The sequence below is a fragment of the Heteronotia binoei genome, chromosome 4 (assembly GCF_032191835.1).
Source record: "Heteronotia binoei isolate CCM8104 ecotype False Entrance Well chromosome 4, APGP_CSIRO_Hbin_v1, whole genome shotgun sequence".
NCBI lineage: Eukaryota > Metazoa > Chordata > Lepidosauria > Squamata > Gekkonidae > Heteronotia > Heteronotia binoei.
Genome location: NC_083226.1, coordinates 65,006,952 through 65,151,130, shown reverse-complemented (window position 1 = coordinate 65,151,130; position 144,179 = coordinate 65,006,952). Strand labels below are relative to the sequence as shown.

Genomic DNA, 144,179 nt, shown 5'->3' with positions numbered 1-144,179 from the left:
TAAAGCTGATAAAGGACATTGACAAGACTATTCTAAGTTTTTAGCTGGTTGGTGCCCAGTTCCCCTTATTCTTTATGGATCAGCTATTTGGATCAAAACTATTTCTGATAACACTGATCAACTTCTGTTCCAATTTTTAAGAAAAATACCGAATGCCCCCAGTTGTATATCAAACGTATTATGGGCAGAATTTGGACAAATATCCCTGGAAACAAGAGCCTTCAATCTGAGTCTAAAATTGTCCTGCGCTAAAGATGGCTTGCTAGCTTCTCTGAAATGGGATACTCACAAATTGATTTGGATGAAAGCTCTGTATGAGATACTGATGTTAGTTGGAATGTCAGCTAATCATATTTCTGATACGGCAAATCCAAGGTGTTTTCTTTGATCAAAAATTCTGTCCTAGATATGATTACAGTAATTAGATCTTAAGAACCTGCCAAATTTGCTCACCCCTCTGTGTTGCCCCCCCCCCCGGGTATTTTCTCCATATGCACCACAACATTGCAGAGCTTTTTTATTTGTAAAGTTGACTATTTTATATGGGAGATTTCTGAATAGGCTTCATTCCAATAGAATTTGCCCTTGTGGCCTTAATAGTTGGATGTAACATCTTTTCATATTTGAATGCAGATTTTTTTAGAATATAAGGGATCATTATATTAACCCTCTAACTGATCAATATCTCATAAGAACATAAGAGAAGCCATGTTGGATCAGGCCAATGGCCCATTCAGTCCAACACTGTGGCACACAGTGGCCAAAAATTTATATATATACACACACACACACACATATACAAACACACACATATATATACACACTGTGGCTAATAGCCACTGATGGACCTCTGCTCCATATTTTGAAGCTGTCTATGCTTGTAGGTGCCACCACCTCCTGTGGCAGCGAATTCCACGTTAATCACCCTTTGGGTGAAGAAGTACTTCCTTTTATCCGTTTTAACCTGACTACTCAGCAATTTCATTGAATGCCCATGAGTTCTTGTATTGTGAGAAAGGAAGAAAAGTACTTCTTTCTCAGCTTTCTCCATCCCATGCATTATCTTCTAAACCTCTATCATGTCACCCGCAGTCGACGTTTCTCCAAGCTAAAGAGCCCCAAGCGTTTTAACCTTTCTCCATAGGGAAAGTGCTCCAGCCCTTTAATCATTCTAGTTGCCCTTTTCTGGACTTTTTCCAATGCTATAATATCCTTTTTGAGGTGCGGTGACCAGAATTGTACACAGTATTCCAAATTAGACTGCACCATCGATTTATGCAGGGGCAATATGATACTGGCAGATTTGTTTCCAATTCTTCCTAATAATTTCCAGCATGGCGTTGGCCTTTTTTATTGCAATCGCACACTGTCTTGACATTTTCAGTGAGTTATCTACCACGACCCCAAGATCTCTCTCTTGGTCAGTCTCTGCCAGTTCACACCCATCAACTTGTATTTGTAGCTGGGATTCTTAGCCCCAATGTGCATTACTTGGCACTTGGCCACATTGAACTTCATCTGCCACATTGACGCCCACTCACTCAGCCTTAACAGATCCCTTTGGAGTGCCTCACAATCCTCTCTGGGTTCTCACTACCTTGAACAATTTAGTGTCATCTGCAAACTTGGCCACTTCACTGCTCACTCCCAACTCCAAATCATTTATGAACAAGTTAAAGAGCATGGGACCCAGTACTGAGCCCAGTGGCACTCCACTGCTTACCGTCCTCCACTGCGAAGACTGCCCATTTATACTCACTCTCTGCTTTCTATTAATTAGCCAGTTTTTGATCCACAAGAGGACCTTTCTTTTTACTCTATGACTCTCGAGATTTCTAAGGAGCCTTTGATGAGGAACTTTATCAAAAGCTTTCTGGAAGTCAAGGTAAACAACATCTGTTGGGTCTCCTTTGTCCACATGTTTGTTCACCCCCTCAAAGAACTGTAACAGGTTAGTGAGGCAAGATCTTCCCTTACAGAACCTATGCTGAGTCTTCTTCAATAACCTGTTCATCAATGTGCCTACTCATTCTGTCCTTGATAATGGTTTCTACCAACTTTCCCGGTATTGAAGTCAGACTGACTGGCCTGTAATTTCCCGGATCTCCTCTGGAACCCTTTTTAAAGATGGGGGGTGACATTTGCTACCTTCCAGCCCTCAGGAACAGAGGCAGATTTCAATGAAAGATTACATATTTTTGTCAGAAGATCCACAAGTTCAACTTTGAGTTCTTTCAGAACTCTTGGATGTATACCATCCGGACCTGGTGATTCATTAGTTTTTAATTTGTCTATCAGTTGTAGGACCTCCTCTCTTGTCACCTCAATCTGACTCTGGTCTTTCAACACCCCTTCCAAAATTAGTGGTTCTGGAGCGGGCAAACACTTCTCGTCTTCCACAGTGAAGACGGAGGCAAAAAATGCATTCAGTTTCTCAGCCATTTCCCTATCCCCCTTCAATAATCCTTTTACCCCTTGGTCATCCAAGGGCCCCATGCTCCCTGGCAGCAACGGGGCTGCCATGTTCAGAGCGGGGCTCATCTAACATCCCCGAGAGTCTTCTCCGAGTGCCTAACTGACGGTCTCTGCTTCTCCAGGTCAGTCACCTCAGCCTCAAGGGTACAAACTCATTCCCTGAGGACCAGGAGCTCCTTGCATCGAGCACACACCCAAGACTTCTGTCCTGTGGGCAGATAGTCATACATGTGATACTCAGTGCAAAACACTGGAAAGCCCCCACCGCCCTGCTGGCATTCTACCTTCATGATAGCTTTTTTTAAAAATATACAGTCCCCTTTTAAATCCTGTTTGTTTATGTGGCTCTCCTTCTGGAGGGTCAACTTACCTTATTGGGAGCACAAGGAAATTAGGGATCTGGTTTCCTGGTCCTTACAGAGCCCCCAGGCTAAGAGCCACAGGCCAAGAGCCCTCTAGCTCTCTGGCAAGCTGGAGCTTAACAATGCAAAGAGGGTGGGGAACACAGCCACTCCTAATCAATCAGCAACCATCACCTTCAATCACCTTCAGTCCACTCAACCAAACAAACAGGAGTTCCCCAGCAACCACAAACTCAGAAATTCTCAGTAACTATCCCAGTTCTTCACCCTTTTATCAGTTATTTTCTGCTCTATCTCAGAGCTTCTCTGCTCTCTCTCTCAGAACTCTCTGACTCCTTGTCTGCTTTGCTTAGTGATCACTCTGGCAATAGCAAAAATCATTTCAGTCCTTGCATCCAAAAAATGAGGAATGCGAATCTTCTGCTGCTCAAGGTTTGTTAATCAATGAACTTCTAAGGCAGAGATGGCCAAACTGTGATTTGAGAGCCACATGTGTCTCTTTCACACATACTGTGTTGAAAGAGACACATTCTCTTGAAGCCCCCACTGGCCCATTGGGTTGCTTGGAGAAAGCATTTCTCTTTAAATCACTACTCCAAGCCAAGCCAGCCAGCAGCTTGAAGAATGCATTTTAAAAGTTAAAGTTGCTTTCTTTCCACCTCTCCCTCCCTCTCCCATCTATTTTCTTCCCTCCCTTCCACATCTGATATTCCTGTCTTGCAGCTCTCAAATATGATGTTTATTCTGTGTGGCTCTTACACTAAGCAAGTTTGGCTACTCCTGTTCTAAGCGAATAAAAAGAAAGGTTGGTGGCTGGAAGGACTGGAAAATTCACAGAGCATCAGCAGTTAGTGCTAGACAGAAAAGTATAAGAGCCAGTTTGGTGTAGTAGTTAAGAGCCAGTTTGGTGTAGTGATTAAGTGCACAGACTTCAGAGCCAGGTTTGATTCCCCACTCCTCCACTTGCAGCTGCTGGAGTGATCTTGGGTCAGTCATAAGTTCTCTCAGAGCTGTCCTGCTTAAAGGCAGGTCTCAAAGAGTTCTCTCAACCTCACCTATCTCACAGGGTGTCTGTTGTGGAACGGGGAAGGGAAAGGAAATTGTAAGTCACCCTGAGACTCCCAAGTGAAGGGCAGAGTATAAATCCAATTTCCTTCTCTTTCTCTTCTTCTTCTATCAGATCCAACTAAGACATTGCGATGAGAATGACTCAAAGGTACAGCAGTGGTGAGAGGCTAAGACTACATCCAAGCACACTACTTTCTTTAGTATCCCCAGGTGACTGGGTTGCAGAGAATAGGATCCCCCCCCCCCCCAGTTCTACTTTGCCCTTCTCCCTGCAGTATTTTTTCCCATGGTCAGGCCAAGACTTTTTTTTTTAAGTCACAGCTAGCTTTTAATTGATGGATTGTTTCTCTCAACCTGTTTCAGCTGATAAAGCCAGACAAAACAAGAAGCAGGTTTTATGTGGGACAACTCTGAACTCTTTCTTGAAAATCCTTCAGCTAAAGAAAGCAAATAGCCACAATGGATAAAATCTGGAAGAGTACAGCTGAGTGGGCCACAGTCCTGACAGTTTTGTATTGTTGAAAATATTTGCCACATATTCCAGTCAAAGTAACCTTTACTTATTCTGAAGAATCAACGGCTACTGTGTATATTAAGATATGTGCAAATGAATACCACCCATTCCTTAGTTTGTTCCAAGAAGCCTGTCAGGATAAACATGCATGGATGGGTAAGGCATCCTATTAACCTCAGACCGAAATGTCCAGTCACATAACATAGCTCTTACTTGCCCTTACTCACACTTCTGTTTCGTATTAATCAATATGTACACACACAAAAAACAGAAGAAATGAAGTCTTCTATATTCCTGGAAGCATTCTGATTTCATTAACCATGTTAACAGTTTCAGGAGGTACCAAGCAAACTTCAAAAGACAGATCTGAAAGAAAAAGTGCTGCTAAGCAAACCTCTCTGCAGAAGAAAAAATACTGCCAAGGTTTCCTTCCAAATACTTTACTAGTCCATGGAAGTACTATGACATTCCAACTGGAAAGGGAAATGTTTCTTCCTATCCAATAATGTTTTAACGTAATGGGAATGCAAGAAGTCTTGCCCAAGAGTGCTTCTTGTGTGCAGCTTGAACACACTTTTGCAAGGGATACTTCAAAATCATCCATCACTGGTGGCTTGTCAAACAGGAACTTATTTATGATATGGCTCAAGATTCATTATTTTAATAGCAACAAAACATGGAATACAGTAATTATGAAACAAAAGCTTGATACTCATATCCTGTTTGACATATACTTCCCACTCCAGTTTTGCTTCTGCAAAAGATAACTCTGAATGGCATTTGCACATTACTTTGTCGTTGACTAGACTTTTATTTTATGTAAAATAAAATACTATGCACACATCCTTAAATCACACAACTACAAGGCACCCTAAAAACTGAGGGAGGGAAGAGTAAGACAAAAGGAGATTAGCTCAATTCACTCATTACTTACAGAGTAATCCTGGGAAAGGAAGCAAAATGGAAAGGGTACACAGCCCTGACAGTGCTGTGCTTCTGTTCTCCCAGTTATAAAAGTTGTGGAGCCTCAACTTGGTGAGGTGGAAAGTGCTATCAAGTCACAGCCAACTTATGATGACCTTGGGCCAGAGATATTCAGAGATGGTTTGCCACTGCTTGCCTTTGCATAGTGACCCTGGACTTCCTTGGTGGTCTCCCATGCAGGGCTTTTTTAGTAGAAAAAGCCCAGCAAGAACTCATTTACATATCAGGCCACACATCCTAATGCCAAGTCAGTCGGAACAGTGTTCCTGCTAAAATTAAGCCCTGCTCCCATCCAAATGCTAACTAGGGCCAACCTTGCTTAGCGTCCAAGATTTGACAACATCAGGATAGCCTGGGCCATCCTTAGCTGCCTCAAGTCTCCTTTCATTGAGGGACTTGGATAAACCCTCTTATTTTGCCCTATTGCCTCAAGTCAGGTACTTATTTGCAGATGAAGCTTATTTATTTATTTATTCGATTTATATCCTGTCCTCCCCACCGAGGCGGGCTCAGGGCGGCTCACAACATAAGTAAACAAACATTCCAATACATACACATTCAGGGGGGCATGAATGAAAGGGAAACAATCAAAATCTAACTATTGGCATAAATGCATTCCCTTGTGATCTGCTGTAGAAATCTCAACAGATACTACAAGGAAGTGGCAGAGAAACAGCACGTGAAGATTTCTGAAAATATTAATTGCAGTCTACTGATACTGCATTAAGGATCACATACAGACTGAGAAACCAGGGAACCTGTTATCTGAAATTCACCAGAATAATAATTTAAAAGCTCAGTTTTTTCCTCAGCCCATCACAGAGACATACAGCATTCAATGACACTGAATGCTGGCCAGGAAACAATGACAAAAGCAGGTAGGACGACATACTCTTCTTATAATAATTGGAGAAAGGTATAGTTAATACTTACAAACACCAATGTGCAAAATTAGAGCAACTGAATGCTACTGGTCTGGAAACAGACATAAATACTAATACTTAAAGCTAATGCCTATTTAAAAAAAAATTAGAATATCCCCAAAAGTTTGTTGCATGTTGAGTTCTCTGCTTCTGGGCTACAGCCACACAGAGTACACTGAATAAAATTTAATTTAGGACTAAAGAACATTTGAGATTCATTACATTAGATTTTCAGAATCTAGGCATAATTTAGATTACTTATTTATAATTTAGATTTATAAAATATACAATATACAAACTACATTTACAAAATGAAAATTTACTGCTGAGTAAGCTTCAACACAAAATCTTAAATGAAAAGGGATCACAGCTGAACAAGAGAAAAAAATGGCTTGGGCAGTTTCAGAGAAACAAGAGGTGTTGACAGCTGCTTACCTTCAGCACACATCTGCTAAGGGAAAAATGCCATCATACTTCAGTAAATGTGTGCACTTTAAGGGAAAGAGCCAGTTCACTAAGATAAAGGTGGGGAAGAATCCTGAACACATCGTGGAAAGGGAACATCTGCATAAGGCTATCATCAAAGCTTCTGACAGTACAGGAAGCAGATATGCCAACTAGATTAAACCAGTTATTCTGCACAACACAAGGGGATGAAAAAGAGTCGTGAGAAGCAACTGTCTCAATCATCGAAGATGCACCGCATCAATTATCTGCATTCAGGTTACTCTGTCATATCGATCCTGCTTGTACTAATCAAGAGCAAAGTTTCATCACTTCAAACCTCACTTCAAATGCTATTCTGCTTATGCTGTCCTCTCTTTTTCATGCAGAGTACCTAAAAGGTAAAAGTCATTCCAATATGGGTTGGGTTCAACAACAGAATATACACACAGCATTACTGGTCCAAGTATGTGCTTCTGATGAGCCACCTTTTATGAAGAACGTAACCATGCATATTAAAAAAAAAAAATCTTACTCTGTTGTCTGCCTTCTGGAATTAGAACATGTCTGTTTCTAAGCAACTATGGCAATACTTTGTTTCCTCTGGCTAAACATAATCCAAGGCAAACCTTAACATCATGTGTAATGTTCTTTTATGTCCAAATATTTGCAAATACAGTGACTCTAAAAATGTATGGGCAGGACTGTGTGTACTTCACAATTTAAAAACAATTAGAATTCTGCACGTAAGCAACTGGAATTCTTCTCCAAGCAAAGCTAAACTCTGCATCTTGCATATATTTATGCAAATTTGCATATATTCCTCTGTTAGCTTAATTTAGTCTGCAATTTTCACTATTCTGCATAATTTATTCTGGTTTTGCCAGTCATCTAAGAGGAGCAAAGGCCCTGAAATCTTGCCCTGGGCATTGAAAATCTATTGCAGCCGCTTCTCCTCCTTCAAAGATGAGAGCAGATCTTGTCTGTATGTTTCATATCCTATCCTTGTAGTCCAAAGAGTTGAGAATCTGAAAAAGCAGGATTCTGCATTTTTTTCTCCACTCCAGAATAAGTACAACATACAAAGCCTTACTTATTAAATCACGAACGGTGCAATTCTAAACACATCCTTCTAAATCCAGTGAAGCCAATGGGATTAGCTCAATATAACTCTGTTTAGGATTGCAGTGTAAATAAACTAGTAGCAACAGCAGCAGTCAATCCACCACCTATAGAATTGCTAGCTTAAATTCCCTGTCAAGCCTAAATATTATCTCCAAAAGCTTCAGATGCTCCCGACATTTTATGCAGCACACAATACAAATAGACTGCTTTATTCCTGGTCACCAATTTCTAGTATCTGAAACTGCAAGTTGCAAATTCATGTATAAATGACATTTCATGTGATTATGGGATACCAGCATATAAAAGACCCCTAAGCATGCACTTTGTACTACCTGAAAATAGATAGGCTTGGTTCAGCCACTATAGTTTGTTATCTCTAGGCTATAACACCAGGATTCTACTCACAATCATTCAAATGCTACTTTTATTGCCTTTGGTGTTTCCTCCACAGAGATCCAGTTGGTATCCTGAGCCGTGCTAAGGCCAACACAGGAGAATATGACAAGATTAAACCACAATGTCCATGGTTATACTTCAGACAAAAATGTAATTAAGATTACTGTGGTTGACAGTGCATCTTTAAACTAGGGTTTCTGGTTCCAGACTAATGTATCCTAACTTGCCATAGTTAGTAGAGTGGCCATTGTTTATATAATCTTATTTGTAATGCTGGCCACTCTGGCTTCTGTCAAGTTACCTTCCCTCCTGGCCTGTGGAACCTGCCAGCAAGCAGATGAGCAAGGCGCAATCCCACCCAGAACCTGAGGGGAGGGTATATTTTGTCCAGGGGAATCCCAGCTTCCCCTGTGGGGATCCCTCACTGTTCCACAACTCTTAACATTTTTTGGGGGGGGGGCTCCCTTTGGCCACCAGCTCCTGGAAACTCACCCCCTCACCAGTTTGATGCCAAGGCGGCCATCAAACAGGGCTGTTTGGTAACATGCATAGGGTAAGGGTAATGAATAAGAATGAAGGCAGGTTCTTTAGCTCTTAAACAGGGCTTTTTTGTAGAAAAGGCCTAGCAGGAACTCATTTGCATATTAGGCCACACCCCTGATCACCATTGTATCACAGGGGGTTTTTTGTAGAAAAAGTCCAGCAGGAACTCATTTACATATTAAACCACACCCCTTGACACCAAGCCAGCTGGAACCGCATTCCTGCTCAAAGAAAGCCCTGCTCTTAAATAATATAACTCTTTATTTCACTATCATCTCTATTAGGTATACAGGCTACAGAAATGAGTGCTCAGGTTCTATGAAAAGAAATATAAACAGAGAAAGATTTCTAACCGAACCTGGAAAACTACAGTTACCTGAAATTTGTCCTCCCTACCACCCATTGGGCTGGAGCAAATGGATGTATGCTCTCTGGCTGTCATGTGCATAATAACAGCCCCCTGGCACAGAGTGTTAAAGCTGCAGTACTGCAGTCCTAAGCTCTGCTCACGACCTGAGTTCGATTCCTGACGGATGCTGGGTTTTCAGGCAGCCGGCTCGAGGTTGACTCAGCCTTCCATCTTTCCAAGGTTGGTAAAATGAGTACTCAGCTTGCTGGGGGGGAAGTGTAGATGACCAGGGAAGGCAATGGCAAACCACCCTGTAAAAAGTCTGCCGTGAAAAAGTGAAAGCAACATCACCCCAGAGTCGGAAACGAATGGTGCTTGCACAGGGGACCTTTCCTTTTCCTCTCTGGCTGTCATGTGCAGATGTGTGTGCACAAAGGGAGAACAGCTACTTTCCTAGCCCCCCTCCCATGTTGAAGGTCCTGGCCAATCTAGGTTCTGGAACCCACAAAGAAGTTGTAGCCAGTGATCAGCTGCTACTCACAGAAGGATTCATTATTTTCCCTACAAGATGCAAAAACCTACTGATCCCAAAGTGATGGGATTTTAGCAGGTTGGATGTCTCTACCAGCACTGGTCCATCTCTGGAAATGTCAGCTCTTCCTAAGATTAAACAGTTTCCATAACACCACTACCAAAAGCTAGTTTAAATGATGGTTTAGTGAGATGTCTAAACCAAGCCACACAATCCATCGACTTGAGAAAATCCCCTCACTGAGATTACCCTTTTTTTCCCCTGGCGTTTGATAATTTACTTTTAGAAAAAAAAACTTTAACAGTTTATTGGAAAGAATAGTAGTAGATACAATGTGAAAAAGCTTAAAGAAATAACCATGACTAAGTAATACAATAAAAAATGGTAAAACTTATGCAGTCAAAGTCTGGAACAGATAAAACCGCGTTGAATACCTAAAAAGAAAAAAAGAATCCAAATACTAAAACAAGTGTTGGAAAATAGAAAGTATTACCATAATCCAGAATTCAACATTAAAGTAACAAGATTTCTTTATATGCAAAGCATTTGGCAACAGAGCTAGTATAAAAAAAGGGGAGATGAGCATTTTTAACCAGCAATTTTTGGCTAATTTGCTCAACTTTAAATTAATATCCTATATACTATGACTCCAAAAAGTTAAGACCTTACCTTCTAGACCTAAAATATACTACTGATACATAAACATTTTTCTACTGAAGAGCTATCAGAATAAAACAAAATAATCACTGGGGAAATCTAGAAAAAAATTAGGCCTGACTCTTAAACATGCTCAAGATCAAGTGAACTGCTATAGTTTTAATATCAGGATGTAAACATACTAGTCTATCAATGAAGTCAGTGGAACTCAAGCCAATAAACCTTCTGCCAATTGTGCAGAGTCTGACAGCAAATATCAAGATGCATGGTAAACACCAAGTACATGAAAACTACATATTAATATGTGGGGCGGGGGGTTGACAAGGAACTCATTCTCTCTCATTTAAGAACCAAGATACCACGAGCGGTTTGTCTGGGTTTTGAGAGTTACAATACTTTATTCACAAATATAAATATGGAATAATTTAGATATTGGTCTACCTTTACATGCTGATGATTACTCATACATTTAATTCTGTAATCACGCTACCCAATTTTTATTCTTGCCATAGGGAGTGTGACTCCACCTTCCCTGCTTCCCTCACAATGTCTGAGCTGGATTTTCCAGTCACAGTGCCATTCAGATGTGTGACCAAACTAGACAGTTGCCTCAAGCCTATAAGTCCTGCCATTACAATATTTATAGGGAAATGGAATTATCATACTATCCTAAATGCAATGACAGACGTAGAGCTCAAAGTTTATAAAAATATGGGAGACATATTAAATCTTACATCAACCAAATGTTTTGCTCATGAGACAACACTCAGCTCTATCTCACTCCACCACCAGATTCAAAGGAGACAGAGAAAACTGTGAATAGGTGCCTTGAGGCAGTTTGGGAATGGGTGAACACTAACAAGCAGAAAATTCCAAGAAAATGTAGATGCTATTGATGGGGAAAAGGAGTGACACAAGAAATGGGTTATCACCTGCACTGGATGCAGCTGCACTCCCTCTAAAGTAACAGGTTTGTCATTTGGGAGCATTCCTGGACCAATGCATTCTACCGGATAAACAGGTGGCAGCAGGGGCTAGGGTGACTTCTACCAGCTTTGGCTGGCAAACCAGCTACAATCCTTCCTGGACAGAAAAGATCTTGCAACTATGGTGCATGTCCTAGTAACATCTACATCAGATTACTGCAATGCTCTCTATGCAGGGCCCCCCCGAAGGCTCTCAACAAGCTATAGTATAAATTTTTTTAAAAAGCTATAGTTGTACAGAACTCTGTGGCTAGAATGCTGAGTGGAGTGGATCGTAGGAACATCTTGTTTTACCCCCACCAGATTCCAATTTGTTTTTGGACCCAATTCAAGGTGCTGGTATTGCCCTTTAAAGTTTTGGAACCAGCATACCTTAAGAACCATCTTCTATATCAGCCTACCAATTTACTCCAGTGATCTTCAAATAGGGTTGCCAATCCCCAGGTGGGGGCAGGGGATCCCCCGGTTTGGAGGCCCTCCCCTCGCTTCAGGGTCGTCAGAAAGCGGGGGGAGGTGAGGGGAATGTCTGCTGGGAACTCTGTTATTCCCTGTGGAGATTTATTCCCATAGAAAATCATGGAGAATTGATCCGCAAGTATCTGGGACTCTGGGGGGGCTGTTTTTTGAGGTAGAGGCATCAAATTTTCAGTGCAGCATCTAGTGCCCCTCCCCAAAATATCCCCCATGTTTCAAAACGATTTGACCAGGGGGCCTTTAATAATGTGAATTGGAATTGGAATTTCATTAGAGGTACGTTAGCAGCTGTTGGATGTGGCGAAAAGTTTTGTAAAATGGTTGCAGCAATTTATTCAAAACAAGCAGCGAGGGTCAATTTCAACGGAATAATGACGGATCCAATAGAAATAGAACAAGGTACCAGACAGGGTTGTCCATTGTCACCTTTACTTTTTATTTTAACGTTAGAATCCTTAATTAAGAAGATCAGAGATGACCCAAAAATCCAAGGAGCCAAAATGAAAAATGAAGAATTTAAGACATTGGCTTTTGCGGACGACCTAGTTTTCATTTTGGAACAACCAACCTCATCAATAACTCTTTTGAAACAAAGACTTAAGGAATATGGGGAAATTTCGGGATTCAAATTGAATGCATCCAAAACTAAAATCTTAACGAAAAACATGGATAAAGCCCAGATTGAACAATTAGAAGATTTTTCAGGGTTCAAGCACGAAAGAAAAATAAAGTACCTTGGTATTTATTTGACCAACGACTTAAAGACTTTGTACAGAGACAATTATGATAAAATATTGAAGGAGATTCAAAAAGACTTAATTAGATGGAAAGACCTCCAGATATCACTTTTAGGCAGAATTGCTACAATTAAAATGAATATCCTCCCGAGAATTTTATTCCTCTTCCAAATGATCCCAATCATTCCCCCCAAAATGTTTTTTCAACAAATAAATGGGATGACCAAGACCTTTATTTGGCAGGGCAAGAAAGCTAGAATAAAATCGAAAGTGTTGCATGATAGTAAATTAAGAGGCGGACTGACACTTCCTGAATGGAATCTATACTATAAGGCTTGCTGTATAGCGTGGTTAAGGGATTGGTGTATTCTGGAGAACAAGAGATTGTTAGCCCTGGAAGGTGCGGGCCTGGGGGAAGGCTGGCATAGCTACATGTGGTATCGTACCCCTACTAAAGCCAGTCAGTTTCTTAGACATGAAATAAGAAGATCCTTACACAGAACTTGGCTGGAAATTAAAGTATACTATTCTCACACCCCAATGTGGTTATCTCCAATAGAGGCCCTGACACACCCAAACCTGTACTCTTGGGAAATTCAACAAAATTATGGTAGTTTACTAGATAATCAAAATGCCTTGATAGAAGAAGAAATTGCTAAATTGGATTGGTGGGTGCAATGTCAGCTCAAATCAAGATTTCAAAAGGACAAAGAAAAAGGATTTACAAATAAACCAAATGAATTAGATTTACTTATGGGGACTAAGCAGAAGCTTATTTTCAAGGCTTATGACTGGCTGCTGCAAGTTAAGATGCAAGACGAAATCGTAAAAGAATCTTGGATACGCTGGTTAAAAGACTTTGGATTCAATATAGACTTGGCAGAGTGGGAAAAACTATGGAAACAGAACTTGAAATTAATAAGACCCGCAGACTTCAAAGAGAACCTTTATAAAATGGTATACAGATGGTACCTTACCCCGGACAGATTGGCCAGAATATATCCTAAATATTCGAACAAGTGTTGGAAATGTCGAGAAGCTAAAGGATCTTTGTTCCATATTTGGTGGCAGTGCGAGCATGCCAAAAAAATTTGGGCCCAAGTTAATATATGGTCGCAAAAAATTTTGAAGATGTCAATTTGCCATGTTCCTGAATTATACCTCTTAAACATTTGTAGACAAACCATCCCTAAAACAAAGTTGAAATTACTGCTGTATATAGTTACAGTGGCCCGAATATTATATGCCAAGTATTGGAAGATTAACAAGATACCCAGTAGAGAGGAATTTGTTGCCAAATTGTTAGAGGCTGCCGAATCAGATTTATTATCCACAAGATTAAGAGATGGTAACGTGCAAAAATGTCAAGAGGAATGGGATCCCGTTTATAGCTGGGTGAAAAGTATAGGTTTTGACATGGAGTAATAGAAATTTACCTGATCCTCTCCATCCCTTAGTGTGAGTGGGTTTGTATTATGGTTGTACTTTCGTGTTTTTCTTGTTTTGTTTTGTTACATTGTGCGGGTTTTTTTTTCTCCCTTCCCCTGTTTTGCTGGTATGCTTGTAACTCTGTAATGTACATTTGCCTACTTGTTTATGTTTATTTTTCCTTTCTTGTTCAATAAAATTATAAATTCTAAAAAAAAAAGAAAATCTTGGAGAATTGATCCGCAAGTATCTGGGGCTCTGGGGGGGCTGTTTTTTGAGGTAGAGGCACCAAATTTTCAGTGCAGCATCTAGTGCCCCTCCCCAAAATATCCCCCATGTTTCAAAACGATTGGACCAGGGGGTTCAATTCTATGAGCCCCAAAAGAAGGTGCCCCTATCCTTCATTATTTCCTATGGAAGGAAGGCATTGAAAAGGTGTGCTGTCCCTTTAAATGTGATGGCCAGAAATCCCTTTGGAATTCAATTATGCTTGTCACAGCCTTGATCTTGGCTCCACCCCTAATGTCTCCTGGCTCCACCCCAAAGTCCCCAGATATTTCTTAAATTGGACTTGGCAACCCTATCTTCAAAGGTCTTGCTCCAGTTGCCCTCACAATCTGCTAGATCAGCGGTGTCAACTCATTTGTTATGAGGGCTGGATCTGAAATAAATGAGACGTTTGGCTGGGCCATGTCAGGTTGGGCCACGCCATGTCAGGTTGGGCCACGCCATGTCAGACCGGGCCATGTGTGTAGCTATTTAAGTTTAGGTAGCAGAGATATAAACTTTATAAAGGACACAGACAGACACAATTAAATATATTTTTTAAAAAACTTAAAACCTACTTAGAACGTTAACATTCGTTGGTCTTAAAGGTGCTTTCTTTGCATTTCTCCCATGGGATCTAGGGAACTGGACAAAGGAAGCTCGGGCTCTTTCCTTCCTTCCCCAGGGGACGGCGGGGAGGAACCTCAGTCAATAGAAGGAAGAGTGGCTTGGCTCAGTAGCTCTGCTCTGTGATTGAGAGCCTGGAAAAACAAGCTTTGTCTCTCCCCCCCCCCCCCCCGCTTTCTCCCTTAACCAATGGAGAAAATAGAGGTTTTGCTCTGTAGCTCCTGTGCAATTGAGCAAGCCTTGCAAAGCAAGCTGTTATGCAGAAGGAAGCAAGATGTAGGGAGAAGGAAGCAGATGACAGCTCGGGGGCCTGATAGCAGCTCTCCGGGGACCTGATTCGGGCCCCGCACCGCAAGTTTGACACCCCTGTGCTAGAGGGACAGTGACTTCAGAAAGGGCTTTTTTAGTCATGGCACCAATAATTTGGAACTCCCTCCCAAGGAAGATTTGTCTGTCTCCCTTTATTGGTGTCTTCTGCCAGTGGGTGAAGACTTTTTTGTTTTGTTTGGCTATCCATAATAACATTTGATGGTCCTCTTCCCTGGTTCTGGTGTTGTTTGTTTATGTGTTTACTGAATTATTTTATAATTTTAAACATGTTTAACCGTCCAATATGTTTAATGTTTTTATGTGCTCTACCCTGAGGAACCTGATCAGGTAGAAGGGCAGCACAAAAATGTTTAAATAAATATTTCACATAGGTTTTTCTTGCCAGAAGTGCACAAGGAAAGATTTAACATACATGCTGATCAAAGCCTGGAATTTTTTTCCCCATTCTTGTACATACATTCTGGTACAATGACAGTTATTTTTTGAGAAACCACAGCAGAATGATTTTTTAAAATACATTTTGGTACATTTTCTTGAACATTAATGTAAGAAGTACAACTTTTTAATTAAGAGAATTTATGGTCAGCCCTGGAAAAACAGAGGAAAAAAGGCTCATCTAATAAAAATTTGGCAAGTGGATGAAATGGAAAAATTGATACACAGAAAAGGGCCCAAATGTAGGAAAGAGACAGATTTATCTGTATTTTCCAATATCTGGACAAGAAACATGACCACACTCATAATCACTGGTTTAATATTTTGTTGGGAGGACTGTGTAAATTACAGAAATTTGTTACTGGACTAATAAATATTAAATAAGTTCATATCACATCATAATATAATAAATTGCATAATTTTGCATGCTTTGTGGCTAATAGTTTTTTAAATAAGTCAATTTCTGAAAGCAGGTCTTCTTCAATGCAAAATAGTTCTCTAGATGCTTTCACAATTTATGCCAAATTAGAACTAGACCTTTATTTGATTGGCAAAGCCTTATGCTTTATAAAGAAGGTAAGCAACTAAATTATTTGAAAATAAAAACTGAGAACCTCAGCTTCTATCAAAGTTCTCTCCTAAGAAACATTTTCTATTTAGGAGCTAGCTAATGCAACTTAAGAAACTTAAGTCTAGACAATGAGACTCTGAGCATCTTCTAAGGTACGTGACCCTAAGACCCACTGAATTACAGGGATTCAGGTGCACAATTAAGATTCAAAAGCTGGAACTTCTAAACAACCTTAAACTGAAGCAAATACCACTTTAATCAACAGACCTCACTTCAATGTTAATGGATGTTGGGTATGCACATCTTTCTCTGAATTGTACTCTAAACCAGAAAAAAGTTTCAGTTGATAGAAGAAAAAGAAGAGATTGGATTTATACCCTGCCCTTCACTTGGCGTCTCAGAGCAATTTACAATCTTCTTCTCTTCTCTCCTCACAGCAGACACCCTGTGAAGTAGGTGGGGCTGAGAGAGTTCTTTCAGAACTGCTCTTGAGAGAACAGCTCTGAGGAAACTGTGACTGACTTAAGGTCACACCCAGGGCCAGCCCTACCACTAGGCAATTGTCTAGGGCATTGGCCTTCTGGGGGTACCGAATTGGGCTACCCCCATGTGACTTGGTGATGTAAACAGTGCAGGGTGTGTGTGTGTGCCAGAAGTTAGCCTTGTCTAGGATGGCAGACAGTCCAGGGCCAGCCCTGGTCACACCAGCAGCTGCATATGGAGAATACATTGTAGATGGCTGTATACACTGTCCTATGAATTATTTCACTTATAACTTCCTGTGAATTTTATTAATTAATAATGACTAATTTAGCTTATATACAAGATCCCACAAACATAACCACTAGTACTAGACTGGGGTGGCCAAACTGCAGCTTGGGACTCACATGTGGTTCTTTCACACAGACTGTGTGGTTCTCGAAGCCTACATTGCCCTGTCAGCTAGCTTGGAGGATGCATTTAAAGTTGCTTTTTTCCACCTCTCTCCTCTCTCTCCCACCTATTTGTTTTCTTTCCACCATTCCTTCCAGCTCTCAAACCTCTGATGCTCATGTACTGTGGTTCTCAAACATCTAATGTTCATGTCCTGCAGCTCTCAAACATCTGATGTTTATTCTATGTGGCTCTTACATTAAGCAAATTTGGCTACCCCTGTACTAGACCTTTTTATTGTAATAGCTGACTAATCTAATCCAATTAGGAGACAAAGACTTATAGCTGACCTTGCACTGGACATCAAAGCCACTTATGGCAGCCATCTCTTAAACTACATAAAGCTCTTAAACTATATAAAGCCAATAGCTCAACTGTTATATGGTTCATTTATGAGGCTGCCCAGCTCATATTTTGTACCTCAAGAGTTCAATCGAAGTTCTTAAGAACCATTCTATAGATCCCTAGATGTGTGTCAAATACCAGTATAAGACTGGAGACAGGTTGTCTAAAACAGAAGCCTGGGTTTGTATTCTATCTATTTATATGTGGCTAAAGGGACATCTTAACCCACAAGGTTTACTCCTGCTGAGACACTGGGACAATTTCCAATCAAACTACTGTAAGTCTGTTCAACATTACTGCTGAGAATAGATTTTTCCCCTTCAGGTGCTCTTATCCTGTGGAACAGCCCGGAGGGGGGGGGGGGGGAATTAGTTAAGTAGAGAACTGAGGACACAGAACACCAAAACAATCATTCTAGCTTACAAAACATTATGATGAGAGCGAGCATAAAAAACCACAGTGGAACTGGCTATTTAATAGCTTTGGACATAAAAAGGTTTAGAAGAGCCTTTGCTCTGGCAAGGTGTTCTGCCTTCCCGTCTGCTGTACTTGAAGGGAAATATAAGTATATTCCTCTCACAGAAAGTCTCTGTACCTGCCTGTTAAGGGATGGAGATTACAGAGCATGTGTTTTTCATATGCACATATTATAAGGTAGCACGTAATGAGATCATCACCCCACTGATTGAAAACATTTTGGGCTTGTCAGAAAAGGCTATACTTGGGTTTCTTCTATTTGATAGATACCCCAAGATGACCTACCAAGTATCCAGCTTCTGTATAGCAACACTCAGGTTACGAAAATTGGATGGTAATTACATAGTAGGTGGTTATTGTAGCTAAATTTATTAGATTTTTAAACTTTAAAAAATGTTTTTTAAGTATTTTAAAACCTTGGAATACTATATATTTGTATTTTTTCTGTATAACCAGTCTAAGGACTGTTATAATAATAAACAAACATCTCAGTGTGACTGGAGAAACTAGCAATCACCTTTCCAACAAACCCAGAAATTGAAGAAACTACAGGGATTCGTTTCTGCAGGTTCATTAAGCTTCCAAGTCACTGCAAGCAGATCCCAAGCCCAGCCAAGCAGATTCCCACATGCGGCAGCCCGAGAAAGGTGCTGGATATGCATCTGTGTGCTTGCATGTAGGAAGTAATATTTTGGGTGGTTAAATAACACCATGGAGCTGGCATCAACAGTCAGCATGGAGAGATTCAGGAAAATCAACAGGGTACCACTTCCCCAACCATTTCACAGTGCAGGTCAGTCACCAGGTCAACCAAGGCCATTTCAGTGCCTGAAAACAAACTGGAAAGGATCTATACAATCTGTTTCACCACATGTTCAGTCACCTTGCTGAAAAATGGTACATTTGAGGCTCAACTTGAATTATTCACAGAGAACAAGTTATGATGTACTGCTCTGCTGCTAGCAGGCATAGTCTGGATATGACACAGTTGATTGTTAGGGTGCCACAATATTGTTGGGAACTCTGTAGCAGCACAACTGCTGTTCTTGCTTCAGATACTGCTGCACCTAGCTAATTGGACACTGTACTATAGTCCAAGCACAGAATACAGTGACGTGTATGCTGGACTGAGCTGCCAGAGTAATGGCTTTCTTGTGCAGACCACAGGTCGCATGTAATTCTTGATCATCATTAGCCATATTATCCTTTATTCCTATTGTAATTCCAACAAATGCATAAATTACAGTTAGTTCCAACAAAAAAGGATTTCAAAATGTACAATAACAATTTTTAATTAGTCAGCTAGATTTAAAGATAATTTTCAAAGTAATTAAGATTTACAATAAAGCCACATCAACAGGCAAAGCCTCTTTTTTCTTGTAAATTAAAACAGAATTATGTAATACTTTCAAATAAAATTGTTAGGTCTAGCTGCCAACAGATTTGGATTTTATTCCTAATTCTGTTGTTGATTCACTGTGTAGTCAATGATTCAGTAATGAGTCACTAAAATTGCCAGTTCTCAAAATATAAAATAAAGATAATATTTATAAACCTGCTGGTCTGCAAGTATGAGATAATATGGGTAAAAAGGGTTACATGCCGAATTACATGAGTAAACAGCAACCACAGACCTTTCTTTGAAAGGTTCAACTCTGGTAACAGCTATTGCAGGTAAAGATCTCCCCAGAGGAGTTTAAAAGTTTAAGAGTCGTTTGTAGGCAACAGGAAGAGTCGTTTGTAGGCCACAGGAACAGATGCTCTACTCAGCTGCTTCAATTTCTGACGCTGAATAAGAACATTTTTGTTCAAATTTTCAAGCATTTGTCTAAAAAAGTTTGTAAAAATTCACCCAATCAAAACGAACTTCTAAGAACCGACGTTCCTTGGATCGCACTAATGCAAAAAACTCTCACCTTAAATTCAGTCGCTTCTTCATCCTAAATTAGCCCCATGCGTAAGAATAACACCTATGTATACTTAAAATAGCATTTAAAAGATACTACTTGCTACAGCTCGTCGCCGGACAACCTAAGTCATCGTAACTAACCCATTTTTAGTAGCTCAAAACGACTAATAGTATCTTGAACGTTCAGAGCTATTAAGCTTTCATTTCCGCACTCTCAATAACCCTAAACGTACACTTTTCTAACTTTAAGCAAATTGTTAAGGGCCACCTACTTCCCTATACGGCCCATACTTTCTATACAAGGCAGATAACAACTCTACTGATCTGACATACCTTGCGTTGAGGTCTAGTATCATGCTTATCGTTTCTGAAGACCTCTGCGTTCTGATGCCGCTGTGACCTCGTGCGAACCACGTTCCCTCTTTGAGAACTCATTCTCCATACACTCGCACACTCCCACCCGGAAGTTAAACCTTTAGAGCCGCTACCCTTCGCTCTCCTGTCATCAGATTGGCTGAGGCGTCACAAGGAAACCAAGCATTCTCCAGCATTATTGGTGCCTGCATGAGAGAAGAGTGTCCCCGGATTGGTGGCTTTCTCAAAAGCGGCCGGTCAGTGAGGCAGAAGCCCCGCCTCTTCGCCTCCCTCGGCTGCTTTCTGTTGCCCAGGTTTTCTATTCGCGAATTCAGTTACTCGCGAGCGGTTATACGTAGGTTCTGGCATCAGGCGGGCAGGCCGGCCTGCCGCTGTCACACGAACTCGGCTTTTTGTGTTGTTCTTCGTCTGTTTTCGGAGCTTGCAGCGAGCAGAGAGTAACGCCGTTACCACAGGCACCAACCAAGGCGGTTACATAGCAGAAACCGACCGCTTTCCAAGCTTCCGAACGGGCCTTTGAGGGGTGAGGGGGAAGCTGTGTGTACTGTCTGCGAGCGAGCGCGCCACCGCCCGACGAGGCAGTTGGCCGCGGCAGCGCGCTCTTGAAGGAGCGCAGGATAAGAGGTGAGTGAACTGGACTGACGGGACCTTCTCCTCCTTGGCCGGCGGTGAAGTGGCTCCTTACGGAGCAGCCCTTGGTTACAGAGGCGGAAGGGAAGGCATCCTCTGTGGAATCGGGATGGAGGGACCTGGAGAATGATTAGGATCCCGTCTCGTACCTGGGGCCGCCCTGAGCAAGCTCGTCCTTCAGGGGTAGGCGGCCTTGGGCTTAGGTGCGCGCGCATCCTTCTCTCCTCCCCCCCCTCCCTTTTTTAATTGAGACCCTCGAGTTCAGCCATCTGCAGTATGTGAGCCTCGCCTTGCTGATTCTCGCCGGCCTCGTCTTTGCGATCAGCAAGGTAAGACAGGCTGTTCCTCAAAGGCGGGTGGAGGGTTGACTCATTGACGAGGGGTTGGCAGTGTGATACCACTGCGATAGCTAATACCGGTTGGGCTTGTGCAATGATACATCAATGGCAACGACTCTGCTCATCTAGCATGCTTTGGAACGCGGAGAAGGAAGGTGGGAGTGGATCGGGTGACCTACGATGGGGAAAGGGGGGGTGATCTGGTGTTATGGAGAAACGTTCCTCTCGAAGGGAGGAGGACCTTACAGCGCAGTCAGTACCTCATTTGTATGTGAGAGCTATTTCTCTAGGGTATAAAAGCGTACTGTTCCAAGGGGATAGGCAAAGCCAAGCAGCGCAGGCTTTATTTTTAAACAAAGCTTCTCTCTTTTTCTCCCCCACCCCTTTCCCCTTCACCACAGTATCCGTTTCTAGCCCTGTTGAATATTGAGCCTCTTAGAACATGTAAACAAAACTTTGGCTTAGAATTGTTTTGTAGGGTGGGACGCGTTCAAATAATTGTTTCTAGCTTGTCTGACTTGTCAGCTAAATGAGTAGGAAAATATTGTGCTTCTGGTTGAGTTTCCAAAACTGTTCTAAGTTTCAGTCTTGTGATTGTTCTAAGAGGTACCAGTTTGAAATGGTAAAATACACACAATGCAGGATCTCAGTAGCTATGAATGGGTAGTTTGTTGTGATTTTTTTCTTTTTTTCTAAAGAAAATGCTATGTTGTGATGGTTTGGAATGTTTACAAAATCTTATTCAAGTTAAAGGTTGAGAATCATGGCTGCTCTGCTGCTTGTTAAACATTTCCTTTTAAAAATTATTTGGACTGGATCAATTGTTGGAAAGTAGCTAGTATGATAGTGCCTTTCTGGTATCATAAGCATTGTACAATACTATTTGCAATTAAGTTGTCCACAGAATTTATTAGTTCCTACTGCTCTGTATTTTTTTTTTAAATAAGGTTTTTAGCTTATGGAGAAACAGAAAAGTAAAACCACTCATTTTCCTCTGTAGCTTTGATGGTACTAGTTCAAACTACACAATGCAGTAATTTTGCATTTGCATCCATAACTTGCCAATTTAGTAATTAAAAAAAAATCCTGTCTTGTATATATGCTCATATTCAGGTGTACTCCATTGTAGTTACTTGGCTTCAGTGAATCCTGTTCACGTGATAAGTGGCTTTATGGTGGCTGGGAGCATGTTTGGTGCAGTAGTCTGAAAAAGACTTCATGGAGTCTTCTGGTAAATCTGAATGTCCACAGAAGGCACACATCCAAGTCTGGCAAAATTAGGATATAGTCCTGTGGACACTTGCAATGTCTTGATATGCATACTTTAATTAAAGCAAAACTCCTGTTTTGGAACTGCCTTAATCCTTCACTTATGATATCCCCAACATCTCCTTTAGTAAGTCTGTGGTCTCTGGGCTCCAGCCTTCCAGTTGTTGGTTGTTACTGACTTTTCAAAGAAAGTTTATAAGGAAGCAGTGTTGTCTGTAATTAAGCAATATGGATATTAATATGTATTGAGTAGACAGCTTAATGAGAATCTCCATGTAGCAAATTCTGCTGCAAGATTATTTTCCTTGGCTGTAATGAAGGGTTAGTATTTCATTGGTGTAGTTAATATGTATGAAAAAATACAGCATCAGAAAATTTTTTCATATATATTCTGCAAATGTTATTCAGTAGGGAAAAATGTGTTGTAACTGCTCATAAGTTAAGATGTCTTAACTGCCCCTAGTGTAACTGAGGTAAAACAGAGTCTGTTCATTTTTTGAACTTCTTGGGAAAATGTGCCTTTCCTTTTTACTTTCTACCTTGTAGTTCTACTGGTATTAAACAATGCACATGACGAAGAACATTACTGAAGTTCAGTGATATTAGTTGGGAAAGAAGAGTCACTTTTCCTCCTCAATGAGGGATGCCATATTGGTTTTGAAATTAATAGGTGGGTACAGAGACAAGTGTTGATTCCCAAAGTTGCTTATATTACACTTCCCACCTAAAAAAAAGCCTGCTATGCCATTTGCTTTCTACCCAACTGTGCCCTAAGCAGCATGGGGGTTAGGTGAGGACTACTTTTTCACTTTCATCCTATTTCCCATCTTATTCTGTGTACATGGAACTCCATTTGTCATTTCTAATCAATCCTTCAACTTGCTGTTAGATGTTATGAAGGGTGACACAGCAGAATGAAGTAAAGTATAAACACATTTTGCATTCTTATTTAAAGGTAGTACTCACTAGAACCATTTTAGGTACACATTGCCATTAGCAGGTATCCTTTATAGTGACTAGAAGTCTGATGTGTAGAATAGTCTGGAAAAGAGTTTGCATTTTTTCTGAATTCATATATCCACTTAGGAAACATCTCCAACTTCAGTATAATCTTATACTCATTTGCAACAAGCACCATTGTACTCATTAAAATAAAATTCCGTCAGATGCACAGAACTGGGTTGGAAGACTGATCTATGAACTCTTCCCGTACTCCTTTCTCCTGCAGTAGAGAATGTAATAACTATTGATAATGGCATTAGATTTTAGTCCAAAAGGCAGCTGCAGTTGTACACCACTGATTTCAGGGTGGTTGTGGTGATCAAAACTAAGATGCCTATTCACGATAACCAGATGTCGTTTTGTAGAAAAATAGGTGGTGGAGCTCATCCAGGGATTGCTATGCAGCTGCAATACTATTCAATGGACAAGGAGATGGAACTCTCAGAAGGAGGAGGTGGAACTCTCAGAAAGGTTCAGGAGCTGTGCGCCTGTAAGCTCCCACTGAATCTGAGGCCTGATGATAACACAACAATAAGAAGAACATAAACAGAGCCTGTTGTATCAGACCAGTAGTCCACCATACTGTTTCATACAGTGGCCAACCAATTGCCCTGGAGGGCCAAACAAATGGTATAGAAGCTGAGGTCCTCTCCTGCTGGTGCCTTCCAGTTCTGGTATCCAGAGGTTTGCGGCATCTGTATATGGAGGCTCCCTTTGGTCATCATAACTGCCACTGATGGTTCTCTTCTCCATTAATTTGTCCCTTTGCCATCACTGTAACCATTGGCAGTGAACTCCATTATAGTCTATCATGAACCTGTTTCCCAGCAACTTCAGGGGGGTAGACTGTGATGTGTGGGGTTGGTACATTGCCACTGCAGGGAAAAATCTTGATTCACAATCCGCAAAAGGAGGTAATGGAATATTAAACCTGAAGATATACACAGTAATATGTCAATCTAGGTCAGGGGTGTCAGACATGTTGCCTGGGGGCCGAATCAGGCCCCCAAAGGGTTCCTATCAGACCCCCCCAAGGAACTGGCTGCCATCTGCTTCCTCCCTCTCTCTTGCTTCTTTCTGCATCAGAGCTTGTTTTGCCAGACTTTCTCAATCACACAGTTACAGAACAAAGCCTCTATTTTTTCTATTGGCTAAGGTTCCTCCTTTGGGAAGGAAGGGGGAAGGAATAGCTTGCTTTGCCAGGCTCTCTCAGCCACACAGCAGAGCTACTGAGCCAAGCCTCTCTTCTTTTGGCTGAGGCTCTTTTCCCTCCTCATTCCATGGGGAAGGAAGGAAAGAGCCAGAGCTGCTTTTGCCCAGTTCCCTGAATTGCACAGGAGAGATACAAAGAAGGCACCATTAAGACCAACGATTGCTAATCTTTTAAGCATGTTTTATTTTAAGCTTTTAAAAAATCTTTGCGTTTGTCTGTGTCCTTGATAACGTTTATATCTCTGCTACCTGGCATTACATTTTATGACACACGTATGTGATAGGAAACAGATTGGCCAATTTTATTTAAATAAACGTGTTAATTAGATGCATTGTTGCATATTTTCCCCCTAAGAATTCCTTAAGTGAGTACCACAGTAGAGCAGCACAGATCAGTCATATCTGATTATCTCAAATATGATTATCTCAAATAATATTGGAGGATTGATATTTCACTAGTTATGAAACTTGTGTTTAAGGATTTAATTAAAATGCTTTTATATAATGGTTTTGCTGATGTCATCATTGTGCCATTTTCCCTTTTTTGCAACAGCATCATATTCAGGTTTGTTTAAGTTATGTTAGTAGTTTCAGAAGTGTTTTCATAGTCATATTGTTTGGTGTAGGCTCTAAGTTCTTGAGCCCTGGTGCTGCTAGATCCCCCCTCCCCCATGTTGCACTTATGATATATTAATAAGAATTAAAATGTAACTAGATCTCTCTTACCCTTCTTGAAGCCAAACAACAACTCTTTTGAGCTTTCCTCAAATTATATTAGGATAATGGGATGTAGGGTCTAGTCATCTTCAGAAACTGAATATGAATCAATGAAGGCCTTGTGTTGGGTCATTTAACAACCCGGGCCTTTGTAGGGGAGATGGTTAAACTTGGGTCAAGAAACTTCACCTGTCTCATAATTCTGCCCTTCCTTGGAGCTACACTTCAGGCATCCATGCCTCTCCAGTGAATATCTGCTGCCTGGTTTGAGAACAGCAGAACAGTTTAGTTAATCCATTTTCATGTATAACATATATTGCATCTTTATGAATTTTCAGCTTGGGAGAAACTGAGTGGAAATCTTTGTAGGATCACTTTGTTATAGATGAATCTATTTGAAAAGATTTGTAGTTTCTTCCAGGTATTGGCTACCTGTAGGTTTGATAAATTACTAGGGATAAGTCCCATTGTGTGTGTGTGTGTGTGTGTGTGTATCCCTGTGTCTGTGGTGGCTCAAAGCCCTGAAAGAGGCCCAGAATAGAGAAAAAATAATTATGCTTTGTTTGGGAGGCATGATGACAGTCACACAGACACTGAAGCTCAACATTCTTTTTGTTTGCAGTGAATTTTTGTTGCCTTTTCCTGTCATATTCAGCCCTGTGGCATTTAGTATCAGTGTGAGCTTGTGGCATGATCTGGGTCTTTTTGCGTGCTTGGTTGTGTTATGGTATACCATAGACTATGTACCTTCGAGGTGGCTGTTTTCTGAATTGATCTGACTTCAGCTTTCCATCTACTCCCTCCCTCCCTACAGCCTCTACATAGGAAAAGGACAGTCATTCTCCACAGTGGAGACCAAAGCAGGAGGGAAGCATCCTCAGCAGGTTATAATGACACAGAGTCCACCCTGCAAAGCAGCCATTTTCTCCAGAGGAATTGATCTCTGCCATCTGGAGAGCAGTGTAATTCTCAGTGATCTCCAGCCTTCACCTGGGGATTGTGTAGCCACAAAAGAGAATCACAGCAAATCAAGCTACTGTGAAGTCCAGTCTCTATCAAATAATACAAAATAGTCCAGAATAAGAAATATTTCATATATTAAATTTTGACAAGACTTTTTGTGCAATATAAGGAACGGTTACACCAGAACACAAGTCCTTCTCTGTCTCACAACGAAAAGTTGTAGCTCCCTTGGGAACATTCCGGTGAAATTGATTAGTGTTCAGCCCATTCAGTATCTTCAAACATGTACAGCCCGCAATTCGTTAGGCTGTGCAGCCAGTCAATCCATAGTGCAACAGGTTTGTACTAATTTCCCTGTTTCGCTTTTAGCTTCTTCAAGCTGAACCACTACTAAGCACTAAAGGTGAAGGTAGTCCCCTGTGCAGGCACTTGTTGTTTTCGACTCTGGGGTGACATTGCTTTCACAATGTTTTCACAGCAGACTTTTTACAGGGTGGTTTTCCATTGCCTTCCCCAGTCATCTACACTTCCCCCCCCCCCAGCAAGCTGGGTATTCATTTTACCGACCTTGGAAGGATGGAAGGCTGAGTCAACTTTGAGCCGGCTATCTGAACCAGCTTTCACTGGGATCGAACTCAGGTCGTGAGCAGAGGACTCCAACTGCAGTACTGCAGCTCTACCACTCTGCGCAACGAGGCTCTACTAAGTGCTAGCAGGAGTCTAAAAAGCATGGAGATTAGAGAGCATTGTAATCCTTGCCTACACTTCCGGTATCAAAACAAACTCTCTTTTACACTCCCAACATCATTGGAAAGAAGGACCGAAGAAGCTTTTATAACGGACGGAAGAAGTGGTGCCTCTCCACGCCCACAGAGAAGCATTGCACGTGACGGAGTTTGACTTTTAAGGGAGTTTGACTGACCTCGAAAGGATGGAAAGCTGAGTCAACCTGGAGCTGGCTACCTGAACCAGCTTTCTGTGGGATCGAACTCAGGTCGTGAGCAGAGGGCTCCGACTGCAATACTGCAGCTTTACCACTCTGTGCCGCAGGACTCTAGTAAGCACTAGTAGGAGTCTAAAAAGCGTGGAGATTAGAGAGCATTGCAGTCCCTTGCTACACTTCCGATATCAAAACAAACGCCCTTTTACACTCCCAACATCATTGGAAAGAAGGACCGAAAAAGCTTTTATAATGGACCGAAGAAGCAGCGCCTCTCCACGCCCGCAGAGAAGCATTGCGTGTGGCAGAGTTTAACTTTTAAGGGAGTTTGACTTTTAAGGGGACGTTTATGTTGGACGGGGCATTAGTTTTTTGCGTTATCTCTATGACATGTAAGAGCTCCCCTTCCCACAGGCCTGCTTATGTACACAGTTTATGTAATTCTCTCACAACCCTGTGCTCCGGGATTAGGGTGGAAGACTGTGAGTAGTCCAAAATCACCCAGACAACTTCCACAGCAAGAACCTGTGTCTGGCCATCCCTGGTCTGAAGCAATGACTCCTATGCCCTCTTCAAACTCCACCACAGAATGTCCACCAGCCTGGAACTGGCAGCCATAGTCAGGACTGGTCCCAAGGAGTGACCCTCAGAGGCCTGTAGTGATACCTTTCAGACCAAGACTCTCTTTCTGATAACATCTTTCCCCCTTCCAGACAAGGATAAGGAGGAGTTCTCGGCCAAACAAGGAAAACATCTGTCTGTTTCGCCCTCCTCCTCCTTTCATCCAATCTAGGTTAGAGTTTCTTTCTCTGCTCAGTGAATCAATGTGACTGGCGACTCAGTCAGTGGAAGAGTAGATAGAGCCAGTAACTGCCAGAACTAAGGTTAGTTGCATTTCACTGAGAGAATCAACTTTGCTGGTTAGCAACAGCCACTCTGGTGGGAGAGCAGACTGAACAATTGGCATGCAAGTACTCTTCATTGATAGTTAGATGGACTAAAGGTTGATACTGTACAGTCCCACTGAGCCCCAACCAGTCAGGGTGGTCAGATTTGCCACCCTAACAGGAGAATTATTACTAAAAGATGACATGCATCTTGTCATTGATGAAGATAATGAATCATACTGTATCTAGGAGAGTCCCTGAGGTTCTCTGCCTGTTACCTTATCCCAGATGGGCAGTAAACTATTAATAACTTTTTTCTCAGTATAGGAAAGATCAGTTAGTAACTTAACTAATTAATTTAATCCTGACAGGTTTTCTTAGGGTACAAGAAACAGCAATGTAATATTTGCCAAAACCACACAACTTGCTAAATGGAGTCCTTTGGCTTAGTGCTTTAGCTTTTTTAGCTGAGAGCCAATTTGGTGTAGTGGTTAAGTGTTAAGAACTGAGTTTGATTCCCCACTCCTCCACTTGCATCTGCTGGAATGGCCTTGTGTCAGCCATAGCTCTGGCAGAGGTTGTCCTTGAAAGGGCAGCTGCTGTGAGAGTCAGCCCCACCCACCCCACAGGGTGTCTGTTGTGGGAGAGGAAGATAAAGGAGATTGTGAGCCACTCTGAGATTCTGAGTGGAGGGCGGGATATAAATCCATCATCATCATCTTCCTCTTTTTTCTTCCTCTTCTTTCTTCAGCATATTTAGAATTTGAACAATTTTAACAGTTTTCAGAGAGTTTGTATAGAATAGTGGTTTGAATATTGACTAGGATGGAGCCATGATTATTGTGGGTACAAAATGTTTGTGGGTGTGGACATACATTGCCCTGAGGTCCTTGGGGAAGGATAGAAGTTTAATTTCTTTTAAAGCTAGCAGGATTTTTATTTTTAAATAGTTTAGTCTCTTAAATCTTATGTGATATGCTGATGTTAACTTTTACCACCACAGGGATGACCATTTAAGAAAACTGTATTTTACCAACACTTTATTTGCATTACTATTTACTTACTATTATAAAGTGATTAGATGGACATAGCTATTTTTTCTGAACATAATCTAATCCTCTCCCACAAAACATAACTTGGTTCTTGTCAGATCATCTTAGAATTCCTGGATTGTGTTGAGTTAGAACAAAGGTGCTCCTGTAAGCAGAATGACTTCTACTTATCCAGTGTGTGCAGATGATTTCTAGGGTACTTCTCACTTAAGATGAAGCCCCCTCTGTGCTGCATCCTCCTGTGTTACCAAGAACACGCTGACTCTTGGGAGAAGCTTTTAGATGGCAGCACAGTTCATTATATTGTTAATTATATTGTTAAGGGCAAGGGCAGCCAAACTTGCTTAACATAAGAGCTACGTAGAATAAAGGTCAAATGTTTGAGAGCTGCAAGAAATGAACATCAAATGTGTGAGGGAAGAAAGGAAGGCAAATAGATGGGGAGGGAGAAGGAGAAAGGTGGAAAGAAAGCAACTTGCCTTCTTCAAGACAGTTGATGGAGTGGTGGGGGCTTCAAGAGGGAAAGAGGGCAAATAGATGGAGGTGGAAAGAAAGCAACTTTAAATACATTCTCCAAGCCACCAGCTGGCTTGGCTTGGAGAAGTGATTTAAAGAGACAAATGCTTTCTCCAAGACAATTGAGGAGTGGTAGGGGCTTCACGGGCCACACGTGTCAAAGAGCCACATATGGCACCTGAGCCGCAGTTTGGCCACCCCTGGTTAAGGGGGGGAAATGTATCCATTCTTTGCCTAGTACAGCTTTTTTGTATAGAATCCTGATTTTCATGTGCAGTCTTTTTATTTGAAACGAAGACATATCATTTGTACTTTTTTGCAAAAAATTCTTTTGAATGATTTTATTTTTAGTGAAGTTGTTGGCCTGATCCAGCAATATCCACACCAGAAGTGTGGTTTTCCATCCGTTCTTTATGTTACAATCTCTGCAAAGATGTTTCCTTGGGCTATCACAGGGCTGTAGGAAGGATGGGGGCAGTGGAACCATCCCTCCTGTTACTTCTGTCATCCAGAGCTCTAATGAAATACACAGAATAAGTGGTCTCATTTCCTGATTCACATGGCTATTCTTCCACATGAATGTGCTTTCTGGGGGTTGGAAGGGGCAGCAGAAACTAAGAAGAAAATTGGAAAATCAGGTTTCTGTGCACAAATGGTAGGATTCAGGCAGGCTTGTCCAGTCAAATCATTTGGGGAATGAGGCAGAAGCATTGCTTAGAATGTACTTGAAGGTAAAGGTAATAGCATGAATTACTCTTGCTATATGTATTTGTTTAAATGTACAAGAGTTAGATAATGCTTTAGGCAAACCATGTTTGTAAGAAGTGTTCTTAGGCACACTTACTAATTATGACCTTTTTAACAGCAGACCAAATTTTACTGTAGTCTAGACACCTGCAGCCAAAGACTGTATAGTACTTCATATATGAAATTCAGCTTCCTCTTCCTACCATGTATTTGGTTTTTGCTTATTTAGCCGGTGGTGAAGGTGCAGGTGTGCTGGACACAAGAATATTCTGTCCTCTTTTCTTCCCCTTTCATCTTGAAACAGTCAGATTTGAAATGCTGAATGGAATGTTCGGGTTGGGGGAAATGAGGCAGTTTAACATCCAGAGACCATCTAAAAAGGGGAATTGGGTTTTTGGAGGGAGAAGGGATTGGCAGTATCCTGGAATACACAAGGAGTCTGATAGGGACTTTAGAGTATTGTTTAGACAGGCAGGGTTTGGGAGCTGTTACCATTAAAATGGTAAAGTGTTAATGCTTGCCTGGCTATTGCTTCCAGGTTTGAGCCTCTTAGAAAAAACATTCTTAGTAACAAATAAGCATACAGCATCTCCCAACTATCATAACTTATGCCATGTATCACACTTGAGTAGGAAGGCATTAAGTGTCATGTTTAAAAGTTACATAAGCTTAAATTTGTTTGTTACACTTATCCAAGTTTTCATCAGCCCAAATCAGACTCTGTAGGATTAAAGGGGAAACAATCCTGATTGTTATCATCTGTGCTCTGTTTAAAGGATTAAGTGATCCTGTGTAAAGGGAAATAAAAATAATAGAAAAGGCTGGTGTGGGTGGTGAGGTAGCCTGAGGGTCTTGTTTTAGCATGGTTAAATACAAAAAAGTGAAAAGCTTGGATCAGATATTGTACCAGTAGGCTCTCAGGTAAGCCAACGAGACAGAGCCAAACTGGAACATTCGTTCAGTTCAGAAGTTGGAACAGGAGATTATGAAACTTTACCAGACACAGCAAGGACCTGGGAAACAAGAGTCCTTATAGCAGGGAGCTATCCAGGGCAAAACACAATCTGGTTTGTAAGGGATATTAAACTGGGGAAAGATGAACCTCAACTGAATGGTAATAAAAAGAGACGATGATGATGCTTTAGCTCAAAATTCTTAGTTAAGGCCCTGATCTTGCCATGCCCTAGAGAGTTGTCTCCTTCCTGCATGTACCTGAAGCATGGAAAGCCTCAGGCTGCCATGCATGTGCTTCTTTGCCTGGTCCAGGCATCAGCTCTGCCTCCTTTGTAGTCCTAGAAGGACTAAGAGATGGAAGGACCCACTTGGGAGGTTCCAAGTCCACCCTAGCTTTACCACTGGAATGGGAGCTGGTTGGAGTAGCCAGGATAAGGGGATCTTTCCCTGGAAATCCTGTGATACAAGGAAATCCTGTGATATGATCCTTTGATCATATAGGGCTCTTCTCCTCTTGAGGAGTCTTCCTCTTCTGAACACTCTTCCTCTGCCATTGAGGATGAGCCTAGGAGAGTTCTGACGCTACTACTTGGCCTTCATTCTCCCTTAGAGTAGTCACATTACAATGCTAAAGAGACTGCAGAAGCAATGAAAGGCAACATTTCACTTTGCATGATCTCTTAAAAGAAAAGATCCATGCTGTGTATCCGATTAACTCCTAGCTCACAGTTCTCCATCCTCCAAACCTTTCCTTTGCCATTTTTTCTTGTTATTTATATAAAACTTCCCCAGACCTTGTCCACCTCTACATGAGGCTTTACCCCTCTACATGAGGCTTTATCCTTTACCCTTAATCCTTTCTTATTAAAGGCTAGTCTACATATGCAGCAGAATGATGTGGTAATGAGGTATTGGGAGTGCTGAGGTGATACAGTGGGTTGTACCACTTCAGACTGTAAGGGAGATGGTTCCCACCCACCCCATCTCCACTGTAAGTAGAAAGCTACTGTGGCCTTGTGTACAGTTCTTGTCACTGTATCTCAAAAGAGGCATTGCAGAGGTGGAATAAGTACAGAGGAGGTTGACCAAGATGATGGCGTTTTGGAGCAGCTTCACTATGAAGGAAAGGCTGAAGAGTCTGGGCCTTTTCAGTTTAGAAAAGAGACAGTTAAGGAGGAACATGGTATAAACTTATGTGTAGGGTGGAGAGAGAGCAGACAAAGAGAATTTTTTCTCCCTCTCCCATAATACTAGAACTTGAGACATGCAATGAAGCTGATGGGCAGTAGAGATTTAGGACATATCAAAGGAAATCTTCACACAGAGAGTGATTAAAATATGGAATTCACTTCCAGAAGATGTTGTGATGGTTATGGGAATAAACAGCTTTAAAAGAGAAATAGATTCATGGAGGATAGGTTTATATGAATCCCAGAACCAGGAGGCAACATCATGGGAAGATCTTGGCCTCTATGCCCTGTTGTTGGCCTTCCAGAGGAACTGGCTGGTCAGTATGTTGAGACAGGATGCTTGATTAGATTGTCCATTGGTCTGATTCAGCAGGTCTCTTATGTAAGTGTAATCTGAAATACTAGAGTAGATTGGTTTACCCTATCATGCTGATCTTCTATATAAGGTGGTTGTATAAGGAAGAGGGCAATAAAATGGTGATTGTCTATCTGCAGCCTGAAGTGGTACAGCTTATTCTATTACCTCATTCTACTGCATGCATAAACCAGACTTAAGGTAACAGCTTTTCTGCCAATTCTTTTAGCCTCCCTGCCACATGTGCACACATTGTTTTCTTCCTGCAATACAGACATGATGGAGGAGGCTTCCCAGCCCTGGTTCCTTTTTGTGTCATTAGCACAGCAATTTAAATCTCTGCCTGATGTAAACTCTACATCACCAGTGGTTCTTGGGCCTAGCATTGAATGTGAATATCTTCAGACAATCTCTTGCTGTTTCTAGGGTAACTTGTAGCAGCTTCTTTATATAAAAAGCAAATGATAAATATAACAGATTTCATTGTATAATCCTGAGCATTTCATATGCTTTTCTGCAGTTAATTCTAGTATATTTGTGTATATAGTTTGCAGGGCTTTTTTTGCAGATGAAGCCCAGCAGGAACTCATTTGCATATTAGGCCATACCCCATGACATCACCATTGTTTCACCTAGGGCTTTTTTGTAGAAAAAGCCCAGCAGGAACTGTTTGCATACTAAGCCACACCCCCTGACACCAAGCCAGCTGGAACTGCGTTCCTGCTCAAAAAAAGCCCTGATCGTTTGAAAGATAGATCTGGCAATCTGAAGGTAATACAAAGCTATTTGGTATTCCACGATTCTGAAGATTTTTTTTATGTGTAATAAATAAAAAATGGCATTTACTGACTATTTATAAAGGTGCTGCATTTCTAGTGACAAAGATGGATCCTGTATGATTTGTCCTGTTTTAATCACTGGGTTTGTGTGTGTGTGTGCTTTTATATACGCATTTAGTTGTGTTTTTTATTTTTTTATGATGTCATTTTATAATGCTGTTTAAACCCTCTGCTGCCTTGGGAAAGAAATGTAAATATGCCAAATCAACTTTTGATCAAATCAGTTTTAATATCTATTTCGTAGGTGCTTAAATAATGTTTTATTTAGGCATTAAAATCTAAAACACTGGTAAGTTGTACAAAAATGAATGTAATCCTTGTTCTGAAACTCATGCTAAATGAATATTTTTGGGAATCTTTCCAGTAGCTGATATTTTTCCTTCTTATTTCAGATTATAAGATGAATAATCTTTCCTTTAGTGAACTCTGCTGCCTATTCTGCTGTCCACCATGTCCAGGCAAAATTGCTTCCAAACTGGCGTTTTTACCCCCAGACCCCACATATACACTGATGTGTGATGAAAGTGGGAGTCGCTGGACTCTACATCTTTCTGATCGTGCAGACTGGCAATACTCTTCTAGAGAAAAAGATGCCATTGAATGTTTCATGACTAGAACCAGCAAAGGTAACAGGATTGCCTGTATGTTCGTGCGTTGTTCTCCTAACGCCAAGTATACCTTGCTTTTTTCACATGGAAATGCTGTTGACTTAGGTCAGATGAGCAGCTTTTACATAGGACTTGGTTCACGGATTAATTGCAACATATTTTCATATGATTATTCTGGATATGGAGCAAGTTCTGGAAAACCAACAGAGAAGAATCTGTATGCTGACATCGATGCTGCTTGGGTAGCTCTTAGAACAAGGTAAATAGAAAGAACTTACTGAAGAATATTTACACTAAATATGGGAACACGTTTTTTCCTTAGAAATTCTCAATTTAATTTTGTCAAGTGTTCTCTCCTCTGCCCCCAAGGCAGAGAAAAGAAATCAATACTAATTCAAATAGGTATGGCAAGCAAAATTAGTAATTTGTTCTTATGGCAATAGTTATCAAAATAATGGGTTAATTACTGATTTTATTCAGTAAAAACACTATTTCAGTAGTTAGGAAGCCAAATTAGTAATTTAAGAATGTTGTCTGTCTTGAAGGTGAGTTTAACCCACTGGGATTTAACATGCACAGGACTGCACTGTGCGACTTTCTGTTGAAAAACTTTCTGTTGAAAAACTTTCTGTTGAGAAAACACACTGTAGTCCTGGAAGGGTGTTGGTACAAAAATTCAGATCAGGGATTGAATGTTGCTTCACATCAGAAAATCCTTTCATATGTAAAGCCATCAAATGCATGAGTCTAACGTCATCTTATCTCTGATGTGCATAGCTCTCTGTGTATTTTTAATGGGAGGACCTATTCTGAACTTATTAAGCAGCTTCTGCATCTCCAAAAGACAGCCAGTGTACTCTATCTGGTTTGAAGACATATTTGTTTATCAACTCTCCAGATTATAGAGAAATTAACAAAATAGAAGAAAAGGAAGCAAGAAATCTTATATTTATTAAAGTTTCTTGCTTCCTTTTCTACTATTGTTAATTTCTCTATAACCTGGAGAGTTGGCAACTGGCCATTACACCAATTTTCTCCTCCCTAGAGATTCCCTATCTCACATCTAATGTTTCCAAGCAGTTTGAAAGACTATGTGGTACAGAGAGATTTCACTCCTTCAACAGTTAAAAGATTTTATTTATTTATTTATTTATTACTTTACATTTATATCCCGCCCTCTCCACAAGCGGACTCAGGGCGGCTTACAATATCATAAAAACAATCAATTCCATAAAACATATAAAACCATAATACATTTATCAGATTAAAACTATTTGCGCTGTCTCAATCCAGTCTGGCGGTATTGGGTTCTGACTCGCCAGCTTCTGTAGGATGTCCGGTGGCAGCCCATGTCTAAACAGTTCGGTCTTACAGGCCCTGCGGAACGCCGACAAATCCCTCAGGGCCCTTATAGCTTCTGGGAGGGTGTTCCAAAGTTCTGGTGCTGCCACCGAGAAAGCCCTAGATCTTGTTGCACATAGCCTGGCTTCTTTTGGGCCAGGGGCAGACAGCAGATTTTTTGTCCCTGATCGCAGTGCTCTCTGGGGGATATATGGGGAAAGGCGGTCCCGTAGATAGGCAGGTCCCTGACCATAAAGGGCTTTAAAGGTTAGTACCAACACCTTGAAGCGAACTCGGAACACAACAGGCAACCATTGCCTGTTTTAAAACTCAGAACTGTTTAGCAGGCATATCTGAAGTGAACAGAAGAAATAAAATAGCATAAGCAAAAAATAGGCATAGGCAAAAATGCTTCATCTCTCTCCCTACTCTAAACTCATGCCCTATCTAGGTGGAATGTAGGGCAGGTACCTTACTTCGTTATTCTGGGGTAAACTGGTCAAACATACCCACCAAAATGGCCACCGTCTTTGGCCCAGGAGCAGGACTATTCCTACCTCTGTCTATGACTCCAGCTGACAACTGACTGGTTTCCCACCCCAAACTCAATAATATAAACAGCAGTTCCTTCCCAGGAACTGCTTCTCTCCCCTGCAGCATTGTGGGGCATTTTTCCTGTAACACTGAGAGATTTCCTGTTCTCTCTAGGGCAGGGGTGTCAAACATGCAGTTCGGGGACTGAATCAGGCCCCCCGAGGGCTCCTATCAGGCCCCCAAGCAACTGGCTGTCATCAGCTTCCTTCTCCCTATATCTTGCTTCCTTCTGCATAACAGCTTGCTTTGCAAGGCTTGCTCAATTGCACAGGAGCTACAGAACAAAACCTCTATTTTCTCTATTGGCTGAGTCTCCTCTGTTGGGGAGGAATAGCTTGCTTTGCCAGGCTCTCTCAGTCGCACAGCAGAGCTACTCAGCCAAGCCTCCTATTGACTGAGGCTCCTCCCCCTTCTGGTTCCCTGGGGAAGGAAGGAAAGAGCCAGAGCTTTCTTTGCCCCATTCCCTGTATCTCATGGGAGAAAAACAAAGAAAGCATCTTTAAGACCAATGAGTGTTTTAAGCATGTTTTAAGTTTTAAAAGAAATTAAGAACATAAGAGAAGCCATGTTGGATCAGGCTAATAGCCCATCCAGTCCAACACTCTGTGTCACACAGGGGCCAAGAATCCAGGTGCCCTCAGGAGGTCCACTAGTGGGGCCAGGACACCAGAAGCCCTCCCACTTCCCCTCCCCCAAGCACCAAGAACACAGAGCATCACTGCCCCAGATAGAAAAACATAAGAGAAGCCATGTTGGGTCAGGCCAATGGCCCATCCACTCCAACACTCTGTGTCACACAGTGGCCAAAAAACCCAGGTGTTTTTGTAAGTTGTGTTTGTATTCTTTATAAAATTTCCCAAGTTGTGTTTGTGTTCTTTATAAAATTTCTCTCTCTGCTACCTAATCTTAAATAGGTTCACACATGGCCAGCCTGACATGGCTCGGCCCAGCAAGGTCTCAATTATGACAGATCTGGCCCTCATAACAAATGAGTTTTACACCACTGTTCTAGGATGTTGTCCTCAGATTATTGGTTACAGATGGGATGGGAGGAGAATGAGGAGGAAATTAGGCCAAGGCCTACCTAGAGTTTGAGAGTCTCCTCCCATCTAACTCTCAGATAGTTAAACCCACTCACAAAATGGCATTTCTCCAGAAATACACTTTAAGAAACACACATTTTTCTTTAAGAAGGTTTCATTCATTCCAAAGTTTGAAAAACATTCTGTGGGAAATCCTCTCCTGGTTTTTCTGTGTTTTCTCAGCCATTCATGGGTGTAAAAAGAAAAAAATAGAAACATCTAAGACTTCCAAATCATATTCATAACAGAAGTCAGTTTCTGAAAGTTTGCTCAATACTTGATTATTCCAAAATAGTGATTACAGACTCTTTGAGCATTGTGAATGTAGGTAATGGCTCATATATATTGGCTATACCAGCTTTTTAGCCAGCTGATGTTTGGTTTGGTATATAAATGTTTGCTAGATAAAGACACAAGCAAAATTGGAGAGCTGCAGCAGACTTGTGTGTGCTCTGAAGCAAATACCTCCTTCTGTAATTTGAATCTATTCTGCATACCCACTCTTCATTTAACCTATTTCTTTGAGATATTTATTTCAGGTCTGATGGAATAAGGGCTTCTGCTTACTAACTTAAAATTTATTGCCATGCAGTATGAATCAGTTGTTCCTATAACAGAAAATGTTAAAGGACAATCTGTTGAAATGCCTTGATTGTTGTGTTTTTTTTTAAATCAGAAAACTTGCATATCAGGAAGATAAATTGCAGTGATGCTATGAATACAAAAATGCTGAGTCCTTGTATTTCAGTGGGGACTTATTCCCAAGTAATGTTTGTAACCTGTGTGGTTATGGTGGCCTGAACTTCTTATTGGCAGCAGCCGTCTTTATTAGGGGCAGGATGAACTGTTTACCAGATGTCTACTGATCAGTCAGCCATAAGCTGTCTTCTAATAAGGTGTCTTATGATAAAGTTATAATAAATAAATATGCAGATTCAAAACTAGCTTATTGTCTTTGTCAAAGAAGGTTCTTACGCCATCTGGTCTCTGTCTCACTGTTTTCTCTTGTTAGTCATACATAGGGTTGCCAATCCCCAGCTGGGGCAGGGAATCCCTGGTTTGGAGGCCCTTCCTCTACTCCCAGGTTATCATAAAGTGAGGGGGGAATGTTGATTGCTGGGCACAACATTATACCCTCTGGTGACTGGTCCTCATAGGGTATAATAGAGAATTGATCCGTGGGTATCTGGGGCTGTTATTTGAGATAGAGGCATCAGATTTTCAGCATACCATCTGGTGCCTCTCCTCACACACACACCCTATCCGGTTTCAAAAAGATTGGACCAGGGGGTCAAATTTGATGAGCCCCAAAAGAAGGTGACCCCATCCGCTATTACTTCCAACAGAGGGGAGGCATTTAAAAGGAGTGCAGTTCCTGGGAAAACGAGTATAAATTCCTCTTGGGCATTTGGACAAACTTGCATGGTTCTTTGGGTACTGACCCACTAGCTTGCCTCTTCATCCTGCTACATGTAATGTAACTGAACATGCCTTGTTTGTTTTTTTAAAACCACTTTGTTGGGAGTTTAAATAAGTTTTGCTGCTAAATACAGAAGGCAACATGGACACTGGCTGAGTGAGCAGTGTATCTGGTGACTTTATAGTTTATGCTATTTTTATGTATTCAGCAATTAACGAATGCTTATAATTCATGATTTCATAGCCCTGCTCTGTTGACTCAAAAAGTCATATTCTTTTTCAGGTTTCTTTGTATATACTGAATCAGTGAATGTTTAGTTAGAAGTCATCTCATTTACTCATACTGAAGTTCTCAGTGTGTAATGCATTTTTTTTTTGCATCAGTTGTATATGGATGGTGTAAAATAAGTAAATTGGCAACACAGCAACAGAGAGTGAAGAAAAAAGGCACAAAACATCTGAAAAGTGCATGCATGTATAAATCCCTATTTTTAAAAGAGGAGTTTCTGCTTACTTTAGTAGCATCAAGTACTGTTTCATTTCCAGATCCTTTTTCACTTTAAAAATATCGTCTGCAATAATTATTTCAAAAGCAGTCAAAAGTTGGTTGCAAGCCTGTTGGTTCAGTAGTAATGTCCAAAAACAACTAACTTCCCCCACCCCAGTTATTTATGCAGTGTTTTTATTTAGATCTGTCAGAATGACAAAACAAGTAAGTGTTCAAGCTCCAAGTTCAGTAGACTTCTTCATCAGACTGAATGTTACAAAATTAACAGTGAGGTAGACGCAAAATACATTATCTTGGGCCATGATTTTATGCATTAGTGTTTGCAGGATTCAAATAAAGTTTAATACTTGAAGAACTGAAAATTATTCTTCGTATTTTATATATATAATATAAATGTAGGATATTGTGAAATTTACATGATGTATAAATGCAGGTTTATCTGCGTCATTCATAAGATACCTGTTTAGTTTAACTGTAAATTTACTTTTCTCAGATATGGAATCCGCCCTGAAAATGTGATTATATATGGCCAAAGTATAGGAACAGTGCCATCTGTGGATCTTGCTGCTCGTTATGAAAGTGCTGCTGTAATTCTTCATTCTCCTCTAACCTCAGGGATGCGTGTGGCTTTTCCTGATACTAAGAAGACCTACTGCTTTGATGCATTTCCAAAGTAAGCTGTGGTATTTTAATAAGTCTGAGAGTGGGGATGAACTACCTGGCACACTTCTCATAGGAAAACCAGGAGGAAGTACAAAACGTTACTATGCTTTAAAATACTGATCAACTACGAATTGGCACTTCCCCTTCACAACTAATTGCAAGTAGACACAGCAGCTATTTCTGAGCATGCTTCTGCCCTCATCCAGTTGCTAATCAATATATATATATATATATATATATATATATATATATATATATATATATATATATATATATATATATATATATATATATATATACACACACACACACACACACATTCACATGTGTGCATAATTTTTTAAAAGTAAATCAGTGCTTTTCTAAATGATGATCAGTTCAAAGCACAAATGACTGAAATATTAGATGCTGTGTACGTTCTTCAGCTACGGTTTAAAAGACCACTATAAGGCACATGTATACCAATATATTATTGCCTATAGCTCAAATTTTAAAAGGAACAAATTAATCTGAAATTGAAGGATCTATTAAAGGATTACTAATCCAATATGCCACCCACCCTAAGGAACAGAATTAGGAAAAATTAACATTGTGCAAAATATCTCATGATGAAATTATATTCCTGAAAAGTTGCATTTACTTCTGTATTTTAAAAACAGTATATGGAGAAAAAAGACAGTTCATTATAGATTACTGGTTTATGGCCTAAAACAAATTTGCACTGGAACTGTCATCCCCTTAAGGAAAGCAATTAAACAATGTTGAATTATTTTAAATTACTCAAACCCTATTGTCACAGTATCTCCCTGTTGAAGACTTGAATAGTTGCTCAAGCGGAAATGTCTTGGCCCTGTACGAAATGTGACAAAATTGTTTATAAAAGATATGCACAATGTTAAGGACCAAGGACCAACTACGTTCCAGTGGAGTAGTACGAGAGATATTCTGGATGCACTTTGCAACTGAATTTTTAATGTGTAAGAACACCAAATCCACTTGCAAGTAGCCACTGTATGAAAGCGCACCCTCTGAGTTAATGCCTCACCTTTACTTGAAAGCACTGGAGAATGGGGAAATTGCCCCATCACATCACTCTATTGGTCATTCCCATATTAGACAAATTCCCAAATCCACACAATATTTTAATTTCAGGTCTATATCCCTAAGCATCATTGCCAACACAAATTCTAACAGCAGTCCTACTAGGCAGGTTACAAATGGGATTGCATACACCCAAATCAAATAGGCCTGTTCGGAAGTTCCAAGACAACAGTGCAGACCTAATCTTGCTAACACAAGCAAGACTAGAACCATCATTGTTTAAAACATTCGTGTTTAGAGGCAATTTTTTGATCAAACCTAAGAAACAATGTTGACCTTCCCAGCCTTGATTTTCTGTTGATACTTCCCTTGATAGTATAAATTCTTGTTTTTATGAATTTTACTGTTAAAATGCACTTCATATTGTAGAAATTTCAGTTTTTTCCCTTCTCCCTTTTTTTTGTGGAGTGATATGTATGTAGCATGTATTAAATAAACTTCATTAAAAACCTTAGAATAAAACAATGCTTAGTCATCTAAGGCATGGTATGTACTGGCTTGAAGGCTTCCAGTAAGTATTGACATGCCTTATAATCACAGATATTTTAAACACTGCATTTAATTAAGCATCAAGTTCATAATACAAATATATTATGACCAGTTGCATACTAATTTTTTTCTGTGTTCTTACAGCATTGACAAAATTTCTAAAATAACATCTCCAGTGTTAATAATTCATGGGACTGAAGATGAAGTGATTGACTTTTCACATGGCCTAGCATTATTTGAACGCTGCCAAAGACCTGTGGAACCACTGTGGGTAGAAGGAGCAGGACACAATGATGTTGAGCTTTATGGACAGTATCTTGAACGATTAAAACAGTTTGTTTCACAGGAACTGGTGAATTTGTAGATTGCTTTATACAGTTTTTGCTGTTGAATTTTGTTGCAGAACTGCACAATTTAGTAACCACAATATAAAACCTGATGGTTTTGTTTTCAAATCAGGTCAGTTGCCTTCATAAATGTACAGGTAATGATTTGTAAACATAATTAATGAAGGTTTTAAAACCCATTGTTAACTGGAACAATGAATGATAGAGACAAGCTTGTGTGGTTTGTATATTTTGTGCAAATTTTCTTAGACTATACATAAGTCAATTTGCAAGTCTTTCTTAAGATGTACAAAAATCATAGGGAGGAAAGGGAAATTTTAATTATGTAAAATCAGATGTAAAAGTGTTGCCAAATGCTTTAGCATATCAGACAAGTTTATATACAATATTTTTAAAACATCTCAAAATGTACTGTGACTTTCTTTGTTGCACAGGTGTAATTGAAGCAGTAAAAATAGCAGTTGCGTTTGGAAGAATAAGAAAGGATATGAAAACACTCACTGGATTTTACAGGCCCTATTATATAGGGAACAAGTCAAAACAGATGTTTTATTTTCATGTCTTATTCTCAGTGTCACCACTCTTTTCTTGGATGATAGACAGACAAAATTCTGATTTGGCCACCCATGTTGCTCTGTAGAAACAGGCACAAAATATTGATTCTTCTTAAAATTCCTATTAACAGAGTCTGTAGTAAAGCAACTAAATTCTTCTGTGGTTTTTCTGAGGTCATTAAGACTTGTAAAGATCTTCATGTTCGGCCATGTTGATCTGATCATGTGAAGAATCAGAACTTCACCAGTAATTCTTAATGTGATACGAGGTTTGTATTGGCAGACATATAAAGTTGAGTCATTTCAGGTTTGATTTGAATGTTTATAAGTGTAGGACTAACTGTTTCAGTTATTTTGAAAATTCTACTAATGTACTATATAGTGAAAAGAATGTTGACAATTAACTCATAGTATAATAAGTTGCCTTTCCCTTGAATAAATTTTGCTTGAATAAAACATAATAGACCTACAAATGTAGCCTAATTTGTAAACAAAGTAATACTCCAATACACACTGTGCTTCTAATTTTAAAGCCTTATATACTATACTTGTTCTGCTCAATGTTGTGATTGTCTGTCTGAGAATATTCAATAATGTATTATGTATTGTGAATGCTTAGGTTCTAGTGTGTTAAACTAAAATGAAAGAAATTCCACACACACTTGATACTGAGTTGTTTTTACAAAGTGTAAACTGTCAGTCTCTGACTAATCCATTCTTATTGATGAGAGAAAAACTAGAATAGCATAATTTCCAATGTTATAAGAATATCTTGCCAAAACCTGCTGATAAAATTACCTTGACCTTTTCCCTTCCAGAGGTCTTCCCTATTTCCATCACATTTCTGCTTGAGCCAAGGTATTCTGACAGTCAGTAGTTTGGTAAAAGTCATGCTAGCTTCTAATTTAAGCTTTGAATAGATTTTATGTTTTATAAATGAAGGACTGAACACATTATGTATACAGAGTATGTCAGTTTTAGACTGTTGAGAGGTAGCAAATGTCAAAGATTTCAAGCAATTACTATATTTTAGTATAATGCCAAACTCAACTGAAACATGAGGTAATACACATTGTGACATCTTTGTACACCACTTGCCTTCTGCCTCCCCACAAAGAGTGTATAGTAGAACCTGCTGCCATGATCAGAATAATGGCTGCAGATTATCTCTCCTGTGTCACACTGAGGCATGTTTGTGTCATTCCCTACACAGAAGTAAAGAGGTTGAGGAAGATGGGAAGCTGGTTAACCAGCTTAGTGAAGAAAGGCTTAAAGTGCCTCCTGTTCAATTTGTTAAAGACCACAAATTGGTAATATGTGTGCTAGCTTTGCTTCATACTCTTTGAGGTAGTTTAATCAAGATAAAATTACTTGGCATGTAAATTTAAGTGCCTGAGTAAAATCTGGTGGCTTACAATACTGCATGATATGCATCCATTCATAACAATGAGACCTTTGTGTCACAACTTACTAGAGCAGTTTTATAATGTGCAACTTGAATTTTTATAGGCTCTATCTTCATTCAAGTACCTTTTGAAGGTTTATTCTGTATTATTAAAATCAATGTTAATTATCCTTCATGAGAGCAGAAACTTGTTCACTACAGAAGTCCAGTTCTGTAAGTTCAATACTTATCAGAAAAACATAGGACTGTTTATATCAGATTTATGTTTGGAAAAGATGCATCCATGGAACATGGACCCTACTCTGTATTTAGTTCAGATGTGATTTTGCACAAAGGAGAAATGAGAAATCACTAGCTATGCTAATTGCTCAGACAGCAGAAATCTTAGTAGTTGCCTTTCAGCCCAGATGATTAGAAGACACATAACAGTAGTGTTAATTCTGCAGAACTTTTCTTACTTTTTTACATGTCAAGATCTTAGTGTTTCACATTTGAAATCTGCATAGGTCATATTAATCCTAATATCAGTCCATATAGGCTCTAAAAAACTCTTACAATAGAACTCCTATAAACTTCCAGTTGCCACACTGAAAAAAACAAACAAATTAAGGCACTGTATTTTAAGTAGTTATATTGAAGCACTAAGAATTGAGCTGGGGTTGGTAGCTATGCTATCTCTTCGTATGAGTTCCATTTTGGCAGTGATTTGAGATAAAAATGCCAGCTGTTTTGTTAACTTGCTGTAAGATGGCTGCAGCTATGTGGAGGACTATTTATTATATCTTCATTCTGAGTAGGTAGCAAGGTGGATCTCACACTCACTGCCTCATATTTCAGATTGTGGCTAAAGGCTAGAAGAATTTTTCTCATAGTTGTCTGTAGTGTCAATGTGGCTGAAATTGCCTCTCTGAATTTACAGCTGGCTGTTGTGGCAAAGTAGGCATCTATATTCATCTTGGAAGATTCATTGTGAAATATACCAGTTCATTATTGACTAGAAAAGAGGGAGAGTGCAACCTTTGGATATTGCAGATCATAACTATTGGGCTGTAATTACCTGTGGAAAAGGTTATTTAAACTGTACACTGCTTATTTCCCGTGCATGGAGAAGTGTGATGAACTTCGTCAGATTGTGCCTATTCCTGACCTGGGTCATGTATCAGTAGAAGAGGGATTGAGTCTAATAGCTCTTTAAAGACGAACAGAATTTGTAATAGGGTATGAATTTTTTGTGAATCAGTGCTTACTTCAGATATGTAATACCCCACAACAAATTTTGTTAGTCTTTAAGGTGCTACTGGACTCTTACTCCTTTCTACTGCTACAAACTAACATGGCTGTGCATCTTGAACTGGGCCATGTATGTTTAATATTGTGGATTGAAAAAAAAGATTCCACTTCATAACTTAGAGATAGAAGCTACCAAAATATTTGTGCTTTTTAGAAATACTGAAAACAAAGAATATTCATATTTGCTCATGGATAATAGAATCAAGTTGCCTGCTCAACATATTTTGCACAAGGCTTTTATGAGTTGAGAGCCTTTTTGTGCCAAGAGAGGTAAGCATAGCTTTTATTGCACCTCCAATCATTAGAACCCTGATATTAAAACACTTCCAAGCTTGACCTGATACTGATTCTTCACTGAGATACTTTATAAAGCTATTGATGAGCAATGATTATTGCATTAATTGAGAAGCCATTATCAAAAACTTGAGCTAACATAATTGGGACTAATGCTTTGAAGTATTGGAAGGAAGGAAAAGGCAGCTGTAGATTTTCAGCTTTGTCTTGTCCCTGTGATGTGTTTGGCTAGGCAAAAATAATGTGGATGGCTCTGGAGAAAGACAGGCTGTCAGGCTGAATCTTGCTACCTTAGAGAGCAAAATTGATGCTTCTTTCACAACACTGTTTGCTTTCAGTCTGAGCACTACCTCAAACTGCTCTGTTACTTTGGGATCCTTGATTCCTTGCCTTTGGCAGTGTGTTATAAGGCAGTTATGGATGTGTTCTCTTAATGCAGCATCTAAAACATGTTTTTCATAAACGCTGCTGGTAATTCTCTGAAACAAAAACTATTTGCATTGAGTTGAAGGTAAAAGATGTTAAATGTTCTTTCCAACTGTTGGCTAACCATGTTTATTTTCCCTTCTGGTTAGAGTTGAATTATTCTTAATGTTGGTTCTAAATTTTATCCACTGTCTTAACTGCTCAAAAATTCTGCTGATCATTGTATTTTAAGACAACTCAAATAAAACTGTGTTTTTTACTGTATTTCTTTTTCAGTTTTTAGTATGATTCTGTGTTTTGCACATTGTAGTCCTATATACCAAAATAGGGAGGGGAAAAGATCTCATTTAGTAATGATTCAAAAGTGTGTATTCTTCATGGGCTGGAAGCTTTTACCTCCCAGCATTTTTATGGTAATTCTTGCATGTGTGGAGAAGAGACTTTAGCCTTTCCCATTTACTCTTTTTTCAAATTGAATCTGCCCCCCATTTCAGTTGGCAAAATTGATGCAGAATATAGCCCTTGTGCACATACAATACAAAGTCCTTGTGACCACAGAGATCTTGTATCATATGAGCTGGCCTACAAAAAAACTATTTTAGAGTTATACACCAGTTCAAATCTATGAAGAATTACTCCTATCTAAACCCACTGAAATCAATAGTTTTGGACCATAGGTCTAGATACCTCATGTCATATAGCTTGAATAGAATTATGAAAAACTGAAGTGTTTATGTGGTAGTAGTCATTAGAAAATACAGACTGATCTGGGAAGTTCTTCCAAAGTTGATGGGGTTATACTCCTCCTGAAAGACTAGATGAACAGCTTGGAGGTACTTCATGAATTACCTTTGTACTTAGGCAGCTACATCTGCTGACACTTGTTGCTTGTTACCTATAGAGGCTGGTTCACATACTTCAACCATTCCTGGAGAAAAACAACCTAGCTATTGTCAAATGCTCATTAATATTCAGATTTGATTATTCTAACATGTTTTACAATTACATGGTGCTGCCTTTGAAGATGTCCAGAATCTTAAATTGGTCCAAAATGTAGCGGATAACATCATGGGAACATGCTGGAGTGATCATATCAAGGTAATGCTATGCTGTTTGCAACACCTTGCAATGTGTTTCCAGGATTAGCATGCTGGTTTTGACTCTAAAAGCTGTAAATAGCTTGGATTCAGAGTGAAGGATCTCTTCCATTCTTACCAACCATCCTGAGATCAGTGCATTGGGGCTTTTCTCTGGGAGCTGGCAGGAACCCTGAAGAAGCCTTGTTCAGCTGTTGTCTCCCAACTGTGGAATTTCCTCAGGAGCAAAAAATGGCTGCTTCCCTCACTTTCAAACAGACCACTGAAATGGCTGACAGCCATTTCAGCCTACCAGTAGGGTTAGTGTTCCTGTCAGCTGTTCAGTTGAAATGACTGGCTAGTAGCCATTAAAACTGTTTATCCCCCCCCCTTCAAAGTGGGGGGAAGCAAAATGGATGGGTTAAATCACTATCAGCACTTAACCCTTCCCAAGCAATCCCTGGGGGATCTGAACCCACCAGTTCAGGCCATTTTTGGTTTAGGGTTCAGTTCAGGGGCTGAAATTTTGAGATTTGTGCCCATCCCTATTGTTTAGTTCAGATTCCCTAATTGGATGCAGGCGTGAACCTTTCATTACAATGCTACACATTGAATGAATGTCTTTAAAAACATTTCATCCATTAGAAAAGAGAAAATATTTCATAGGAACTTTTTCAGTACCCCCTCCAATGTTCCAATTTATCCAGAAGTTTTGGAGGGGTTTTTTTTTTGGGGGGGGGGAGTCACATAATTTTCTTTTCATACTTTAGTATTAACAAAATCTTGATAGACTTAGTTTAGCACAGCTATTAAGTTGGATAGTAGCAAATTTCTGATAAATTCTCATTCAATGGTTTTAACTGAACTCTGCCTTTGAAGTTCCTTTTTTTGAAGATTGGTGACTTTAATTTTTTGACTGTACAGCCCCCAAAGCAGTTCCCACCATTCTGAACAAAATACAATAAAAGCAGAAAATAATAGAACAATTTTAGGAACAACACATATAAAACAATTTTTCATCAGTATTAATGATTATTTCACTCACTGCTGCAGCACCAGTTAATACATTGATCCTTTCCAGGGGCCTGCCTGATAACTTATCTAACAAAGCCCTTTAGAGAAGTGAAATCAACCTTTTAAATGGCCTGGACAGCTGAACCAGACAAAAGTCTGGAAAATATTCTGGGAATGCTTCTTTCCTGAACATTGGTTTGGGGGCTCTGAACTGTGCCAGATTTTGGCTTCTGAACCAGTTTGTGCCCATCCCTACTAAACAGTTTCAAAAGGCTTTGGCTATGCACAGTGTTTAGCAGCAGAGTTCTCTAGGATTTAACTATTAAAGGATGATTATCAGCCTTTAAATCTGATAATACAAGTAAGGGATGAATTTGGTTCTTTTAACTATAACCAGCATACCAGAGGGAAAACCTGTAGAGACATTTATCTTTATTGAAAACAAAAATTCCTTTGTTGTGCAACACCATAGGAAATACAGGCATGTAAAAATTAACTGTACATTTAAGTTCCTAACATCACAATAATATTATAGTAACAGTTTAAAAAAACAAAGCAGGTTTCACATTTTTTGTCTCACTGCTTTTAGCTACTATCAAAAGGCCAAGTCACAACCACCCAGATATTCACCTAATTTTCTTCTGCGACTTCCATCCAAATAAACTAGATTTGTTTATCATAGTAGTGTATATTTATAGAAAACTATCTTTAAAAATTCTATCATAATCATGTGATTATCTAGATAAGTGTTCAGTTCAGGAGCAATGTTCCCTCTAAGCTAAGTTAATGTGAGCTAGCTCACAGATTTTTGTCTTAGCTCAGGAAGGATGACCTCAGGGCACCCTAATTTATGGAGTAGCTCACAACTTTAATGCCAGTAACTCACAGCTTTAATACCAGTAGCTCACAATGTAGAATTTTTGTTCACAAGGCTCTGCAGCTTAGAGGGAACACAGTTCAGGAGCGTTGAACTAATTTGTTGTGAGGGCTGGTTCTGACTTAAACGTAACCTTGTTGGGCCTGGCCATGTGTGTCATAAAATGTAATGCCAGGTAGCAGAGGTATAAGCTTTATAACAAACACTGACAAACACAAAGATTTTTTTTTAATTTAAAACTTTAAATATGCTTCAAACATTAGCACTCATTGGTCCTTAAATGTGCTTTCTTTGTTTCTTTCCCATGTGATCAAGAGAACTGGGCAAAGGAAGCTCTGGCTCTTTCCTTCCTTTCCCAGGGGACCAGGAGGGGGAGAAACCTCAGCCAACAGAAGAGAAACTTGACTTAATAGCTCTGCTATGTGATTCAGCAAGCCTGGCAAAGAAAGCTGTGATGCAGAAGGAAGCAAGAAAGAGGGAGAAGGAAGCAGATGATAGCCAGTTGCTCGGGAGCTTGATAGGTACCCTCTGGGGGCCTGATTCAGCTCTGAGTCGCATGTTTGACACCCCTGGCTTAGTTCATCTCTATGGCTTCTGTTTAGTCTCACATGGAACTGTGGAAGCACAGCCCTGCCTCACAGATAACACTGTAAGCTCAAAACTTGCAAGAGCTCTTCCCCCCATGTGACTGGAGAGGGAGAGCATCTTCCCTCAGTTTTCTTTTTGCCACCACGAGGAGAGGATTTCTGCTTCTGAGCTCATTACAGTGAGTGCTGTAGCTGACCTTTTCAACTTTTTTTTTTTTATTTTGCTGTCCAGAGATCCTGGCTGCATTTAAAAAGTGTGTGGCATGGACTGTGGCATTAAGATAATCCAGTCTGGTTATCGCAGCTCATGTTTGTTTTTCCTGGGGAAGTAGAATAATACAGCTGGGTCTCTTTCCATTAGAGTTTAGTCCTGTGTATAACTTACCTTGTGTAAATTCTTCATTTTTGTAACTGTTCTCTTATTTAGTATTTATTTTTATTTACACCCTGCTTTTTTCCCCGACTGGGTCCCAAGGTGGATTACATCATTTTCCTCTTTTCCATTTTATCCTCACAGACACCCTATGAGATAGGTCACCTCAGTTACAGGTGCTGAACCACAGCTATCTGCACCAGCCAGAAGCCTCAAAGGATCCAAACCTTACCACTCCTGCTCCCAGGCACTAAACCATATTCACCTAGGGGTTCTAAACCTGTTACCAGAGGCTTTTAGCCTCCCAGGCTCACTTCTGAGGTTTTCTGCAAGCTCTCAGTAACTTCAGACACCACAAAATAGGAAATGTTCCGGTTTAGTAAATTGCTTAAGTTACAAAGAGTGTATGCTGGACTTGAAGCATTCTTAAGGTGTTCACAAAGGCAAATACAGTCTTCTCATTCAGATACAGGCCCACTGCACAGTTCTAGCATGCAGTCTTGAAAGAGAAAGTCCATCCTGTGTCAAGTAGCCAACAATGTGGGAGGATCAATGACACAGCCTCTTCTCAGATGTTGATGGAGTAGCTGACCCTCAGTCACCCAGTGAGGCATATTTTCAGATGTCATTGCCTAAGCCAATGAGCCAAACATGCTTAACCAGGGCTTTTTTTGAGCAGGAACACACGAATGCAGTTCCGGCTGGCTTGGCATCAGAGGGCCTAAGATGCAAATATCCTGTAGGGCCTTTTTCTACAGAAAAGCCCTGTGTGAAACAATGGTGTTGCCATGGGGTGTGCAAATGAGTTCCTGCTGGGCTTTTTCTACAACAAAAGCCCTGTGCTTAACTAATTGGCACCAGTAAGTTGAAACAAATTAGGGAGACTCTCAAAGATGGTTCTCTTAACAGCCAAAAGCCACAGGTGAATACAGTTAAAACAAGCACATTGCTTTTAGCAAATCAGGCCAGAGGCTTGCAAAAACTGATAAACTCGAATAAACATCAAGGCTTAATAGTGGCTATTCCTTACAAGCGGGAAAAGAAAATTCAGAGAGCTGAGGGTACCACCGAAAGGAAGGACAGAATTAAAGAGGGTAACACAGGGTTTCTCCTTCATTTCATAGCTCTTGTAGGAGCTGTATTTACAAACCTTGGTGTCAAGGCAAAGAGAGATGCATAATGATGCAAATGGTGGTCAGTGATTTATATGGTACATGTGAATTTCCTCCTCCCACTGGTGCCAAAAATTAATTCCCTAACATTTCCTTGTCCTGGTCTTATGGGGAATGTTATTCCCAGTTTTTTTAACAGTCTCCTAAGCACAGTGTTGTAAAGTGCCTACATATGTAGTTTATCATTCTGTGCAAAGTATTAAGAGTTTTAATAAAGACGTGTGCGATATTCATTCATGTCTTGCAGCTCTCAGATATCTGACCTTTATTCTATGTGGCTCTTATGTTAAACAGGTTTGGCCACCCTGGGACTAGAAGGTCTATGAGAAAAGCTAAGCCAGGACCTTTTCCCTGAATACCTGCTTTTCTCTGTGTCTATTAAAATAGAGAAAATTAAAGAACAAAATCCCACATTTGCACTCTGAAGTGGTTTGTCCTAGCCATAGGCTTAACACCTAAATGAGAATGGAGGCCTTTGTTACACTGAAATTGCCAGCAAGTCTATTAGAATTAATTTTTGCCCTCTGCTGACAATCACTTGTATTGCAGGGATGATTAAGAATAGTTGACTGTTGCAGGCAAATTTTGATAGCAACCGCAGAGCTTTTCACATAATGCAAAAATAATTCAAAAAACAAGATGACAATTTACAGTTAACACATGAACTGGGGGGGGCTGTTAAAACACAAAAGAAAACTTGGCTTAAACCCACTAAAACCGATATTTTATATTATTTAAGACCAGAGATTGTTCCAAAATAACATATGCTACTTGGTACAATAGTGTAAGCTGCTGCTGTTATGGGCCCCACTGCTCCCCAGCCTTAAGAGTTTCAGCAATTTATACCACATACCACAGCGTGCTTCCTGAAGGAGCATTGCTTAAATAGTTGTAAGGAACTGTGTAAAAGATTTAAAAGTTTCTGTTTTATTCCATTCCAGACTCGTTGTACTTATAAGCAGCTCAGAATGGTATACCTTGTTTTATACTCACAACGGCCCTGTGAGAGAGGCTAGTGTGTTGGTGAGTCACTAGCCCAAAGACCATCTGAGTAAGCTTTGTGGGTCAGTTGAGAGTTGATTTTCATAGTTTAACTTGTTAACAATTCTGTCATGCTGACTCTGAATAACAAACAACAGGGTATCATTTTCAGTTTCTTCACATGCACCGCAGGCTGAGTACCTTTGCTCTACCAAAATGTTTTAATATCAGCTTCATAGAATCCTTGAAATGCAAGAGGATGTAAATTGTGCATAGTAGGCACCATACAAGTGTACTTTGTTGTAGCAAGTTTGTATAACTATACTTCAAGTACACATATAGATGCAGGTCAATAGCTATGTAGGGGCCCGGGGGAAGGCCACTCTATTGAAACCCCCCTTCCATCTGTATGGTCCCTCCATGGAAGAGCCTCCAATCTGCTCCCTTTGCTCACCACCACTTGCCACTGCTCTGTTCCCAGCCATCCTTGGGGGTCCTCCTCCTCGTGGACCTCCACGCCCAGCTGAACCCCTCCAGAGCTGCAGCGCTGCATCCTGCCTGTGAGCAGAGCCCATGACTGGGCGGAAGATGCTGCTGCTCTCCTTTTTCGCTGAAGCGGCACCCGGCAAGAAGTGGAAGAGAGAGAGAGAAGGTGGGAGGGGAGTGAGCAAGCAGGTAGTCAGCAGCCACGTGGAAGCTTCTACCTACTTGGCTGGGAGAAAGGAAGGGAGAGAGAGAACTCACTGGATGGAGCAGCCAGGCAAGAGAGACTGCCACCAAGGGAACAGGAGTTGAGGGAAGCACTCCTTCAAGGCCAGGGAGGAAAGAGAGAGGACAGAGCAGATTTCTGCCTTGCATCCCCTGGCAGATGCTGGAGAGTCTCCTGGAGCACTTGCCTGCTGCTATTTTTCACAGTGTATAAAATTGGTTCACCTCAGGCGGCCCCCTGCCCCAGTGCCAGATTAAACCCTGTGGAGACCCCTAGGTAGTCAAAATCTCAGGGCCCCCATTGCAAATTATCTCAGAGTCAGAGCACCCACCCCACTGTCAGTGGCCCCTGCTGCAGTCTGTGGGGCACCTTCTCAAAAGTCACTTTGACAAAGCTGCGGGGGAGAGGCAAACTTGGCGATGATGCTAGAAGCAGCCACACCAGGCAAATAGGGCAAAGAGTGGCTGAGTTGCTGGCTGCGTGTTCAGACTCTTAAGGGCGGCAAGGAGGGGAGAAACTGGGGGGGGGGAGCCGTCCCGGGGCCCCTAAAGGCATAGAGGTCCATGGGGCAGTGCCTACTTGGACTAATTGCTAATCCAGCCCTGCCCTGGCCCCCTGAAAGAAAAACCATGTCTGTGGGCCCTACCAATCTTAAAATTCTGACTATGGCCCTGGTGGTACATATGATTTTTTTTAAGTTCTAGGAAATTCAGAATGAAAAATATATACAAAATATAGAGGTGCATTTAAACATCCAAGTCACATTTATTCAAAAGGATATTGGTATTCTTAAATGTCTTGGGTTTGAGTCTACTTGCTTAAGGAGGTTAACTGCCCAGTGTTCATGAAACCAACAGCATACGAACTCCCATTTAAGCCTTTCCTTCTAAACATTTCTGTGTTCTGAGGCTGTTTAGACTAGATGTTTGGTGGGGCTAATGGATTGCCATACCTATTATTAGGTCTGATCTCTGCGGGAACATGGCCTAAAGGGAAGGATGACTTGAAGCCTGGAGGTTGAGTCCAACTGGCAAGCCATAATATAAACTAAGGTATGTTTATAAAGAACAAAATGGTACCTATGTATTCATTCAAAGAAAATGTATTATTTTTTCCCTTCAATTCTGCTTCATATATACAGCACTGTTTGCACCATTTAGGGTTGCCAAGTCCAAGTTAAGAAATATCTGGGGACTCGGGGTGGAGCCAGGAGACATTGGGGTGGAGCCAAGATCAAGGCTGTGACAAGCATAATTGAACTCCAAAGGGAGTTCTGGCCATCACATTTAAAGGGATGGCACACCTTTTCAATGCCTTCCTTCCATAGGAAATAATGAAGGATAGGGGCACCTTCTTTTGGGGCTCATAGAATTGGACCCCCTGGTCCAATCGTTTTGAAACTTGGGGGATATTTTGGGGAGAGGCATTAGATGCTGTACTGAAAATTTGGTGCCTCTACCTCAAAAAACAGCCCCCTCCAGAGCCCCAGATACCTGCGGATCAATTCTCCATTATTTTCTATGGGAATAAATATAGGGAATAATAGAGTTCCCAGCAGACATTTCCCTCCCCTCCCCCCGCTTTCTGACGACCCTGAAGCAGGGGGAGGGTCTCTAAACTGGGGGATCCCCTGCCCCCACCTGGGGATTGGCAACCCTAGCACCATTCCATTGTTCTTATTTCCAAAATGGCTTTCAAAGACCACAAATGTTGAGCCCTTAAATAATTTATATCCTTTGTTTTATGCGTTATTACTCCTCTGAAATTTGCCTGAGCAAAAAAATGTGACAAAATAGAATATTAATACTGATTTAAAACCACTGGGCTATGTCTTGCAACAATTTATATGGGCAAAAGAGGGAAGAAGGAGAAACCTTTTGACCAGTGAAAATGCTATGTTGGGGATCACAGGACCTGTGTGGACAAAAGCCACACAGGATATTGACTACAGTGTGAGAGGGAAATCAGAACAGGTAAAGAAGTAAAACCAATTAAGATTCAGCATACACACTCTAGCTAAATTACATTAAACTGAACTGAAAATAATATAAATTTCCTGTGAAATTCTGCCTGTATTGTGATCCAATATTCACCTGTTGAATCTTAAAGAATGTGGGATCTGGGCCTTTATTGAATGAAGCAGTGAACTTTGGCTAGCCATGACAATCCAGCAAGGGGTGTGTGGCATACAGAAAGCAAAGTGGCTTTGTACATTGTTTCCTAGGTAGCAGTAGCTGCTCTTACATTTTTGAAATACTGAAGAACGGAAGATTGGTGTCACTTACCGTGAAGCTTCCTTCTCGGTGGACTGGCAGTGGGTCGGTCCGACTACTGGGTATAGGCTCCTCCTCCTCATCACAGGGTCGGGTTCTCCAATCGATCCGGAGGGGGAGTGGCCTATGCCTCCCAGGACTCGCCAGGTGTCTCCAAGCCGCATCCCCCTAACAATAAAAACTTCCACCACCTCCCCATTCACGTACAGAGACGAAAAAATGAGGAGACTAGTTTATTACGTTTCAACAAACCACAGAAAATGGCAGATTGAATACAATCATTGTCAAACAGAGAAAAGGCAATATCCTCTAAGAGAGGAAACAGAATCGCTCCAGAATCCATCTCCAAAACCCAGGAAGCCGCTCAACCTCTAACGGGCGGGCCGGACCGACCCACTGCCAGTCCACTGAGAAGGAAGCTTCACGGTAAGTGACACCAATCTTCCGTTCTCCGGTGGTCTGGACAGTGGGTCGGTCCGACTACTGGGACGTAACAAAGCTGAACATCCCCGGGCGGGACCGGCTTCCCTGTTTAGAGTGCATGCTGCAGCACACGCCTCCCAAAGGCCGCTTCTGCTGAAGCCCATTTATCCACCTTATAGTGCCTGGTAAAGGTATGTACCGACTTCCAAGTCGCTGCCTTACACACAGCTTCTAAGGACAGAAAAGACCTATACACAGCTGACGTTGCAGCACCCCTTAGAGAATGGGCCGTGATCCCATCTGGAGGGGTTTGACCTCGGGCCTTGTAGGCCAGAACAATACACTCCCGTAGCCACCTGCTAAGGGAGGAAGTGGAGACCTGTCGTCCCTGCGACCTCTTGCTGAAGGAAACAAACAACGCATCAGACTTCCTCCAGTCTTTTGTGCGTTCAGTATAAAAACTAAGTGCCCTTTTAACATCTAGACAGTGCAACTCCCTTTCCTTGGGAGACTGGGGGTTGGGACAAAAATTTGGAAGAACCAACTCCTCGGACCTATGAAAAACAGAATTAACTTTAGGAATGAAAGATGGGTCTGGCCTCAGCACCACCTTTTCATTATGAAAAACACAAAGCTCCTTGTCAACCGACAAGGCCCTTAATTCAGACACTCTCCGTGCCGTAGTGATGCCCACTAGAAAAACTGTTTTAAGGGTTAGTTCCTTCAGCCCACAAGAAGCCATAGGTTTGAAGGGACGCCCACACAAGGCATTCAGGACTACGTTCAATTTCCACGAGGGGAACCTATGCACTTGTGGAGGTTTAAGGAGAGCAGCACCTCTCAAGAACTGTTTAATGTGTGGATGCGCTGACAAGGATTTACGCCCCCGTACCCCTTGGATAGACGATATGGCCGCCACCTGACGTCGTAGCGTGCTAGTGGAAAGCCCCTTGTCTGCCCCTTCCTGCAGAAAACCAAGAATACCTTTAACCTTTACCTTCATCGGGTCCCACCCCCGCAGGGTAGACCAAGAAGAAAAAACCTTCCAGGTGGTATTATATATTCTATTAGTGGAACATTTACGTGATGCCAACATAGTGTCCACCACTCTGGTACTATAACCTAGTTCCCTGAGCTGCAACCGCTCAACCTCCAAACTGTCAATTGTAACTGATCTGGTTGAGGGTGAGGCATGTCGCCCTGGGTCAGAAGGTCGTTCCTCCCCGGCAGCCGCCAAGGAGGCTGAATCGACAACCTCAGAAGCTCCTGGAACCACGACCGTCTCGGCCAGAAGGGGGCCACCAACACCATCTCCGCCCTCAGTTCCACCACCCTCTGTAACACCCTGGGTAACAGAGGAAGGGGCGGAAAGGCATACAATAGTCCCGTCGGCCATGTGGCGCTGAGGGCATCGGTTCCTTCTGCTCTTGTGTCTCTGACTTTGGCAAAGAACCTGTCCACTTGGCAATTTTCCGCCGTGGCAAACAAGTCCACCGACACTGGTCCGAACCTGTCCACTATCAGACTGAAGGTATCCCTGTGTAACATCCATTCCGTTTGGTCCAGCCAGCGTCTGCTGAGCCAATCCGCTAATAGGTTGTCCTTCCCTGGAACATGCACCGCTTTGATCGACAGGAGATTGACTTCGGCCCACTCGAAGAGAACCTTCACCTCGGCATGAAGAGATTTCACCCTGGTTCCTCCCTGTCAATTTACATACACCTTGGTGGTTGAGTTGTCCGTTTTCACCAGGACATGGTGACCTTTCAGGACTGCCTGCAACCCTAGCAACCCTAATCGAATCGCCCTGAGCTCCAGAAAGTTGATACTGCGCTTCGTCTCGTGAGGCTCCCACTGACCCTGGATCATTTGATCCTGTGACTGAGCTCCCCAACCCCATAAACTGGCATCTGTGGTCATGCAAACCCTCTGGGGTTCGCGAAGCGGATAACCTGGAATGAAAAGGCCCGGGTCCAACCACCATTGCAATTGGGACATCACCTCCGACGGTAATGCCACCAGTTTTGGAATTTTGTTCCCTATAACCTCCTGGAACAGCCGTAGGAATAACTGCAGGGGACGAGAGTGGAATCTGGCCCAAGGCAGCAGATCCTGAAAGGAGACCATCATCCCTAAAACCTGTGCTAAAATCATGACCGACACCCTGCGTTGCTGCAGAACCTTTTGCAAAAGGAGACAAAACTTCTCCCGTCTCTCTGAGGTTAGGAAAACTCTGTCCACATTTGTATCTATCTCCACTCCCAGGTGCACAAGTCTCTGAGAGGGAAGAAGATTGCTCTTCTCTAAGTTCACCACAAAGCCGTGAGAGCGCAACATGGTCACTGTCTGTTGCATGCCCTCCAGGCACTGTTGGTATGACCCCGCCTTCACCAGAATGTCGTCCAGGTAAGGAAATAGGGACACACCCTGCAGTCTCAGCTCCGCCACCAGGGTCACCAGAACTTTTGTGAATACCCGGGCCGAAGACTTCAGACCGAACGGCAGGGCCCGATACTGGAAATGTTTCCCCCCGTAGGAGAAACGTAGAAATCTTCTGTGGGATTCCCGAATGGGAACATGCAAGTAGGCCTCTGATAGATCCAAGGAAGCCAGAAAATCCCGAGGCTGAATGGCTAGCAACACTGACCGCAGGGTCTCCATTTTGAAATGCTTTGTTAGGACGAACTTGTTGAGCCATTTCAGATCCAGGATGGTTCTGAACTCCCCGTTCTTCTTTGGGACTAAAAATATTACAGAATAAACTCCCAAACCCTGTTGGGATATTGGGACGGGTTCCACTGCCCCTATATCCACCAAGTGTTGAATGGCCGACAGCATTGCTCTGTGAGCAGTTAAATCTTTTTTCCGGGGAACCCAACGAAAATGGTTGGGGGGAAGAGAGTGGAATTCCAAGGCGTAGCCCTTTTCCACTACCTCTAGAACCCATTTGTCTTGGATCGACTGATTCCAGATGTTTGTGAAAAGGGAGAGGCGGCCCCCTATTTTCCCTGTCGGCTGGTGAGAGGCATAGTCACTGGGATCCCCCTTTTTTGGAGGGGTTTTTGGAAGTCTGGTCTGACTTCCCAGAATAATAGGGTTTGGAATCACGTCCCTTCTGCTGCCACTTTCCTCTGAAAGAATGAAAGGGGCCTGGTCTGGATGGCTTCTTTGAGTCTCGAAAGGAAGGAAAAGATTTCCTCTGTTTAGTTTCCTTACCTTTAGAAGGTAGGACCTTCTTTTTGTCCTTGTTCTCAATGAGGTACCTGTCTAGGCCCTCCCCGAACAATAAGGTTCCTTTAAAGGGCACCGCTGCAACTCTGGCCTGGGCTGCAGTGTCGACCTCTCAATTACGCAACCAAATGTTGCGTCTAGCTGCCACACCACATGCCATGGCTCTGGCCGCCAGCTGCATGGTGTCCAAAGAACTATCTGCCACAAAAGCAGCAGATAAGGAAATCTTTTTAAGCTCATCTTTGAACTCCTTAGGAGCTCCACTATCCGCTGCTGCTAAATTATTAGACCACGTGCACATCGCTCTAGCGAATAATGAGGACGTAGTGGCTGCTTTAATAGCCCATGATGTCGCTTCAAACTCTTTGCGTAAAGCCTGCTCAATCCTCCTATCACATGGATCCCTGGGTAAGCCATCTGCATCCATGGGTAGGACTGAATTGGAGATCAGGCTAGTTACAGGGTCATCCACTGTTGGCAACTTTAGCCTCTTAGTGGCCTGTGGAATAAAGGAATAGAGCTTGGAGAGTACTTGCTGGTTGGCCTTGGGCTTAGCTGGCCGTTCCCATTCCGCCTTGACCAGAGCAAAAAAGGCCGCTGGCAAGGGAACCCCTGTCTGAGCACTGCTCAGTTTTGGCATCATCTCCCCTGAACCCGTGGGGAGGTCAGGATCCAGCTCCTCATTTTCCTTAGGTGTAACCACAAAGTTAAGGGTCCTCAATACTTTGGGGAGTAACTTTGAATAGTACTCAAAGGGGAAGAGCCTAGATTGCTCAGTGTCAGGCTGTTCCTCCTCATCTGAGAGCTCACCTTCCTCCTTATCTGACGGCTGTTCAGAACCCTCTGATTCCTCAGCCGAACTCAAAAGAGGGGAATCCAAGCCCAAGTGAGACTTGACCTTAGACCGCCCTTCCAGAGTGTCACTAGGACTAGGATCTCTGGCTCTTTTCCTTCCTTCTTGCCTCTTTGGCTTTATCAGGGAAGCAGTAGAGTCCAACTGCTGACGGAGGTCCTGTCCCAACTCTTTTAGCATTTCCTTCTTAAGCCATTGGAGTAAATTTGTCTTAGCGTTCTCCCCTGTAAGGTCGAGGTTCTGAGCCTCTTGTTGAGGGGTCAGGGTTCCTGACAGAAGAGGCAGGTCGCATTCACTGGGTGAGCTGCTGTGGGAACTAGCCGCCATTTTCCTGCTTTCCACGTCCCTACAAGGGAAGAGAGAGCAATGCACTAGAAGAAAAGGGCGGGAAAAGCTCAAAATGGAGGGCAGCATACCTTTGCTGCACCCTCTAACAGGCCTAGGGTGCCCTGCCTTCAGGCCCTTAATGAAACCCCCCCCCCTTCCAAAGATTCTCCCCTCTGCTAAGCATACAATGCGAGGCAGTTCGGGGGTGAGGCGGTGTGGACAGCCTGGGGACTCCCAGTGCTCCCATCGGCTCGCGATCGGACCTCCCGCTGTAGGGCGACTTACCACGCTGTCGTCCGTTTACCGCCTTTTTTCCTCCGCTTAGTTTCAATCGCTTCTGCGAGGAAACGAAGCGTCACGGCCTCTGCCACTCGTTCTGAAGTTTACTCGCGAGTAAACCCAGCAGATTTTGCCCGCCGGCGTTGTTGGGACCAACCCCAACCCTTCCAGCCTGTACTTCTTCTTTTCTTTTCGGATCTTCTGCGCTTTCCCTCAAGCGCTAGAGAAAAAACCGTCCTGCTCAGTGCAGGGCCGGGAGAAAAAATTGGCGAGTCCTGGGAGGCATAGGCCACTCCCCCTCCGGATCGATTGGAGAACCCGACCCTGTGATGAGGAGGAGGAGCCTATACCCAGTAGTCGGACCGACCCACTGTCCAGACCACCGGAGAATGTGTCACTGCATTTTATGGAGTTTCTGCTCAAATGGGTGACAAGCATTCTGAATCTCATGGATTTTCTGCTCAAATGGGTGACAAGCATTCTGAATCAGAGTGCTTAGTTACATGCCACCCACATATTGAGGAGAATGATCCACATTCCTATCACTGCTTATTCCAGGCAGACTAGCAGAAACAATAAGGAGGCAAAGAGCTAGTGATGGGAACTGATAGTTCTAAACCACCACAACAGGAAATATGACATAGAAAAGGCACTAATTTGCTTTTTGCTTGATCACTGTAGCTACTAATTAGGGTGATTTGTGAAGTTCCAGCAGTTTGTTCTATTCTGCTGATTTCCAAGCAGACAAGCAATATAAACAAAGAGAGATACAAATGGGCAGATACAGCAGTCTGCTGAGCTAAGCCTTCCTCCAGAGCAAAGAGTCTTCCTTGTCTACCTTTGCTGGAGGAAAGTCATTCACTTGAGATTACTGGTAGGTGCCAAACAATTGGTAGGTACCAAACCATTAATTCAATGTTTTAGAAATATATTGTCCATCAGATGCTTGCATTCTGAAGGCTCAAGACCAGGGGTGATCAAACATGCTTAATGTAAGAACCACATAGAATAAACTTCAGATGTTTGAGAGTCAAAAAGACATGAACAAATATTACACACATGTCTTTATTAAAACTCTTAATACTTTCTTTGCACAGAAAGACAAAATACATATGTATTATCATGCCAGTATTCTAGCATAGTTGTGTTGTAAAGTGGGAATAACAGACCCTATAAAACCAGCATAAGGAAAGGTTAGGGAAGTATTTTTTGGCACCAGTGGGAGAAGGAATCACAGATGTACCATATAAATCACTGATCACTGTTTGTATCATTATGCATCTCTTTGCCTTGACACCAAGGTTAGTAAATAACAGCTCTTACAAAAGCTATGAAACCAAGAGGGAATGCTGCATCTCCCTCTTTAATTCTATCCCTCCTTCCATTGGCTCCCTTGGTTCTTGTACTGTCTTTCCCTGCTTTAGGTTTCTAGGTGACCTTTGTGGTGGAGAAGAAGTTTTCTGTGACTCCAGAAGGTAAGACCAGAACCAATGGGTTGAAATTAAATCAAAAGAGTTTCTGGCTCAAGGTTAGGAAGAACTTCCAGACAGCTAGAGCAATTCCTCAGTGGAACAGGCTTCCTCGGAAGGTGGTGGGCTCTTCTTCTTTGGAGGTTTTTAAACAGAGGCTGGATGGCCATCTGACAGCACTGTGGATCCTGTGAATTTAAGCTGGGGCGATATTTGTGAATTTCCTACATTGAATCAATCTATGCAAGAAATATTTTTCGGACACTACTCTAAAAATACATAATGGACATATAGACACAAACTTACCTACATGCAGGGCTTTTTTTGTAGCAGGAACTCCTTTGCATATTAGGCCACACACTCCTGATGTAGCCAGTCCTCCAAGAAAGCTCCTCTACTGAAAGTTCCAGGAGGATTGGCCACATCAGGGGTGTGTGACCTAATATACAAAGGAGTTCTTGCTACAAAAAAAGCCCTGCATGTAGGTCTGTTTGTGTTTATATGTTCATTGTATATTTTTAAAATAGTTTACAGAAAACGTATTTCTTGAATAGATTGGTTCATTGTCAGGTTGATGGTAGGGTGAAAGTCACTGAATGCCTGGTGGAATTTTTTTTTTAAACCAGTGCTTTTTTACCATGTTCCAGGCAAGAAAAATGTCATCAATGTAATGTAGGTATAAGAGCGTTATAAGTGGGAGGGAGTATAGGACGTATTGCTCCAAGTCAGTCATAAAGATGTTAGCACCCATCGATGTAAAAAAAGGATACATTTACACATCTATAGCCAATTTTGACATCTTTATTTATCTCACTGTTTTTTCCTGGAATTAAATCTAAATAATGATGACCTTATAAACTTAGCTCATTATTACTGTTTGCATCTGTTAAAACCGGGGATCACTTTGTAGGAAAAGAGGTGCCAGAGCTCATTATCACAACTAATTTGCATATGTCACACACCCCTGACATCATCGGAAGGTGTACTAAATTATATCAGCTCAGTATCTACGTTAAAATGCTTCTTGAATTAATATTGTCATAATAAAACCTTACTCCTATCCTACTTTTTAAATTACTTTCTCCTGTGAGGCTATAGTGGCATGATGAAGATTTCCATCTGTCTGCTGTTGCATATGCAAATGAGTTATACAAATGAGTTGTGCTAATGAGCTCCAGCACCTCTTTTCCCACAAAATGACCCCTGCATGCCTTCTATGTATGGACGGTTAAGTTTCATTCCAGTTTGTCTGAGGAAGCAATGCTCACACCTTGAATAAAGCTTTGTTGGTCTTAACGGTGTCCTTGGACTCTAACTTTGTTCTGTTGCTCCAGACCAACATGGCTACCCACCTGGATTTGTCTTAAGCCAGTGATGCAAAACACTACTTTCTTTGTTTTATGCAAACTGAGCAGCTGAATGGCTCAGTCATCCAGCTTCTTGAACACCACAGATGTTTAGATCAGTATCCTGGATGGTACTAAGTACCTGCAGCTCTCCACTGAAACAGTTGGAACCATTCATGATTACTAATTCCAGATATGGAGTTAGGTCTGACATTAATGATAGTAGGAAAGCTTACCATTTCTGAGTACTATTTGGCTCACAACAGCATGTCACATGAGATAATTCCTGTTTTTGTAAGTAAGAAAAACAGAGTTTGGTGTGACATCCTGAACAGCATATGTGACAGAAAATGCTCTTCCTGTGGCTGTACTCAGCCTTTATATTCATTCTTCCCTGAAAGCAAAGACAATTATCAGCCTGCTTGCTAACCTTCCATATTAACAAGGAGAACGCAGGTTCTATTCTTTGCCTTTCATTAAGATCTTTGAATACTCATAATAAAACAGGTAGGTATAAAATTATTTCAATTCATATTCTAGTCAGGTTGAGAAATATTCTGGCAACTATCACCTCAAAACATTCAAGAATATGATAACTGAAGTAAGATGCTTATTGTACCTTTGCTCATTAATTAGAAGTGATTTCATCTTACAACATCTGATTCTAACTTATTTTACCTTTTTGTTTTATTTACATTTCAATACTGAATGACTCTCTCTCTCCCTGGCACTTCACTTTTGGCTGAAAACACCACTTATTGAAATATGCTAGATTTTCAGTGTAACAAGTAACATTGTTTAGGGATGCAGGAAATCCAAATTTGGTCAATTTACCACATTTGATAATTGACTTGTCAAGAACTGGATAACGAATGGCATCTTTGCAATCATTTTACACTGGATTTATGTATTTAAGCATTTATTGTGCAAAAATGTTAAACCAAAACTTTACTCCACATTTTAATTTGCAGCTGTTTTACAAGCCATGTTCATTTTACTATCTTATAACTGGTAAAATCAATGCAGCATTTTCTATTGATGTTAGAATGAACTCAGTGTATGAAAAATCTTTTGTGAGGCAATATTGGGTTGTTGTTTTTTATCTGGAAGATAATTCGCTGAGCTGGTTTATGTTCTAACCTGAGGCACCCATTTTGCACTTTGCTACTATGAAATTTCTCTGACCCAGGCTAGCCTAATCTCTTCAGGTCACAGAAAGGGTGTAGAGTTGGCCCTAGTTAGTAGTTGATTAGTACACTGGTTAGTACAATAAAGAAGTCCAGGATTGCTGAATAGAGGCTGGCATTAGCAAACTACCTCTGTCTCTTGCCTCGAAAATGGTATAGGGCTCCCATAAGTCACCAGCAATTTGATGGCACTTTACCCACACATGAAGAGACATAAACTGTTTGGAGATCAGTTACCAGGCAGCTCTTAATGGTCACCATGAGCTTGCTGTTGTTGTGTCTGTTCTCTCTTGAATATATAGCCTTCATCTTTGCAGATATTTATAAGGGAACAACTTGGATGGGAAGAAATACATAAAAGAACAGGTAGGAATGATTGGACTGGAAGCAGTATGACTTTTTGTGGGAGACTAGCTGCACTATCAAGCAACCACTGAAAAAGTAAAGCAGTCTATAATGGCACACTGGTAAGTTATCTAGGAAACTGACCAGTTATCTAGGGAACACATCAGCTTTAAAAAGGAAGATTCCTATCTAATATTAATTGACTTTCTATAGTATCTAATAACAGGGGGGTTTGGTAGGAAAAGCCCAGCAGGAACTCATTTGTATATTAGGCCACACCCTCTGATTGCACCATTGCAGAAAAAGCCCAACAGATTCATTTACATATTAGGCCACACACCCTACACCAAGCCAGCCGGAACTGCATTCCTGTGCATTCCTGCTCAAAAAAAGCCCTGACTAATAAGGAAAGATTGCCAAGTGCAATTAATGGACTTCTATTGTTGTATGATGGCGATCTGACAGTAATGAAGATCCTGTGAATTTAGGGGGAGGTATTTGTGAGTTTCCTGCATTGTGCAGGGGGTTGGACTAGATGACCCTGGAGGTCCCTTCCAACTCTATGATTCTATATATAAAGAGTGTTGGAAGAAAGAACCTTGTTTCTTTTTTTTTTTGAGAGGTTTATATGTTGAGTAAACCTTGAACTTCTGCCTAATTTCATTGTGATATTGTGATTATAAAATCTATAATTATATTTGACTGTTTATTCAAATTGCTGTTGTAGTGCTGTTGCAACCACAGGATATATTGTTGTTACTGAGCTTAGATTACTGTGGCTGGTCGAGTTGATATTTTGTTACACTGGCAAGGAATCCAGTAATTAGTCCTTGTGGCCACAAAATTCCTCCACAGATGTGCACTTATGCAACTTGGTTATTTGTTGTTGAGCTGGATGGGTACTGTGACTGGGATGGCACTCCTGACTTCCCATATGGTCCTGGCTGTTTGCCTAGCTGGAAGTATGGTTGTTTTCAGGCTGACTGTGCTTGTGTTGTCATAACTGAAACCCTGTCAATAAGTAGGGTTGCCAATTCCCAGGAGGGGGCAGGGGATCCCCCAGTTTGGAGGCCCTCTGCCTGCTTCAGGGTTATCAGAAAGCGGGGGGGGGGGGGGAAGGTGAGGGAAATGTCTGCTGGGCACTCCATTATACCCTAGGAAGACCAATTCCCATAGGGTGTAATGGAGAACTGATCTGTAGGTATCTGGGGCTTGGGGGGGATACCAGATTTTTAGCATAGCATCTAGTGCCTCTCCTCAAAACACATCCCTCCCCAAGTTTCAAAAAGAGTGGAATAGAGGGTCCAATTCCATGAGTCCCTAAAGAAGGTGCCGCTATCCTTCATTATTTCCAAATGGAGGGAAGGCATCTAAAAGGCATGCAGGCTCTTTAAATGTGATTGCCAGAACTCCCTTCAGAATTTAATCCTGCTTGTCACACTCTTGCTCCCAGCTCCACCCCCAAAGTCTCTTGGCTCCACCCACAAAGTCCCCCGATATTTCTTGAGATGGACCTGGCAACCCTATCAATAAGAAAGCTCAATTTTGTGGCCACAAGGACTAATTGCTAGTCTCCTTGCCAGTGTGCCATTGTGATCTGCTTTACTTTTTTCAGTGGCTGTGTGATAGTTTAAGCTAGTTCCCACAAAAAGTCATACTGCTTCCAGTCCAATTATTCCTACCTGTCCTTTTATGCATCTCTTCCCATCCAAGTAGTAAACATCCCACTTTAGCAGAGACTGAGGAAAAATAGCAAATCTTTGGCCAGTGCTCCGCCATTTTAACCAATCCATGACATATGGCTAAAACTGCTAAGATGTATGATCCCCTCACATTTCTTATTTTAATAAAAAGCAAACAACAAATGAATCATGCCCACAGTGCTGGGGAAGTGTTCTTTTTAATGCTTGCCAGTGCACCAATCTTCAACCCTCAGTCAAAAGATGCTTTCTCCTTTCAAGCAGAGAGGAGAAAGTGTCTCCATGTTCTGCAGTCTCACATCTTGCAGCTCCACTTGCTCTCCACAACATTCAAAAGTAAAACGTGAGTTAAGCCAAACTGCTGGAAACACGTGAACTCTCCATGAACCACCACTCCATTGTTCTTAATATTGACTTCACATATGACTAGATGAGCATACTCAAATGTCTACAAAATACAGAAATACCTCACCTCCTTCCTGGAATCCAGATTTGATTGGGTTTCAGGGTAGTATTTGCACACATTCAACAGGCTTTCTGTAAATCCACCAAATGCAGGCTGTAAGCTTTATTTCCTTTTTTAAAATCACAGTAATTAGGGATTCAGTGGTTCCCTTGAACTGTGATAGTTAGCTCACTAGTGTTTGAAAAGTTTGAATATACTGGATTGGATAACATCTGGGGCCCATCAGCCATTGGGCTATTGGTTGATTGGTGCCTTCCATGCATTGCTAATACAAAATGTCATCAACCTCATATAATCTTGTATATGGATGACATTCCATACTATGAATACATGAAACAAACAAATCAATACATTGTCATTTTATAATAACATTTGGTACTTGTAAAATGTTTTCCATGATCAAAAGGCTGCCCATATAGAGTGGCAGTTCTCCTACACAGAAGTTTACAAGAGAGATTACAAAGCGAGTTTACTGAACTAAAAATCATTTACAAATTCAGGACAATGGATTCCTGCCGGGCTGAATAAGGGACACAGGATCCTTATCTCATTACAGGTAATTTCCTGTGTTTCCAACTTCTATGTATATGTATATGTATATCAAGCTGATTATGTTTTGCATTGTACCCTTGCATCTTGACTCCAACTGGCCCCTCTCAGCTTCTAAATCTAAGAGCTGATGGATCTTCATTGCTATTTGTATCTGACCAAATGAGCTTTGACTCAATAAAGTTTATATCCTGGAAAATATTATTTGTCTTTAAAGTGTTATGGGACTCAATTGCTAATGACAATAATCTTAAAACATTAACATCACCATGTTTTAGATGGAGACTTCAGGCTGAGAAAGATTTACTAACCTAAGTCACCGGTTGAGTTTGTGGTGAAGTATAAGCTTTCATTATGGATGTGAGGATAGGCTTCTCAATTCCCAGATCCCAGTGGGGGATCCCCCGTTTTCACAGGCTTCTCCCTGCCCCCAGCCAGCTGGCTGAAGGGGGAAGCCCCGCCCCCCACAATTTAGAGCTCCTGCAGGTCCATTTTTAAAATATGTGCCTTTAAGGCTGAGTAGGAAGCAGGAAACAGGAAGGGCTTTGGAGAACGGCCCCTCACTTTTTTTTGCTTTCTTTTTCAGATCAAGTAAAGTTCTGCAGGAAAAAGACCCAGTAAGTATTTGTGTGTGAGAAGAGGGAGGGGGCAGGGGATTCCCTGGTTTGGAGGCCCTCCCCCCGCTTTAGAAAGCGGGGTGGGGGAGGGAAATGTCTACTAGGCACTCTATTATTCCCTATGGAGAACGATTCCCATAGGGAATAATGGGGAATTGATCCATGGGTATTGGGGGCTCTGGGGGAGGGGCTATGTTTTGAGATAGAGGCACCAAATTCTTAGTATAGCATCTAGTGCCTCTCCCCAAAATACCCCCCAAGTTTCAAAACGATTGGACCAGGGGGTTCAATTCTATGAGCCCCAAAAGATGGTGCACCTATCCTTCATTATTTCCTATGGAAGAAAGGCATTTAAAAAGGTGTGCTGTCCCTTTAAATGTGATGGCCAGAACTCCCTTGGAGTTCAATTATGCTTGTCACACCCTTGTTCCTGGCTCCGCCCCCAAAGTCCGCAGATATTTCTTGAATTGGACTTGGCAACCCTATGTGAGGATGATCTGGCTGCAATATCTGCCATCTCATTGATCACCAGGGTTGATTTGGCTGATCTGGCTGGCTAGGTAATTGTCCTCGATCATGCAAAGTCACTGTGTAGGAATTATAAAGTAAAAATCACGTTGTGCTCAGTATACCACAACAAAATACCATGACATTTAAGGCTATGGAAACACTAAGAAGGACTGCATTTCCAATAATTAATTGATATTTTTTAAGTCCTGGAACAACAACAATTTTACGAGAACTAGCAATTAGTCCATATGTGCTTCCTCTTTTATTGCACTGACAAGAATCTACCTCCAGTTTGTCTTAGTGTACATACACCTGTAAGATTTTTTTCTTTACACTGCATTGTTTGATGTGGATTCTTTCAGCACCAGGGCCAGCTTGCCCACTAGGCAAATTAGGCATTTGCTTAGGGCGCTGGGAGGGGGTGCGCTGAATTGGGCTGCTCCACTTCTGGTGCCTAAGACAAATGTCCAATTTTCTGTCCCCCCACCGCCCACCTTTCTCCCCTTCCGCAGTGCAGCACAGTGCCCTGCCCCCCCACCGGGCACGTTCAGAGGCGCGCTGCTAGGCTCAACCCTACCTGCTTCAACAAGGCCCGGGCATCTGAGCATTCTCTTAAGAGAGTGCTGGAGGAGTTTTGCTCCCCCTCCCTTCTGGTTCCGAAAAGGAGGTGGAGAAGCCTCCTCCAGTGTTCTCTTAAGAGAATGCTTAGATGCCCGGGCCACATCGATTCAAAGCAGGTAGGGCTGAGCCAAGCAGTGCAACTCTGAGCATGTGCGGGGGGCAGACCATGACACCGTGTTGTGGCACTGCAGAGGGAGGGAGGGGGCAGTGGTTGGGGGTGCCCCAGTGTGGGGGGGTGCACGTTCACCTGCCTAGGATTCTTGGATGACATACACGCCCTTAACCCTTTTCAGACTGGCTTCAGGCCTGAGTTCAGAACCAAGACAGCTTTAGTTGCACTTGTCAACAATCCTTTGTTTAAAGCTGGACAGGGGATAGTAATTTCTATTTGTTGACCACTCTGTTCTTATCCATTGGGTAAAATATGGAGTTGGAATTGGAGGAGTAGCTCTTTGGTAGCCCCCCCCCACCCCCCAACCAGAAAGTTTCTATGAGGGAGCAGAACCAACAGGCTGGAGTACCACAGGATTCTATTATTTCACCTATGTTCTTCAACATTTAAATGAGGCCATTGGATAAGATTGTCCAGATCATCAAGGTTAAATGTCATCAACACACAGCTCTGTATTCATTATTCAAGCCTCCAGAATGTATCCATTTTGGTTCTGAACTGGTGCTTTGAGACTATGGTCAGGTGACTAAAAACTGAACTCAGAAATGAAAGAACTGATACTTGGTCAGGAAAGCTGACGTTTAGAAGGACTAGGTGGTGTGGATTTGGCATTTTGTGGAACAGTTTAAGAGCCTAGAGATGCTCTTGATGTTTGAAAAGCAAGTTTGTGTAGTGGCTTAGAGCGCCTTCTGTTATCTGCAGGCCTCGGATTCAGTGGGAGCTCACAGGAGCACAGCTCCTGAACCTTTCCAAGAGTTCTACCTCCTTCTTCTGAGAGTTCCACCTCCTTGCCCATTGAATAGTATGTGCAGCTGCATAACAATCCCTGAATGAGTGCCACCACCTATTTTTCTACAAAATGACCCCTCTGCATTTGGTTCAACAACTTTCACCAGTCTTTGACTCAGCTGTGACCTCAGTGATCCATGTTTTTGTAAGCTTGTGACTGAACTTCTTTAACCCACTCTCTGTTGGACTTCCCTGGAAGACACCCTGGAAACTTCAATTGGTTAAGAATGCAGCAGCCGGAGTATTCTCAGGGACTAATCAATGAGAAGATCTCTCTCCTATCTTAAAACAGCTATACTGGCTGTCAGTTTGCTTCTGAATGCAGTTTAATGCACTGGTGATGATTTTTAAAAGCACAGCCTAGGGCCCACATATCTAAAGGGCTGACCATATATGCCAGCTGCATTTGGCTTGTGCCTTCTCCACTGTAGCTCCCACTCTGCAGAAACTCTTCAGGGCCCCTAGAAGGTAAACAGAAAGCTGTCTTTAGAAACTGGTAGTGGGTGCTGCAAGTCGATTTTATTTTCTGGGGCTTTGAATAGGATACAAACTGCAGGTATCTCTTCTGAGGAGAGAAGAGGTTAACTGTGTGGGTATTTTGTTGGTTTTAAATTGGGATGCTTTTAATTTTATTTAATTTTTAGATTTATGCCATGCCCTATCTCTCAAGCATGCTCAGGGCGGCTCACAACAGTAAAACAACGGAGTTAAAACAATACCATAAAACAGACATTACAGAACTGGAGCAGCACAGTAAACAATCTTATAGACATAGGCAGTAAACAGCATAAATAATTATTATTTGTATACTGGCTTAAGCCTGAAGGGAAAGGCAGAATATAAAAATATTTAAATAAATAAACCAGTTGGTGTTGTATAGTGTGACGATCACATGCACATTACTCCATGGGGCACAGAGCTTATTCATATATTTGGAGCAAAGTGATAAAATGTGGGGATAAACAGCCATTTTATAGATGTCTGTGGGCCTACACAACGGGATTCCAATGACTTAATACAAAAAGCAGCAAAAAGAGTGACAGAATACCAACAGTGCAGCCTCATTTCATCCTTTACCTAGTTTTAGATAGTTAGACCCAAGTAATGGAGGACTGCTAGACACTTACCTACATACCCCTCTGAAAGCCCAGTGTGACTCACTCCAACAAAAACACAGCAGGAGAGTGTCCTTCCAAACATAGCAATACTTTATTTGAATAAAGAAGACACCAGCAAAAGACACCCTGCTTGTCTCAGAGTCAGGAAGTTCAAGAGTTAATCTTCCCTTGAGTGGAGAGCTAATGTGATTGGTTGTTCTACACACTCTCTGATTGGCCAGCATCAGATGCTAGAGAAATAAAAATGGCTGTTCTGGAAGGAAAAGGATCTTTTGTCTTGCTCATTAGTCAAAGAGTTGGTTTCTGAGGGAGAAGCTTGGAGTCAGTGTTTTCTGATAGGAGATAGTCAGAAAGGTCCTTCTGAAGAGAGTCTTCTTTGTTCCTCTCTCTCTCTCCCCCCACACACACTATATATATACTATATATATTATATATTTATTATATGTATACTAGCAGTAAAGCCCATTGTAGGAAGACATATAACGGGTCCTAGAAAAATATTCTGGAGAGGAGTGATGAGTGTGTAAGTGGCAGGAAGGAAAGAAAAAGAAAGAGACAAAGAATAGGAGGGAAAAGATGGGGAGAATAAGTGAGCGAAAGAGAAATGGAAGAAACGAAGATAGACAAGCAGAGGCTGCAATCACACACATTAAATAATGCAGTTCCAATCCAGTTTCAAAGCAATTTCTATCTGGATTTTGCCAGTTCACACAGCAAAATTCAGTTGGAAAGTGCATTAGAAGTGGATCGAAAGTAGGGCTGCCAATCCCCAGGTCGGGGCAGGGGATTCCCTGGGTTGGATGCCCTCCCCATGCTTCAGGGTCATCAGAAAGCCGGGGTGGGTGGGTGGAAATGTCTGCTGGGCACTCCATTATTCCCTATGGAGAATGATTCACATAGGGTATAATGGAGAATTGATCTAGGGGAGTTGTTTCTTGAGGTAGAGGAACCAGGTTTTCAATATAGCATCCAGTGCCTCTCCTCAAACACCCTCCAAGTTTCAAAAAGATTGGACCAGGGGGTCCAATTCTATGAGCCCAAAAAGAAGGTGCCCCTATCCTTCATTATTTCCAGTGGAGGGAAGGCATTTTAAAGGTAGGCAGTCCCTTTAAATGTGATGGCCAGAACTCCCTTTGGAGTTCAGTTACGCTTGTCACAACCTTCCTCCTGGCTCCACCCCCCAAAACCCCAGATATTTCTTGAATTGGACCTGGCAATCCTAATTGAAAGTGCATTATTTAGTGTGTGTGACCGTAGCCAGAATGAAATAAAAAGACAAAGACAGAGATAAAGAATGAAAGAAAGAACAGAAGGGAGGTATAAAAAAGAGGGGGGAGGAGTGAGAGAAAGAAAGAAAAATGAGAAGGAAGATAGACATAATGAAAGAAAAAGACAAAGGCCCTTTCTCCATTCAGGTTTGCTCCAGATCTAGTGAGTACTCAATCTGCTACAAACTCGCATCATTCAAAATGCTTCCACAATTAAAAATTTACTCCTCACTTTTTGTGGAGTTTTACATCTACATTTGCAAAAGAAGGAAGAAAGCCTGCAGGCCTTCACCCCTCCCAGAGGCTGGAGGTTCAGTTCAGCTGTCTCTCAAGACTGCCTGGTCACAGGTGGGTTGTTTTTTTTAAACCACAGTCAAAGTGCTGCTGTCACTCACACACACCCTCCCAACAACCCAAAATGGGCCTTGCTTTGGGTCTGCTTGGAACTGGGCTTTTATTTCAGGAAGGGGGAGGAGAAGTGGGCAGAGCCACCAACAACCTGGAGCAGGAGAGAGATGCTGCCCCAGGCAAAGACCCCCACCCCCTGTACGGCAGTACGCACAATGCTGCCACATGCTGCCTCTTTCTCCTTGCAAGAGAAGCTGAGCTCAGAGGAGAAGGCGGCACCCCACTCAGCTGCTCTTGCATGAAAGTGATAGCATCCCAGTGGGCAGGGCGCACCCTTCTCCTCTGAGCTTGGAGAACACACCCCGTTTGGCTGCTCTCGCTTTCAAGGCAAGAGCAGCAAGGCAGAGTGCATTCTTCTCTGAGCCCAGCTTCCCTTGTGAGGGAAGCCAGGCTCAGTGGAGAGTGCCACCAATTTGCCGTCCAGCTGGTCTCAGCTGAGAGTGGCGGGGAAGGGGTGCTCCACAGCCAACCTTGCCTACTCCCATGTGCTGGCCATGGGTTCTGCTGCCCCAGGCAAGGACCCCCCCCCTCTCCTCATGGTGGTGCACACATTGCTGCCGCACACCACCTTTTTCACCTGCCCAGGACCCAGGCAGGAATAGGGGACGACAGGGTGCCTCTCGGCAACTCGAAGGCTGCCTTTGTTTGCAAAGGAAGGCAGCCTCTGAGTGGGGCACATGTCACCACTGCCTCTTTTGCCTTTCAGGAATGCAGGCACACCCACTGCTAGGGCTTTGGGCACCCCAGGCCAGCACCTGCCCCACACCCCCTCCCAGGCCTGCCCTGCTGCCGCATTCCTGTCCACGGCAAGAGTAGGTGATGCTGCAAGGAAGGAGGGCTGGGTGGGCTCTGGCTGAGCCAGGCCTATAAAGTGTGTTCTTGAAGGCATGAGGCACCTCCAAGAGCACACTACAGAGGTGTTCTCCTTTGTGTCGAGCTCACAGAAGCTGGACTGACACCCTGCCCAGCTGCTTTCACCTTGAAGGAGAGAGCAGCTGGGCGGGGGATGTTCTCCAAGCTGGGCTTTCTTTGCAAGGGAAATATTTATTCTGTTTTTGAAAGTTAAACTGCCTTAAATGTCATTTTAATAAGTACTTAAATATAAGATAAGACTGCTTTTGTATTCCCCCTCAAGTTCCTGTGGTGAATAAAAGCCTAAGCCAACATCTAAACAAACAGGTGGGACAGTTTAAGTCTATTTCATAACAAGATATATACATGCTACTGTACGGTGACTCAGTCATTGAGGGGAACTTCAGTTTTGGTGGGAAAAATCTGCCTGAGAGTTAGGGAGATACAGGGGTTTGTCATACACACATTTATTCCATCCTGATTTTGGGCCCCTTGCAAGTTCCCTTTGTTCTCTTATCTTAGCAAGCAAAAGCCTTCAACACAACTGCCATAGAACAATGGTCTTGGTTTCCATGCACCAGCTCATTCTATTCTCACATGTTACATAGTCTAGTTACATGTCAACAAGCCAGCAGAAAAGCTTTTTATTTGTTGAACCACAGAAGACCATTTGCTCTTCTGTGCTCTATACCTCCCCCAAGGAATGCCTCTGTCTCTTACATTAACGTTAGCAGGCTCATAGCTAAGAGGGGACATGTGGGGGCACGGCCCCCTGACTTCTGGGTGGGCCCCCCTGACTCGGGGCTCCCAATCAGCTCCTGGGACATCTGCTGCCTTTCTCGCTCTCCTGCTGCCTTTCTTGTGGTACTGCCACCATTCTCACTCTCCCACTGCCTTTCTCGCACTCTTGCTGCCCTTCTCGCTCTCCCACTGCCTTTCTCCTCACTGTGTGAGCGGCAGGGAAGGGAGGACTGCAGCCGCAAGAGCGGCAGGGAGGGAAGGGAAGGCCATGTGCGGTGCCAGCAGGAGTGACAGTGACTATGGGTTGGGGCCGCTGAGTGCCCCCCCCCAAAAAAAAATTAAAGGCCCCCTGACCTAAATCCTGGCTATGGAGCTGAATATTAGCTGCTATTGAAAATTTGCAAAGATCATCAAAATGGTGTTACTATTGCTCATTACCTCCAATGCTCTTAACTCACAAAAATGTATCCTGGAATAATTGTTCTTAAACTTTAAAGTGCCCCTTAAGGACAGCTTAATTTTTAATGGATGACTTTTAACTGAGATACATAATTTGCATGTGTAAACTAATAGTGGTGGTGGGAGCACACTTTTACGATAATGCATGTCTCACAGCAGCGACCATCTCAGTAGCATAATTTCCAACTGTGTGACCTAGAGTGCTTGGCTAGGTGGTTTTATAACGACCCTCTGGGCTCACAGCTATATTTGGAGAGCCAACAGAATCCTGTCCCACAAATACAGTGAAGCCGAAGAAGTACGTAAGCAAATCACTTTACCGGCAGTTCCGTCGTTTGACCGCCAGAGGACCTTGCACTGCTTGGGGGCAGCCTCCTCCTGCGAAAGACTTGGCAGAGATTAGAAAGGAGAGCTACCTCCAGTAAAGACGGAAGATGACTCAAGCATTCAGTCGATGCCAGACCAGCAAAGCCAGAAAAGAGCTTCGTGGGCTCAGGCTACAGTACTATCTTTCCACGACAGGGAGTCCTGTTGAATACTGAGGGACTTCCGGCTACACATACTGAGGTGTGAGTGGTTTCTTCGCTTTCGTAGGTAGGAGCGTCCCATATCAGATGCAGAGGAAGCAGAATAAGAGGCTATAGGGCGGACAGCACCACCTTTAATTGGGGAAGTTAGATTTAGAAATCTTTTGTTAAACGAGGCTACTTTTGTGCTGGCAAAGAGCTTTCTTTTCAAAGAGCGAGCGTACCGCAAGAGTTGGAAAACTAGAGCTGCAACTCACTTCACGGTTAAGGCAGGTTCCAAGTAAACATCCTACCTGCAACTTGCAAGCCAGTCCCATTGCTGGGGTGGGGGAGGCGGGGGGGGGGAGATGCATGAACTATAGAGCTGTTTCTGGATTATTACCACAGTAGTTTTTCGTCGGTACTAGCACAGACTTCCAGCAGGACATGCATTCCATCCCCCTTCAGACATTTGGAAGAGAGCTTCACCATTTGCAACACTTGCAGGTTTTTGCTTTGTGCCCATACGCTGCAGAACCTGTTTGAATCGTGGAACAAAAGAACCGTGTATACGGGAATCTTACTGCAAACCTTCCAGCTCTAGAAAAAAACACAAAACTCTCGCCTGGCTCTGTCCCAAAGCTTCAGTTCGGACTGCACTCTTTGCTGTATGTGCATTGGTAGCTCTGAGTCTGGACTAAAAAGAAAACTAGTTTGAGTGAAGAGAATCAGGTTTGCTCTGCGGAAGTTAAGTCTGTATTGCACATTCGTACAAAAAGTTTAAGAGAAGCCCAGCGGTGGCTTCTGGCCAGGCCCTGCCGGGGCGGGGACGGGCGTGAAGCCGCGGCTTCCTTCTGTTCCTCCCCCAGTAGCAGTCCTGCAAGAGGGGCCGCGAGTTGGAGGACTCCGCCTCCCGGCGCGCCGAGGAAAGGAGAGGAGGGGGTTGCCAGAGAAAGCCGGCCAAGCGCCGCTGGAGGCAGGAGGGGCCTGCGGCCGACTGGGCGGTGCAGCGTCGCGTCGGGCATGGCTGCTTCCCCAACAGCGAGGCAGGCTGGGGGGCGGGCGTTAGTTGTGTAAGGGCAACAGTCCTGGAGCCGGCTGGTGGTGAGGCGCGCGAAGAGAGCAAGGCAGCATGGCTCAGCCCCCTCCGCCCTGACCGCGCCTCCTTTCCGCTGCCTCCTCCAGCGCCTGTTTTCGAGGCCGCGGTGAGTGTCGCCCTCCTGGCTCTTCAGCCCCCGAGCGCTGGGGCTCCGATCCCACAGCCTCTGCCCCCCCTCCCCCGTCTCAATAGGAGTCCTTGCGCCGCCAGGGTCTCCTCAACTCTTCCTGTCTCTGTCCCCTTCACCAAGCAGGCTTCCTGCTCTTTCCCCTCCTTCCTCTTCTCGGCTTCATCTTCTGCGTTGCCCCCTTTCCCCTGTCTTTCTTTCTCTCGCCTCAAGCCGTGCGTCTTCATTGTTGCTTTTCTTCTGGATTCTCTTCTCTCCTTTGCATGACTCAAGTCTTTGCGAGCTGCCGTAGATACCGGCCACCTTCGCCCTCACCACGGATGAAGATTGCAATTTGTGCAGCCCTAAGAGGGTCTGGTCGGACGCCCTCCCCCCATTTGTTTTCTCTTTAGATGCCCTGACTGGGAGTGTGTGTGTTGGGGGCGGGGGGGGGCAATAGATGGAGTCAAGCACTGTGCTGCTTCATTCATGTAAAGTGAGGAAGGATGCTTGGAAGGCGAGCTTGTTCCTGTCGGCGCTTTTTTGGCCAGCTGAAAAATTAAATGACCATTGTCCTGGCCCTCCTGCGTTTCGCATCCCGCAGTTACTTTTAGTTAAGGTGGTGTTCCTCTTTTTTGCTTAACTTAAAATGAATTGCCCTGATGGGCTTCTTTTTTTACTTGTTCTCCTTAGGATCCCTTCATCATAAACCGCTAGTAGTGTTTGCAAATTATTGGTGCCTCATTCTCAGTTTTTGAGCTGGGGAAGGAGAGATGGGGGGGGAGACACAAACTGTAGCCTGCCCTCCTTCCCTCTCTCATCTCACAGCTGGCTCATAACAGGCTTTGCTTCAAAAAAGTGGCTTGAGGAAAATGCAGCTGTCCTGTACTTCAGCAGTTTCTCAACTCAGGTACTAATGTCAGCAACTTTATCTGTTACCCCTCACCCTAAATCTAATTAAAGATGCAGAGGATTTCCTCCTCTTCTCTCTTGTGAGATATAAAAGAGTCTCAACCTTTTCTTAACAATGCTGTAAAGAAACATCCCACAATTTATTTAAAGTTGACAGAAAATTAAGCTCCCATCCCTTTGTTCACCTTGTTGCTGAACACCAGTTACTGCAGGAGAATGGGATATGCAGCTACCAACCTGTACTTGTTTTAGATTTTCAGACCACTTCCTTCCTTCTCAAAAGTTGATACTGATTTTTGGTAGATAGGTGCCTGAATTCCTAATATGTTTGTATAGAAGAGTGCAAAAGCTCTCTCATTCTTGTATGGAGGCCTCCCAGATTCTTATGTGTATGCCAGAATTGTTGCATATTTGGTAACAAAGCTTCCTACACTCCTTTCTTCTTTTTGAACAGTAAGCTTCTATGGCCCTTGGCAGCTAAAGTTAGTTGCTCAATATTCTACCTGCAGATTGGATGTTTGTATAGGGAGAGGGGTCAGAGTTTACATGCTCTGCATTTGAAAGGTCCTAAATTCAATCCTTGGTATTGGAATGGGCCTTAGGCAATTTGCATCTGAAACAGAAGCATGTGGTTCTAAAAAGTTAATTCACTATATTGGAAGGTGGATGTCTAGCAACTGTTATGTATTTTATTACTTCATTAGGTCACCTACATATACATATATGAAGTAAAACCTAAAGTAGTGAAGTAGCTGGACCAATAGTTTCACTTGGTACAAGGCAGCTTTATCTATCTACCAGCGATAACCTTGTAAGAGCTGTAAAATACTTGTTATTTCTCCTCTCTTTCTTCCTATGTTGCTAACCTTTTAAACTTAACTGTTCTTTATCTGCAGGGCTATATGCACACACAGAATTGAATTACATAATGTTAAAAAAAAACAATCAAAGAAATGTCCACTGACTTTCTCTGAATCATGATGATAAATTCAGAATGCTTAATAAATAAGGAATGTTGTATGTACCAGAAAGTCATTTGTACCAGAATTCTTATCTAAACTAATTCACTTTTTGAGTTTGGGAAAAACCCAAGCAAATCAGTTACAGTGTTTCTTTGTTTTTTAAATTTAATTTGAGACTACTTCAGAAAACTTATTAAAAATACAGGTTTATTTCTATAATTTTGAGTTGCTTTTCCTGTCCCAAGTATTAGAACTTTTAAAGCCACACACAAGGATCAAAGCTCTACTAGCTTTGATGTAGTGTTCATATTTATACTTCTCTAACAATATAGTGGAAAGAATGTAGAAAAGAATTTTACAACGTTAGTGTAGTACACAGTATGGTATGCTTACATTAAACTGACCCGTTTAAAGCTAGGCAATGGGAAAGTAGTAGGTAAAACCAGCAAACTTGCTCTTTAAAACTAGCCTTAGGACATGCTGTTAACCATTTACTTCTGAGTATACATGTTTTAAATTTTTGGCAAACTCAAAAACTGCATTAGAAACATTAAGGCGATTCAGGTTGCTGGCATGTGGACATGAACAAGGTTGCTGGCATGTGGCCATAATAGCATGTGGGCCCTTGTACATCACTCAGAGCCAGGATAGGGCAATAAATAAATATAATAATAATAACAATAGCATGAAATCAAGTTTCTGAATAGACTTTAAGGAAAGGGATGAAACAAGCAAATCCTATAAATGACTTTTTTAGAATGCTTACAAATATTTTTGATATGACATAATGGGTTTTTTACTAGATCCAACCCTGTCAGTCGGTAGCAGTAGTTCCTATCCTTTTTGGTATGGCGACCCACAAGTCCAAATATACTTGGTAAGATCCTGTCCGTGGTCTTTCCAAGGTTTTTTGGTGCTCTAGGCAAAATATGACCTTGATTCCCATCTAGTCCAGCATTCTGTTTTCTATAGCAGCCAACTGGATGTTTTTGAGAAACCAGCAAACATTACACAAAGGGCACATCTGCTTCCACTATGAATGCCAAGCAGGCGACACTCCAAAGTGCACAGCTCTTGTGTATGGAGATTACATCCCAGCCATTGGCCACTCTTTCATTCTACATTACTCCTTCTAATCCTCCCTGGGATTCTAAGAAACTCACTCTAGTAACCATCAGGAGATGTTTTACTTGAATCTTTATTAATCAGTGTGTATCTGCAGTTGGTTCTTCTAGGAGCAACTTCACATGATATTTTTCTACAGATATATTCTTCACAGAAAATTATGAATTTGTAGGAAAATGTCATGTTTTGCTTGCTAGCACAATTGGTTACATTCATTACACATAACAGCATATGTTCTTTTCTCAACAAAACAAATCACAGAAAAATGGCGTAGTTTTCAACTCAGTACAGTACAAGAGTCTTAGCATGGTACTAGCTGTGAAAGTACCTGTAGTTTCCATCTAGACAGATTTCCCACTAGCCTTATGCCTGTCTCACACTCCTCTTCTCCGTGGTGCTTCCATCACATTTCAAACTATCTGTCCTGGGGCTGCAACTTGCGGTGCCTCTTTCATGCAGCAAACAAGATCCTCTAAAAACCAGTTTCTGTTTGTCACATGAAAAAGGCAAAGTATGATGGCATAAGGCTAGTGGGAAATTGGTCCTAGACTAAGAAGACATACTTGAGTCTCATACCACTGCATAAGAACCATCATGCTTCAGAGGAACAGCTATTTACTCAAAACTGCTTAACTCTGAGAGTTATATCACTAACCACCTTCATAGTGGTTGAAGTATTGACTTACTTTTTTCAGTACCTGTGTTATGAGAAGAGGAAAGAGTTTATCCACACATTACTGATTATCTGATAGCCAAACTGGGCAATATTGCATCCCTGAGTCTGCCACAGGGTTGCAGCACCATTTTAGAATTTTTGTTTTACTTTTAAAATCACCAGAACCTGAGTGTAGCGCAGGGGGATGAGAGCCTCTGTTTCCACTCCTGCCCATTTTCAAAAGCCAGATGAGTTCCCCCCTCATTATTGTCACATAGGGAAGGGTGAGGTGAGAATATGAGAACCTGGCAAGAAAGAAGCAGAGAAAAAGAAAGCAATTCAAAGGGCAGGAGAGGCCATTAGTAAGGCTGGCCTGCAACCCACTTTTGGGTCCTGAATGACAGGTTGTGAAAAACTGGTGCATAGGAAAGTATTCTTATTTGTATTCATTTTCAAGTATATGTGAAAATACGGCATTTTATAAGAGTGCTTCAGCAAACTAGTTTACTAAACCTGTTAATGGCAATCCTGTGTGCTTAATTTCACACGTGCAAGTGCTCTTTCTATTAGTGGGTTTATATCTGGAAATGGAATTATTAGTCAGTGCTTCCAATACAAAGCGAAATCATTGGCCAGCAGAGCTGAGAGCACACTTATTATGTGGCCAATGAAGATGGAGGTCCTGTACCTAAGCTGTGGGAATCTGAAATCAGGAATCCAGCTTTCAACCCTCAAGAGGACACCATTGGTGCCATTGCCAGGGATGAATTGCTTAGGGATGGTCTTGGAAGCCTCCCTTTCTATGGAGGCCCAGGTTGCCACCATTGCTTGATTGGCCTTTTATCTTCTGTGGCTGGTCAAGTAGCTGGTTTCCTATCTCACTTCTCGGGACTTGGCTACAGTGACCCATGCAGTGGTCACTACCATATTGAATTATTGTAACTCGTACTATTCATGGCTTCCTTCAGGCTTTACCTGGAAACTGCAGCTACTGCAGAATGCTGCAGCACAGGTGTGTCAACTGCACAGATACTGCATCAGCTGCGCTGGTTGCCAATGATTCAGTTCAAGGTTTGGTTCAAAGCCCTAAATAGACAGAGACCCATATATCTTTGAGACCACCTCTCCCCATATGTGCTCCGCAGAGCCTTATGCTCAGCAATCAACATCTTTTAGCTGTCCCCGATCCAAAGGAAGTCTAATTTGCTTTGACCAGGGTTAGTTGGCCCAGAGGTGGAAAAAATATCAATACAATCTTTATAACACTATGTATTCCTTAGTTAATTAGTTGAGTTGCTCTTTAGTTTTTCATGCTTGCCCCACTGGAATTTGTTGGTAAATTATAAAGTTATAATGTAAGCGCAATTTTTGCCTTTTCCCACTTATTATATTGAATTAAACTAAAACAATTGCGAAAATGCATGTCTTACTTTCTCTCTGATATCTTCACTGTTGTTCTGTACCTTTATTGTCAAAGGGAAATACTTAATAAAAGGTTGATTTTTTTGTTCTTTCTTGGCTGTTGATGGTATGTTTGGTACAGCTCCCACACCAGATTTGAAGAGTACACTATTTGTTTGGGCAATAGTCAAATGTACTGGATTTTGTTCAGAGAAGAGTAGATTAAAGCTAGGTGATGTATTCCATTACTTGTAATGCGAAAAGTACATGCAGCTATACATAAAGTTTTTTGCTAGAATGCATAACAGCTATAAATTAAATGAAATAAAGTATTTTAACAAAGTTCAGCAAGGTTGTGGAATACAGTAGCTGCTCATGTATAAAAATTTCAGTGTTCAACCATAGAAACCTCCTTGTAGGTGTGATATCTACTTTCGTACAGTGTCAGATCAATTGTGTCTAGTAGTATGTTTTAGAGAAGCAAAACAATGAAACATGATTCTAACATCTGTGGGTTCAAATTCTAATTCAGTCAAAGTGACTGTTTCCTTGATTTTACAGACTTATCAGTAAGAGCTTTGCATTTAAATAACTGCTCATGATTAGGAACAGTTGTATATGGTATTTAATACCTGTGGATAGATTAGGGGTAACCTGTTGTAAGTCAGTTTTGCAGGAGTGGATTACTGTTAAGGTTTTTCCTATGTGGACTTTTCAATGTCCTAAAGAAAAACGGTGCCTTGCTTTATGAGAGGGTAAATAAAATTGTTTATCTTAACAACAGATTCATAGTAAGTTCTGCTAACTTCTGTGGCCTAGTAAGAATTTGTAACTGACTCTCTTCAGCTGTTCTTTTTTGGTGCAAACAATCTTATAAGTTATATAAAAGAAAAACTTTTATTTTCCTGAAATAAATTGGTAGACTTTATTATATAACAGACTTGCAGCCTGGGCTGAATGTCCTCCAATCACCAAATCCTGGTAAAAGTTATTGTTTTTCTCATTTTTCCTCTTCCTCCTTGATGGTTAGATGTTGAATGGCAAATCTGATGGACCTGTGGCTGTTAGGCAGCAAAATAAATAACATTTAGTCTTCAAATTAAAGAAAAGAAGAAGAAACCTTCAAAAAGCCTGAGCATGCTTGTACTCTAAGAGCCCATGGAGTGTTTTGGGAAGTTCAGTGTCAAAATGGTGGTAGAAAAATGGCAAGTATGTGTGGAGGAAATACTTCCATCACTGTTTGGGATGTTTTAGGTTTTTAAAGAGCTCTGAAACTAAGAGCATCTGGGACAGGTGTGGAGAATTTATTTGTACTGAAAGACAGATGCTCCAGTTCTAGTTAATGTCCCTCTCCCTGAATTTCAGTACCCTGAAGTGAGGGTATGACAACAATCTTCTGCCCTAATTGCTATATTTCTATAGCTGAATTGGATTATATTTGACCTCTTTACTGTGTGCGCCTTGGATATTCTGTGTCCTTTGGAGAAAATGAAATTAGAATCTGTTCATCATTTTGAATGACTTGCAAAATGATTTTGTATTTTAGAATATGAAATTGAGGTTGGCAGGAAAATGTTTTGAAGTAAAGTCTCAGGAGTTTCTTAGCCAAAATATAAATATGCTGTCAAAGCATCTTCACAAGGACATTGAGCATTGATGCTGACCTAGGTTTTTGTAGATATATAATACAATGCAGTACTGATTGATGTTAAAACATAATTATAAAGCCTCAAAACTATAGAAAGACAGGGGAGAAGGAATAGAAATTTCTCTAGAATGTAACATTTAATTAATAATGGCAATATTAGTCAAATACACCTACCAGTATTAGCAGCAGTTCTTTCAAAGCATGCATGTTTTATGGAATGATAGTACCCCAGTAGGTATTCTCCCATACTGAGTAGAGGTGTGTGTGGGGGGAAGGCTTTGTTATGGCTCACAGCCGTTTTTCCTCTAAGGACATTTGTTTTGCCTGGAAACCTGATCCAATAAGTGGGACCTGAATAACCTAGCTCTCACTCCCTCCCTCCTTCCCTCCTCATTCTTTCAAAAGTCTAGAAGAACAATGTATGTCTTCAGGGATAAAGAAGGCAGAACATGTAATCCATGTACTACTGGACTTCTGAGTATGGTGTGGGTTGCATCAGAGTTCACTTCTTAATAAACTGCCTGTAGACATTTGGACACAAAAAAATCTCTGTATGAACCCTAAAAATATTGGCATACATTTCCTGTTGGGTATATTTAGCTTTTTTGTTTGAAGTTTTTAAAATAAAAGTTAGTAACTGTCAAACATTTCTTAGGGGTGGCCAACAGTAGCTCTCCAGATTTTTTTTGCCTACAACATTGGCCATGTTGGCGGGGGCTGATGAGAGTTATAGGCAAAAACATCTGGACAGCTACCGTTGGCCACCCCTGTATGGGTTATAAAAATATAAGCAATATTTTTTGAAGTGTAAATTTTAGCAAGTAGTTACTGTCAGTATTCTAATTTATTTCATATTGGAGGCAAGGCGGTTTGGCTCTTTCCTATTTCTCATTTCCAGGTTCTAAGGAGTCCTGACACTTGCACAACAATAATTTCTGTTTTATTTTCAGCACCTGTTTTAATTGTGAGTCTGCTTGCTGAAGACAAGAGGCTCTTTCCCCCCCTTAAATGTTAAAAATATAATCCTGTTCAAGCAGTTAGTGATTATTTCATCAAATATGTTTGCTTTATGTTTCCCACTTAGAACATAGGAAATCCTTTAAACACATTTTGTCCATGTATTGTGGGCAGTCCATTGCCTGTGGAGTGTGACTTGTCACAGCAACAGGTACAAGGAACATAGAGAGCCTGGGCATGCTTTCTGCCCAGGATTGTTCTTGCTCCCTTTAATGTTTCACTTCTCTCTTTGCTTTCATTGTATGCATGCCTGGCAGAATATTGTGCCCTGTGGGGCATGATGTCCTCTTGCATCCTGACACAGGTTCCATAGCGGACTTCACTTCTTTTAAAATAAAACATTCCTTTTGCTGTATTGCTGCATATGATGATAAATTCTTTTTTGTTGGTTTTTATATGAAATATTGATTTACTTTAGTTCTACTTGGCATGCTGCACTAACACACTGTACTAGGTTTTAGTTTAATCTGGCTGAGTATAGATTTGCTATATAAATCTATTGTTGCTCATTAGAAACTTATAAAGCAGAGATATGGAAGACTTGGGAGGATATCACTTTAGGTTTTGGCAAAAGTGCTATTGACTGTGGTCCATGTGCACTGGTCCATGTTGTATGAGCTGCTAGGGTACACTTTCCTGCAAGAGTTTAGCATGGCCATTCTTTTGAAATTAAAATGCAAGTGACATGAAGCCCACAAAAGCCTGTGACACATTTGTTATTTTGGATACATTCTGTAGTAATGGGTGTGCATTTATAGAGATGTAGACTTTCTGAAACTGGATATTTTGGGGGAAAATTGAAATATATGCAACATTGGCTTTCAATGAAACAAACTTCTTTCATTGATTTCACAACATGAAATGCATTATTTATAACTAAAGGAACATATAGAATTATGCTGTTTGGTTTATTTATGGAATTCAAACACCTAACCATTTTCTATAAGAAAAAAATGCAAGTAAAGTTGGGAGAGTTGTGGACTGCTGCACCCTCTGTTACTATGTGTCTTTTTAATGTTTGCCATTGGAAATGTAGGAAAAATAAAGGTGGGAAACATTCTGTAGTAAATAAAAGATATCTCTCTCAAAGTCGCAATAAGTAGAACTACAACCCTATTAAATCTACTAAATTAATCTTTATAACTTTGAGAACACTGAACTCTTTAATAATGTTTTACCATTAAATGTTATAGCATATTAATTACTGCCAACATTTAAATTTAAACAAAAACCCCTTTAAAGTATTGTGTATGTCTACAGTGTAAGAGTGTTCTTTGTTCGATTGGTCCCTCAAATTTCCCAGTCTTTTCATTGGAAAAATTGAGAAGGTTCTTAGACTTTTTAAATGAGTGAAATGCTTCTTAGGGCAAGGTTTGTCTCACTCAAAAGGATAAAATATTTCATAGGTGGTTTTTTCAGTGCTATCAGTGATGTGGGTTTTCCAAGAAAATTTGAATTAGAAACTTTTTCCAGAAAAAATTTCCTATTTGGAGTTAAGTAAATAATAAAAATATTTAAATGATGTTAGCAAAACGAGGCAAATATGCCATGTACAGCCATTGGAGTTCCATGGTTCACATCCTATGTTTAGCCCTGGCAACTATAGATAAATGACCCATATATACCTGTGTGGGGTGGAAAATTTTAGATTTTGAGTGAAAAGCCTTGCACTAAGAAGCATTTTATCCATTCTAAAACAGAAAATATTGCATAAGAGTTTCTTATTAGTAGTCCCAAATTTTTAATTTGCATCATAAAAATGGGGAGGGGGGAATCCTTCCTGCCTTATTTGCTTACAGTTTTTATCTGGCCATCTCTGTGTATTTCACCCAGCAACTACAAAAAGTGGTGAGGTTTGGAGAGGCCATGTAGATCCCATGCTCTGGCACAATCCCAGCTTATTTGGCATCATATAAATTTTCAAGACAAGATGCTGGAGATTTGCTTCTGAAATTATGTACTGATCTAACAGTTGGATTGTCAGATTTCAGAACTTCTAAGCATGTAATATCTTTAATGTTAAAATTCGATTTAACTATCAGTCAGACCTAGAAGCCAACTTGCTGTGCCTTGGTTGGAGGAAGAGGAATGGGTAAATCTCTCCTAACTGTGTCCTCTGTAGTTCTGAGCTCAGGACCAGGCTAGCTTGGTGGGGTGGGGACGGGGAGTGGCTGTGGTGCCATAGGCTTTTGTGGCATTCTTTGTTAGGCAGAATCTCAGTTTTGACTGTGTGTACCTGCTGCAAGGGACTAAGGATGTGATTGGAATTCTATTGGTATCCTGCCCACTCTGCTGCCTATTTGTCTTCTTGCCTTAGCTGACAGAGACTGACTTTGGTTTGCTGCGTAGGCATTGTTGGCTGCTAGTGTTGCTGGTGGGGTTAATTTTGTTGAACAGTATTTGTTTGAATTTTCAGTTGCTTTATTACTTAGGTCTCTGGAGACATGGCATCTAGGTTTTCTAAGTAAAGTAATGTTTTTACCAGTACTGAAAGCTTTGAAGAAATTTTGATAATAATCAATTGTTCTCTAATTGCAAAAACTGGAGCACTTGACCAAAAACTATTTAAAATTTCAATTCCCTGGCTTTTGTTCATCAGTAATATATCGCAAAATTGGCTGTGTAAGCACAGATGATGTAGTTCAAGTTGAATTGTTTTATTCCTTAAAGTTTGAAATGTGTGTATAGTTTTAGTCTTTGAATATCTGCAAAGAGTTTCTGTTAGTCAGAAAACTTCAGCTGTCAGGGTACATACTAATGAAGTGTGTAATTCAAGTGAATTGCTTAACAACTTGAATTTTAAATTGTAACTCCTTTGTTCTTGTTCTAGTGACTGTATAACATGCAAGCCATTGATCCCAAGGTGAGTTCTCCTGCCTTTCTTCAGCCTCAGAATGGAAGCAGCCATAAATCTTCAGGATATGTCCCGGGAAGAATTGTTGCCCCTTTTCGCCCGCCACCCCCTCCAAAGAGCCAAGCTTCAGCCAAATTTACCTCTGCAAGACAGGAAGCTCGTGCCACAATAGCCTCTTCAGATGAGCAGCGACGTCAAGCAGAAGCAAGCAGGAAAAAAAGACACAAAAATACACTCATTTGCTTTGCCATCTCTAGCTTTTCATTTTTTGTTGCACTCGCAGTTATTTTGGGGATAGCATCAAAATATGCTCCTGATGGTGAGTTGTTATCCTACTCATGTAGCCTCAAGTGCATCCTATGAATATAGGGGAGGGAAGACCTTGGTCTCATTGTTTATTCATTCTATACAGTTTGCCTGATGTATAAAGAGGGCTTATGTCAAAATCAAGGTGTACAGTTCTGAATAACTGCTAAGTCACTGGCAAAGTTTAACAAATAAGGTTGTAAACAGGCATATTTATCCAAGCAAAATCCAAAACCAAGAACAGAATCCATATAGTACCTTTTATTAAGATGAGCAGTATTGACACACAACATTGTGCAAGTATTTGGGATACATTGTGCAAGCTTCGGGATACATATTTTCCGGTGATGGAGTTAAATGTGATCTTGCAAACATCATCTGCAAGATGCATTCATTCTGAACTTTATTGCTAGAGCCACATAACAAGATCAGAGTGTTTGTGTGCCTGTTCCAGATGTTCATTATACTTCAAATGAAATTGAGATTACAAATATCTGAAGCTTGTAACATCTAGTAACAGATTACAAATATCTGAAGCGTGTAACATTCATTAGTCTTTTGTTTTATTTTGACTCTTTGCTACAGTCTTTGTTACGCATGCTTATAAATATACCTTTAGATGTCCATGTGATTGTGCAAATTGTGGGTGGCTTATTGACTTTGAGGGTAATGTCATATCTGCTATGGATCCAATTTTCTGCAAGACTGAACATTATAGCTACAACGGTTTTGCAAGTAAGATATTTAAATAGACCCTACACTGATAGAATCTGCCCTTGTTAAAATTGTTCTTCTTCCTATCAATTCTTGACTGGAATTCTGTCTGGAAAAAATCCTTTTAAAATGGTGGAATTTGTTTGTGAATAAATAGTATTACACTTTTAGAATAACTTCTGGTATGTTTTATGGTGGGGTGATAGAACTGAGTCCAGGGTTGTGTAAATTACAAAGATCCTTTTGTGGGAGAACTATTTTCCTTCTAACACATCCATTTAAAACTAAAGAGAATCATAAAAGTAATGGAAGTATTTGTTATCATTCATCAAGCACATCACCAGGTGTGTTTACATGCACTAAATAACATGCTTTGCAACTGGATTTTTACTGTGTAAGAACAGCAAAATCCACTTGCAAGGGGTTGCTGTGTGAAAGCACCCACTGTGAGTAACTTAGTTTGAATCATTGTATCAGCTTCAGTGATTGGCACCTTCCTACTTTCAGATGCTTGAAAATAAATGTTAATATATATATTAGAGCAAAATAGTTCAGGAAAATGAAAAAGAAGAGAATGGAATGCAGAAAACATTAAACAATACTAGGAACCATTTTGACTGAGGGATGAGTTGCATGTCACATACTATAGAGGATAACAACATATGAATAACTCTAACTTCACAGGACCAAAGTTCTGTCAAGTGTAACATGCTGTTTCTCACAGTATAAGCCACAATTATGTGTCTGCTTATTCCTGAGTGTTTTCCCCCTATAAAGTCTTGCAATATACCAAACTTGGTTTCCCTGAAACTTTTGTTTGCACAGCCCCAGGGCCAAGCTACACATTACATGCACATATAACTTTATCCATATAAGTATTAAGATACTAAAGGACTATATAGTATCTAAAGAAATGGAAGAATTGTAACAGTGGTAAGATGTAGCATTGGTAAGAGAGAAGTAGGTAGGAGAGGTGCTTGATAATAATAACTAATACATTTTATTTGCATGTCTAATAGAAGGAAGCAATTACTAAAAGCCTAGTGGGTTAGTTTGTGAAATTGGCTCCAACAAGCAGAAGAAACCACAGTCATTCATAGTTGGACTGAATCAAAGGAAACAAAAGTACCTATATTGTTAGGAAATGTGAATCACTGGGGAAGAGGGTGGAGAGAAGGGGAATGGGCAGGATGACCTAAGAAGTTGGTAACTTTTTGATAATGTTTACAAATCTTTCCTGTTAGTGATAAGAATTTAATAAACAACTATCGAGATAAATTCTCACAGAGAAGATGAAAAGAATGGCAATCCCTGTTTCTCAGCTAAACAATAATGGTGCTTTAGGGATAAAAAAATATGAGATTTGAAATAAGTTTAAAGTGACATGTGACATTCAAAAGCAGAAATGCTTTTCCTATCTACCAAAAGTAATATGCAATATATACTTTTTAGTACAAATGAGGAAAGGGAAAAATATTAAACTGCCCAGTATTCCCTTCCAAAATGTTCAGTGGTTTTTAAAAATGTTATGAATTGGCAGAAATGGCTATAATTAGGGACATCTGTAGAACTGTCTTAGACGGTCTTTTTTGTGATGACTTGGCCAGAGATTACATTGCTTTTGCTGAAACATGCTATGAGTACTGCTGTCTGCAACTGAAATATTGAAGAAGGATAGCAGAATGTATTGAGTCATAGACTTCTTCGAAGTCACCGCCTAACAGTTAAACAGGGTAGTTTCATAGTAAGTTACTTGCTAGTTGGACAGTAGAGAGCATGGGAAAGCCTTGATTCAAATGCAGAAGCAGCAAGCGAATGAAGTTTCATAAAGTGTCTTCTTGAAGCACTGAGGGTACTATGTTATTGATTGACCAGCAAGGGGTAATTTCTGTGTTCCTGAGAATCAGTTGAGACTCCATATAGTGGTCAGGAGTGTATTCTGCCACTGTGTACATACTTGGACCTGCTTGAAATTTTGCATTCAGAAATCCAAGAGAAAGAGAGAACTTGGTGTATAATCTTTGTTGTTTCTCCCTCTTTAGCTATCCAAAAGTCATGTGTAATCCTCCCTAGTTAGTAAACCTATGGGAAATTTTATCACGTGGATTAAAATGTGATAGGATGACTAGGGGCCAGAAAAAATGCATCAGAAACCAGTGAGCTATCAATTTGTTATCCCATTTTGAAGAGTTTCCCAGTTGTCGAGATACACTATCTATAAGTGTGTTTCCTGTTATATTGCAGAGAATTGCCCTGATCAGAATCCTCGCCTTAAGAACTGGAATCCTGGACATGATAGAGAAAAGAAAGTCATAATCAAGAAAGGGGATCTGTTTCGTCTGAATGGGGATGCTACAGTGCACTCTATAGTTATACAGGATGGAGGTATATCAAGAAGCTTCATAGATCCAACATCTTGGAGACAAAATAGATGTGTCTGGAAATCCAAGTTTGTTTGTGTGTCTGTTGTATTTACATATAAAATGACGATAAGAGTCTGTCTCTTATAACAGAGGGTACGTGAGTGAGATGAGAAGATATATGTCTGTACACTTTGTCACTTGAGGTCCCTTTTATCTATATACTTTTTCAGTTTTAATACTGGAGATGAACTAGTGGAGAAACATCCATAGTGATGGAGCACAGCCAAAGGATGGAAGAGGATTCCACTTCCCCTGCTTTATATACACCGTCTGCTTTAAATGTTAGATACCCATACACATGCAGAAAAAATGTGGCTTTTCCCAGTGTATCTTGTTTGTCCCTGAAAACTATATTATTTGTGCTTGCAGTTGGTAGAAATGCTAGTAATGGAAATGATGGCATGATTTCAAAACAGCTTCTTTTGACGTATTTTAAGTGGTTTGAACAAATGATCTGCTTTTGTGTCTGTTACATCTCCTTTTAAACATGAAACACTTGTTTTGGAATCCTGCAGCATTTTAAAGTTTTACATAATTGCATTTTGAGGAAGCAAAAAAGCTGTGTCTTTTCAACAAAACAATTAGCTTAGTGATAACTGCACAACGATGTATTACATGTCAGAAGTTTTTGAATGTCAGTTGTAGATATTAACAGAATTTCAAGAAATGATGTCTCTTACCCTGGGAATAAAGGAAATTCGCATTTGGGAGGACTCCAGTACATCCTTGTGATTTCTAAGAATAGAGAACAGAGTATGCAATTTCAGAACAGCAATTCAAGCAGCTCCTCCTAAAGGAAGTTTCCTCCCAGTGTACTTCCTATACAGTGGAAACAGCATGTCACAATTTTCTTTGTAGAATGGAACTTGAGATGGTACTATGGAGAACAAAAGGATGTTGTGCAATGATAATAGATCCAAGTGTCAAAAACCCGTGAGGAATAATATAGGAACATCGGCAACTTTACCATGTGCATATAGGACTTCCCCCCCCCCCCCCAGTAGTTGTTTAAGCTCCATTTTTTCAGCTGATAGTATAGCTCAGTTCAATAACTAATTGGAAGCATTGTTATGTTTTTGTTGTCTCTGGGTTAGTTACTGCATTAACTCTTAGCAGCTTTTTTGTACTATAGCTGTTCCTCTGACATCTGTTTGTCTTTGGACTTCGGAAAACATCACCCAGAGCATTGTTGTTAAAACAGACAGCGACTCCTAACTTATTCCCTTCTTCCTTAAACTTATTTGTTTGGTACACTTTTATCTCATACTTCCAAAGAACTAAAGGTATTGTACAATGTTTTTACTCTCCTCCAATTTATCCTTACAACAAACTTGTGCAGAGTGTTTGTGTCCAGTCTAAGGTCATCCAGCAACCTTAATGGAAATTGGGGGTTTGAATTTAGCATTTCCAGCTCCTAGTCAGACTGTAATGGTTACACCACACTAGCTCTCACTGTTGCTTTTTTTAAACCTTGAAAGCTACCATATATATCTGCCTCCCAAAGTTTTCCTGTATGGGTCTGTTGACTTTATTGTTCTGGTCTGTTTTCATCTTGATTCTCAGGGCTCCTTTTGGCAATTTCCTGTTCCTATTCCAAGTACATAAAATGTAAACAAATTAAAAGTACTTCTCTGTCATTGTGTAGGAGGCTTACTCAGCAGGATTTGGTTGGTAACTTTGCAAGGACATGATCAGACATGGCAAGCAGTACAGAATGCTTTGTTCAGCCTCTCAGATAAGGCCTTTGTTCTGATATTTCTTGACATGCTGAACAATGCTCATTGTTCCATTAATCTTACTTGTGTACTTAGAGTAAAATGTTTACAAATGTTTAAATTCCATAGTTAGTGCAGTTATGAGTATACATATATATTTTTCAACACAATGTGGTTGTATTTCTCTAAACAAATACTGCTAATTTAATAGCTTGCTTACCAGAAATACTGTTTCTTGCAGGACTACTGGTCTTTGGTGATGACAAACAGGGATCCAGAAATACTACTCTACGAACACGTTTTATCCTGATAAAGGATGGTGGAGCGCTTCATATTGGAGCAGAGAAATGCCGCTATAAATCCAAAGCAACTATAATATTGTATGGTAAACTGGAAGAAGGTGATTATGTGCCAACATTTGGCAAAAAATTTGTGGGTGTGGGCCCTGATGGAACACTGGAACTGCATGGAACTCAGAAGTTATCATGGACTTCTCTGTCAAAAACTCTGCATTCCTCAGGACTTGCATCTGGCTCATATTCCTTTGAGAAGGAGTTTTCCAGAGGCCTAAATGTGAGGGTAATTGACCAAGATACTGCACAAGTTTTGTTGACAGATAAATTTGATACTCATGAATCTCAAAATGAAAGCAGAAGACTTCAGGAGTTTCTAAAAGGCCTAGAACTTGGTCGCATTGTTGCTGTTGCTGTAGGAGATTCAGCTGCTAAAAGCTTACTGGATGAAACCAGAACAACCATACAGAATCTTCTGGGAAGTAAGCTCATCAAAGGATTAAGTTATAGGTAAAAGAGGGGGGAAACTCTTCCTTTGCTTTTGCTGAAGCAAAATGTCTTATTTGAAAATTCCTGTATAAAGTAAATTCTGTTTATAGTTCTGCATCATTTTTCCTTTCAATAGTATTTTGCTGGAAGTGTTACAAGGGAAATTTTTAGTTTGATGATTGAAGGGTATAAATTTGGCATATCTACAAAAGTAAACTTGAAATTATCTTCATACTCAATAATATTGATGATAAGGTGTAAAAATATAGGTTCATGTGTTGTGAACTGTGAATGGATTGTATCTTCCTTTCCCCTGCATCACCTGAAAGGCTGCTTCTGAGGGCTGGAAGACTCCTGGTAACAGAGTACAAAGTGGCTCACAGGGCTATGGCTAGAAGGGGATGCACATATTTTCCTTTTCTCTTATTCCATTCACACTTATGCAAGAGTTGAGAGGAATAATGTTTGCTGCTGATTTCCCTTCAGGTTGTAGCCTTACTCCCAATTCAATACGTTTTGTTTCCATGAGTTGGAGGGCTGCAGGGAAATAGACCCATTCTGTGACAGTCTCAATTCCTGGTTTATACATACATATTTATCTACTAAATATATGGCAGTATACCTTCTCCCATTTTTATAAAAAATATAAATTCTTCTACAGCTTTAGTTTTAAAATTGTATGATTTACAGAAACTATTTTAACAACTGTTTTCCCCTCCTGGGCCTCAGGCAGCAGCTTCTTGGTGACAGTTGCTGCAGTTGCAGTAGGGTCCTACCATGTACATCCACAGCAAACAAGACGCATTTATTCATGTGTGTACAGTGTCCCCACATTGAAATATTATCTGCATATGAAAATTGTCTTTTGAGAAGTGGGCCTATTTTGAATTCTGCCCCTGGATCATGAAAGCATGCCATTCCTGTTAAGATTCCTTGAAGTGCTTTACTTACTACTGAATGTTAGTAAGAGTGAGAAAAAGGAGAGAAAGGTTTGGAATACAAATATAATGTGGTAACATGTTGTGATTGATTTATTTTCGCTTTTATAGTCTTGGAAATGGTTGAAAGAAAAATCTGGAATGTTTGTTTGAAAAACATTATAGTTCTTTTAGCCAAGCTATTTTAACTTTTTTACTGGCTACCTGTGGTTTTAGAAGATGAGTAAGACTTCTTCATTATTTTTGCTGCTAATATTTAGTAACCCAATATTTAAGAACTAAGACAGAATGCTAAGTAAATGTATACACAAATGTATGAGTGTGAATGATATTCTTATGCCAGCCACAGTTGCATTAGTATTACTTCAGGTGAGAATGATTTTTTTGAATTGTTTTGTTGCTGTTAACATGAAACATTGTTAAAAGTGACTTGTTTCTAGTCTTTATAGCTTCAGGATAAGAGATCATTCTGCATTGGATTAGGTATTGGGACAAGAAGGTTAGGCAAAAAGTATTCACCTGGGTGATGAAAACTTCCCTGTAGTTCCCCATCACCTTCCTGCCTTTGTTAAGCAGGCAGACAAGGCCAGTTTTGTGTAGTGGTTAGGGAACAGAACTGGGAACTGTGATGGCCAGATTCAAGCCATACTTTACTTTGAAGTATGAGGGGAAAGTGAGTTGGCCTACAACTCTCAACCTATTATCACCATAGGATTGTTATGAGGATAAAAAGAAGGAAAGTCTCTAGAGTAGAGGTGGCCAAACTTGCGTAACGTAAGAGCCACATAAAATAAACATCAGATGTTTGAGAGCTGTAAGACATGAATGTCAGATGTATAAGAGCTGCAAGAGAGAAGGAAGGAAACAAACATTGGGGATAAAGAGTTGGAAAGAAAGCAACTTTTTAAAATGCATTCTCCAAGCCGCCAGCTGGCTTGACTTGGGGAAGTAATTTAAAGAAACAAATGCCTTCTGACAGGGTGGTAGGGGCTTTGAGAGTCACAAAGTATGCGTGAAAGAGCCACAGTTTGGCCGCCCATTCTCTAGAGTCAGGTAGGAAGGTATGGGTCATGAGATATATTGTGCAAGCAGTCATTGCTGAACAAAATGCCTTGCTGTGAACTTGGAAGAACGTTCCTTCTTTGATAAAAGGCGAGAACAAAGTGTGAGGTGATAATGTCAGGTGAGAGGGTGAAGGCTGGAAGACCCTCAAGTGGTAGAGGCCAACCTCCTTTGATACTGGGATAGAAGGCATCCCTTATCCATGTACTCCACCATTGCAAAACCACTCCCCCCATCACCTCAGAAGTCTTGCCTGGAGTAGAGATGAGTCAAGAGAATTCCTGATTCCCTAACATATAGGTGAAAAGTGTTCACTCTGATTTTGATGGATTTTAAAACCACATTTAATTACAAGCTAACAAGATTTTTATGCAAAGCAAAGCCTGCCAATATAGAAAAGGCTCAGCATTGTTGTAATGGTTGATTTCTGCTTACAGCCATTCAATAGGTGGTGGTGAGGAAGTATATAAAGCTCTAGGTAGGAAAGGGAAACATCTATCATCTTGATCTCCTGTTCCAGCCCTTCCCTACAGGGGTTCCAGCAATTATGCCAGAGTTTCTAGATCCACCTCTTTCTCAAATTCATAGAATTCAGATAAGAAAGAGGATACAGATTCTCTCACTAGAGGTTGTTAGACAAGGCTATAAATAGGTTGGAGTGTTTCCCCTAAGAGTGCAATTCTAAATAGAAATATACTCCACTAAACCCACTGATTCTAATGGATTTAGAATAATGTGATTCTGTTTAGGATTGCGTTGTATGTCTTATAGGCTGTTGAGTGTGAATCTTGCCTTCTCACCTGCTCCAGCTTCTGCTTCAGTAAGATTTCCAAAGCTACAAATCTGAATCTTCTCCTCTTTTTATGAGCTTTATTTCCTCACAGAATGTGTCATGTTAGCTTGAGAAAGTAGACACACTTGTTGGTGCTTTGACTGTTGATTCCCTTGGATCAGAATGACTGCTGCACAGATGGAAGACTCTATAAAGACTGAGAGTTTTATAGTGGCCATGTATGCCTCAGGAAGGATAACAGAAATAAAGTCCTTCCTAATACTTACGTATTTGCAGGGAAAGTAAACTAAATGGACAGGTCTTTTAAAGTTTGATGGGTGCATACCACCAGTAATGCAGGCAAGAGTGTGACTTATCCTCATCTACATGTCTCACTTTCTCCCAGAAATCCCACTTGGAAAATTGGCTGTCAGTTTTTAGATACTTGGATTAAGATTACCTCTGACCAATGGGTTGTATAAACAATACAGTAAGGCTATGTTCTGGGATCTTTCACAAATTCTGTGTAATTATTTCCTGGCATGTCTTTTTTCCGTTAGTTAGGAGAAGAGTTTGCAGATAACTGGGGGCAGTTCAACATTAGAAATGGTTCATGGTTTAAGAAAATTGGTAGTGTCCAGGGAAGTTTGGTTTCTCTGAGTGACAAGTGAAATACTGGACAGAGGGACACCTGCTTTTAATTTGAGCAGAATATCTGAAGGACACTCTCAGCATATACATGGATTGGCTAAGTTGCTAGAAGGTGGACATGGTCAGATGGATCAGACAGGTGTTTCTCTAAATAGTCAAGCAGTTTGGCATACTGGAAATATACCCATTTTCCAGTTGGTCAAGTGGGCAAGTTAGAAACTTCAGAAGCAGGGATGAAGATACAGAAGTTTCCCTTGTAGGTTCTCCTTTGTTTCTGTAGCATTCAGTGTTAAATATATGTCAGTTTTCACTGAGCTAGCTTGTACTCATATCTTTCTATGCTAGTTGCAGTTTGCATGGTTGCCACACTGCTGTATTCTGTGCATGGTCTATTTGCTGTCCTGCCTTGTGCACCCATGCTGTCTCCATGCTTTTCCACAGAATTCATGCCAGCAGAGAAATGTTCATAAATTCATTTCTGGGGAAGTAGACATGATGTGGATGCACAATCAGGATAATAAATAGGTCACACATATAACAGAGGATGGCAGCTATGCAAGTGAGTATTTGTAGCTCTGACATGCACGGTGTGGTGTGCATGCGCTAATACAATATTCTGCATTAAGCTCCATGGTGGTTATAGTTAAATATCTGAGCTATCTTGTTTTGGGTGAGGAGACTTGCATTCCCTCTGCTGTGTAAATCTTCCCACCCATGTTGTAATCCAGTGCCAGGAGTATGCCTTACAGTAGCAGTGATACAAAGACATTTAACTGGCTCCTGCTTGGCGTAAACATGCGCAAGGTTGATCTGTATGTCATACAACCATATACAAAGTAGTCTGAGTTACAATAGGCTATTCATGATTGGACATATTTTTAAGAAAGTACTTATAGAATAGAATATATATTAAAATGCCAGGCATTGTTTTTCATGAATAAACTTGTTCTGTCTAAATTTAGCTCTCTAGTTTTGAAAGTTGCTGGAAATGTTGATACCAGTAGGCAAGCAAGTTGAAGGGAAAGAAGGATGGTAGAGAGACTAATTCCCTTGACTTCACTGCTCCCAAGTCAGAGCTGGATTATGTTAAAACTAATAGGAGGAAAATCAAGAGTAACTATAAAGGCATGAATGTTATGTCAGAGTGGTATAGGCTTTTAAGAACCGGGGAGGAGGACGTTGCCTTGCTTTATGACTTTGAGCAAGCAATTTATAGTTAGTCAACAATGAGGGTTTTATACCATCCTGATGAAATGTCTTGTTATGGTCCTGAGAGTCTGTTATCAATAGGACTGTGGAAGACTTTAGTTCTGACTAGGAGGCATATTATCAGTTTTCCCTGTTTATAAGTACCATACATTTTGTTCTCCACTCCTTTTTGCTGTGTACTAAGCTAGAGTGACATCCAGTGTCTAACACAATTTTCACCTTCAGTACATTGGTATTGCCTCCTGTTATATGTTGCAATACTTTCTGCACAGTCATGTTCTCCACTTAGTGGAATTTTCTGAAAGAGATCCACCTCTAGTAATGCTCTAAATGCAACAGAATATATAGCTAAATTAAGTCAGCTGTGGAAATATTTTGTTTAAAAAATAGAGTTGTTATTTATCTTTTTTCCTTTATAGTGTTATGGCATATGAATCTATTTGTATGGCTCCATTCTAAAGATACTGATTTTCAAAGGTTTAATTGAAATCTAACATTTTCTGCCACCACCTCTAGCAGGTTTACTGCTTTCATTTTATTTGCAACTGTGTAATACTAGTGTCCTGAGGATTCTTTGTTTTGCACTTAGGAGAATACTTTCTATTTAAAATACATGCTTTGTTTTTTGCAGGCAAGCCTGGGCCATAGTTGGTGTAATTGGAGATGGAGATTGTAATGAATCTCTAAGAGACTATGAAAACCACAACACAAGAGGGAGAGCTCTTGCACAACGGGAGTTCTTCACAATTGATGGTCAAAGGTTTGCTGTGAGAGCTTTCAGTGAATGGATTGATGGTAAGGCTTTTTTTTTTTTTTTTTTTTTTTTAAAAACAGGTACGTAATGAAATGCTTGAAATCTTTTGCAGCTGGTGCTTGTTAACGCTGAAAGCAGCTTTCTGTTGTACACCTGTGCTCTCTTCATGGCATGGCATTCTGTGATCTGGCTGGAAGCCAAAAATTGTGTTATTTTTAAAATTTAAAAAAATCCAGATTGAATGGGATTACATATTCTGTTCTGCTCCTGTGCTGTTATTTTTGGCCCTGGCTGTGTTTTATTTTGGTATCATTTGCTGTTTTTTATTTTTCTATGAAGTAAGATTTTTTCCCTCTAAATATCCATGTGAAATACATTTCTGGCAATATTTGGTATATGTCCACACCTAGTAACTTGTGGGGGGCATGTTTTTCCATTAAACTAGAGCATTTGCTGTTACAGCAACTAAAGGTGGGTGATAATACGGCATTTATATGCAAGAGTGTGGCAGTTGCATTGCATCCTTGGCCTCCTTCTTGTCTTTAAGTAGGAACAAGAATCTATAGCCTTGGCAGCTCTTTTCATTAATGATGTGCTAAGTAATAACTGTACTAGTACATATTTTTAAAGAAGAGGTGAGTGCGTTTGAGGTCCGTCCAGTTTGGAAGAGAAAGCAGGCTGCTCTATTTCTGCCCTGTGGCCATAAGCAAAAATTAGTAGTGTGCATCTGTCATGTCTCATAACTGGTCACAATCTTCCTCAAAACCAGGTGACCATAGGGAACAGTGTGGCTTTTAGGAACAGTAAAGGGAAAATGTGCTACATAATGGTTGTTGGGCTATTGGCATTCTTCCAGTATTGGTGTTCATAGTTTAAAATTCTTTTAATAATAATAATAATAATTCTTAAATAAATAATAAAACGGCATTTTATAAGAGTCTTTTCCTTAGTTGTTTCCTTTATTGATCTAAGGTGTCCAGAAGTCAGGTTTCCAGGTTGAAGTAGTCCATGGAGTCATACTGGATCTGTTGGAAGATGTTAGTACTTGGAAAGCTGAAGACCAGATTATTGTTGCAAGCACTGATTATTCAATGCATCAGGCAGAAGAATTCACACTCCTTCCATGTCCAGAATGCAACAGATTTCAAGTCAAAGTTAGAGGTATGACAGCTGAAGGGGAGGGGGTTGGGAAGGGTAGAATATATATCAAGATTTGCATTTTCTTTTTATCTATAGCACTGCTGCCTTAAATTAATGCACTTATGTGATTATGTGATTTTCTGGTTTTTAAAATCTGTTCTGGTTTTTAAAATCAGCTTAATATCCATTTTTGTCTAAATCCTCATTTGACCCTGACATATGCACACGTCCTTTCTATGTAAAGGAAGATTCAGATGTTATGTGTGGCATTTGTGATTGGCTTACATCTCTATTTTTGCTCTGGGTGTAACTAAAATATAGTTCACTCTTTGTAGAGAATAGTTTCTGTTTTTTAACTTTTCTTTCACTCAGTGGCTCTGGGTTTCTTAATTCTACAGGCATTTTTCATTCCTAGTGTCTCTACGGCTTCTTCCTACGGAGTTTTGTAAAATGTCTGCTGGGGAGGGAGAATGTATTGCTTAATGTGATATATGAATGTATAGCAGACATGATTTTCATCTTGACTGGGGGTGACATGAGACTCAGATCTCTTTGCTGAAGTTAAGCAATTGGGAACTCTCTTTCTCCTTTCAGGAGTGAATTTCCCCACTATTCTTAACTGATTGATATTGTAATCCATAGTTTTGTTACATCAGCTGTAGGAATTGTGAACTAGGATGATTCTTCCCCTTTTTTGCTAGGCCACACCAGTACTTCTCCCTGTGACTTTCAGACTAAAATATAGTTGAGGTTAATAATCAACAAGGTATGGACATAAATCTTTATCCATTAAAGCCCATTAAAACAGATACACCTGTGAAACTATCCAAATATTTATTGACTAGCATCAATAATAGAATTTATCTGATCTGTATTAAGAACAGGATTGCCAGCTCTCTTGTGCTTTTAAAAGCTGCCAGCAGATGGAAGAGTTACATGTAGAACTGTTACCGTGACTCCATGCCCATAAGTACAAGTATGCTGGTCAAACTACTGCTCTTGAAGCATAAGGACATAAGAGAAGTCATGTTGGATCAGGCCAATAGCCCATCCAGTCCAACAGTCTGCGTCACGCAGTGGCCAAAACCCCCCAAAACAAACCCAAGTGCCATCAAGAGGTCCACCAGTGGGGCTAGAAGCCCTTCCACTGTGTCCCCCCCCAAGCACCAGAATACAGAGCATCACTGCCCCAGAGAGTTCCATTGATAAGCTGTGGCTAATAACCACTTATGGACCTCTGCTCCATATGCTTATTCATTCCCCTCTTGAAGCTGTCTATGCTTGTAGCAACCACCACCTTCTGTGGCAGTGAATTCCACATGTTAATCATTGAGTGAAGAAGCACTTCCTTTTATCCGTTCTAACCCGACTGCTCAGCAATTTCATTGAATGCCCACAAGTTCTCGTATTGTGAGAAAGAGAAAAAAGAACTTCTTTCTCTACCTTCTCTATCGCATGCATAATCTTGTAAACCTTTATCATGTCACCCCGCAGTCGACGTTTCTCCAAGCTAAAGAGCCCCAAGCGTTTTAACCTTTCTTCATAGGGAAAGTGTTCCAACCCTTTAATCATTTTAGTTGCCCTTTTCTGCACTTTTTCCAATGCTATGATATCTTTTTTGAGGTGCAGTGACCAGAATTGTACACTTGAAAAATTGTACAAGTGAGACCGCACCATCCATTTATACAGGGGCATTATGATATTGACTGATTTGTTTTCAGTTCCCTTTCTAATAATTCACAGCATGGCATTGGCCTTTTTTATTGCAATCGCACACTGTCTTGAAATTTTCAGTGAGTTATCTACCACGACTCCAAGATCTTCCTCTTGGTCAGTCTCTGCCAGTTCATACGTTATCAACTTGAATTTGTAGCTGGGATTTTTGGCCCCAATGTGTACTACTTTGCACTTGGCCACATTGAACCTCATCTGCCACGTTGATGCCCACTCACCCAGCCTCAACAGATCCCTTGGAATGTCTCACAATCCTCTCTGGTTCTCACCACCCTGAACAATTTAGTGTCATGTGTAAACTTAGCCACTTCACTGCTTACTCCCAACTCCAAATCATTAATGAACAAGAACATGGGACCCAGTACTGAGCCTTGTGGCACCCCACTGCTTACCATCTTCAACTGCAAAAATTGCCCATTTATACTCACTCTCTGTTTGCTATTAATTAGCCAGTTTTTAATCCACAAGAGGGCTTGTCCTTTTACTCCACGACTCTTGAGCTTACTAAGGAGCTTTTGACTAAGAACTTTATTAAAAGCTTTCTGGAAGTCAAGGTAAACAACATCTATTGGGTCCCCTTTGTCCACATGTTTGTTCACCCCCTCAACTAACTGTAACAGGTTAGTGAGACAAAATCTTCCCTTACAGAACCCATGCTGAGTCTTCCTCAATAACTTGTGTTCATCAATGTGCCTACTCATTCCCTCTTTGATAATGGTTTCTACCAACTTTCCTCGGTATTGAAGTCAGACTGACTGTAATTTCCCGGAGCTCCTCTGGAACCCTTTTTAAAGATGGGGGTGACATTTGCTACCTTTCAGTCCTCAGGAATGGAGGCAGAATTCAATGAAAGATTACATATTTTTGTCAGGAGATCTTTCAGAACTCTTGGATGTATGCCATCTGGGTCTGGTGACTTATTAGTTTTTAATTTGTCTATCAGTTGTAGGGCCTCCTCTCTTGTGTCCTCAATCTGACTCAGGTCCTTCAACACCCCTTCCAAAATCAGCGGTTTTGGAGTGGGCAAACACTTCTCATCTTCTACAGTGAAGATGGAGGCAAAAAATGTATTCAACTTCTCAGCCATTTCCCTATCCTCCTTCAATAATCATTTTACCCCTTGGTCATCCAAGGGCCCCACTGTCTCCTTGGTTGGTTTCCTGCTTCTAATCTATTTGAAGAAATTTTTATTGTTGGTCTTTATGTCTTTTGCAATATGTTCCTCATAGTCCCTTTTTGCCTGCCTGATCACAGTCATGCATTTGATTTGCCACAGCCTGTGTTCTCTTTTATTAACCTTACTTGGATTAGTTTTCCACCACTTAAAGGAATACTTCTTACCTTTTACAGCATCCTGTACTTTGTTTGTTAATCATGCAGGCTTTTCTTATACCTATTTGTGCCTTTCCTAACTTGTAGTATATATTTTAACTGAGCTTCTAGGATTGTAGTTTTAAATAGCCTCCAAGCTTTCCCAAGGGTTTTGACTGTATTTACCTTTCCTTTCAGTTTCCTCTTCACATGCCTCCTCATCTCATAGAATTTACCCCTTTTAAAGTTAAAAGACATTGTGTTGGTCTTTTGGGGCAGCTCCCTAGTTATATAAATGGTGAAATCAATAAGATTATGGTCACTGCTCCCAAGTGGTGCAGTCACTTTTACATTTTTCACCATGTCTTGGGCATTACTTAGGACCAGGATCGCCCCACCCTTGGTAGGTTCCAGTAGCAGCTTCCAGTTATGCCAAGATAGGCTAGAATGAGTTGGCAACCCCACAGCAGAGAAGCTAGATAAATATGGACAACCAAAATTGTGCGTCATGCATGCTATAGACCCAGCACTGCATTGTGGATCAAGTCCACTTTGTATCTATCCCTGTTGGTGTGTTGCCTTGAAAGTGCCAGCAGAGAAACAAGGACATGAGTAATGTTTTGCATAGCAACAGTCTACAAGCAGGTTCAGGCATTCTGTTCTATACATGGTGTAAGCTATGGATTTGAGAGGGTGGCACTGCTTACAAGCTCTTCCATCTCCTATATTTTCCTTCTCTTGTTCTTGAGGTTTCCCTTATATTGAGATTGACTTATTAAAGTCACTGAGCCAATAGTTACCATTCCTTGTGGGGAGAGGGGCTGGAACTCTGTGGTATTTGGGCTGCTTCATGGAGCTCTGATCCTGCAGGGCAAAAGGGTCCATGAATGTTTGGCCAGGAGCAGTGTTGGTTGAGATGGCTGGTGTTTGCCAGAAATATAGTTGAATTCCTTGTTTCCCCAACTTGTCTTGCTCAGGTAATGCAGCGTATGCCTTGTCAGTATCACAAGCTTGTTTGCAACATATTGTAAAGCCCCCCCGCCCTTTCTGCATGCTGGAAGCCGCCCTGAGCCCGCTTCGGTGGGGTAGGGCGGGATATAAATCAAATGAAATTTTTTTAAAAAAATTCTCTGTGCCCCCTGTACTGCAGACACTGCTAGCAACTACAGAGTGAGGAGGATTACTTGAACCGATACGCAGTACATGCAGGTCTCTGAAGCAGAAGGAAAGAGACATTTGCAGCAGTCAGAATTTGAGGCAGAGGATTCCATTGTCTTGTCTACCTTTATGGTGTACATTGTCCTTCCATTCCAGTTAGATAAGTGAAGAGTCTAGGTTGGTCTTTGTGTCCTGAGGGTGAGTACCTGTAAGGGTTCTGAGCAGAGTAGTGTTAGCAGTACACTGTAATAATGTTTGTTGTTCTTGGCTGTTTGTGCAAAGTGTTTTTTCTCTATTGCTCTTGTCACAGAAGCTTCCCTCCCCACTGTCAGTGTGTTCCTAAGAGTGCCTGACGTGAGGGCAGAGAAATGTAGCCCTCATGCTTTTCTTATCTGAGCTGTGAGCATCCTGGCTGGCATGTGTATATGTATAACCTATATTTCTTAGGAGATTTGTGACAGGATGCAGACTCACTCGGTATCTTAAGTTGCAGAGCTGTTGTGTATGCGTAGCTGTGGTAAGAGATGGAGGACTTTGTCTTTCACTCCCATTGAGATTGGTAGGAGTACTCATAGTTATGTGATCATTTGGTAAGAGATGGAAGAGGACTTTGTCTTTCACTCCCATTGAGATTGGTAGGAGTACTCATAGTTATGTGATCATTTTCACCAGTGTTTAAGTGTCATGGGTCACTTTTTACTCTGAACAAACATTCTTTTCCCCCGGCATGCTTCTAGTGCTGTACATTTCTGGTTCCTGTGCTGGTACAAGACCATCATACTTTTGAGTTACATTGGTATATCTGAGTTATACAGGTGTGGTTTTTAGTTGAGCAGTTTATATTCTTGGTTTAGGATTGTGCTGCTAATGTCTGAAAGCTCATGTCATGTGGTGTAATGATGATATCAGTTGCCAGGGAGATGCATTTGGCGCAAAGAATGACCTATTGGAAAACTGATTCAGGTGGGTGGTTATGTTAGTCTGAAGCAGCAGAACACAGTTTTGAGTCCAGTGGCATCTTTAAGACCAACAGAGTTTTATTCAAGGTATAGGTTTTTGTTTGCACGCACACTTCTTGTATCTGAAGAAGTGTGCATGCACATGAAAACTTATATCTTGAATAAAACTCTATTGGGCTTACAGGTGCCAGTGGACTCAAACTTTATTTTGTTGGGAAATCAATGTTTTACTTTCTCTTTGATCTCCCACCACTCTCATCAGGTTCTTCCAGATCGCTTGCTGTCAGTCTACGCTCTCACCCTATTAATCTTCCTTACAAATAATCACTAGTTATAAATGTTAAACGTTTTTTAAATTAGATGCTCATTTGCGCATTTGTTCTATGGGTGATGACCTTTCTTGTTAGACATTTGCTCCCTCAGTGGTTTAATAGCAACCCTGTCCCAATTCTTAAAAGGAAAGTGCTTTCATATAATAATATAGTGAACTTATTTTCATCTTCTTCAGTCGCACTTGCCAGGTGAAGATGGGTGGGCTGTAGTCAAAAAAACCTTAAGTCACAAAAAGTATGCTAGTCTTTGGTGTCCATTACAGGCATCTCTCTCTCTCCCTTTTGTGCCTTCTCAGCTACACTGTCTTTTGTACTTCTCAAACTATTCATTTGATAGTGGAGAAATGAGCAGAAGGGGGCGGGATTGAAAGACAAGGCTAAGGAATGAACATGATGCTGTGCAAGTTAGTGTTTCTGCATGCATATATACTACAATGGAGCTATTTTACTGGTACCTCCATACCCTGAGACACAAGTGTATCTACGTATGTTAAGTATGTGCTGTCAAGTCGCAATTAATTTATGGGGACCCCCCAGCAAAAGAGGCTAATAGAAAGCAGACGTGGTTTACCATTTTCTTCCTTTACAGAGTCTTCCTTGGTAGTTTCCCATCCAAGTTTTGACCCTGCTTAGCTTCCAGATCTGATAAGATAGGAAATATATCATACCATTTCACACATCTACATCTACATAGGGATTTATATTATGTTTCTTGAAGTCTGCTTCTAGCAACTGCAACTGCTTCTAGCAAGTGTGTATACCTCTAGGAGAACAAAAACGTTTATTTAATGGTCCGTGTCAATATTGGAATAGCCCTTTCATTAAATAACAGTTCATGCAAGATGTTTCTTTTTGAATCTGTGACACTTGACTAGATGGTACCACTCTACTTGGGTAACAATGGCGTATGAACCTCCAGTGCAAGGTTGGATGATTCATAGATGCATGCTTACCACAATGTTGTACAAAGTGGCTGTTTCAAGGGAAAATCATGTTTTTTAAAATGACTTTTTAATATTTTTAACTATAGGGAATCCACATTAAAGTATAGAAGGCTGACATTAGCTAGGCATCAGCCAGGCATGTAGCAAGCTTTACTGTATTTGAAAATAAGCCACAGAAAAATGAAATCACAAAAATAATTACTAAGAATAATTTTCTGATGAAGTTAGTGTCATCTGCAAATTGCCTTGTTTAGCTTTAGCTGTGGTTCTCATCACTGCCGCAGTGAAGTATAGCTACAGTTAAGGCTGGTGTAAGGAGATAGCTGGATTCAAGAGAAAGGTCTGGTGAGAGATTGTGCAGTTGTGGTCCAGTCCCTTTTGTTTAAAACTGCAGTCCAGAGATTTCTAATGTCAAAGTGTGTGTTGGCCCTTGGTGTAAAGCAGCCCTTTATCTGACATCAAAAATCACATAGTTTGCTGTGAGCATGCAAGTATTCTGTTTGCATTTTGTGAAAAATACATAAAGTTTGATTGACAGGGATGTGACCTTAAAGCATCTATGGGAATTTGAGGCCCAGTCATCTGTGTTGGTGGGTGTTCAAAGGTGCATGGCTGTCACTCACACTGGACGTAGCCAGAATCAACAGAAACACAATTGCCTCACAAAGTGGACCTGTTGTCTGAGTTTAGGTCTGAGATATGTAAGCCCTCAAATGCTAGTCATGCTTCATAATCTGTCAGCGACTGTAATTATTTATTTGTTTGAAATATTTATATCCTTTCCATAATGCCTAAGACAACTTACAAATAGAAATGTACACAATTAAAAACATAGTTAAACATACAAATAAAAATACATTGTTAGAACTGCAGCAGCTGCCTGGGATATTTGTTATTTCCATTAAACGTGACAAAATAATTTCACTTTGCATTCTTTGTGGAAGGAAAAGAATGCAGGAACTTTCCATATTATATCTGGCATGTTGTTCCAAAGTGAGTGCACTTAATTTATGTAAAATATTTCTATCCTGCTCCTAAACAATATAGATTAACATAATAAAGAATAAAATACTCATAAAATATAAACTTGTAAATCTTTTTAAAGTGGTATAAATATAATAAAATAGATTTTTAGAAATACTCAAATATACATCACCTGAATACTTCAAAATTTTGTAAGAGAGGTGTTCTTTTTCATCTATAACCCTGTTGTGCATCCATGATCACATTCCTCTAATTTTTTTACAAATCTTGCACAGCTTTTTCCTGTAGTCTCCCAAGTGCGTTGGGAAAAAAAAATAAAGAAAACTGACAACTATTCACTGCTTCTCTGAGCAGCCTTTTCCAGACTTATCTAGAAAAAGAAAAGTCAACTGATTACTGGAACAGAGTAAAAGTAAGGCACAAGGACATGTGGAAATATGATTAAGGGATATATTGAAGGTAACTGAGAGTTCAGGTGTCTACAGTTGACTAGGAAAATAGTGGAAGAGTTGAAGTAATTGATGTAACAGTAGTGTAATAGCAAATCAGACAAGTACACTCAAAGAGCATTGTTCTGTTCACTTTTGTGCAAGAGTACACAGCTTTAGCATCTAAACACTGCTTAGAAATTTTGTTTCCTCTTAAAGATCTTGCATTTAATTTTATTTTAATCCTGAGTATTTTCTCGGGTGATTTTTGCTGTGTAAAGTACTGCCCCTTCCGTTTGAAACTGTTCATCTTATAGTAATTTTTTTCTGTGCTTCTTTTAGTCCTCAGACTTCAGCATCTGCAGAAAACTTGTGCCAACTTTCTCACACGAACAAGGGAAAGCAAGTAAATTATTCCCATATGGAAGGAGTTCTTCGGCTTTATATTCATTTAATGTCCAATTTCATTCAGTGTTCCAAAAATGTGTCAAGATCCTCATCACTTTCTACTTTCTTCTCTTGGCCTTTTACAGTCTTGCTGGCCTTGGGTACAAGAGAATCAGCTTAGCTTTTAACATCAGGAATAGCCTCCTTCTCTTACCTTTTATAGTTTGCATGCTAATTGAGTATCACTTTATTTTTGAAACTTTTTTAGAAAATCGGAGTAAAAGAGAATCTATGGAAGAAGTTTTCAGTATATTTTAGCATCTTTATATACTGACTTTTGTGGAGCTACATGCCATATACTTTATACTAAACAATAAAAGCACATAAGATGTTGGCATTGTGCAGAACTAAAATATTGTGCATTTAATTGCCACTACCATTTTGTACTGCCATTATGTACTGCAAATAGCTCTAAAATTATTACTGTGCAACCATGGGATATACTAAGTTCCAGAAGCCAATATTTTCACTTGCACTTCTGAGACTATTACCTTAGCTTTCTAATGTCAGCATTAGGGATGTGTGCTTGGTGTATACCAAGCTGAATAAATGCCCCAAAAATACCTTTTCAAGATTTTTTTGGTATTTATTCAGCTAAATACAGCCAAACTGATTTGGCTACCAAAATAGCTGCACCCAAAGCCAGTATTATTTGACTTTTATTCATACATGGTTAAAATGCCTTCTGAATGTGCCAAGTCACACTGCCACGGCAGCATGACCTGCCAAATGAACTCAACTAACCGAGTGAACTCAAAACTAACAGAGTTAAAGTTTTATGTCTTCTGAACTCACTGACAGTCCCCATAGGGTATAATGGAGCTGAATAAATTACCAATGTTGGTATTCTGGAATATCAATATTTTTCGGGTCCAATAGACCCAAATTGGGGGGAAAGGAATTTTTTTGGTACACCCCTCATCACTATCCCACCTCAACATTTAATGTATATTTAAACATAACTTTTTTAAAAAATGTAAAACTTCAGCAAACATAATGAAATGGACTCTAGATGAGTATATTTTGAATGCTATGACAATACGCCCTCCAGCTGAGTCATTCATTCTTGAGATTTCTCATGGGTAGGCAGTTATGACCATTTTTGTTATTAAGATTTTAATTCTTGAGACCACTCCCACAAGTAATTTCGTTGTTATTTTGTATTTATTTTATTCAGTATTTATATATTCATAGTTCACAGTATGTAGCATTCTTTGATACAAATAACATCTTTAAACAAGCCCAATAGAGTTACCTTTATTCAAGTTTTCAGCTGAAGACTTGCACCAGTCCTAATAAGTCTCTAGTAAGGTCAGGCATATTTGAAATCCTTAATGTACTTTATCCAAATAATGTGCTCAGCAGGTATAACATCAGGTGGCATTTCCCCCTGTTCACTCCATATCCAGGGCCTATTGTTTTGGAGTAGGAATGTGCAGTGACCACTAACATTCCTTCTCCTTCCCCTCAACTGTCTGGCCAGTACATCATCTCCCATCATATTTTCAGGTGGAGGTTCCTGTTGAGTGTTAAATTTCAAGTATTATGATGATTACTTTGCTTCTGGCACTGGACCTTGGCAGTAAATTGTCAGTTTAGTAGAGTTATGTGGTATATGAGTAGCCATTAAAGAAACATGAGTGATATCGTGAGAAGACCACAGGGAAAAGCTGAAGTTGATGGCAAATTTTACTGTCCAGCATATACCTAGGGGTGGTCTTTTGTATCTTAGTACTGCCATCTTAGCAAATCCGACAGTCTCTACAGTAGAAACAGAGTACCTTTCTTTTTAATTGGCCTCTTTTCCCAGGAGTTTCTCATCTCTCTCTCATCTTCAATGCTGGTTACACTGCCATTGTATAGCTGCTGTTTCTTTCAGAAAAGAGAGAGAGAAGACTGAGATTTAGATCCAAGTATTAAGGGATTTTGTGATGTTTAGACAAGGCTGGGCATGTCACCTTTGTAGAAACTTTGAAGCCATGGTGAGGCAGGGTTTCGGGGGGAAGGAGGGGATTAAAATACACGTAACAACTTGTATTTTTATTAGGCCTGATTTTACTGCTTTAACATCATACTATGTATAATTTATAACTTAGCATATCCAATTGTATGATTTGAAATAGTTATTAAAAAAATTAAGAATGGGGATGCAGTCTTAAGCAAGTTAATTCAGAAATAAATCCCATTTTACCACTGGGACTTACTCCCAAGAAAATGTCCTTTGAAATAAGTATTTGATTGAGCTGCAAATTTCTGCATCATATGGGATTTCATCAGATATATCTTAGTGGATTTTTTTGTTCATCTGAGAGGTAAGAAAAACAAAAGTTTAAAGTAGAAAACTCAAATTTTGTAATAAACAAAAGGCAGTGTATGTATTTGCACATAAATGGTTCTATACACTTAATGTATTTGCACATAAATGGTTCTATACACTTAAAATCGGACTAGCAGCATGTTTGGGTATCAAGCTAAACTTTCTATCATTGGAAAAATTAAGATCTTCAGTTATGTGTATCAGAATTGTAGGTTACTTTTGGACCACATTTGTCAAAGCATATTTTCAAGATATTTTTTTAATTTAAATGTGCATGTCTACAGTGTCCAAAGAAAGTATAATTATCTAGTGGTATGTCTCATAAAGATTTTCATATTAAATATTTTGAATGAGTAAAACCTTGTCATAAAAAAATTCCACTATTCCAAAAGAAGAAATAGTTTATAGGAAGTGGTGGGGGCGGGGGGAGGAAATAAGGAGAAACCTCCTGAACTTTCCCCCAAGCCTTTATATCTCTGGACAGGGACAAATCCTGTCAGTGGAACAGTCAGTTAAGTTTTGCAGGTTATACATATTCATTATTAGATAAGCAACCAGTATTTTCTTTCTCTAACTTGCTTTCTCCATACATCAACTGAAACAGAAACTCCTCAGTTCCATCATACAGGAGAAATTATTGATGGAGTAGACATGAGAGCAGAGGTTGGAGTTCTCACCAGGAACATCTTAGTTAAGGGAGAAACAGAAGATTCATGCTATACTAGCAAGGACTGCCAGTTCTTCAATTATGATACTTTCGGTGGACATATCAAGGTATGGGGTTGGGGGGGAATTCATTTGCTCATTGTCAACTCAGCATCAGACTGAAAATGTACCATAAGATTGTTTATTTGAGAGAGCCTTGTATTTGCCAGCTAATAGTTTGTCCTGCATAGAGTATTTCTCAGAAGCCTAAATCAACTGTCTAAAAAGCATATTTTAAAAAGTCAGGATTAAGGAAGGATCCTGAGGTACATGGGAAAGTAAAAACAACTATACAGCATTCTTGTGGTTTTCTTTAAGATTATGAAAGCTTGCATATTTAGATATTTTATTTTCAGGTTGTTCTTGACTGATCTGGAAAAGGGTTTTTAAGTTTGTAAAGGTTGCATGAAAACAGAGTAGCATTGTGTGACCAAGCAGCATTTTAACAGCCATCTAGCCCTGTGTTACCAATCGGGTTAGTTAATAGATTCCACGCATTGTTAACCAAGAACCTTAGACCATGAAGTGCTAGTAACTGAACTTGTTATTTTTTCATGCTAAGTATGTACCCTATCAGTGACCCTCGCTTTTGTAACTACAAGCAACTGAATTTCATCTTATGGCTATTAGTCATGTATATGGTTATATTTGCATGATCTTTAATGTTATGTTTGCACAAGAATGAGATAGATGCCATATGAGTGTAAACGAACAAAACATTAATCTTTTTTTTTTAAGAAAAAGTAATTGTTCAATAATTCTCTTTCAGATTGTGAGGAATTTTACATCTGTACATCTTTCCTATGTGGAACTCAAGCAAATGGGTCAACAAGTGCAAGGATCTTACTCTATTCACTTTCACCTCTGTGGAGATGTGGACGAGAAAGGAGGGTACAGCTATAAGACTTACCTAGATGGTCTCTCAATTCATCACTGCTTCTCCAGATGTGTGGCCATTCATGCAACAAATGGCTTGTTGGTAAGAATAGTGATAAATGTAAAGAGAGTTGTGAAGAGCAAAATGTTGTTCTTTAATTTATTTTTAGTGTAATAACTAGTGAAATTGTGCTACGTAGAACTGTTGGTTCCAACTGTAAGGCAATTTAGGGGAGAAGGAGAATCCCTCTTCTCAAAGGGAGCAGCATCTGGGCTGCATCCACTCTGAAACAAACGTATGAGGCTGCAATGGGGCTCTGGATAAACTATCTCATTTTCAGTTTTCTCTTCAGATAGCATAACCTATCTGTTCTAAATTTCCCAGGCATGGTAAGGGAGTCAAGTGGCATTACATCTGCATAAGTATCTAGAGGTGGATTGGGGGAATTGACCTGCCTTTGGATCAAGCCATCTCTTTCACTCAGTCTTATCCAGTTGTCCTTCTTACTACAGTCCCCATCCTTGCAGGTCCCCAGGTGGTCAGAGAGGACTCCTTCCTGCTGATTGATCTAATCCTGATCCATATGTCACTTTTGATATTGGTGACTGTGAAGAGTTATGCCATGTCTAACTTTAGGACTTAAGCATTCATGGGGCTGCTTCTAATGATAATGGCAGTTTGATCTTCATTTTTCCAAAGCTTAGAGCCTTCAAGAACCACGATAAATTTGTGTATTCAAGAACCATGATAAATCTGGTATTTTGTAGCTGACATTAAGAACTACTTTTTTATCTTGGTAATATGATTGCTTCAGCATACTTCTGTGCATGGTTTTCACTGCATGTACATTTAAAGTATTTCCTTTTGGCTTTTGACCCAACTCTGGACCTCAAGGTGGCAAACAGTAGAATATGTCAAACACTATGTCAGAGACTCTGGAGGGCCTCCAGCGACCAGTGGAGGCCGCGGAGAGGCCACGGAGCAGCCGGCGCTGGTCCCGGAAGGCCTTCCAGAGACTCTGGAGGGCCTTCCGGGACCAGCGCCGACCAGCGAAGGCCTCTCCGCGGCCTCCGCTGGTCGCTGGAGGCCCTCCAGAGACTCTGGAGGGTCTCCAGCGACCAGTGGAGGCCGCGGAGAGGCCGCGGAGCAGCCGGCGCTGGTCCCGGAAGGCCTTCCAAAGACTCTGGAGGGCCTTCCGGGACCAGCGCCGACCAGCGAAGGCCTCTCCGTGGCCTCCGCTGGTCGCTGGAGGCCCTCCAGAGACTCTGGAGGGTCTCCAGCGACCAGCGGAGGCCGCGGAGAGGCCGCGGAGCAGCCGGCGCTGGTCCCGGAAGGCCTTCCAGAGACTCTGGAGGGTCTCCAGCGACCAGCGGAGGCCGCGGAGCAGCCGGCGCTGGTCCCGGAAGGCCTTCCAGAGACTCTGGGGGGCCTTCCGGGACCAGCGCCGACCAGCGAAGGCCTCTCCGCGGCCTCCGCTGGTCGCTGGAGGCCCTCCAGAGACTCTGGAGGGTCTCCAGCGACCAGCGGAGGCCGCGGAGAGGCCGCAGAGCAGCCGGCACTGGTCCCGGAAGGCCTTTCAGAGACTCTGGAGGGCCTTCCGGGACCAGCGCCGACCAGCGAAGGCCTCTCTGCGGCCTCCGCTGGTCGCTGGAGGCCCTCCAGAGATTCTGGAGGGTCTCCAGCGACCAGTGGAGGCCGCGGAGAGGCCGCGGAGCAGCCGGCGCTGGTCCCGGAAGGCCTTCCAGAGACTCTGAAAGGCCTTCCGGGACCAGCGCCGGCTGCTCTGCGGCCTCTCCGCGGCCTCCGCTGGTCGCTGGAGACCCTCCAGAGTCTCTGGAGGGCCTCCAGCGACCAGCGGAGGCCGCGGAGAGGCCTTCGCTGGTCGGCGCTGGTCCCGGAAGGCCCCCCAGAGTCTCTGGAAGGCCTTCCGGGACCAGCGCCGGCTGCTCCGCGGCCTCCGCTGGTCGCTGGAGACCCTCCAGAGTCTCTGGAAGGCCTTCCGGGACCAGCGCCGGCTGCTCCGCGGCCTCCGCTGGTCGCTGGAGACCCTCCAGAGTCTCTAGGGCCTCCAGCGACCAGCGGAGGCCGCGGAGAGGCCTTCGCTGGTCGGCGCTGGTCTCGGAAGGCCCTCCAGAGTCTCTGGAAGGCCTTCCGGGACCAGCGCCGGCTGCTCCGCGGCCTCTCCGCGGCCTCCGCTGGTCGCTGGAGACCCTCCAGAGTCTCTGGAGGGCCTCCAGCGACCAGCGGAGGCCACGGAGAGGCCTTCGCTGGTCGGCGCTGGTCCCGGAAGGCCCTCCAGAGTCTTTGGAAGGCCTTCCAGGACCAGCGCCGGCTGCTCCGCGGCCTCTCCGCGGCCTCCACTGGTCGCTGGAGACCCTCCGCAGCCTCCACTGGTCGCAGAGAGACTCTGGAGGGCCTTCCGGGACCGGCGCCGACCAGCGAAGGCCTCTCCGCGGCCTCCGCTGGTCGCTGGAGGCCCTCCAGAGACTCTGGAGGGCCTCCAGCGACCAGCGGAGGCCGCGGAGAGGCCGCGCAGCAGCCGGTGCTGGTCCCGGAAGGCCTTCCAGAGACTCTGGAGGGCCTCCAGTGACCAGCGCCGACCCGCGGAGGCCACGGAGAGGCCGGCGCTGGTCGCTGGAGGTCCTCCAGAGACCAGCGGAGGCCCTCCCCGGCCTCCGCAGCCGCCGCCAGCCTCGCCAGCAGCACCAGCCGCCGGGAGGAGAGGCCGTCACCCGCCCTGGAAGAAGGTAAGCAGGGAGGGTGGGGGCCTAAAGTGGGGGGGGGCTGGTGGGAGGGGGCGGTCTTCCTTTCTCCCCCCTCCCTTCCTTTCTTCCTTCCTTTCTTCCTTCCTTCCCTCCCTCCCTTCCTTCCTTCCCTCCCTCCCTCCCTCCTCCCTTCCTTCCTTCCTTCCTTCCTTCCCTCCCTCCTCCCTTCCTTCCTTCCTTCCTTCCCTCCCTCCTCCCTTCCTTCCTTTCTTCCTTCCTTCCTTCCTTCCTTCCCTCCCTCCCTCCCTCCCTCCCTCCCTCCCTCCCTCCCTTCCTTCCTTCCCTCCCTCCCTCCCTCCCTCCCTTCCTTCCTTCCCTCCCTCCCTCCCTCCCTCCCTTCCTTCCTTCCTTCCTTCCTTCCTTCTTCCGGTCGGTCACTTCCGGGTTCCTGTCCTGCATCTCGACCTGTGTTATTAGTGACAGGCTGCTTCGGCGGGCCGCTGCGCCGGCCCCCTGGGTCCCACAATGATGGGACCGATGCCACAGGGACGGGCTCGAAACACTTTATAACCCCTCAAAAGAACAGCAGTCTAGCTCGCTTCCCCCGAGCCCTGCCGCCATAAGCCTCAAGGGGGCTCATTTTGCGGCATCTCCCGGCGGGAGGGTGGCACCCACACGGGACACATATCAAATGAAAGAGGGGGCGCAGGGCTATCAGAAACAGCCGGCGGAGGGAGTCGGGAGACCACCCCACTGGGGGATCCACACCCTGAAAGTGATGAAGGTGGCGCAGATAGAGCCAACAGAGCAAACAGGACAAAATAAATAGGCTGCATTATGCAGCACAGTTGAGAAAGTGCCTTATCCCATATACTGATGAAGTATATACAGGATTTGAGAACAAAATTGTTTCCGGCGGTGATATTTGGGGGATTTTTGAGGACGTCACAGGAAGTGCTGTGAAGTCACTTCCTGTTTACGGCAGTGGCATTTGGGGGAAATGATGTCATTTGGGGGAAGTGATGTCACTTCCCGTTTCCGGCAGGTGACGCGGGGAAATGATGTCACAGGAAGTGGTGTCCCTTCCTGTTTCCGGCGGTGGCATGACATCACCGGAAGTGACGTAACCGGAAGTGACGTCACTTCCTGTTTCCGGCGGCGCGCGACCTTCCCCCCCCAAAGGTGTCCCTGGCTGGCCTTCAGACATTATGGTCACCCTACTGGTAGAAGACAACAATAGAGGAAGGCAGATGATTCTCCCTGGGAAGGGGATTTTAGAGTTTTGATGCCACAATGGAGAAGGCCTTTTCTTGAGTTGCCATGTTCAAGTCTCAGAATGTAGGGGTACCTAAAGCAAGGTTTCTGGTGACAACTTAGAAATATTGGGTAGGTTTAGGTAGAAATAGGCATTATATAGTGATGCTGGGTTGTTTGGGCAATTATTAATTCTGTTAAGTTGCTTTTAAGGGAAAGCATAGTTAAATCAACTCAGATATGGACATTGGTTTAAATGACTAACCAAAGTTAACTCAGACATGGACTAACTGTGCAAAGAGAAACAAAGTTTGACTCCCCAGTTTGCTGCAGGATAACTGACGACAATCTGGTACCCCTAGTGGGTTCCAGGCTTTTAACTACTATTTACTTAGATTTTTAAAAGTACCCTGGCATTGTGATTGACACCTAAGGGTCAAGATTCTTTCCATCTGTTTATAGAGTTGTCTGGAGAAATAGTGATGACAAGATATACTCACTATTCTTTTAACATATATCACAAGAACTTGACATTTTAGCTAAGCTTCTGCAGTTGCGCAGCAATTATTTGTGTGGGGTGGGAGTGTTGTTAAGTTTATCTCCTCCATTGCTGACACTCACAAATAGCAATAACACCAAGATAGTAAAAAAGTAATGTAGCGGCAGTTGGGAATGACATCCCAAACTTTTATTTCTGCAGATTAAAGACACCATTGGCTATGATACACTAGGCCATTGTTTTTTCATGGAGGACGGCATTGAACAGAGGAATATACTGTTTCATAATCTAGGGCTGGTCACCAAACCAGGCACACTGCTTCCCACAGACAGGAATAGCACAATGTGCCTGGCTATCAGGGATCAAGTGTATGGAAAATACTTGCCAGTACCAGCCACAGACTGCATGTGAGTAGCTGTCTATATAAAGGACAAAAAGTTACAAGTGCTGTGCATATTGTCTTGCCCACTGTTCAGGGGCAATTTTTTTCAAAGGTCAAGCTACCCACTAAGGACTTAAATGTTGATGAATTTAAGGAGGTAGTGTGGTATAATGGGTACTAATTTTTGTTTGGTCATAGAAAAACCAGATTAAGAACTTTCGCTGCTGCTCCATGAAACTCATTGCATGACCTTAAGAAAATTTTATCCCAAAAGGTATCTTAATAAGATTAAATTTTGTGCATAACTAAAGCTTCAATATCGATTTTCAGAAGTAAAACACATACAACATTCCTATCTTTCGGAGTAAAATGTTTAGCATTCTGAAATTCATTTTTAACGAATACTATTAATGCGACAAGAAGGTTTTTCATCCTCATTGATCAACTTTTACTTCTCCTCTTTAATTCTCAGTATAGGAAAGCAAGTTCCTTTATGAAAGACAGATTAAGAGTTTCCCAGTTTGTTGCCAGAAATTGATATGTTGACATATGCACTGTTTTAAGCACTGAAACTCGAAGCATGGAGAACTTTGAAAAGGCAAAGCATGTTGCATGTAAAAAACCTATTACTTGATACTGAAGCTGGTAACTTTGTAAGATGAGTCTTTCGTAATGTTCATTGTATTTCACTAATATGTTGCAGGGCTGTTTCAACCTTTTGGATTGCTCATCCCAACAATCACCTTATAAATAATGTAGCTGCAGGCTCACAGGTGAGATTTCTGGGCATTGTGATGGACTAGTCACACTCTCTCAAACAAAAGCATTTATTCTATTGTGTGAAGGTCACTTTTTAAAATGGAGATTTCATTTTTCTGTTAACCTGGTATTGTGGCATCTGATAAAAATTTTGCCCTAAATTTGCACAATGGCCTTATGTTGTATAGACTTGCACTGTGAATGTCATCTTTAGAAGACAATACAGCTCCATACTATAGCATTCTAAAGTATATCCTATTGAAACTATAGTTTGAGAGCTAATGTAATAGAAAATACAAAGTGTGTCACTTTTTCTAGAGAATGTTTTTGCCAGAGAACTGAAAGGTCCAATAAATAAAAATATATGGATGTGGCTATGAGCATACTCCTAAAACTGGAAAAATGAGCTGGTATAAAAATGAGTTGACATAAAACTAGAAGAACACCAGTGCAGTTATTCTTGCTGTGGAATTCCAGTTAAAAACAGAACAAATATTTTATTAAATCTGAGAATGTGTGTAGACTTAAAATTATTACTACTTTTTCATATCCTCAATGGACTTGTGTAATTATTCTTATATTCTTAATGGACAGGAGTATTAGCTTGTTCAGTTTAATTGTGTTGTTTATAAAATCTGCAGGAGTCTGGAGAATTTGAAAACCAGGGATTTTGCAAGCTAGGCAGGAGCAATGTGATGACATTGCGAAAAGCAATATGCCTTTTGGAACTGTTTAAATATGCAGTGTATTCTGGGCAAACATTTTGACACTTGAGATACTTGGAACTGGTTTCTTTTTTGACATATAAGAATATATAAACAATCCACAGAAGATTTGAAACAGAGCAATAAATGTGCTAAAGGCTTTTCAGGAGCAAGAAACTAAAGGAAAACATGAATAACTGAATCTTTGCTCTTTCTTACTTGCCAGTGACTGGATGGAGGGACAGATCTTACTCTTAAAAAAAAAATCTGGCCCTAGGCTAGACTAGGAGGTTTTTTTTTTCTGGGTCAGTTTCTTTCTGTCTCAGACTAGAAAGGGAAGCTATTTTTCAAACTTACTCTTTAAAAAATCGGGGTACATAATAATAATTCTATAGTAACTGGAAAATTACTGTTTTCCTTGGCTAATGAGGACAGAACAATAAAAAAATTAAGCTTAAAAAGACTCACAGATGTGTTGACAGATGTGTTGGCTTCTAAAATGATCTGTGACTATCCTTATTTGCTCATGTTTACTTTAAGGATGCTGGAATATGGTATTTATTTCACAAGGTGCCTACAGGAGAATCTCATGGATTGTTTCCTGAAACCAAAGCTGAACTCACACCACTAGGAATTTTCTATAACAACAAGGTTCATTCCAATTTTAAGGTAAGCAGTCAGTTTGGTGAACTGCAGAGTTATGTATAGTTTATAATCTAAATATAAATTAACCTTGTAGTTAGCTGCTTGCCTAGAGTAAGCCTTAATTTAAGCCAGGAACAAGCTGTTACACGCTGCATATTAAAAAAATTTTGAGAACTGGGCAACTCATTTTTTGGATAGTTAAATACACATCATTATCAATCTCTGTCTACATATGTGAAACTTGGTATGGTTCAGCCATGCACATATGCACGCATGCGCATAGGTTAAAACATTGTGTGGTTATGCAGTTATGCGCATATCGCTAAGTGGTAAAAAAAATGGCGACCGTAAACCGGATGTCTGAGGCTCTTTTTGCTCCGGGACAGCCTTCAGACATCCGGAAGTTGGTCGAGAACTATCCAGACAGGGAAACTACGAGGTGAAAACCAGAGAACTCAACACCACAAAGGAGCAGATAATAAAATACTCCGGTTCCGAGAAGGATTGTGGGGGAGGGGGGGCTACTATGAGTTAATACCGGAAGGCAGATGTTGCTTTCTGATCAGCCACTTTTAATCCAGTATGAAACAGCGGCGGCAACTGATTATACTGTGAGTCTGAACAGCCCCAGATAGTAGTTGTGGATATGTCCACACATTATTAGAAAAATGCAGGGTTCCCAAACCTGAGGGTTTTTTCCCCCTAATGACAAACATGGAGGCAGGGAAAGTTTCAGGAAAGAATCAACTAGAGGGAAGATCTAACCCTTTCCCCACCCACAAATTTTTCTCCTTTAGATGCCCCCTCTCCACATTTTCCCCTTAGCTGTGTTTCAAAGCTTGAAACCTGGCTAAGAGAAAATAGCTGCTGGGCCATTTTGCAAGAATGAACCTGCCTAGATCTTCTTTGATGAGGACCCCTCCTTCATGCTTACTAAGTCCCTCCTACAGTTGGTGCTGTATCTAAACAAATGAAATTCTGCAAACCTACCCTCGAACACCTGGGGTAAAGCCAGGCACTTCACAACATCTATCCCCTTATTCCCATTTGCTGCCTTTTCCTCTCAGCTATTTCTCTCTACCTACTGAAAATTATGCACAGTTATTTTGATTTGTTTAACACTTGAGTATATAATTCCCTCTCTTTTTTTGCCTGTTATCACTGCATTGTGGAATAAAGCTGTGAAACATATATTTTCTTTCATTCTTCTAATACAGAATTTCCAGAACTTTTCCTCTTGCCATTTTCTTCATCATATAACCTTAATATTAATCATTGGGAAGACCCATGAACATCTGCACTTTTTGTTTGTGTATCAGAACAGAAGCTCCAATTATTTCCTTAAAATACAATCATGTTTTGTATGTCAGTTACACTTTGGTATAATACACCTCTTAGATGCCCTTGGCAGGAGGAATTTAAATTACTGCATTGGGCTTTTAACTGATCCTGGATCTTTCTGTGAAATTTGGCACGAGACAGATTTAATGCCAAATTGAACAATCATATAGTTTGTGGCACTTTTGTGTGTGTTTTTTTCTGAACTAAAAAGTCTCCTGTTAGTTCACTGAATAGAAACTGTCTCATTAATAATGATGTCATGTCCTAAAGAGAACTAAGCTCTCAAAATCTATCTAAAGAGTTATTAAATAGTCTCTTTGTTTAGTGATGACCTAATATAGAAGTTTGAAAGCTAGTTTTGTACCCAGTTCAAAAAGAGAATATCAATGCATCTGCCTTTGACGTCTTGAAGAAGGAGTATTCTGAAATGTTTATGTAATATTGCAATTTGCTGGTTTCTCTAAGCCTGTGAAAAATCCAAGTTGTATTCAAGAATATAATCCAATGCCTTCTATTTCATATTAGAGAAGAGTAATTAAGAGCTGTAAGGTATTATATATAATATTGTATTACAGTGATTGGTTAGACTAGTTTCTTGCAGCATAATTGAGAGGCACCATGTGTAGTTGTTAAATTGTCAGACTAGGATCTGGGAGATCCAGGTTCAAATCCCCACTTGATCATGAATGCTCACTGGGTGACTGTCAGTATTAAGTCTGCCTTTACACAGTTTGACAGCTATAATATGACAGCAAGTGATCTAGCTGGCAAGCTAGGTCACAGTGACCTTATCTACAAGCCGGTTCTAGCCGGTAAAGGACAGGTGGAAAGTACCTGCTGAGTCAGCATGACTGTGGACTGCCAGGATTGGCTGACGGAACTATATATGGACTGTGCTACCAGTGCACAGGTCTCTCTTCGAGGAGTCACATGCTGGCGGAGCACTTTGGTCCTATAGCTGATGTATATTTCTGCACTAGTGAACACATTGTATATAATCTGTAAATACACTGTTTTAGCACTAGCTGCAGGTGTCTGGCTCACTTCTTTACTGGGGCTCACCGTTGTACATATCACACCGCTCACTCTGCACACACCCGCACCGACAGTGACCTTGGGCCAGTCACACACTCTCAGACTAACCCACCTCATAGGGTTGTTGTGAGGAAAAAATGGAAGAGTAGAGAAAGATGTAAGCCACTTAACATCTCAGTTGGGGAGAAAAGCAGGGTGTAAATGAACTAAATAAATAATAGCTGGAGGTGAAGAGGCCTAATTTATCACTTCATTTATTATAGGCTGGTTTATTAATTGATAAAGGTGTCAAAACCACCAAAGCGAGTGCTGAAGATCCAAGAGAATATCTCTGTTTGGACAACAATGCAAGGTAGAATATATTCCCTGAACAAAAATTATTGTATTAAATACAGAGCACTGCTATTTATTGATATCTATGTTCATTGCATGATTGATCTCTTAATCCAGTTTTAGGAAGATCTTTGTCCAATGCAAGGTAAAAAATTAATTGTTTCGGTTTTGTTAATAACCTAGATTACTAAACTGTTTGTGTTCCTGTCTGTTGAATTGCTGGGTTCAGTCACAGCTGCTGTTAAATGAAAGTATTGTTGTATAGTGATAATTGCTTAGTGTCCCTGTTACAGTACTGGAGTCAGTACTGGAGACTCAGAACATACACACTTTACCTGTGGTCTCTGTATAGAAGCACTTGAACCATCACTGTGCTCAGAGATAACTTAATACTTTTATCCACCTCTTCCATGTCTTCCATTTTCTCTTGCCTTCTTAAGAAATGGAAAAGCTCCAAAAGTGGCAAGTGTTGATTACATTCTTTCAAAAAACAGTGCTAAGTTAAACCCTCTGAGTTACCTGCCTTCAGCACATTGTTGCCTGTAGAGTTTGAAGCTTCCAAAGAGCCATTTGTAGAGTGGAGATCAGGTATCACCTCAGGCCAGACTTTAAAAAAAAATTAAATTTGATTTGATGTCAATAGAAGTACATACCACATAAAAAGCATCATACAAGGCAATCATAAAAAACAATCAGGGAAAAATTAAATATCTAAATAGGTATAACCCAAATATTCAAACTAAAGAAATTATTTATACCGGGATGGCAACGGTAGCTCTCCAGATGTTTTTTGCCTACAACTCCCATCAGCCCCAGCCATTGGCCACGCTGGCTGGGGCTGATGGAAGTTGTAGGCAAAAAAACATCTGGAGAGCTACCGTTGGCCACCCCTGATTTATACCAACATCAATGAATCAGAGATGGAAGATCTCTGCTTATAAGATCAGGCCAGACTTGAGGTAAACAACCTCTTCTTGATGCAAATATTTTGCCTCTGTCTGAGTGCAAGAACTAATATTGTCTGTTTGCTGAACTATAGTTTTGGATGCCATAAAAGTATTTGTAAGTATCTGCAGAGCCATTCCTGATGTATTTCTTCTACCAGATTCCGGCCCCATCAAGATGCAGATCCAGAGAAGCCCCGTGTTGCTGCTGTGGTAGATGGGCTAATAGCTTACAAAAACAATGACCATGGGGCTTGGGTCAGAGGAGGGGACATCATTATCCAGAACTCCGGGTAAGAGCTCAAGAGCATCTATTTGTGCACTGCTAGAAGTTCACTTGAATAGCACTGCAAGAACTAACTAGGCCCAGTTAATCTATTAAGACAGGGGTATCAAACATGCAGCCCAAGCCTGAATCAGGCTCCTGAGCAACTGGCTGTCATCTGCTTCTTTCTGCCTCTCTTTTGCTTTCTTCTGCATCACAGCTTGCTTTGCCAGGCTTTCTCAATCACATAGGAGCTACAGAGCAAAGCCTTTATTTTCCCCCATCAGCTGAGGCTTCTCCCTTGGAGAGGAAGGGGGGAAGGAGAGCTTGCTTTGCCAGGCTCTCTCAATCGCACAGCAGAGCAAGAGTTGTCAGTTATCAGAGACTGTTAAATAAAATATTGCAAGAGTGCTAATGTTCCAAGCATGTTTTATTTTAAGTTTTAAAAAATCTTTAACTGTATTTGTGTCTTTTACAAAGTTTATTTCACTACCTGGCATCACATTTTATGCCATGCATAGCCCTGCCCGGCAAGGTCTCATTTATGCCAGTTCTGGCCCTCATAACAAATGAGTTTGACACCTCAGATTATTGCCTTTGCTTTGAATGAGGCTGCGTGTTTGCAGGCCTAGATGGAAATTTCATAAGAATTTGATGTAAAGCCAAGGATGGACATGAATCAAGTTAATTAAAAGTTAAATAATATGTTCTTCCTGTTGTTGCATCACAGCAGTTTCTAAGAACTATGCACCAGCAAAACATTGCTACAGCTCAAAAAAGATTTCATGCAAGTTTTAGTTTTCATGTACTGTAGTTTTACATCTTTGCACAGAGGTTTTGGCTGTAATCCTATGCATGCTTCCTGTAAAAATGTCAAATTGAACTCAGTATGACTTGCTTCTGCATAAATATATCTTACAATGAAACTGTCAATTTCCATTCCATTTTAAAAGAAAGCATTATTCCATTTCTCCTTTTACAAAATAATTTTTAAAAGAAATCTTCTAGTAATTTTCACTGATCATAAATTTTCACTGACCAAAAACATTTGTTTTGCTCTGCCTAATGTCTACATAACGTCACAGTGTATGTTAGTACAATCTTTGGCAATGTGATTGTACAATCACTGGCAATCACCAATGAATTTATTTGCTTCATATTGTGTACTGTCTGAGGTTTAGATCAAAGTGTTTGATTTCTGAAACAGTGTTTTTTCTTTTAGATTTGCTGACAATGGAATAGGCCTGACCTTTGCCAGGTTAGTGGTATTTTGCTTAATTTCTGCACTTTCTTGGAATGTGACTGCATATTTTGTTTGCACAGTTGTAATGAACTGAAAGAAAACAGTAAAAGTCACGGAATGATTTCTTGAGCCATAGGATCCAAATAATGTTTGAGACTTGAGTTCCTGTAGGCTTCTTAAGCTTTGGGTTACCATAAAACATGTATTTAGGGTTTCTAAGAAGAGGCCTGATGACTTTTGTTTTGGTGGTAAAGAAATAATGCTGCCTCTTGGAAGTCATAACTAATATCCTGTTGAGCATGTTCCCTTGACTTTGTTTTTGATAGTGATGGAAGTTTCCCCAAAGATGAAGGCTCCAGCCAGGAGGTTACAAACTCTCTGTTTGTTGGTGAAAGCAAGAATTATGGCTTTTTAGGTGGCCAGAACAAATACTGGGGGACTGGAGGAATTGACAGTAAAAATCGCACTCTCCCTAGAAATCGGTAAGAAAACAAAAGTGGCCCTTCTAGAAATGTAATTCATCCTTTTGTTTTTAAAATGCAGTAAATCTGATGCATAAACATAAGCTTAATTCAGCACTTCTTCTGTGATTTGCTCTGCTCATAATGTTTCTGTGCAAATCATCAGGGCATTGTTGCAAAGGGTGTTGCAGAATAAGTCTTTCACCCTCTCCAATTTCCCATTGCTCTAGGACTTAAATTGTAATGTGAATTATTATCTTTGAAGTGCTGCCATGTTCATCTGTGCTGAGAAGCTAGGAGAAATCATGAGAACATGATGAGTACAAGCCCAAACTTGCAGCCTTTGATTACTATGAGATAACCAAATAGTAAACCAAAGCTTAACTCTTGCTCTGTCCTGTACAATTGTTTATACCCAGTGAGAGCCATTCACTTGTAAGCCCATTTATGTGGCAGCAAGTCCCATTGCACAGTGGCATTATCCTTAGGAATCGTGTACACAGTTTCCTCAAGGCTGCTTCTAGATGGATCTATTGTTGGCACACTAATTCAGCACTGTGACAAGACTTGCGAAATTTGTGCAAGAGTGGACCAAGGACAAGCAAGATTAGAGTGGAAAGCACATTAATCACACACAGTTTGGCCACCACTTGGAAGTATTTTCTCATGGTTTCATTCTTCCTACATTTGTTTAATCAGCTACAGTAGATGCTGATGTCTGCTCATGTCCTTAAATAAAGGGCTTCCAAAGAACAATTGGAATTAAATGTTAAGCTCATTTATAAATTTGATTGTGGTTCATTGGCTGAAATGTACATTCACTTCAAAAATTAAATTTTGTGCAGCTAGTTTTAACATGCTGAAATGTGCTCTGGGCCCCTGGGGTAAAACAGAAATAGAAAGTTCATTAAAACAGGATATGAATATAGCCAGAATAAATACTGTTTAGAAGACTGTCTTTGCCAGTGCAGTATATGAAAACTGTTCCTAATGCAAAGCTGGCTATAATTTAAAAGGCATCCCACTGACTTTAATTTGTGAATATTTAATTTTTACAGCCAAATTTTAGGCATTTTTACTCAGAAGTAAGCCTCACTTAGACTGCAGTTACACACTAAATAATGCACATTTCATTCTCCTTTCAATGCACTTTCCAACTGGATTTTACTGTGTAAACTGGCAAAATTCAGTTGGAAAGTGGATTGAAAGTGCATTATTTAGTGCGTGTGATCACAGCCTTAGATAACATTGAACGTTATTTGGTAACTGCATAGAATTGCTACTTTTGTTGCAAAGATCTGTACTTGCTAGTGTGTGTGTGGTTAAAAAAGTGTTAAATATATGTGTATTTTAACAGGACATTCCCTATCAGAGGCTTTCAGATTTATGATGGACCTATTCATCTCACTAGATGCACATTTAACAATTTTGTGCCAACTTCAGATAGATTAACCAGTGCTGTTGGATTTCTGTTGAAAAATACCTGGCAGATGACACCCAAAAACAATATTTCCTTAGTGAAGTTTGGTAAAAATGTAAGTTTTATGGTTGAAGTACTAAATAGGGGTGGGATTACTATTTAGAGGTAATGATGGATTAATTTTATCTCTCAGGCTTCATTTGTATGTTTGCTACCCTGTACTATTGTCTTCCTCCAATTTTCCCAACCCTCAGAGTGAGAACTTCCCAGGTTTTTGGTAGTGTTGCCATCATCTGGTCTTTGTAGGAATTACCCATTGAGAGAACCAGCAGCTACCGTTCCATGCGTTGCTGTTGTAAGACATCACCACAGTCTCCAAGACATTTTTTGCTTTAGATGCTGTTGAAGCTAAATGATTGAATAAAACCACATGGTAGAAAAGCCCCACAGACCCCATGGGCACTGCATCATCCAGACCTCTGAGATATCTAGGCATTGATGACTGCCCAGGTCTCTGCCTGGCGATGCACCACCCTTCCAACTTTAAGCATTCTCAGAGGGGTACTCTTCTCCATTTTTGATACTGCTCTCTTCCTCTGTTTCCTCTTTCCTCTGCCACTCAGGCACATAAGCTACCTACAGATTTCTAGGGACTTGGCTAACTGCCCTCTTCCCTGGCTGTGGGGTCCCCTTTCTGTTCCTCTAAAAAAGCACCCCCTTTCTTCCTGGGTTGCTTGCGTTTCTGCCTGGGGGGCTTCCTCTTTCCTCTGCCACTCAGGTCCCAAATCTGATATGTGTGTAATATGTGGAGCATGTGGAGGATCACCCTAGGGAGGAACTGTGTGGGTTGAAGGCCTCTAGCTCACCCAGGTCAGTTTTTGTCACTCCTGAACCAGCAGAGGTGACATCCCATTGAAAAGGATGGCATTTAGTGACTTTTTCAAGGGGCCTATAACTCAGCCCCCTAAAGTCCAATGTGGACCAAACTTGGTGGGTACATTAAGGAGAGTGATCTGGAGACACCCTGCCATTTTGGAGCCCCGAGGCCCTGTGGTGGGCTTTTTAAAAACCAGACCAGTTTGCGAACCGAGCCATGGTTCGGTTCGCAAATTGGTTCGGAAACTGGTCCAGTTCAGTTCACAAACTGAACTAGCATTTTCTTGTCTGTGCCCATCCCTAGCGATTTGCAAACTGTTCACTTTCTCCTGGCATCCATTTTAAATAGTATGTGGAGATCTGTGTGATACAGAGAGCAACTACCAGCATTCACAATTATGAAGCATTTATTAAAAATAAAATGTCCATACACATACTCTCAGTACAGCAACAGACAGCAGGAAATTTTTTAAAAAGTTGTAAAAACATAATTCCTCTAACTCACTCTGTGCATGCTCTGGCTGATCTTATTCTTAGGCAGGTTTTTTAACTTGGAAGTTATAGTGTTCTAAAAGCTCCCTATAACCATCATGTCATTGTTCAGGCAGCCTATGCTTGTCCTTTCATATGGCAATGGTGGTCTTCAGATGGAGCTTAGGTGAGAGTTCCTGCTCCCTAGATGGAATTAGCCAGAGACCTCTTTCCTCGCCATGCCAAGGGATTTCTATCTCTGTTTGCCCACTCCTGTGGGTCAAAGAGGACTTTCCTGAAATCTCCAGGAAGATACATTCTAGCCTCTCCCTTGTCCCAAGTCTTTTCCCTTCTGGGTGTCAGTCTAACTGGAGGTGTGAGCTGACCATTTCATTCTCTCCAGCTAGGGAATCTATTGGCATTTCTAAAGTATTACTAGGTGAGGTTTGAGAGCAGTCAACTTCCCTCTTGCCACCTGATCTCTGCCAAGAACTTTTAAAAACTAAATATGAAGGTTTTGTACAGCCCAGACCTCTCCATTACAATGTATTTCTCCACAGTTCTAATAATACATTTGGTGCATATCATCCCTTGCTTCCAGAACAAATGCATCTCCATCACCAAATTAAGAAAGAGAGAGAGAGAGAGAGAAGAAAAAGAAAGAAAGAGCTGCTACTTAATTTGCTTTAGGGCCATGGCTCAGTGGTAGAACGTCTGCATGGCATCAGAAGATCCCAGGTTCATTCCCTGTCTATAGTTAAAAGGTCCAAGTAGTAGGTGAGGTGAAAGACCTCTGCCTAAAACCCTGGAGAGCCGCTGCCAGTCTGAGGAGACAATGCTGACTTTGGCGGACCAATGGCCTGATTCAGTATAAGGCGTCTTGATGTGTTCATGTGACTCATATTCTTCTTGTCTCCCAAGGTTTCTCTAAAAGTTTATTTTGGAAAACCCGGTCCTTGGTTTGAGGAGAGTGATCTTGATGGTGACAAGAATTCTATATTCCATGATGTAGATGGATCAGTAACTGGATACAAGGGAACTTATGTTGGTAGAATGGATAACTACTTGATTCGACATCCAGACTGTATTAATGAGACCAAGTGGAATGGAGTTATCTGCAGTGGAAGCTATGCTCAGGTTAAAGGAGATATAATTGTATATTTTTGCGGTTAAAATATAAACCAATTTTTACAAAAAAGGAATATTCTGTTTAGTCTATTCAGTACACTCAAAGATAGTAGCAGAGGGTTTAGGAGAAAGAGGTTTTGCACTAATGTAGGATTGGGAGCAGAAGGGCAGAATGAACTGTTCCTGTGTTGAAACAGTAGCTGTCTGTGTGATCGTTCAGTTTATATGCTTCTGGTACCAGAAGCACTTAAATCCTTTCAAATTTCACAGTAGCCTTCAGAGAATATTTAGACCAGTTGCTTTTGTCATCTTGGAATTTGCCCTTAGTCCATGGAAAAAGTTTTCCATTTGCTAACCTTTTTTTAGTTTCCCCTGTTTACATAAAATCTACAGCTCTTAGTTATCCCTGAAGACAATTTTCTGTTCAGATTATTCTCTGATTCCATAATACTAGTCTTATTGTGTTGTTCATTGATTGTCTTATGTTGTCTAGTTGCATTATATTCTGTAATCAGGACAGTGAGGAAGGCAGGCTTTAAATAAAGAATGGAGTTTTTGAGGAAGGGACTCTGTTTATACTGCCTTATACGCTATAGGTTTGTGCACTTACTTTGCTTCTGTGTTGCCTTTCTGCATTGTTTTCTGTTTAACACTAAACATAGTGTTTTTCTCTCTGAACTGAAAAACTATTGTTGGTATTTGGTCTCTAAACCAGAATTAGAACTCTTTGATTTGGAAGGCAATCAGTAACCACAGTTCAGTGATTCAAACTTAGTTAATTATAAACAGGAAATAAAGATCCAGGTGGGTAGCCATGTTGGTCTGAAACAGTAGAACAAAGTTAGAGTAATGGCACCTTTAAGACCAATAGTGTATTATTCAGGGTAAGCTTTCATGTGCAGGAACATTTCATCATACAAACCAGACAAAAGTCTGATGAACTGTGCCTGCACATGGATGCCTACCCTGCATAAAATATTGTTGGTTTTAAAGGAAATGGAGAAGGAAGTGATGTGGGCAAGAGAGATGAATGCTTTCTATAAATTTGTAATTCCTTTCATCTGAACTGAACCTTTGCTGATATGTTATCTATCTCAATTTGTTATTTCAATTCTTCATGTAATCCAGTGTAAACAGGATTTTTATCTTAACTTGGATGTGCACCAAACTATTCAAAGATGTTAGGGTGTAGACTGTGTCTCCTTCCTTTTCATTTGTATTGTTTCCAGTTGATGTAATCACCATCTTAATTTTTCTTTCTTTCTAACTTTTGTTTTCTTTGTAGATATATGTTCAGACATGGAATCCACAGAGTCTCAACATGAGTGTAGTACGGGATGAATACCCTTACAACCCTATGATACTGCGAGGTATTAATCAGAGAGCTGCTTTCCAGCAATACCAGCCTGTTGTGATGCTTCAAAAGGGCTATACAGTGCATTGGAATGGACAGGCCCCACAAACAACTTTGTTTTACCTCATTAACTTCAACAAGTATGTCTCTTTTGATTCTTCATTTTGGGTTCAAAATAATAGTGTACTGTAGTTTTCAAAAAATTTTAAGTGTTAGATGGGTTTTTATCAATGTAACAAAGCCAAGGGAAGCACAATTTTCATTTTAGTTTTTCTAGTGAAATCATACAACTTAATTCAGACTAAACAGAGCTGCTCTGAGAACAGAGTGCAAAAGGAAGAACGTACATTTTAATGAAAAATAATTTTTGTTCCTCTAACAGCCCCCAATGCAAATTTAATTGGCTTAATTTATACCTGTTGCCAATGAAGCTTAATGTATTGCTTTTCTTTAATCTGCTTGTCTAAATATGAAAAGTGGGCTACAAAGGTGGATTTAAAAAGAAAGTTGTTCGGTGCCACAGCTGATCTGAACTTCTCAAGCACAAGGCATATCTTAGTGTACCTCAGTCACTCCAGCTCATTTCAGCAGGGTTTGTGCAGGCAAAAAAATATCTACCCAGTTCCATGCAAGATAAAAATATTTTTTGTCTTGTATGCCAACTATCTTGTGTGACCAAAACGTGCAGTATTCAAAGAAGAGTGTGGCTTCACAGACAGAGTATTGCAAGACCTTGGTTTAGGGGAGCTTGCTGTGAGACCTGTTTTATTCAGTCATAGCCAGTTGTGTTATTCCCAGTTTATGTTATTATTTACTTAAAACATTTTTGTGCCTCCTTTCTACCCAGTCAGAGGGTCCACAAGGTTGTGACCATAAAACCATTAAAGCATTTAAACAATTTAATACAGTTAAAAATACAAAACTCAATTAAAACACGTAAACAGCAACACTAGAACAAAGCGGGAGTCAAGTATCACCTTTAAGACAAACAAACTTTTTTACTGTCCAAAACTTCTGGGAAAGAAACGCCCTCAGTTTGACCCAGACTTATTAGCAATAGAATAATTAACAGACATTCTCACATTCTGACCTGTTACTGTTTTATTGGTTTCACACGCTAATGCAACTCAGATCAAGGGTTTTCTGAATTAGTTAATTTTACTATTCTGCTATTGGATTTTAACTTTGTACCACTTTCCATTCTAAACCCCACTAGCTATATGTAGTTCTGCTTACTGTACTTCTGAAGAAGTGTGCATGCACATGAAAGCTTACATTCTGGTAAAAGTTTGTTGGTCTTAAAGGTGATACTTGACTCCTGCTTTGTTCTACTGCTTCAGACCAACATGGCTGCCCAACTGGATCTAGACAACACTAGAAAGAGGGCAAACTTGTTATTTGGGAAATGACAGATGAAACAAAAAGGGTCCTTGCTTTTTTGTTCACAGGTTCTTTCTGGGAAGGGAGTTCCACAAAGTCTTTCTGGGGAGGGAGTTTCAAAGTTTTGGTGCCACAACCAGGAAGGCCCTTTTGTAGGTCACCACCTGTCTGGCCTCAGATGTCAGTGGCAACTGGAGCAGAGCCTCCAAGGATGACTAGAATGAGTGGGTACATTCATATGAGAGAAAGTGGTCCTTAAGGTTTGTTGGTCCCTGGCCATACAGGGTTTTAAATACCAGCACCTTGAATTGAGCTGGAAACAAATTGGAAGCCAGTGTAGGTGAAACAAGAGTGGAGTGATATGGTCCCTACAACCCACTCCAGTCAACACTCTGGCCACAGTGTTCTGCACCAAATGTAGCTTCCAAACAGTCTTCAAGGACAGCCCCATATAGACCATATTACAGTAATGCAATATGTCCAGGAAGGGCTGCAGTAGGCTCACCAGGTGGAACCTCCACTGCCACCTACCTGTTTATTCAACAGGAGGCCTGAGTCCAGGAGCACTCAAGCTGTGACCCTGCTCCTTTAAGGGAACAGCAGCCCCATCCAGAACACAGGATACAAAGAAGCAACCATTTCCTTGCAGGGATCTGAGGGTGGTTGCAGTCAGTTTTGTTGTGTTTGGCATGTTTACATTGTAACAGGATAATGTTAAATAAGCATGATTAACAACTGTAGACAGTGACATAAATATTGTCTTGTTCTGCTTCTAGGAATGACTGGATTCGGGTAGGCATCTGTTACCCACCAGATACCTCTTTTCAAGTTACCTTTGATGTATTCCAAAGGCAGGCATCCGCTTACTATAGTGTGGAAGACTACATACCTGTTTCTTCAATGGCAGAATTGCAGAAGAGGCAAACAGAGAAAACGTTCTACTTTGATAACAGCACTGGGTAGATTTTCAGCATATCCAAAGAATATTTAATTTTTAAAACTCATTTTTATACATTTTATACAATTTATTTAATTTTGTGTGCTGCCTATGGACAGTCAGTTTAATTTTTAAAAATTAAACCTTGTAAGATTTATAACTGGTTGCCCCAGCTTTGAAGACAGGAATTGTACCTTGAGTGTAATAGGGGATCTTTGTTACTTCTCTTTATAAATGGAGTGACTTATTGTGTTGTAATTTTGCCAAAGCTTACCTTAATGTAGGCTATTCTGAGTTCTGTTCATGTAATTTTTTAACCATATTAAATTATGGTATTCTGCGCAGACCTTTTTCAGAGTTCTGAAAATTCAGAGCTTTGCTTGCTAAAAAAATTGCTTGTATTTGATGGGAAAGATAAATGACAGTGTGGATGGGCACCTACAAAGTGAATTGGTATGGCTGGAGGTCATTGAACTGTTTGCTGGAAGAGAAGAGATGGTGGCTTACTGTTTTACCCCTTACAATTAAAGTTTGAGGTTGACTCCTAAAGGTGCTTCCAGATCAGAGGGTTCTTTTTTTCTTACGTTCAGCACATTGTTATGGCACACTTGCAAGCCACACTGGATCCTGCTACTCTGATAACTTCTACAAACTTTACTGACACCTGAGGGGAGGGGTAAAGCACAGTCATTATGATTGATACAGTACTAATATAGAACCGTCCAGGGATTATTGGGCAAACTGCCAAGCATATTTTTTATTTTGGCGGGTGGGGGGCTACTGGGGTCTGTGTTTCCAACTTTTAGTATTTGGGTCATTCATCCAGTAATGGCAAAGTATCTGTGTTGGTAGTACTCTTGTGGTTGGCATGTTACTTTATTAGCAGAGTGCTTGTTTACATATGTTAAGTATGGAATATTTAAAAAGTGAAGAGATTTTAAACAATATTATAGAAAACAATGTTTAATGAAGAATTGTGTGAAATAAATTACAGTACCTCCATAGCTGGTTGTGCAATAATTCATACTGTTTTTTTACTCCCTCACATATGTGTTCATCTGCAGGCTGCTGTTTCTGTTTCTTCGTGCCAAATATTACAGGGATGGCCATAGTTACTGTTCATCTCAGGGATGTGAAAGAATCAAGATTCAAGCTAACTTCCAGTCAACAGCTGTCAGTAGCTGCTTGATGAACACTTATCCAAAGTATGCTCAGCAGCCAACTGTTGTGAAGAGAATGCCCACAAAAGCTACAGTTTCCTGTCAAAAATGTGGTGCAGCTCAAGTGAGAAAAGAACACAGAACTGAAACTATGAATGATTAATGTTATGCTCCTGTAGTTGTCCAAGATTTTCCAACTTGATTATGAAAATACTTGCAGAAACAGTTGAATAGGGCAGGATTTAATGGAAGAAAAATAAGGTGGCATAATTGTCTAGTGGACAGGGGAACAGTACATGGAAAGCCAGTGTGGTACAGAAGGCCGGCACGTGGGAGTAGGCCATGTAGGCGGCTGCCTTGGGCACAGCATGGTCTACGGGGTGCCGCTAGGAGCTCCCTCAGCCTGCAGCATTTTTCCCCCGCCCGAGATGGGCAGGGGAGGCAGCCTGAGAGCAAGGCCCCACGCTGCCTCTTTCCCCACCTGAGACTTTCTTGAACCGTGGAAAAGTCGAGGGGGGGCTTTGCACAGTGGGCTCCTCAAGAGAAGCCCTCTGTGCAAACAGGGCCATCAGGCCCTGTTTGGCTTCCCTGTGCCATAGGGAGGTCAAGCAGGGGGTAGGCATTTGCACCTCCGTGTAAACAGGGCTATCTGGCCCTGCTCAGCTTCCCCACACTGCAGGAAAGTCGAGTGGTGTGGATGTTTGCATGGAGGGCTCCTCAAACTGGGCCATTCGGTCCTGCTCAGTTTCCCTGTGCTGCAGGGAGGTCAAGTGGGGGGAGGTGGTGTTTGCATTTGGGTGGGCACTGGGGGCCCTCCCCCACTGGAGGTGTCTCAGCCTTATCTTTCAAGGTGAATGAAAAATGACACAGGAGAACTTGTGCACTGCCTGAGGTCCTTGGAAGAAGGGTGGGATAAAAATGTATTGAAGAGGCCAGAGGGGAAAGAAGTGAGAGAAGAAACCCAAGGAAACCACTGGACTACATTAGGGATAGGCATGAACTAGTTCATGAACCAAAATTCAGTTTTGCTCACCTCCCCATAAGGGGGCAGGGAATGAAACTGACGGGCTAAATTCTGCCAAACATTTAAACCTAACGGTTGGCTGGTGGACTCACCCAGCTGTTAAGCTATTTAATCCTTCCTGAGCATTCTCCTCTCTCTTTCTTCTGGCCCCAGGGAGCCATTACTGAGAGAAAGGTAGAAGAAAAGTCTCTTCCAAGGCAGTCCTCACTCCTTTTTCCTACCCACTGCTTACTGTGGCTGGGGAAAAGGGGGAACTGAATCTACCGGTTCAGTTTGGGTGGGGCCCTTTTGGGTTGCTTCAGGATTTGGTTCAATTACACCCCAAACACTGAACCACTTCTTCAGTATTATCTAAGACTGGCAGCAACTTCCCAGGATCTCAGGCAGAGGTCTTTCACCTCACCTCCTGGTCCTTTCAAATAGAGATGCTGGAGACTGAACCTAGGACTTTCTGCATGCCAAGCAGTTCTACCACCAAACTGCAGCCCCTCCCCACTTACTGGTTTCAATTCTTAGAAATGAATGCTGAAGTTTAGTATGATTGTATTAATTCCTACCATGTGGTCAAAATTCTACCTACCCAAAATGAGCAATAAAACACATAAGTATCACTTTCCTAGCAAACATCGGAAAAAATAGCCATTAGTTGTCCCCTTCTTTGTATACGTTAAATGTAAAATGTTAAAAATTTTCCATGTAGTTATTTGGCATAAATCTCATAGTTTTATATCCAGACTATTGTGTAAAACCATTTATAGTTAACCTCAAAATAGTTATTTAGTAAGGCATGCCAGTGTGTGGCATTTGGAGAATTTACAGATGCACCACTGCGTTCTGTCATGAGAATATGCATAGCAAATAATGGGCATAATACTAGATAATAAGTTTACTTTGGTATTATTGAAATTCATAAGGTTTGAGCATGTAATTGTTTACTTTCATCCCTCTGATATTATTGGGATTAATTTAAAGATTGCATTTGATGTTCAGTAGAACTGGCCAATGTCAGATCCTACCAATAGAGTTAGTTTGATCAATAACTCTGTACTGTCCCAGAAAATAAGAGGTAAATAAAGTTTTTAAGGAAAAGAGGCAGTTTACTGAACCTCAAATAGACCCTTATATCTTTCCATAGAAAAAAAAATTGTGTGTTCTTTGACCAGACAGTAATCTTTGTTTTTTGTTTTATAATGTTCGGTAATACATGCTTTTCCACTTGATTATAAAACTTCTTCAGAATAATAGTTTAAATTACCTTCTTGTTTTAGACTAATTGTACAGATTTCTTACTACTTTTACTTATGTTTTTATTGGTCAGATGGTATTTACCCGTCATCCTCATAAAACCTACCTCCTTGTGGAAATTCAGACCTTGAGCAAAGAAGAGATGCAAAGGAACAAAGAATCTTCTATTTCAGTGAGTATTTTTTGTGTAATCTTTTTGTTGGCTTCAATTTAACTTCATATGATGATACTAATCCACGTTATGTGAGACACCACCCTTGTGTGCTATAAAAGTAAAGCAATATTGTCATGTTGATGTTCTGATGTAGAGGTTTAATATAGTAACATAACATTAGTTCTTGGTCTGCTGCAACTTTTCCATTTGGACACCAGATATGAGGCTAGGAAGTGAAAGTTAGGGTTGTAGAAAAAAATAATTTGGAAATAATCGGATTCGGAAATATATGGGGCCAAAATATTCGGAATACTGTATATTTCGAAATACTGGTATATGGCTATTTCCGAATATACGGCCCCATTATACCCTATGGGCTATTGAAATCAATGGCAAAATAGGGTATATTGGAAGCTTCCTGGAGGGGAAGGGGTTTGAGGGAGAGCCCCCAAAACTGCAGGGAACCCGCAGGAGACTCTTCCCTACGAACCCCCCAAGTCTCAAAAAGATTGGGCCAGGGGTTCCCATTCCAGGGGGCACCTATGGGCCATTGAAATCAATGGCAACATAGGACATAATCAGAGGCTACTGGGAGGGCAGGGGGTTTGAGGGAGAGTCCCCAAAACTGCAGGGAACCTGCAGGGGACTCTCCTCTACAAAACCCCCAAGTCCCAAAAAGATTGGGCCAGGGGGTCCCTGTCTTTGGGCTCCCCAAAAGGCCCATTGCCACCAATGCTGGGGAAAGTCCAATTAGCCACTTCCTCCACTATAATTGCTGTGGGGAAAGTGGCTCTGGCCAGAGGGGGGGGTTGAGGAAGAGGCCCCAAAACTGCAGGGCAGCTTCAGGGGACTCCCCCACATGCAACCCCCCTGGCCCAAAAAGACTGCATCCATGTATGGGCACCCCAAAAGGAACACTGTTCCCAATGGTGAGAAAAAATCTATTAGAGCCATTTCCCCCACTGTAATTATTGTGGGAAAAGTGGCTCTGGGGAGCAGGGGGTTTTGAAGAGAGCCCCCCAAACTGCTGTGCAGCTTCAGGGCACTGTCCCACACAAAACCCATAAGGCCAAAACAAATTGGACCAGGGGATCCAATTCCTGGGGCACCCAAAGCCAAACCTAACTTCACACCAGAGAATCTCTGTAGGATCCAAATGCACTACATCCAGCTATCTACTCAATGAACCCTGCTGGTCTGGAACCAATATAAACGCAGTTGCCAACATCACTGCCACACAAAACACAATCTGCTCAAGGTCTGCTCTGCAGACCTGGCTGCAGCAAACCCAGATGCCAGCTCTCCAGCCCTGCCCCAAACAACGCGGGGAGAGCTGGCCAAGCACAACAGGCATGCTGGTTCTGGGTCTCTCCAGCCTTGCCCCAAACAATGCGGGGAGAGCTGGCCAAGCACAACAAACATGCTGGTTCTGGGTCTCTCACCCAGCTGCCAGCTTTCCTGCCACAGAGCGCGCAATCTACAGATGCCAGCTTTCCAGCCCTGCCCCAAACAACACAGGGAGAGCTGGCCAAGCACAACAAGCATGCTGGTTCTGGGACTCTCACCCAGATGCCAGCTTCTCTGCCACAGAACACGCAATCTACAGGTGCCAGCTCTCCAGCCCTGCCCCAAACAACACAACTTTCAAACAACAGAAGCGGTGGACCACACCTAGCTCCACATCATTCTGTATCTGACACAAAGCAAGAAGCATTTAGACTTACCTTGAGTGATGGATGGTTGGCTGGTCCAGGCTCTTTTGCGTTACCCAGGGTGCACCACAAGGAGGCGAGCCAGAGTTGCATCTCAAATGAGGAAGATCACTGGGAGGGCCTCAGATTGTGCGAGAGGAAGGGAACCATTCCTTCTCTCTCAGTTCAGCAGCAACACACCAGCTATCACTGTCCCATTAGAGGGACCTCAGCATTGGTATGGCTGCTGGCTGCCAGTCATCATCACTGGCACCTCCCTCTTTCTTCCTCCTGCCCCTGAAAAAAAAAAAACTGGGATATCCTGTCTGGGCTGTGGGTGCTATCAGTTACAGTTGAGGGCTGCAATGGCCCTTTCAGTATTATTAGGCATGTGTGAATGGGGACTGGGGAAATTTGGATTTTTTTCAGATTTTAAAGCAGCATTCACTTTTGGTTTGGGAATGGATGAGGGGTAGGGGGTGCACTGCCAATCAATTTGTGAGTGAGTTTTTGGGCTATGTTTAGTGGGAGAGCGTTCTACAACCATCTTCCAAGCGTGGACCAAGAGACGATGCAGGCACAAATAGGTGCTCACTTCATTCACTCTCAAAGTCTACATTCGGGGAGCCGAACAGAGGCAGGTTGACCTTCAGGAAAACCAACTGCTCAACTGTCCAGGGTTGCAGGTGATTGCAGTGTGGGCAGACAATGTCGCCCATATGTGAAAAGACATGCTCGCTCTGCACGCTTGTTGCTGGGCATGAGAGGAACGCCTTGGCCATGGAGGAGAGGGCCAGCCAGACCCCCTCCTTTGCAACCCAGTAGTCCAAAGGAGATGTTTCCTGCAACTCGTTGAGCTCCGAAAGATAGTCCCTTGGAGTGCTGGAAGGCGGCTGTGGAGTGGCCCTACACATAGGTGGAGGGGGAAACTGGGTCCTCCCCCTCCCCTCCACCCTTCTAATCTTCTCATTGGCCTTGCCTGCAGGGCCCCTCTTCTGCTGCCTGTCACTTATGTCACCCTTGGCCACTCTCACACAACCTGAACTGAGAGTGGGGTTTTTTACGAACCTAACTCACTACCCTGAACCAACAGGCGCCCTGACTTCTTTTTAAAAACACTCCCACCAAAACTTGTTTGTTTTTTTGGGTCCCTAGCCTGTCCTTCTTTGGGTTGGGGTAGTAGTCTGGTAAAGTTTAGGAGACTATGTGATCCTGCCTCTACCTGGCTACAGTTTTTAAAAGGCTGCCTTGAGATGAAGGCAATCCTTGTTATATTCTCCTAGTTAAACTTCTCCTAACTAGATCCTGGGACAAATCGGATTTCCTTGCAAACTAGAAATTGGGTGTCCCCTATAACTAGAGAGAAGCTGTGGTTTACCCTATGGAAATCTAAGGATGCACCGTCTTTCAGTGGCTCAAAGCAAGATGCACTGCAACCCTATCTGGCCTAGTTGAATTTTGAAAAAAGATAAAGCCCTAAACTGGATTAATTTTTTTTTAAATTTCAAAAAGCACAATCCCTAAAAACACCCTTATTAGTGGGGCAGCCTATCTAATGGACGTAGCCTAACCAAAAGCACCCTCAGACTCCAAAAATAACTATAAAAACATGAAAGTGACCTAGCCCACGCACCAACCCCCTCACACCAACCAGAGGTAATTAAATATACCAAAATGTGACAGAAAGAAACTTAACTTTTAACCCCCCCCACCCCAAAAAAACCAGAGCCAGGAAAAGGGACAATGGGACAGGAAGGATGCAAAACCAACAGCAACAGATCCAAACAAATCCAACTGAGAAAAGGCCAACAAACTCAACTGTTAAAACATTAACCTTTTTAACAATAAAAGACCTCAGGCCATATCAGTCAACACCCCCCCCCCCCAAAAAAAAAACAGACCCAGAAAAAGGGACAACAGGACAGGATGCAAAACCAACAACGATCCAAACAAATCACTGAGAAAAGGCCAACAAACTCAACTGTTAAAAAACTGACCTTTATAACAATAAAAATTAGGCCAAACAGACCCCCCCCCCCAAGAACCAGAACCAGAAGAGAAAAAGAACAACAGCAGCAACTAATCAAACACAGAATCCTTTTAAAACAGTAAAAAACTTGATTTTTAACAATACAGGAACTTTACCAACCCCTCCCCCTGAAAAAACCTTCACCCTAACCCCAAAAAATCCAAGCCACCCAAATCAGGAAAAGTAAAAGGACACTGCACTTTTAAAAGTCCTCTCACTAAAGTAAGATATAGGCGCATTGGCAACCCCCCCACCTCAGGCCTCCCACCCCCAGCAGAACCCCCCCTAACCCCAAATAAGCTATGCAGTACCCACCCACCGAAATCTGGATAAGTAAAGGGACTCTGAGTCTTTAAAAGTCCTTTTACTTTTATCCTAACTAAAATAAAAACAAGAACCCCAAGACTGTCTTACCTTAGATGTCTTCTCTTCTCCAGGCGGGTCAGGCAAAGCTGAGAGAGAGGAGCAGCAGCTGAGGCCAAGGGCCTGCGCAGCACAATCTCTCTTACACACCAACACAGCAGCAATGGAATGGAGTCCAGCCAGGCAGACTCTTTAAAAAGGTTCTCCGGCCCTACACAGAGCCGTTTTAAAAAATACCACTGCTCTGTTATTGGCCAGAGAACAATGTTTACTTGGATACCTAAGTAAATGAAAGAACAACAATGTTGCTGATGGCTGGGGGATTAGGCTTCCAAAGGTGGGAAAGGAGGCAAGCAGCTTCCCTGAGGCTGCAGAAGCTCCTTTCCCGCCTTTTCTATGGACTTCCGAATACTTCTGAATATTGATATAATTCCTGTAAATTGGATTCGGAAGTATACGACGCTATATGCTTCCGAATCGGGGTATTCAGAGGTCTGTTCGGTTTGGCCGAACCAAATGCACACCCCGAGTGAAAGTATGCAACCATCTTTGGGAATCTGAATTTTAATTAGTATTTATATCCTGTAGCTTAATGCATGGGTTATCATGGACTATAAGAGGCTTGAGCTCTCTTGAGTATAAAGCATGCATTGTAACTAGTATGCATAGTATGATGGAAATTCACCCAGTGAATTCAAATGGGTTTACTTTTAATAATTAGTCTCCTTAATAAACCAAGTTAAAGTGAGCAGACATTTCACTAGAGATAGTGGTGGTCTTCTTTTAGAAAGGCTAAGAAAAAGAATGATTACCTTACTATGAAGGTAATCAGAAGATGGTTGTTGACTTGGCACAGTACACTTTTTAGTGATTTCTGTAATGTAAAGTGAACACGAAAAAGGCCAGATCAAGGTTCTTTGGAGGCCATGGAATTCCCATCAGTAGTGTTTTTGAAGAAGAAGACTAACAGGTAGAAAATCGTTGATTGCCAGAAACACATTGTAGCCATCTGTAAGCCAAATGGGAAAGAACTGCTAGTTACAACAGATTACTGTTGTGGAGAGAAAGGAAAGTATGATTTATGAAGTCTCTCATTTCAGGTCAATGCCATCAAGTTTTCATTCAAAGATGTTGGTATATTCACCATAGTCATTGATGCCTGTGCTGGACAGGTAACAAAAAAAACATTTTTCCCTGAACCAGATATCAAGAAACTAGAAGAATATGTAAAAACTGGAATTCCCCAAAGGTACATGATGCAGCGTAAACCCCTCACCTTCCTAATAGCGGTTTCAGTGAGCATTGCATTTAGACTTTTCTAGTTTGGTTGAAATGTGCAGAGGTGTTTTGTTATAATAGTTTTTAAAACTGTATTTAAGGGACTTGCATTTTTGCTGTGATTTGTTCATTGCATTTCCCTTTATATTTGAAGTTACAGAAGGAAGTTTTATATTCTGTTATAAAAGCGATCAGTGTAAATTTTATTCTTGGATTGTACACTGTCCTGGTTCTTAGAGATCTAAATTCTGTGCAAATAACAGCTGGATTATGCAACATGAATAAATTATGCAAATCACACGTGCATATATTTTCTCATTTTACCTAATCCTGCTTTGTCTAGCCAAATAAAGGGAGTGGGGAAAATTACTAGTGTACTATCTTTTGAATTTTGTTGGTTATTTCTGAGATTTCACCAACCTTTGTATTTTGAATATCAGGTTTTCAGCCATAAGAGTTAGAAAACTGATTCTTAGTGAGACTGTCATGTTTCCAGGACAGAGTTGTCCTGGAAACATGGCATACACACCACCCTGCTTGTATTCACTGATATTATCAGAGCATTTTTATAAACCCAGAGCAAGAATAACTAAGTGAAACACTATATGAATTGAGTGCTGTTTGTATATTTGTTCTTCCATAAGAAGGTGGTGTTAGTAGCTGATTCCTCCTAACCCAGTTTCCATGTTTTGTATTCTATAATACACTAGGAATTCTCTTGTGAAGAGAATTATAACTTTCTGCTACCATCTGTTGAATAATCTGTATCAATAAATTACAGTTTAAAGAACATCTTAGAATATAGAGATGCAGCTCTACCACTTTCTGGTGTTTAACCATAAAACTGTAAACCCTTATTAATCTCCATTTTAGTCATAAAAAAGTTATAGACATTAACATAGGATAAAGTACCTATCTCATCCTGTCAGAACAAAGGTTATACCCTTCTAAATCCATTGGTGTTTAATTCTGCTTGGAAATCTCTGTAAACAGGTCAGATTTGTTATATAACAAACCCAAGGAGGGTATTGATTTACAGTCTTAAAGATTTTATTTTTATTTCCCTGAACTGAATACTTGTCTAAGGTAAACTTGGTAAGCTGTTCAACTTGCTTAGTTACAGGAAATTTGTAACAAACAGTAGTTGTTCCTTTATTTTGAATCAAAAGTCTTCTCTGTTGCCTTTGCAAAAAAAGACTTCTAAGATCCAAAGTTTATGCTGTTTCATAAAGGATTTAAGTAGCACGAGGTTTTTCCCTCAATAGAAATTCATTTCAGTTTATAATGTGTGGGCTTGTATAATACTGGCTATAACAAAAGATGCCTTGACTGAGGAGGCCCAGGCTAGCCTGATCTTGCCAGATCTCAGAAACTAAGAGAGCTAGTGTGGTGTAGTGATTATAATCAGCAGACTCTATTTGGAGAACTTGGTTTGATTCCCCACTCCTTCACATGAAGCTGGCTGAGTGACCTTGGGTTAGCCACAGTTCTCTCAGAGTTTTCTCAGCCCCATCTACCTCACAGGGTGTCTCTTATGGGGAGAGGAAGGGAAAGTGATTGCTCTGAAATTCCTTTGGGTAGAGAAAAGTGGGGCACTAAAAGCAACCTTTTTCTTCTAAGCAGGGTTGGCCCTGGTTGGCACTTGGATGGGAGAATGTTACGCAAAATGTTACGCAGAGGCATGCAATGGCAAATCACCTCTGAATGTCTCTTGCCTTGAAAACGACATCTCTGAATGTCTCTTGCCTTGGCTACGACTTAGTGGCATTTTTCTCCACCACCATAACAAAACACAGCTGTTTTATCGACTTCATAACCACTTTTTTGTTGTTTTTGTGAATAAACACATTTTGAAAGTTTCATAGAAAATCATAATATGAATACCTGTCAGCAAGATCTGGTTCCACAAAATACTTTTGCAAGTATTTCTTTGAGTGGCACTTCTGCTTTTGTAAAGAATTAGACAGTTAAGCTGCAGAAGAAGAAGATGATATTGGATTTATATCCCGCCCTCCACTCCGAAGGGTCTCAGAGCAGCTCACAATCTCCTTTACCTTCCTCCCCATAACAGACACCCTGTGAGGTGGGTGGGGCTGGAGAAGGCTCTCACAGCAGCTGCCCTTTCAAGGACAACCTCTGCCAGAGCTATGACTGACCCAAGGCCATGCTAGCAGATGCAAGTGGAGGAGTGGGGAATCAAACCCGGTTCTCCCAGATAAGAGTCTGCACACTTAACTACTACACCAAACTGGCTCTCCACGGCACAGCTGTATGAATTATGACGTTGCCAATTTACCATTAAGAGAAAGCCTTTGCTAGAAGAAGTTCATATATATAACAAAGAATATTCTCACAATGTCATGACTCTTCAACATGCAATACACTGCTTTGTAAAATTTATCATATTGCTGCATGTGTCTTCAGTCACCAATCTATCGTCTTCATTCTTTCTGTCAGGTCAATAGTTGTATTAAGCTCCAGAGGGGACATTAAAAACCTTAACATTTCCCAAGCCTTAATGACTCTGGGAGCTGCAAAACCAGCATATCTTCAGGACACAGGTTTGTTCTATTTTAAAAATAAAATCACTGAAATAATTTTAAAAGCAATTTTTGGTGCTAATTTTTTTTATTGTTATCCTGATCATTTTCAAGGCAAATTTGGCTGATAGTAGAATTTTGAGAACTGAACTTTGTAATATGAATATTGTTCATCACTAAAGATGTTTTTCTGTTCTGAAGTTTTTTTCTGTTCCAGGGAGCATCAGCTTTCTGGGCTTCAAAGGAAGCTTTAAACCATCTTGGATAAAGCTCTTTACGAGTCCTGCAGGACAGGGCCTAGGTCAGATAGAGAAATATATCCCTTTACAAATGGAAGAATATGGTTGCACCGGAGGGAACACTGTACGACGGAAAGATTTGGAACTTTTAAAGCAGGCTATAAGAACACCGTAAAAATTAAGGTGCAGTTGAGCACTGAAGACAATGTGAACTAACTTATTTATTTTCTGGGATTTGAAAATGTACTATTATCCCAAGTACATCACTTTGCTGTTTGGTTGGATGTACACCTACATTGATGCTTGAATACCAGTTTTTGTGCACCTTTGGATTGTAAAAAATATTAAAGAATTAAAATATTTGTTTTAAAAAAAGTGTTTTGAGAGAAGTATTTCTGATATTGGTATTTTTTTTTTGTGTTCCTGAGAGAACTGTGGAAGGTTCAGCTGTTTTCTGAGTTGATCAGAAGTACATAATTAGGTCTTGAAATATACAAGGTGTTTTCCACTCAAAACACAAGAATATGAAAATTTTTTTAAAATATTGTCTAATATTTTCCTTTATTTGCAAGCTTTCATGTGT

At 41.3% G+C, this 144,179-nt stretch overlaps 3 protein-coding genes across 4 annotated transcripts in view; 2 read left to right on the top strand and 1 right to left on the bottom strand.

Moving 5' to 3' along the window:
* C4H9orf85 (chromosome 4 C9orf85 homolog) overlaps positions 1-20,741 on the bottom strand; it is a 41,365-nt gene extending 20,624 nt beyond the window's left edge. The window contains exon 1 of the mRNA XM_060237464.1: positions 20,225-20,741. Within this exon, the coding sequence (XP_060093447.1) occupies positions 20,225-20,326 (102 nt within the window). The 5' untranslated portion in view covers positions 20,327-20,741. The remainder of the gene's footprint in view (positions 1-20,224) is intronic.
* Positions 20,742-20,771: 30 nt separating this feature from the next.
* On the top strand, positions 20,772-46,262 carry ABHD17B (abhydrolase domain containing 17B, depalmitoylase). 2 transcript variants are annotated; one of them, XM_060237462.1, is made up of 4 exons: positions 20,772-20,890; positions 34,270-34,744; positions 39,923-40,102; positions 41,827-46,262. In XM_060237462.1, exons 2-4 carry the CDS (start codon positions 34,278-34,280, stop codon positions 42,044-42,046), a joined length of 867 nt encoding a protein of 288 aa, XP_060093445.1. In that variant the 5' UTR covers positions 20,772-20,890; positions 34,270-34,277; the 3' UTR covers positions 42,047-46,262. The 2 variants fall into 2 exon arrangements, with proteins under 2 accessions (XP_060093445.1, XP_060093446.1); XM_060237463.1 differs by lacking the exon at positions 20,772-20,890 and adding an exon at positions 20,910-21,225.
* Positions 46,263-76,283: 30,021 nt separating this feature from the next.
* Positions 76,284-143,971, top strand: CEMIP2 (cell migration inducing hyaluronidase 2). Its single transcript, XM_060237461.1, has 24 exons — positions 76,284-76,501; positions 87,052-87,394; positions 90,340-90,480; positions 92,475-93,036; positions 98,279-98,442; positions 99,374-99,562; positions 110,760-110,929; positions 111,630-111,839; positions 116,397-116,602; positions 117,281-117,350; positions 118,581-118,709; positions 121,325-121,413; positions 122,500-122,631; positions 123,826-123,861; positions 124,173-124,328; positions 125,665-125,842; positions 127,996-128,211; positions 129,488-129,696; positions 131,713-131,895; positions 132,938-133,157; positions 135,376-135,474; positions 140,640-140,788; positions 143,275-143,378; positions 143,575-143,971. The coding sequence occupies exons 2-24, from the start codon at positions 87,064-87,066 to the stop codon at positions 143,769-143,771; spliced, it is 4,140 nt and encodes a 1,379-aa protein (XP_060093444.1). The 5' UTR covers positions 76,284-76,501; positions 87,052-87,063; the 3' UTR covers positions 143,772-143,971.
* The last annotated feature ends 208 nt before the right edge of the window (positions 143,972-144,179 follow it).

What these genes read in the sequence shown, in the direction of transcription:
- ABHD17B (XM_060237462.1), top strand. Translation starts at nt 34,278, where the DNA reads ATGAATAATCTTTCCTTTAGTGAACTCTGCTGCCTATTCTGCTGTCCA. An exon ending in TGGGTAGCTCTTAGAACAAG is followed by an intron (nt 34,745 to 39,922) that starts GTAAATAGAAAG and finishes TACTTTTCTCAG; the next exon opens with ATATGGAATCCGCCCTGAAA. An exon ending in TGCTTTGATGCATTTCCAAA is followed by an intron (nt 40,103 to 41,826) that starts GTAAGCTGTGGT and finishes GTGTTCTTACAG; the next exon opens with CATTGACAAAATTTCTAAAA.
- CEMIP2 (XM_060237461.1), top strand. Translation starts at nt 87,064, where the DNA reads ATGCAAGCCATTGATCCCAAGGTGAGTTCTCCTGCCTTTCTTCAGCCT. An exon ending in ATCAAAGGATTAAGTTATAG is followed by an intron (nt 93,037 to 98,278) that starts GTAAAAGAGGGG and finishes TGTTTTTTGCAG; the next exon opens with GCAAGCCTGGGCCATAGTTG. An exon ending in TTTCAGTGAATGGATTGATG is followed by an intron (nt 98,443 to 99,373) that starts GTAAGGCTTTTT and finishes TATTGATCTAAG; the next exon opens with GTGTCCAGAAGTCAGGTTTC.